Source organism: Glycine soja, chromosome 5, assembly GCF_004193775.1.
Source record: "Glycine soja cultivar W05 chromosome 5, ASM419377v2, whole genome shotgun sequence".
Lineage (NCBI taxonomy): Eukaryota > Viridiplantae > Streptophyta > Magnoliopsida > Fabales > Fabaceae > Glycine > Glycine soja.
This window is the reverse complement of record NC_041006.1, coordinates 37475102-37583324: the sequence shown is the minus strand read 5'-3', so window position 1 is coordinate 37583324 and position 108223 is coordinate 37475102. Positions and strand designations below refer to the sequence as shown.

Here is a 108223-nt window from a genome sequence, read left to right as displayed (position 1 = left end):
ACCCAAAAGCACCACCGCAACAACCAAAGGAATGGATCCCAAGTTTCTGAGGAATCAGAGGTACGCCAGGAAGATTACCAAGACTATTTTTGTCTTTAATGGTAAACTTTGTTCGAAATCAGTGTTTAGTAGCATAATTAATTTGCTCACAGAGAATACTCTCTTATAACAGTTTTCCTGGTTTCTGTCAAGACCCTTGAATGTTAAGCTGTTTTTGTGTGTGTGTTTTTTTAAATAATTTATCAATTAATTGTTTTCTTTAAAACATAGTAAATTAATAAGTAAAATTATTTTTTGAAAGACTAAAGCATGTACATTGTGGGCTTCACCGTTGGGCTGGCCTTACACATATAGGGCCCACTTTGTTCTCTGTTTTGCTGATGTACTATAAGAATAGATATGGCAATGAGACACATTCTTTCCAGACTCCGGTTCTCGACTCTGACTCTCCAACATGTATCCGTATCTGATATCCGATGGATTAAACAGGTATTCTCGACCCCATCCCATTCCCGATTCAAATTATAAAAATATTTTTTTGTAAAGAAAATATTAAAAATTTGATTTTAGAAAAAATAAATTGATTATTAAATATTTATTTTTAACTACTTATATATCAATAAATTTATTATAGCGCATGTGTTTACAAAAATGATTAAGAAAGGAATATTAAATTATGTAAAAATTCTAAAATAAAATTAACTAATAATAAAAATTCTAGACCTTTTGATTAAATTATGCAAAAATTCTAAAAATTTTAAGTGACGGGTGGGTCCGGGTTTGGGGTTGGGTCAGATGGAGTAATCCTATACCCGTACTCGACTTTTGATTATTAGGAAAAATCCGAACCCATACCCGATCAACTCGGATATTACCTGTCAAAGCTAGGACATATTCGATTGGATATTCACGAATACAAATTTTGTTACCATGTCTATGGAAGAACATAATGATCCAAAGGCCGAATACAATCCATCTCCCATGAACCCACCCGGTGGTTGTGCCAACACAATACATAGGTACAAAAAAGTGAACATTCTACAAAAAAATATATTATTCTTACAACATTCTTCATAATTCAATTTTCTCTTTATTTTTTCTCATTACATTACTCATCTAATCAGTTATCTCATTTTTTTTTTTCTTTATCTCTCTCTTATTTATATAAATAAATGTTCAAAATTGAGCTACATATGATTCCTCTTTTGTACACATATCCCGAACAACCAAAATTTTCTGGCCCAACTACCTTTCAACCCTAACAATCTTTCAACGAAAGGAAGGTTGGGAATGTGAGAATAAGTTAGTTTCAAAGTGCTAGTAGGTGCAATGCAAAACTGCAAATGGAAAAGCAACAACATCAATATCAAGACACCACCAACATTCCCTCTGCATGGGGTTGTGTTCTCTCATATCAACAACATATATCTACCACTTTAGAAGAGGTTGATTCAGCACCCCAAGTGTACCTCCATGCACATAGAAACAAGGAAACATCATCATGGAGAAAATGCATGGAAGCTTTAATTATGCCCTTCCATGTGTTATATAATCAGCAGCATAACAAAACCAATTAAGCAATGCTCCATATGTTGAGTGATATATCGTTTCCCAACCAACAATAATGATTGCATATTTGAGTGTTATGTCTCGTTCTTGCTTTATTTTTGTGCTGTAAATTTCAAGTTTCTTTCTTGACACGGTTTTCAAGAGAAAAAAGAAACAAAAAAAGATGACGAAGTAGGGGATATAAATTTTGAATCAAAGTCATTATTGAATATAATTAACGTACACCGAATGCACTACTAATTTTGATCAAGCATATATTATCAATTTTAATTAATAAAAAAATTGGTGAACGTTTGTTGAATTATCTTATTTGTCTTTTAAAAATTATAATGTCACATTACAAGAAAATCGTTAAATTTTCAAAGATACTTATTGACTAAAATAGATGATAGTATAAGGTTGCTTTGCATAGACCAGTTGTATCAAGTTAATGGATATTTTGCAATAATAAAATGATTAAAAAGAACGCAAATTTAATACAAAATTAATTAATTTTATTTTGATGTCTTGTTTGTATAGTTTTTTTTTTTAAATATTGTTTAATGATGGAGTTTGGATTTAGTAAAAGGAATTAATCTCATGACGAACTAAGTTTCAGAAGAGGTGATCATATTTAATGTTTAAATATTTCTTAAATAAATTTGTCTTTAAGTGAGAATAGTTATGAGAAACAAAAAAAAAAATATTTAATAATTTCTTAACACATTATTTAAAAAGGTTAAATCTCTAAAATAATGGTAATGATAATCAAATTCTTTAATAATTTGTAATTTATATTGAATGCTTATATCTTTCATACGAATTTTCTACTTGATACTTTGGTTAAAAGGATTCTCTCCATCTCTCTCTATATATGAGATATATGTAGTAAGAAAATGATTTCTATATAAAAGTTAAGAGAGTAAATTTAGTTGTATATAACTATACTGAATATTTAAGATTAAAAGTTATATAACCATTCTTTAAAAAAAAATACATGATGACTTTTAAACACATAATTATACATGAGCGCGATCAAAGTTGTTTTAATCATTTTCATACTATCTATATGGATTATATGGTTAAAATTCACTCATCTTATCCCTTTCTCTCTCTCTATATATTAGATGTATTTCTTTCCCTTTTCATCAAAGGAAGTCTTACGTGGAATGGAGAGAGACACATCATGGATCAATTCTTTATTCGGTACTTCTTTTTGGAGTACACATGAACACCGATCAATCCATGATGAATAATGAAAGCGTAGGTCAAGGGCCATGTGGAATAAAGCCCTAGACATCTTTTATAGATGAAGCATATAGTCTGCAAAAAATACTTGTAATTACACTAAAACAAGCGTTGTTGAACTTGGAGTTTATCTTCTCTTTTTTTTCCTGGTACATACATGGATTGTATCTTTTTAATTCACATTCGAATATGGCTTTGCCCTGTTACTTTTTCTTTTTTATTTGTTTGTTCTTTTATCTTTTATACTATTCCTTCATTCTACGACTTTTATTCACCAAAGCAATTCTATAACAGGAGTGAAACCCGGCAGCATCTTCGGAATTTTCCTTTGGAATTTCTTGTCACACTCCTGCTTTACTTTTTATAGTTTTTCCTCTTCTCGGTAGGCTCGTACTTACATAGTTAAATTCTGGTTATGGCGGAAATTATTCCTAACATTTTCCATGCACGTATAATTAATATTGAAATTGTACCCATTACCCAAAACAATATATTTAAAGCTGATTTTTTATTATCAGAAAATAAAAATATATTGATTGCTAGGTACGAGGGTACCAAGAACCCATATACAAGAGTATAGAAAAACAAATCAGCTGAACAAAGAAGAACCTCGATCTATCTATATATATATATATATATATATATAAAGCTACACCAAGAAAAAGTATGAGTTTAGTTAAGATGCATTGTGGATGAAAAGTATCAACTAATTAGAAACTATTTTTATATAACTATTAAAGTAATTATATACCATACATAACAATTTATAGTTGAATATTAATTTAATTTTTTTATATTGATAGTACATTCCAATCCAATTAATTCATAAATTATTTCTGTGTAAATTAAATATTTGATTTAGTATTGAAAACTTCATTCACAAGGAAAATGACTTACTAACATTTAAAAATTGGTAATGAGTCAACATAAAATTATTTAAAATAAAAAATATGTATAATTTCAAAAAATTAAATTTAAAATTAAAAAAAAATTAAGGATTTGATCCTAGCACAACACATACACTTTTTTTTTTACGTCAAAGCTGAATATTTCACAACACATTTTAAGAACTCACTTAATGATTAGGATAAAGACAATAGTTAATTAAATTTTTAGTTCTTAGAACTTTCATTCCATTACATGTTTTTGGTTGCCGCTGTTAGATTTTATATTTAAATGATGATATGATATTGAGACTATTATGTGGACTTATTTTTTAATTATTTAGTGAAATTTATTTTTGACATTTAAAAAACTAAAAAAAATGTTTAGAAAACTCGTTTGAAATATATTAATTGATTTTTGATAACTTCTAGCCGTTAAAAATTGGTTTTCTCTTTTTCGATCAAACCTCTCTCTCATGCTAAACACACAAAATTTTCAGATTCGAACTACAGATCTCAGGTCCCTTAAACTTGAACACACAAACAGCTTCCATGAGACTCACACGTTCGGAACTCATATATTAGTCGCATCCCTATAAAATCAAAACCCATTACGTTATCATCTTAATGCTTAAAATTCTCCATATATAGTCGCACTAGCTAGCACCACTAATCTAATTTAACAACGCAAACTATATTGCATGTCAATTACTAATATGGGAAGTGAGAATAAATTACAATTTTTTCAACGACAAACTCGCCAGATTTCTTGGTATATCTACGTACATATAATGAGAGTTGACCTTAGATTGATTGTCTTGCGTCACTTTCCACAACTCTTTATAATACACATGACTCGCAGTCTCGAACTTATCGTGTTCAAATTCAAAGTCTTCTCTTTATGATAAGAAATTGTTGGCTTAACAAATAGAATTTTCACTAATATGTACTGACTGTAGTAATGTTTGTATCCATTTTATGATTAAATTAATACACTTAACAAAGTTGATGGTCATGTGCTCATACTATATACTCCCTTCCCCTACCTGCTTATAAAATATAATTAACAATTTTTTTTCTCTTATTATAAAAATTCATTTCACCTCTCATACTTATTAATTATTGTTTACTAAAATATTAATTTTGAATTTTTTTTTATTTCTCATGTAAAAATTGAAAAAAATAAATATATTTTCAATAATATTAAGGATAAATTTTAAAAAATATTATAATTATAGATAAATTTAATATTAATAACTAAATTAATTAACTTTCTTAACAAACATAAATTGGTCTGTCTTGTAATCAGGAGAAAGGAAACAATATTTTCCTTTATCTATGTTTGTGTCAATTTAATTACCAGAGCTTATTGTTTTTTTTAATATAAATAAAAGGAGAAGAAAATAAAATAAAAAAAATCAAATTTTTGTAATTAATAAACTTGACGAGAATACTTATCCCATTATTAACCAAGCTTAAAGAAAAGAAAAAGTGAGTTAGTAAAAAGACAAAGGAGAGAGCGGCGAGGGTGGAAGAGGAAGAAGTAACCTTTAACTCGGACAATTTTCCACACTCAGACAAAACAAAACCCACTCTTCTTCTCTTTCTTTCTTTCTTTCTTTGACGTTCTTTAAGTTTAAGCCTCTCTCTCACTCTCATCATCGCTCATTTCAAAACGACACCGTATTCTCCACCACACTTCCATCTCTCTCTCTATATATGCTTCCTCTTCCAACCGTCACTCCAAATTCACTCTTATGGAAGTAGTTACCTTCGCCCTCGCTGTCTTCGTGCCACTCATTCTCGCCGGAGCTTCCTCCGCCAGGGAGCTCCGGCCGTCGGACCACGGCCTCACCTTCCAGACACTCTCGCCGGCGGGGGCGCATTCCTCGCCGGAGATGCGATCCTTCTTCAACAGCGCCGACTCCTCGCCGTCGATGTCCTCCTCCTCCGACGTGGCGCTTCCCAGGGCCATGGACTCCGGCGACGCCTCGCCGCCGGAGTGGTGGAAACCTGACGGAGGACACTCCGGCGAGGGCGTGGGGAAGGCGCTTACGGTGGCGAGCTTGGTGTGCGGCGTGGCCGGCGCGGTTCTGCTAGTGGCTTCGGGTTTGATCTATTTGTTCAAGTACCGAAACAGAAACAGAAAGCAGAAGTTAAACGCAGCGTTTTGCGGTGAGAATGAGAATCAAGGTGGAAATGACGAGGACAAGAACAAGTTGCAATTGGTGGTACGCAACCCTTGAGTGAGTATTGTGTGTTCTTGCTTTCATTTTGATTTTGATTATGATTTTTCCTTGTTTCCCACTAACTAGCTAGTGTTCTATATATGATTCCACGTTGCATGTAAAGGGTAGCGGTTCTAGACTTATTATATGATATTATTTGTTTATTTAATTATTTTACTTTTTTTCTATTCATCTTGTGCTTCTTTTGATGACCCGAATGATCGATTGACCAAAATAATTATGTTTATAGTTTAAAATCTATTTTACTTTACCATTTGAACAAAACGTAAATTAATTCTGTCATTTTACTTTTAAAAGGTGGTGTTTAAACATGAATTATTATTTTAACATCAACTTCATTTAAGAAAAATCTTAAATTTAAAACAAAGCCTTAATTTTGAGTTTCTTCAAGCATAAAGTGCACTATTGTTGTATACTACTACGAATTGTCGCATTGATTGAAAAATTAGAAACCATATACGTTTTTTTAGGAAAAATGTGGGATTAATGTGTCCACATTTTATTGTTTACGGGCTTTTGTTGCCATAAAAAAAAAGGTCTTTTGTAAATAATATGGTATCATGTCATGGTCGGATAAAAATAGTAAGAGTTCACGCAATAAATTCATTGGAATTCCTCTAAAAAAAGATTCATTGGAATTTGGAAGTCAAAGTTTTCATTTTTTATTTTTAGAGATCACAACTTTTCATTAGTTCTTCTTGGTCATACTCCATATTAATGGATTTTTTTTAGGAATACATATTAACGGAATTTAAACCTTAAACGGTGTGATTTCTTTGGAGTCATACGCTGTGAAAAGTTAATCAGGTGACAGACACACTTTAGCCAACAATGCTCACTCTATTGATGGTAGTTTGCACATTTTTTATTTTGTACTGCTGTCCTTGTGATTTTTAGCTCCTTTGTGGTTTTTCCCTTTATTTCACATTTTTTTTTTACTCAAATTAGTTTTTCATTTAGCCATCTTGACAAAGTAACTAAGTTTTAATTTTAACGCGGAGTATGAGTAGAAGATGGTAACAAAAAATATGAGTCAAAATTACAAGCGTGCCCTACATTTGTACTAGCTAGGATTACACTCATTCTCTTGTTGCTGGTACTTTTGACAATACACGTACATTTTATTTTGATAATTACGTAGATAATTACCATTAAATAAGAAAAAAGGTCGAAAAGGAAACAAAAGAGAAAGTAGATGTATGATTATTATTATTCTCATTAAATAATCTATTTGATTTTTCTGTAAAAAAATATATATTTGATTTTGGGATATACATTCAAAACGTGGGTATATGAAGAATAAAAATACAAGAGTTAAAAATGATTATATGTGGCATTAATATTTTGATGTTCAAATAATGAATGTATCTGTGGCATTTATATTTTGAATCCAACTATATGGCTTCACAAAACTTAATTTGTGACCACTTTCAACCACCAGCTTCGTAAAAAAAAAAAACAGCTTCATTGAGAAAAATTATAAATCTTCATATAATATTATTTTTACTATTCTTTTAAATTATTCAATAAAAATGTGTTAGTACTGAATTAGTTTGTGTTAGTATAACCTTTTTTCTACTGAAAATTAAACTAGTGTAAGACTGTCATAGAGACATTATGAATTTATGTTAACAAAATTATATATTATATTAACAAATTTTGACAATATAAAATATTGTTATATATTAGCAATACATCAAATATTAATATAACATATTATATCGTTAATATAAATCTTCAAAGTTTATATTAATAGTTTAAATTTCAGAACCTAGTGCAGGGGATTTCTTGGAGGAGAGTTTATATTAATATGTCCACCAAGCGAGAGAAATAATGTCGAGAAATTCAAACCAATACCTATGAGAAAGGTGGGAATTCACACCGCATTTACACGAAAACTATTCTAATGAAAGCAATTCTAGCACTTGATCATTTTTTGGAAGTTAGTATATGACAAATTTTATAGTAATATCATATATATATATATATATATATATATATTTTCTAAATACAAATAATTTTATTTTTATTTAATATTTTAATGAAATATTATAAAATTATTAAATAATATAGCATTACTATAAAAAATTAATAGAACCAAAATCATCAATAACTTCAAACTTTAGATGCTCATCATGAAACCTAAGATAATCAATTATGCGACGATTTGAATGAAAGTTTAAAGTAATGCAGCTCTTGAAATCTTTCTTGACTTGGATCATCTTGCTGTCCACTCAATCGCCAAACATATGAATATTAAAAACATTGCAACTCGCAACTGTATCTCTTTTGTCCTAAATTCGTTTTAGTGCTCTTCACAACATGTCACCCCAATTTCTTGCATTGATCAATCCAAGAATGCTTCATTCAATTCTAATAATCAAGAGGTATCCATTCGAGTTCTAAGTCTAATTCTCCAGATTCAACGTTCTGGAGCTTGATTGACATGTCTTGTTTAACCTTACCATCAACAATATTAACTGTGCTATCATATATAAGCGCATTGTCTTGGGATTTCAGCCATTTTCCTATCTGCATATCATCAAACATTCTAGCATCTCCGTATGCTATTGCGGATGTTATCAGCGGCTGAAGATCAATATCTGCTTCCCCCATTATGTCATCAGCCGAAAACAAGTCATAATCAAATACATTCTGCAATGCAATTAATGTAACCAAACCATTAGAATAAAGTTTCATGTTTTTACACCAGAAATTAGTTTTGTATCTTCTGTATCCAAACACAGAGAGACAAATATATAGAAGTATCACATATGAAGATCCAAATAGAAGTACCACCAAATAAGCATCACAGAATTTGTTTCCATTTTCTAACAAGACAAGATGAAATTGAACCTTACCAAATTCAATATTCCAAATTGCTGAGGAACAGACAGCATAAGTTCCTCATTCCAGACTGGATTCAAATTACTCTTTATTACAGTTGTCTGAACAGTCTGAAGGCATATAGCACCAAAGTCAATTCAGAAAGAAAATTATCAACATCTACTACTCTTCAATTAAAAATAAAAGATAAAGAGCAAAAGTTTCCCATGAATTAATTTATGCTAATGAGAACTGAGAACAACCAACCTGTTGGCCAAGTTTCAAGATAACATATGGATCACTTGTCATCATATCTCTGACAGCTAAATCTGTGCCTTTGATCACTTTCACCTTTAACATTCCAATAAATTCTACCATTCCTTCCTGTTTTAACCATAAATATCAGTCAAACATCCAAGTAAACCACTCACGAAAAATAATTTCGTTTCATAATTACTACCAAAGTAGTAAAGTTGGATGCATGCAACAAGTGCTGTATATATATAATTATCTCGATCAATTAGAAGGCTTTCATCTGGGTACAACATCAATTTAACTCAATTACCTTTGATATGCCAACTCAACATGTGGCCAACAAACAAATACATCTCCATTCAAAGGAACTAAAGTATAAAATATAATTACCATATGCTGTGAATCACTAGTAATTCGAAAACTATCCTTAACCCCTTTGGATATACTTGATGGGGGATTGCTTTTTCCTGACACAATGCGCAAACTAGGTTTCAAAAATTCTTGACGCTCATACTTTAACCTGCGTGCAGTAAAAATTTCCACAATTAAAATGCCACTCTTAACTTGAGCATTGGTCAGGTTTCTATCATAGATGATGCTACCATGAGCAATATCCCAACGCAATGCCGGTTAGTCCATTATCAACCTAGGACAATGGACTGCAATTAAAAAGAGTATAAAAAAAAACAGAAACTTGAACATAAATGACTCAGCAAAGCCAAATGGTAAAAAAGAAAAACATGAGAAGAAAAAAATTGCAATGAGGGCACAGAAGTTCGTATCTATATCATATAAAGTTGATTACATTTTTTACCCATTTTATGGTGACCATAAATATAACATATAATAGATTTATAAAACAAGCAAAATGATGTTAAGAATGATAGATGTAGGTGTAAAGTTATTAGATGAAAACATATCTAACCGGATGAATTTCGCACGCTGCTCATGACTGGCATCTGGTCCAGGTTTTGTATATCCTTCGGGAAAATAAGCCTCATAAATTGAATTAGCAGAAGAATTTCCTCCAACTTCAATCATTGCATCTATTTCATCACTTGACCATTCATCCAATGTCACAGACAAAACCTGAAAGTAAGAAAATAATGTCCCAAGGCTTTAATGCACGACAAGACCAAGCATAAATAAATAAGTTCAGCACACTATTAACTTGATAGACACAACTCATTAAAAAGAGAGCATGCATAAAATTATTAAAAAAAAGCAAAAAAAGCTTCATGCACCATGCCTCAGTGGCTTAGGCACGCCTTTCAGCACCTTTGCCTATAATACTTTCATTAGACGAAATCCTAACACAGGTAACAAGTAGAACAGAGTGATAAATTGGGAGGGGCCGTTAATGCACTGGTAGAATAATCAGACTATCTATCATTTAGTTATCTGTGTAGAACTGAAGATTTATTTGGCCTAATTTCATGCTACATAAGCTTTAAAGCTTTACTTGACATGACTAACTTTCTTAAAATGTTGATCATAAATTTAATAAAAAAATCCAGTGCAATGACCTTGGTAATCAAAATAGCAAGTTTACTTCTTAGTCAAGAGTTGCAGAGATTCCTTTCTCACTTCTCATTATTACAGCTAGAACCTGTGTCTAGTTGTTGGTTCTATCGGCTTTGATGTAAAAATTCATTAGCATCCTATATCTAATATAAAATTTGACAAATTCAGAATTTTTATTTTAAACCGCGTAAAGAATAATATGCATATTTGACAATAAAGACCAAGAGAAACTCAAATAGCACGATCCAGTGGCAACACTAAATTGGACGTTCAAATTTCATAATTAGACATGAGAAGAGATACCTTGTAATAATTTATCTATATGACATTATTTTCCATTCCTACGCGTGCTATTCATTTAACAATGAAAATTACAGATTAGTGATTACAACTATATTACAGGATAAATAAATAGTACATTGAAAAGAAACCCTTATTTGGAAAGTTTTCACTTCTAGTCTCGGATCACTAATTTTAGTGTTTCTTTTGTCTAAATTTCACAAGGTATCATACCACAGCATGTTGTGGGATGGAATCTAAGAATAAGGTTGCCCTGCAAACTCCCACAACATAAGACAATAAAAATGAAACAAAATAATGCACCCCTGACAAAGTAAAGTTCACCGGGCTATTTCATGAGTATAGACATATAAGAGTGGTTGATTCTTTTCTCATCAAATTAAGTTGAACCCAATTCAAAAAATAATTAGCTACGTCTATAGGTATATTAGTCTCTCAATTTGTTGTAGACAAACGAAGAAGGAACTCAGTTTAAATTCCTTATTAGTAAAGTGAAAATCTTCTTTCTAAACTCTTAAGTGGATTAGGAATAGTTACCTTTGATATTTGAGAGCCAAGACTTCTGTGCACACCACAACATTTTAAGCATACAAAAACTCCAATATTGGCTGACCTGAAGAAGCAGTTAGAAAAATGGATTCACAACTAAGAAGTAATATGCATTCCACATTATCAATTTAGGAAAATTCATGTAGCTATTACCCTACAACTTAATCACAAGGATGCTTTATAAATTCTTCCCAGAAAATATTCAACACTCAGACTCCAATTTTGAGTATTATAATCAGTGACAATGACCATAAACCACACACACACCGCAAAAAAATGTACAATGGTGAATACACTTACGCCCATTTAGGATCTGGAGCATTGCAATCAGCACAAAAGCGATTATCTTTTTGAAGCAATAAATCCTTCATTCTTCTTTTACCTGTAAGAAACCTGCCAATCATTCAACTTCTCAAGAAAAATAAATGAAAATAACTTTACATTCACAATTAGACATGGAAATAAGAAACATCAGATTTGCCTTAAACAGATTAAGCCTGTTTTTCAAACATAAAGTTTGAGTCCAGTCTATTATAAGAAATAGGCTATTCGTTTTCTGCTTGGCCTAACTTAAAAGGCTTACTTTGCATTATAGCTTTTACAAAAGCCAACAGGTCTGAGCCTTGGTTTTCAAGAGATACAATTTGTTGAAAATGTTTTTGTAATATATTTGATAAAATTAATAAACTTATAAGTATATTGATGAGCTGTTCAACCCATTTCCACCACAATTTGAAACATCCCTTTATTTCTACGTAATAGAATTTCTAAAGAATCTTAAGCTTCTATGCTTAAAATCAAGCTCTCTGAGTCCAAACAATTGACAAGAAGACCAAATATTCCAATAAAGCATGGTATAGAGACAGTTTCCAGTCACAACCATCCAGTCATTATTTGAAATCCCAGAAATGTTACAGGCACCAAAATAATAAAACAATATTAAAAATAGGCAACAACATTGACAACAAAAATGCAACCTAATAAAGATGGAAAAATCTTCTTGCTTTAAGTCTTCCCTCTGGTAGGGTGAAAAACCACTCACCAGGGATCATGAAGTTAGTCAATAACTACTAAATACACCAGAGAAAAGCTGTATAAATGCATAAGCCATCACGTGACCCAACAGCCATTCAAATACCATATCAGGACCAATCATTCCAATTTCAATAAAAAATATGGATTCAAATCCTCCGGAGTTTTATCAATTAAAAGTATGTTTGATTTTTCATTAAGAAGCTTCAAACGAACGTTCAGTTCAATAACACTATCGATGGATTGGGTTGAATGTGCTTTGGGACATTAACAAACGGTTGATTATTATTAGAAAAGAAATAAAATGATTGATTTTAATAAGGGTAAATCAGTTAAATACATGAGAGTATGAAATTAAGAATCATAGCATACTTGAGACAGGCCTCCCAAATTCCAACCGTTGATTATTCATTGCCACCCTTGAAGCCAGCAATCGTTCAAAACTGCAACTTCAGTAATAGCAGCCAAGCTAAACTACCTGGAAAGAAAGAAATATCTGCTTATAGACTAACAAAACAAATCACTCAAGAAATGCTATAATAACAAAACTTTTCTGCTACAATAATCCTTAATTAGTTCCTTAATCTCTCCCCCAACACCCCAAAAAAAAACAAAAAAATATTTGAATTATTAACATGATCAATAATAACTCCATTTCAGATTAGTCTGATTAATCTTTAAGGGGAAGATAGATAGATAGATCAAGCATAAAAAAATAAGAGTTAAAAAATCATTGATCAATGTCATAACTTGCTCCATATTTAACCAAAATTTCAGCTTATGAGACACAAATTCTGTCGGTCATAGTTTAGCTAGGAGGCAAATTCTTTAGCTGGTCTCTATCAGTTCGGTGATCTTCCTACATGTATTGCTGACATTGTTTTGAATAAATTAATATGATCCAGTTTCCATTAAGAAAAAAGGTCAAATTTTGGTATTATCAGCAGACATCAAAATTGCAATGTTGTACGTGTGTTAAATATTGAACTTTTTTAAACTAGTATTAGATAAATGCATGCATTTACGTACATTATTCGTTCATAATAAATAAATAATAAGAATATGAGGTAACCCCCTCCCCCCATTTTCATTTTCCAAGTGATGAAACCCCCCAAAATGTTCATTAAAAAAAAAGTATTGAAACCACAGCTACCACAATATTTTCTCAGCAACCAACCTTAAATTTAAGATATCTTCGGTAACAACGAATTGGAGAATAACGAAAATGCTCGTCAAACTGCCAGAAAATGTTGGATATCGATCTAATCTGGGTGTTAGGAAAAAAAATAAATTTCAAAGAATAATGTTTGCATTAAACGAATCTTCTTTCACGTGAGGGAAGGAGAAGAAAATGAACAAAATAGAGAGAAACTAATAATTGAGCGTGTAAAGATAGATTACGGAGAAAAAGAGAAGAGAATAAAAATACCGGTGAATGAATGAATTGAAAGAGATGAGTTTGAAATCCACAAGAAAAAAATGATATATAAGGAAGGTGGTGATATGTTTTTCATCATTTTATGTCAGAATTCGTTGGCTCCAACGTCGAAAAAAAATATATTTATACACTAACAATGTATCAAAAATCAAACATAAACATAAAATCTATTAATTTATCAAATATTAAAAAATAGTGAAAGAACAAAAAATAAAATTATTATTTTATTAAGAATTCAATATAAAGAAAAAATTTATTAGAACATAAACATAAAATTTAAATATTTATAAGATAAAAACATATTTTAGTAAATATATAATAGTAATCAATTGCTGTTATTTGAAAGAGAAGAAAAGTGAAGGAAATAAAAGTATACTCAAGGTTGAGAAAGCTAAAATTCAAAAGTAAATCTAATAATGAGTTTTCATAAAATTAAAAATCATTACTTTTTATAATAGTTATTTTAATAATAATATCTAAACTGATTTTTAATATGTTAATTGGTAGTATAAAAAAATACACTAATAAGTATATCAAAATTCAGTAATATTATTCATTACGAAAGACATAAGGCACAAAACGCATGAATAATGATGTGGACCAATGTTTTTTATTTTAAAAAATTAAGCACGTAAATGAATGAAAAATGCTATATTGTACGAATCCAAATTCATGAAAGTTTAACAAAACAATATGATTGACTCAAAATGTTAAATTTGAGCTAGATACATTAAAATCAATTTTTATAGGGACCCATTATGTATGGTTATGAATTTCTATAGCTTTGTACTCACTTTTGTAAAGATTTTCTCATACCAAATAGGATTACTCTGAATGAATTTTGACAAAGATCATCCGTTCATGCATTATTGCACGAAAAGTCGTGCGTAGTTTCCATCAAAATCAAAATTAAATTAAAAAAGTTTTCCTCTCAAGAAGAGATCTCTTAACTTCTATTCTAAACTATGAAATAAAATAATTTATTGAAATAAACATGTGTAAATTTGGAGGAATTTTTCTAACCTTTTTCCTTCTCTCATCTTGAACGTTAACAAATTAAAACTTCCCTTCCTGTATTTCTCCCAGGCCTTTTTTTTTTCTCTTATATTCATTCTTCAAATTTCAAATTGTTTGGTAAAAAGAAGAAACAGCCCAAACAATTATCTCAATTGATCTTAGAGACTCACTTAAGTTCACAATTATCTCTCAAATCCCAAAATGTACCATCTTTGTTTCTTAATTTTACAACCATTTTCTTTCTTTCTTTCTTTAGAGAGAATTGTGAGACTAGTGCGAGTCTTTGGGATTTACTGTTTGTGCTGCCTCTTCGATCTTCTTGTCAAACAATTTGCATGCGGGCGTGCATAGTACTGTTTTTCCTAACTCATCAAATCATGTAATATGAGAGTGAGATTAAGCTTGAGAATTAATAAAAGAAAGCATGATGAAGTGCGAACGAGTTTAGAAGGATAATCGAAGATAGTGAAGAAGGCTAATAAGGTGCCAGAAAGAAGGTGCCAAAATAATGCATACAATATATAATCTCAGGTACTCAAGTTTGTAATCAATGTGATCATAAAACAAATAATATTTATTATTATAAGGAGGTGATCAAATAAGAACGAAGAGCTAGAAAGAAAAGAAAATACCTACAATATGTATAAGATTAATATTTGGTTGGAAGGAAAAAAAATAGATAAGAAAATAGAGATAATTAACGATCTTTTTCTCTAGTTGGATTGGAGAAAAAATAGAAAGCAAAGGGGGAAAAAAAGTTAATTTTTAAAAAACAAAATTCAAAATTTTCTTTTGACTTTTCTTCATATTCAATTTTTAAGTTTTCTTTTCTTCTGTCTTTCTCTCATTACAAAAACAAATTTTTTGAAGGATACAAGGAGTCAATTACAAAAACAAATTTTTTTTTTTTGAGGGGTAACATTGACGTACACCCGAATCTCAATGAAAGAACTTGGCCGTGATCTCATTGTTTACATAAAATCATATAAACATATATCGCCAAGATATTTAATTCATTTCAAGAATCAACAGAGGTTGATGATGTTGATATGCTTGTTATTCATGTCAGTTGAATCTAGCTTAAAACAACTAAAGCCCATTAATTAAACATGAAATGGGAATTATATAATATTGCTTATACATGATAAATAAGTAAAGATTGGAGTTACCAATCATAAAATAGCATCCTCGATCACAGTCTAAGCTGTTCCATAAATAGAACGATGTACAGATTCTTACAAAAGTAATGTGCAGTTGATATGATGAACACCCTCTAGATATCAATTTAACACATAATATTAAATCCATTAATTCTGAAGCTCAGGTGTTCCTATACGACTCGAATAGGATCTTAGTTGAGTTGAGAATACTTGTGGTCTAGACCAAAAAATTCTGTCTGAAAGGATCATCCTTGCCAAAGTAGATTGCCCAAAGTAAAGGGAAAAAGTTTGACACCCAAAGCCTCTTTTCTCGCTTTATTTCTCTTTGGCAATTTGCTGCCACTAAAAAAAACTCAAAAGGATGAAATCAATGCCAACTTTGTTTTAAAGTAAACTTTCACAAACTATCATGCAATGTTGCGGGTTTTATTTAAGGTCCTTCCTTGCACATGCTCCTAAAAGCCATAACTAAAAGAGACAAAGGTCTGCTCTCTTTAACAAGTAGAGTTAATTCAGTGTCTCCTACTGTTCTCAGATTTAAAGCTTTCTTTTTTCATTTAAAAATGATATCAATATTTTCCATTAAAGTTTCTAGGACCAAATTTTTTTGGGTCCTTTCCCTTTATTGCAGTGTGGATGTCAACTAGGATACTCATAGTTATACAAACTTTAATTACTAAGCTCTCAAACCCGTTTCACAGGCATGATTATCAAAATCACCATTTTACAAGTTTACGAGCCGATTTTATATATAGAAATATTAATATATTTTTTATATTGAACAAACTGAGTTTATGAGTCAATACAAATTAAGTTTATAGGACCTTCACGAGTTGAAAGTACAATCACGGTTTTGACAACCATGAGGGTGCTCGTTTCTTCCTGAACTACATTGTGCTGAATGAAGTGACTTTTGGAAACAAAATTTTCTTTTTGACTCATTCTGACTAGTTGGTTTCAGATCATTAATGTTTTATCGTACCTTTGCAGCAATTAATGGTTGGTTGCGGTGAAGCTTCACGGTATTTTTTTGGCTTCTTTTGAGGGACAAGCAATCTCTTGGAGCTTCTGCTGTTTCTTTATTTGGCAGTCGTTTTGTATATTATTTTTAGCTAGTAGTATTGCTGATCAGGTGAAGCATTTTAGTGAATGGTGGGTCACTCACGGTTTTGACTTTTGAAGAATGGTTCTTTGGATCTTTTGTGTTGACTACACTCCAAGTAAATCCCTAACATAGAGTGGTTTTAGTAGTGCCTAACTCTTGTTTTATGAGCTTGAGCTTGCTTCTACTCTAAACTGGTGCTTTCTTTTATAGTAATATTTTTTTTTATCCAAACAAGTTTTCTACCGATAAATTGTTTCGTGATCAACTGCATATGTCTTTTCGCATTTGTGTATGGCTCTTTATCTGTGCAGTTCGGTCCTCTTTATCGGAGTGCTTTGGCAATGTTTCCCACACGAACAAAAATTTTAAGGTTTAGATTTATGATTTTTCTCTCATGTTCAACTTTTTCGCTTTTATTCAATGTTGACACTTTATCTCACTCCAACTATTTTCTCAGCTGAGCTTTTGTACCATTGGATCTGTCTTGACGGAAAACAGGCACATCTAGACCATTCCCCACTAGCACAATCCGTGTGCTCCCCAACTCCACCAATCCGCAGCTTGCCCTTGAGCCTTGTGGACAAGATGGTCTCTTACCTTCATCAATCAATCTAGAAATACTTGTCCTTAGTTTTCACGCACAAGCAACCTTTTACTTCCACTTTTGCCATTGCAATGGCTTCCTCGGCCTTGACCCAAAGCAGCTCCTTTTCGTATGACGTGTTTCTCAGCTTCCACGCTACAGACACACGCAGCAACTTCACAGACTTTCTTTTTCAAGCTCTCATAAGAAAAGGCATCGTTGCCTTCAAAGACGAATCCAGAGCACCCGACCAAGCGATTGAGGGTTCTCGCCTTTTCATTGTGGTCCTTTCCAAGAACTATGCTTTCTCCACTCAGTGTTTGCGTGAACTATCACAGATCTTCCATTGCGTTGAATTTTCGCCAAGACGTGTTCTGCCTATTTTTTATGATGTTGATCCATCAGATGTGCGAAAACAGACTGGATGGTACGAGAAAGCCTTTTCGAAATACGAAGAAAGATTCTTGGTAAATAAAAAGGGGATGGAGACAGTGCAGACATGGAGAAAAGCTCTGACTCAAGTGGCCAATCTCTCTGGTTGGTATATCCGAAATAAGTAAGTAACCCGCTCTCATCTCATGAAAGATGTAATTTGCAAATTGGGTCCAAATTTATTATAAATGTTTGATGTTTGATGCAAATGGTATTTAAAAGTTGAAAACTACTCTTCTATTATCTTCTCCTGTTTTGCTTCTCTTGGGTGATGATTTCGCATTCTTCATTTTCTTTAAAATTTCAGGCCTCAATATACAGAGATTGAAGAATTTGTTCAATATACAATAAGTATATTGAGTTCTAAATTTTCAACTCTTCAAAATAAAGCAGAGGGAACATTGTCAGATAAAGATGAATTTTCATACAATGAGCTGTCAGGTGAAGCAGAGGGAACATTGTCAGATAAAGATGAATTTTCATACAATGAGCTGTCAGGTGAAGCGGAGGGAACATTGTCAGATAAAGATGAATTTTCATACAATGAGCTGTCAGGTTTGATGAGGATAAGAGATTTTATCAGCCTTGTGTTGACTTATCCTGTGAAATTAGTAGAGGAAGATATTTTAAGATCTTGGATTAGTGCATTTCCTGAATGGAAAGCTCAGTTATTGTCCACTGGTGATGATACTGTTATGGACAAACCATGGTGTGTACTAACAAAGAAGGCACTGGGATCTATGAAGGGATTTATGCCAATGGAAATAATAAGTAAAGTAGAACGTGGTAGGAGATCCATCTTCAGCCGCAATGATGTTGAGGCAATACCAGAAGCCATTCTCCACCAAACTGTTGACCTCGCAGTTAACCAACTAATTCAAACTTTGTTTTGTGGGGATTACTGTTCACGCTATATCAGACTGTTAACCAGAAACTTGGCTGAAAAAAGATATGTAGTGGACAAAATAGTTGCAGCCGTTGAAGATAAGCACAACATGTTCGGAATTGACAAAGATTTTCTTAGAGCCCTATGGATCAATGCCTCAACATATGAGACTGATGCAGAGTTTCGAGTTCAAGAAGAAATCAATACGATGATGGAAGTTGATGACATGTGGCCGATGGAAGTTGATAACATGTTGGGTACACTTTTCATTGAAGAAAAGATGGGAAGCAATGGGCAGTTGGTGATTGTAGTGGATGCAGATAGCAACAAGAAGCTGGACCTCCAAAAGTTGCGTTTTCCAACTGGAATTGTGGTGTTGATAACAACTGAGCCGTCAACACAAGCAGAGAAAGATGGTGACTTCAGAATTGCATGCACAATGGATTTGAATATTTGGACCCAGGATCATCTATTGCCTTGGAAAGTCTTCTGCAGCTATGTGGGCAGTTGTATCAGCAGTAGCATGGTAAGTTCATCAATGGCCATTCAGAAAATTGCAGTGGAAATAGTTAAGGAATGCCATGGTCATCTTCTTGCCATTGTCCTTTTGTCAAAGTATCTTATGTATGTGCAAGATTTTAAACAGTGGGAACTTGCACTTGACAAATTAAGCAGTCTGAATCCTTCCTATGATTATCAAGATAGTGACCGAATTGGCATTAGTAGAGTCATGGTCAATGCATTCGTAAATATTATCTGGGAAGACATTGATGATGCACAAAAGCTTTGCCTTGAACTCAGTTTGCCTGTTCACAACATTAAAAATGGGGTGAGAGATGATATCTTGGTGTCTGATTGGGCCAAGATAATATTAGGATACACGCAAGAACTTGGTGAATACAGAAGGCAATTACAATATCACATGAAGGAGCTTCTAGACCGTTTTGTCTTGTTGAAATATGAAAGTGGAGATGTCTATTTGCCAATAGAAACCTATGATATAATAAAATCATTGCACACCTCAAAGCCTTCCATCCTAAGGCATGGTGCATTAGGATTGACGGAGCCACCCTACATTGGACGATGGCATAGTCTTATTCGGATAGAATTGATGGACAATAAAATATGTGAATTACCACAATCACCAGATTGCCCTAAACTCAAAGTGTTGTTGTTGCAGGGCAATGTTGATTTGATGGATATCCCTGACTCATTTTTCAACCACATGCCCCTGCTTCAACACTTGGACTTATCCTACACTAGTATAAGGGATTTACCCCCTTCTGTCTCTAAATTAATACAACTTCAGAAATTTTATCTTAGAGGCTGTGATCTCTTCATGGAACTACCACATCAGATTGGACAGCTAAAGAATCTCAAAGAGCTTGATCTTGATGGGACTTTGATCACCCATCTGCCAATAGAGATCCGAGAATTGATCAACCTGCAAATCTTAAGCCTCTGCTTTGATGGAACTTCCAGGTCAACAATTATTCCTCCAGGATTGGTATCAAATCTTACTCAATTGAATTATTTAAGCATCAACGTTGACCCTGAAGATGAGCAATGGAATGAGAATGTTATTAGTGTTTTGGGGGAAATTTTTTTTGGATTATGGAATTTGCAGAGGTTGAGTATATATATCCCAAAGGCTGACCTCTTGGAATTCATACCAGCCGAAAAATCTCTCAATTTCAGATTGGTTGTTGGTCAACATATGCGACGTTTAATATCGCGTGTACCACCTGAACTGGAGACAAAATTTAAACACTGTGACTATAGCATAAAGTTTGTTAATGGTGTGAATATTCCAAATGGAGTGAAAATGAATCTTGGGCGCTTCAAAGCCTTGTACCTAGACCGACATATGACCATCAAGAGTCTCTCTGATTTTGATTTGAGGAATTTATGGGGGTTGGAAGTATGCATATTGGCAGAGTGTAATGAAATGGAAACAATTGTCAGTGGAAGCAATTCACCTGATGGGCCAGCTTCTCTAATGTTGAAGTTTTTGAGTGTATTCTATATGAAGAATTTAAGAAGCGTCTGCGAAGGGAGTAGTCCCTTCTTTCTCTTCTTAAAGTCTATAGCATTACACACTTGCCCCATGTTAACTACCATCTTCACCTTAGATTCTCTTAAAAAACTTTCCTTTTTGGAGGAGATTATTGTTGAAGACTGTCCAAAACTAACCACCCTGATAAGTCATGCCACACCAGAACAAAAACCAGTGTTTTTCCTCCCCAAGTTGAGAATAATATCACTTCTCTATCTTCCTGAATTGGTCAACATTTTTAATGGCATGCATGTTGGACCTTTTATAGAAGAAATGATATTTTATTATTGCCCAAGACTCCAAAGTCTTTCCAAATCTGAGTTGTCAAGCAAATCTTTGAAGATCATCAAAGGTGAAAGCATCTGGTGGGAAGCATTGAAATGGAATGAAGCAGAGTGGGGAGATGCTGGTCGACCCAATTATTTTGAGCGAATTTTTTCACCAATTAATGAGGAGGCTGACATGATGAACCAACTAGCTGCACTTCAAGAGACTCAACTAAATGAATATCACAATACGACATATCAGGTAATTTTCAGTTATCCTCTTTTCAAATTTCATGGTGTTATTGGCATGTTGGTATTTTCCAATGACTAATGAGTTGATTCTTAATTTGTTCCATGATTTATTTTTACTATTTAAGTACCTGAACAAACTCAGAAATGGGGATATCTTACTCATTTTCCAAAAAAGAGCCTAAAGAGTAATGTGATATATATATCTGATACTAGTAGAATTGTTTATTATTGTTGAAAAATCCTAAGAATTATGAGATTAAATAGATTATGAAATCATGTAATTATTATTTGTTGATATGTAATTATTAAAGGCCAGTTTGTTCTATAAAAAAAGTGATTCTGATAAAAAAAAATTAATTATTTTTTAGATATTTAAAAAGAAATAGTTAATTTATGTTTGTTTACAATCATAAAAAACACTTCTTTAAAAGGAATCAAAACCCTTTAACTCCCAAGTCTTTTGATGCCTTATGCACACAGACACCAGCCAAACCCCAGGGTGCTACAAAACCTTGCACTCATTTCTTTGCTGACATTAGTCATTCCTTCCAAATAACCCAACATAAACTCAACGGGAAAAAATTTCAAGAATGGTGCCAATCAGTTCTTGTTATCAAGGGGAAAGGTAAGATGTGCTATCTTACTGGAGACATCTCTACACCAAAACTCTATTGTGAAGACATGGTTAATCAATTTGATGGAGGCTAAAATTGGCCAAACCTACTTATTACTACAGACTTTCTTTCTGAAACAATTTATGGTAAAAGACCTTGGACACTTAAAATACTTTCTTGGGATGGAAACAGCAAGCAGCAATAACAGCATTTTAATTTCTCAAAGGAATATACCTTTGATCTGTTAAAAAAATCAGGGAAATAGGGTGGAATGGAACACCTCTAGAAAAAATGGAAACATTAGTTAAGTAGATTCTCCTGTAGAGGGAATTGTTAGTAGGAAAATCGATCTACCTATAACTTACTACTACAGGCATTGCTTACAAAATACGTGTAGTAACTGAATTTATGCATACTTCTATGACGAGACACTTAGGAGCTATTCTGCCCTGTGCTTGATTTGTATAAAAGTAGGCCAATGATAGCAGAACAAATTTACATAAATAGTTTGAGAACAAAAAATATGGAATAACAACGCAGACAATCAACAACTCAGTTTACAATGTCTAGATGAAATATATATGTTTACTATATGTATAACACCGAATAAATTGGTACATTTCATTAGTTCTAGTAGTTGAAAAATTCTGCAATAATTAAACTCACGTAAGTCTAACCAAAGTAGTCAATAGTGCGTTATAGTGACGCTATAGTGGAGTAGAGTAGCCTGGGCTTGCTGTGGGATTCAAATAACAGAGTAGTTGTCAATAACAGTCATTGTGACTGCAATAGTAGCCAAAGTAGCAGCTTTTCATGTGCTATAATGGTGTTACTATGATACAGGCTTCAAAAACACCTTTTTATCCCTGAAACAACATTGGTTAGGGGGTTTGGGGTAAAATTATGATTTCTCCCCTATTTTCTAATGCCTTTTTTACTTGAGAAACACAATAGGATTACAAACCCTTCTTCCTTGACCATACAACAAAATGTTATCTGTGTTTTTACCTCTGTTTCTTCACTCTTTGCAAGACCATTTTTTCCCAAGTTCACATTTATGCTAATTTTTATATAACTCATTATGTTCTTTTTTTATTAATTTCACTATCAACTTTCATTTCTTTCACTTCATTACTATTACTATGCCTTTTTTGTTCTTAGATTGATAGTGACTCTGTGCATAAAGTGTGACTTATTATTTATCATGAATTTCTTTAATTTTGGATTTTTTCTTTCTTGTATTTAATATATATGTAGTATAAACTATTTAGTTTGCATTATGATGTTTAATATAATGACCATCCTGCTTCCTGCGATAGTGTTTTAAACTATGCACTTCTATGTGAGCGAGCTGATGACGCGCAGATGCTTCTCATATTCTCCCAACTCGCTAAGTGGGCTGAGTGTCTCGCTTAGTGCATGATTCTCGCTAAGCGCACAAGCCTCGTTTAGTGAGACACTAGCTAATAGCCTTCATAATTTTCATCATTTTTACCTGAAATTGAAGTATAAAAATGCATCAATGCTCAATATTGGGTATATCTACTAGCAAAATAAAACTAAACCAAAAAATATGTACAAACCTACAAAAAGAACCATAAATTGGAGAAAAGCTATACATTTTATAAAACTTTTCTATACAAAAGTTAGTTGTAAATGACGACTAACAAATACCCTCTTAACTTTTTTTGTATTTTATTACTTGAATGTTTTCCTTTCAGGGAATTTCAAGTTCTAAACAGTCGATAGCAAAAATATTAGCCCCAGTTTCATCTGTGGGTAGGGGTAGTTCAAACAGTGAAGCCCAAAAGCGGAAAGTCGTTGCTGAGCCAAAGATATTTCAAGAGGTAACAAAAAAGGTAATAAAGCAGGTTTGAGATGCCTTGTCACCGTTCGTGATTGATTGCTTTTGGTTTTCTTATATGCACGAGTTGGTTTACTTATATTAAAGGAATGTCTGATAAACCCTTAAAATTATAAGTCGAATGTATTTTTCTTAAAAAGATTATAATTTTAAGTGCTAAAAAGCTCATTTAAGAAAACTTAAAACATTTAGATGCTAAACATGGTGACACCAAAGGAAATTATTGTTATTTAATTATTCAGATAGGGAAGTAGTTGCTGCTTTATTCATTCAGTATCGGCAATGTGCTGAATGTATTCAACATATTTCACGCAAAGAATTATTTTAAGTTTTTATATGACTAGTTGCCAATAGCAACAAATAGTGGTGCTAGCGCGGAATTGCATTATAGAGCGGCTAGAGCATGCTACGAAAATTGAAAAGTGTATCAGTTTGAAGTAGCGGCCATCACAGCTGCCATATCTAGCAAAATAGCATAAATTGCTCCTGGAGCAGGCTTTATTGGAGTGGGTCACAAAAAAACCTATTTTAATTTAACCATTAAACAACTTTATTTAGGGTATTTTAGTGGTCAATGATTTTTCCCCTTTCTTTGAATCACAACTGAAACTCTACTTTTTCAATCACTTACACACAGTTATGACATATTGTTATCCTTTTCCCACCAATACACACCCTTTTCTGGCAACATTTTTGGCATTTCCCTGCATTTTCCGTCCCCAACCTCTTCAGTCTCTATTCTCCATAGTCTCCAGTCATTCCTGACCTATATGGCCATTTTCTGGCGAACCTGTCACTGTTTCTTGCCAACCGCGACCTTTGCTTCCGTGCTCTATTCACTGTTCTGTCCTTGCGTTGTTCATCTCACTAATACAGATCCTTCATCTCTCTGTTTTGTGCTCTCTTCTATATTTCTCTTCAACATTTAATTTACTATTTTTCAAATTTTATTTTATTTTTTTATCAATTACGAAATTATTGATCAAAGTTTTATAAGAAAGTATAAAGTATTTCTAGCATTTTATTTTCAATATATAAAATGACAATCATTCAAATTATTTCGTAACATAGTTAATATCAAATAAGATTTTAGTATGTAACATAAAAAAGATTGGAGTAATTTTAGTTTAAAAAACTGCTTTCAAGAATAATAATAATTACTACTATTACTAATAATATTAGAAATAATGCATGTATTTGAAAGAAAAATACAATTTTTGTAAATAAACAATATTTTTAGTGAAATATGAATTTCTTTGTCAATACTTCTTGCAATATCTTTATTTTAAAAATAAATAAAGATTTTCAATATTATAATTCTCAGTAGAACTTAAAAGTATTTTCAATTGTTCAATTAATACAATCTTAAAATTAAATTCTTAATAATAAAAATAGTAATATATATTACTATAAAATTTATCACCTAATAATTCAAATTAATAATAAATATTTTTTAAAAAGTATAAATTTTTTTAGGCTTAAGGTAACTACTTAAATGGCCATGGCCTTGTGGTTGCCACAGCCCTAGTTATAAGTGAATCTTATAGGGGTCTGAAGGTGCTAACAGAGTCGGATTCTCTCCATATTTAGTGGAATTTGCTTACTCTTTATCAGCAACTTAAGTTACTCATTGCTGTCACGAAAAAAAGAAAAGAAAAGGAAAACATCACTTTGGAAATGTGTCAATCCAATGAAGGTATGATGCATGGCCATATAAGTAGGGAGTTATACGCCTGCAACTTGAAATTGTTTGTTCTCTACTTTGACTATGCATCAATTATACCACAAAAGATTGAGAAGGTAGATATTCTCTATTGCAAATCAATCTTTAGCTTCAACACAATGTAAGCTACTTCCCCAACTGAAAAATAATGATGATAGTTTTATTCATGAATCGAGATCAAATACTGTTGCTGAGTTCCTCTGTGAAGATGTGTCCGTAGGTGTGTATAGTCTTTAGTTAAACAAAAATAAATTTCATGAACCTAACATGTTGAATAAAAGACTATTGTGGTTTTTATATTTTGGCATGGCAATTAACAGGGTTATAAACGAAGAGAAGTTTGGACAGCAAAGATACGTGTCAATGCGGAAGGGTGTTATGATGATGGATATATCTGGAGAAAATATGGGAAAAAGCAAATTCTTGGAGCTAAGTATCCAAGGTTAGTTAAAAGCTCTTTTCTCATTTAACTTTTTCTTGTTATAAATTAAACAAGTTTAATTAGCAAATTTTTTTCCTAGAATAAGTTTATATAATTGGCATCTGATTTGAATGTGACAGAAAGGTTCATCCCTCTCGTTTAGTTAGTACCAGAGGCCCTAATGGAGCGTAAAGGGGAAAATAAAATATGCATGTACAATGAGTTCTCTTTCCTTGTTTTAATGGTTCTATGCGCCCGGTGTTTTTAAAATGACCTGGAATTTGAAAATTTATCCAGAGGATCATGTCAGCTGGTTTCAAATGGGCCCAAATTAGTGCTTTCTGTTGGATACTTGTTATTGGAATTCTCAACAAAAACTTGTTCATTTGACAACTACCTTTACTAAAATTTAAAACCAAGAACAACCACAAACTCCAGATAACATCTCATTCTTGACGGTGACTAGGGTGTGAAAGTAAAATTACTTTTGCACCCAACGCAAGTTTGGGTAAAAATATCGCGTTCATCCGATTTTAAAATTAAAAAATCAAATGGTAGAGATCTGTTTGGGGTACCGATTGTAACAGGAGCCCTCCCCTTCCATTGTCTTTGTCACGAGAGTGACATCCAGCACCACCTCAAACACCTCCGCCGTGACCGCTAGCCTCCCCTTCCTCCCCTCCGTCGCACCTTGCAGCCGGATCTTGAAGTCCTTGACCTCCGCCACGCGGAACCTCAGCCCCCACGCCGCTGCCGCAAACTTCGCCACAATCGCCGCCACGGAGCACTTTGACATGAACACCGCCGGTGTCTTCCTCTTGCTCTGGAACATCCTCAAGAGGTCAAACCCGGAAGACACGGATGAAATAAACTCAAACGTGTTGAAGAACTTGGGCACCTTGGAATTGTTTTCTTCCTCCGTAATCGTAAGGGCCTCTTGTTTCTCCAACTGGCACAAGTTCGACACATAAAACAAAGAAAAGCCCTTCCAGAACCACGACACGCGAGTTATGGCGGAAATCGTGGTTCTCTTGGCAGAATCCTCCGCCGCCACAACCAGAACCACTGTCACCAAAGATCTTACATAGGGTGCGAAAAAAGTTTCACTTTCGCACCCTAGAATTCGCCCTCATTCTTTATTTTTGGACATAGACTATTCTATAACATTCACAGAAACTAAAAAGATAAAAAGAGAATGTAGGTTTCCTCTCCAACTTCCTTATCAACGCTTAAAACAAGAGGGGCTTCTATTAATATTTTTATTTGCTGTTCGTACCATACTAACTTTGCCAGTCTAATAATGTTTATATCAAGAACATAAAAAGAAGTTATTTTCTAGTTTTGCCGAAAAATTGACAACTAGTTTGCATTGCAGAGAATATTACAGATGCGCACATAAATTTGTACATTGGTGCCCAGCAAGAAAACGAGTTCAAAGGTTAGACGAAAACCCAGCAACAATTGAGATAATCTACGAGCACAGACATACATGCGCCAGAGAACAGAATTTGATCATTAAGAGTGGGGATGAGGCAAGTCAATCCTGCAAGTTATAAAAAAACTTGTCTTGCAAATGTGCATTACTAAAATTAAAAATAGACAAATTTAAAATATATTGTTGATGTTATCTACATTTCAGTAAAAAGTTATCAGTAAATAATATTATTTAATATGATCATAAATACATTTCATCCCAAAAAATGTTACTGGCAATCCATCAAACTTAGAACATACAAAATATCAAGCTAGTATCCAATGAATGCTAATCAAAGATTGTTCCAATGCATGTAATCTCTTGTTGAATCATCTTCATCATCAAAGGTAGCCTACATAACAAGACAAAAAAATACCTCATATTACAAGGCAAAAAAAGTGGGAAAAAAAATGGGTTAAATGATTTTACCATCAAGAATGTAGTGAAACTAAATTGATTTTTGGATGTTCGAAGAGGGGGGTGGGGGGATCAAAAGTATTCATGATAAATTAACATAAGATTATAAGAACAAGAAATCATCAGTTGGCCAAAATATGTTTTTTCCCATGCAAAATACTCAAAAGTGTTTTTAGTCTATATAAAATTTTGTCCGTTCCTGGTCCTCCATGTTCACCTCAGAGAGCGCAGTGAACTTCTTCAAGGGAGGGCCGCCCCTGGTGGTGGTGCGTAGTTAGCTGTCACAGATTCGCCATCATCTCAATCACTTTTTGGGGGGTTTCAATTACCACTACAGAGGACAATGACGTGATTTGGTCACGAAGGGTGTTCCTCACCAACGAGATTTGGGCTTCGATCAGAATTGAATTAGTGAAACCAGATGTCACCGAAGAGGATGATGGCCTTGGCATTGAACATCTCAGTGTGGTTCCCACAGCAGCGTTGCCCCACTCTCTTCAAATCCTTTCCATCACCATCATCAACTCAACTCAGTGTGGGTGAAGATTTGCTTGCCAACTACAGCAAAAGATGCATCATTCTGCTCCATCCGACAACGTTTCGCGACCCCTATGGCATGGGCGACCTCTTCATGCCGCCACCATCTCGAACCTTCATGTTGTTGAACCCTAGTCGGGAATCGAATCCTAGCCCATGTTTAAGCGAACCAGGAGCAATGCAAGGAGGTGTTGTTGCTCTGACGAAGACGATGAATGTTAGCGATGGTGATGAAGAGACCCACGGAGTCGTTGACAAGCACCAGATCTGAAACCACGGTGTTGGTTCCGATGATTTGTTACGAGGAGACATCGATGTTGGTTTGTGGCGGGTGTGGACACAACGGAGGAGGGAGCAGCTTAGCCTCTTAGGAGAGAGAGAAAATGACTACGCAAAGTGGAAAAAGGGAAAATTTTGAAAATTTTCAGTCATTCAATTTCTAGCGGTGTTTAGATGCCAGAAAAACGTAACAAACAATACATTTTTGGTACGGTAACTTAGCGTTCTTTTTTTAATTTTTATCCTTGCAATTTTTTTTATTAAATTATATTTGTTTTATTTTTAATCCTTAAATCATTTTAGATAATATTTTGAATAATGATAAATAAAATAAATATAATCTATAAAAATAAAAAATAAAAAAATAATTTTATAAAAACCAAAAGTTATTTAAGTTTAAAATAAAATAATAATAAAAAGGGTCAGATCATCACTAAACATTATCACATGGTCATGAACAAAATAAAAGTTAAAGGAACAATCTATTTCCAAAAATTACAAGAAATAAAAACTTATATGATTATCAGAACATTAAGGAGATACTTATTTCATAATTTATTTATTTATGGGAATATGAGGTTGCAAAAAATATCTCCACATTTGTTAGGAGGTAACATGATAATTATCATTGCATATATTTTATTCTTGGGAAAGTGCCCATTATTTATTTTCACATGAGGAGATTGGAGAAGTTTATTTCCATTTCATAGGAAGTCTTATTCGTGTGTACTGTGTAGGGATGATAACAGCAAATTTGCATAAGTGGAGTAATTTGTTTAAAAAATTACATGAATGAATAGATTTTTAAAATATTATATAGATAAGTCGCATAATTTCATATAAAAAAATCATGTTTTAAAATATAACTTCAAAACGTTATAATTTTTAAAAAAAAAATATTGAAATCATGTTTTGAATCACAATTTTAATAATTTTTTAAAAATAAATAAATTTTTTGAAGTTGTGATTTAAAACACAATTTTAGTATTTTGTTTTTAAAAAAATATAAATATTTGAAGTTGTATTTCGAATCACCACTTTAATATATTTTTTTAAAAATTTACATTTTAAAACACGATTTTTATATAAAATTATATTTTAAAACACGACTTATGTATATATTGTATAATATTTTCAAAATCTACCTATTTCTATAATCTTTTCGAAAAATTACCCCAATTATGTAAATTTGCAATCATAAGACAAATTTACTGTAGGGGGCCACTTTTAAAAAGTATTTACGAATTGGGGTCCCTTTTTAAAGAAATTGCAAGGGGGGTCTGATTTGTGGTGTGCCGCCAGTCGCTTTGGCGGGACAAAATAAAAAAAAATTAATTTATATATGTTTTCCTAGCTGATGCCGCCAATGATTTAAGCGGGACCGCAACCCGCCAATGCAAATAGCGGGACACATGCTGAAGAAGCATGCCGCCAATACAAATGGCGGTACAAATCTATTATTTAAGCAAAAAAAAGGATTCCATTGTTAATATACTACAAATTTTGTTGCATGTAAACAAAAGACCATCATTTGTCAAGGTTTTTTTTATATAAACTAAATGATTAATTAATAATATTATTTTACTAAAATATCTTTATTTTTTTTCAATTTCTTTAAATATGTTATTAAATATTCGAAGATTATAATAATAAGTATATATTAGGAGACAAAACTAAAAATTTAAAATAAAAATTTTAATGTTTTATTAAAAATTGAATACACAGTTAATATGATTTTTTAAATGTCAAAAGTCAATCAATTTAAATGAAGAATATTTATTATCTATTATTATCGTATTCTTGTCTTATTTTTTTAATAAATTTTAATGTAACTTTTAGTCGAAACTTTTATTCATTAATTTCTTAATTATTTCCTTTAAAACACTGATTACGTGAACTTCTTAAGTTAAAACTCTCTTAAATATGCAATGTTAGGGATAAACTTTCTCATTTATTCCTTGTTTATTTTGGCCTATCTATCTAAACAAATAGTAAGATTTATTAATAATTCTTCTAGACATAAACAGGAATAGATATTATTACTTATTTTACTATTAGTATTTTATATGATCTAAATCTGATTAAATTTGCTAGTAATAAAATGAGTGGCTGCTACTTTGAAGCAGTCTCGTGAAGCGAAGCACGTGTTTTTATCAGCATTCCTGTGTAGACTTGAGTGAGTGTGTGCTTAAATTATATTATCCGCAGCTAGCTAAGCTATTTGTATCTTTAACAAACATTGTGCATGTACCGCCATTTGTATCAGCGGCATGCTTCTTCAGCATGGTCCCGCTTAAACTATTAGCGGCATCAGTTAGGAAAAAATATATAAATTAATTTTTTTTATTTTGTCCCGCCAAAGCTATTGGCGGCACATCATAAATCAGACCCCCCCTGCAATTTCTTTAAAAAGAAACCCCAATCCGTAAATACTTTTTAAAAGTGACCCCTTACAGTAAATTTGCCCAATCATAACAGAGCGGGCAAATACGAGTAATAATTATCCCCTATTAGTCCCGTAAGACAAATATACTAGCCTCGTGCCAGTCGCTTTATTGGAGGTGGCAAAGATTTCTTTGCATTGGGCCAAAATCAAAAAGTAGTGAAGGAAAAGGTAACAGATGTTAACTTTATAGTTTGACTAGAACAAAATAAATTCCGAGAGCTACATAGATATTATTCTTAATTTATATATAACTAGCACTTAAAGATACCCTGAAAGTGAATATATATATATATATATATATATATATATATTGATTTTTTTTATAAAAAAGTTGGTTATAGGCAAGCTACGCATGCACCTGCATGCTTTGATCTTCAACGGCATTATTTATTATCAACCCTAGTTATTTCAAGAGATGGACATTAATTAACGAAGATGAAGATATTCACAAGGTGTTCCAAAAACAAAAAAGTGGATGTAGAAATTCAGGAGGCTGTTTCACTGGTGCTGTCCATGGTCGAATCAGCAAATGCACGTGAGCAATACCATCGCATGCTTGAGAAATATCGTAAAGCTAAGGTAAATAGTAAATTAGTCTAAAAAGCCAAAGAGGAATGGAAAGTGTTTGCATTTTATCAAAGCAGAACAACCAATATACTATCGACTATCTCTTTATCGTCTGTGTTAGTATGCCACTAATTGAAAGAAATAAAGGCAAAATAGTAACCATACAATTGCTCTGTGCTGTCAATGCATAACTATGAAGCACGGACACTCCAGTCCTTTATCGTGTCCGGTGTCCGACACGCGTCCGTGTCAATGTCCGACACCAACACGACACCCGTATCACATTCTATATTTTAGATATTACAGTCCGGTGTCCATGTCGATATCGGTGTTTCATAGATGCATAACAACTTGTCAATTCCCTTGCAGGCAGAAATTACCGGTGCGAGTGACGAAGCATCATTATCAACTTCTGTAGGAGATGCCTTACAACTCTACTATATAAAATTTCTCTTGTATATAAAGCAGCGTTGGATAGGGATTTTTTGTTTGTCACCAGAATTATTTATTTCAATTTTTATCTTTATACCCGTAATAAGTATTAAGTATTGACATTTATCCAGATTTTATTTTTTTCATTTTCGATTGACATTTGATAAACGAGGAAAGACTTTTTGTTGTAAATAGCCGGTTGGTTGATCCGGAAATGCATGGGAGCAAGATGCACAAAAGAAAGGATTGAAGAGCTTAGTCTGAGAAACAAAGAATAAGAAAAAAGGATGACTTAAAGCAATCAAAGAGAATGAGTCAGAAAATGAAATGAAATGAAAATGAGTTCTCATTCTCCTAAGACTCCAAGACGATGCCCCTTCGGAGTCCAAGTATGAAAATTATGATTCTTAAAAATCTTGTATATGGGTGATTAATGAAAATCTTTACATAAATTTCTTAAAAATTAAAGAGTTACACGTTATATAATTTAATAAATTAAAAGTAAGATTTTCACCTCTTTCCCAAAAAAGTTTTTATAAAAAACTGGTTAAAAACATTCCCAAGAAACAAACAGATATAAATTTGCGACACCAGATAATAGGAATGTACATGCCAGATATAAATTTGCGACACAAGATAATAGGAATGTACATGCCATTCCATTATCATTTCTTCTCCTCCTCACTAAAGGTAATAGGAACATAACATATATGCTTATCCTAATATCCTTAGGCATGTGCCGTGTGTTTAGTTTAGTTTTGTTATCATAATTTTTTAATTAAGAAAATGAGAAAGACATCCTCATTCCCAACTGTTCTGCATTTAAATAGTAAATAAATCATGGGACAAATTAAGAATGAACTGATTAATCATTTGGAAGAAACCAATATGCCAACCACATAATAAAATTTGAAAAGACAATAACTAAAAATTACCTGAAACCCATTGTGATCTGTACTTAGTTAAGTCTCCTGATGTGCAGCTAGTTCAGTCATCATACACTGCACATTTAAGTCTTTCGACCAGCATCTCCCCACCTTGCTTCAGTCCATTTCATTGCTTCCCACCAATTCACGAAGATAGAGTAGTTTCATTTAAGTATTTTTGTTGTTGTATAATAGCTTACTTAAGTTGGGTCCTGAAAAGTTTACTAGGGTCAAAGTAAACTTCAATGAGCATTAATAAAGATAGTTACAAATTATCTATTAATAAGGTTTTCAGAATAACAATGGAAATCAAATTTGTATCCTTGTAAAATATGAATATATTTTTTTATCAATTGGATTAACTTTTATTTGTTGCAATGCAAAGTTATTTGTGTTTCAAGGGGAGGAAAATTATTTAAAATTTAAATAAAAATAAAACTTCACTTTTTAAGAGTAAATAGAATTTATTCTTTGAATTTATATATTGTTGTTATTTTAGTTCTAAAAATTAAGAAAAAATCAAACAAATACGTTAAGTTCTTTAAAATATTTTTCTTTCTCATTTTAGACCTTTATATCAGATTTTAAGTAATAGTAACATATATAAGTTTAAAGATTAAAATATAAAAAAAATTAAAGACTTAAATTTGTTTTTGGGGGCCATTTCAAAGACTTAAATCAAACCTTAAAAATAACATTGAGATACAAATTCAGCATTAAATTAACTAGTCGTGTTTAAACTTTAAACTTTATAAAAGTCTTTTTTTTTTTGTTTGTTTTGTCTCTAAGGTGTGACCTTTGAGCTTCGTCTTCTCTGTATAAATAACCCTTTGGCGCATTCTCAAACCAACCTTGTCATCCTTTAATCTCTGAACACTGTCTGTCATTTCCGGTCGGTTAGTCTCCTCTTTACTTTTCTTTGTTTTCAACCATTGCATTGCATGGTTCTCAATTCTGGTTAATATACGACGAAGGTACCTAAGTTTACGTAGGAAATACGATTATCTCAATTCCATGCACCCATTGACAACCCCATCAAGAAACCCCCTCCAACTTTGTTGTTCCTCTTTACTTTTCACTTTGTTGTTTCCTCGTTCTTTTCCCCCCATTGTGTTGTGTGTCATACCAGTAGTTTTCTCTTCTACTATTCATGGTTTCCTTCTACTCTTGAAGCTGATGTCATACCAGTAGTAGTAGTAGTATTGAAGTTCTTGTGTCATTTCCTAAAGGCAACCATTTTGTATTATTATTATTTGTTATCTCTTTAAATATGCATAAATTATATTTCCTTTGTTCAGCTTGCACATAATTGCTAATAGGAGTGTATCAGGTGAGAACTTTTTGATATCGTGAAAATAATGAAAACATTTAATTACAACGATTAGATTAATATGAATGATTCAGATTGCATGTATGGCATCAGGCAGTCTATTCAGTTTAGTTATGTTTTGATAACGTATTTTGTATTAATTGAAGATAATAGCTAATCTGTTTGCAGCCCCTGATGGCTGAGTCTAGTTTTGGTGCGTGGGTGGATTAAATTCATTGCAAAAATAAACCTTTTGGTGGGTTGTAAGAGCAATTAGATGTCCGGTTATCTGTGTAGAATGTGGAGGATTAGAAATTGAATACAGTGCAGCTGCTGGTAATTAAATTGATTGTTCTAGGTCTAGGCTGGTAAATTGAAATGATTATATACCATTGCCAAATGCCACTTTAAACAGGCTGACTAAGATTTTCCTCTATGAGAGAATATGATATGCTGTTCTTGTTTCTGATTTTTCTTTTCCAGAATTCATTTTCGGGTGCCATGCCAAAGAGAAAAGGAAGAGGACGGCCAAAAGGGTCACATGTTCAGAAGGAGGTTAAAGAGAGTGCGGATGGTGAATTCGTCATTCCTCCTAATATTCCTTTGAATGTGTTGAAATCTGATCCTGACTTTATTGAGGAACAGGAGGAAGGTACACATGGATTGACTTTATCTTATTATCCTTTTTATTTGTATTTTGCAGGAAAATGCTAACTGTTGTTGTCATATATCAACTTTGTGACTCAGGTACCATTATGCCTAAGAAAAAGGGACAGGGACAACCAAAAGGATCACAGGCGAAGAATTGTCAAGAGAGTGCCCATGGCAACTTGAATAGTTGCACTAATCCATCAAATATGGTTGAAGTTGCTCCTGGCTGTGAAGAACCAGAAGATGAAGGTATGTTTAGTGGTTAGGATAACACCTGGGTTATGATTTCTCTTATTTTATTGTTTATTTCATCTCCCCTCTTCTCTATTCTATAATGACTCTTATTAGCAAAAATGATGGATTGGTATTGATATTAGGACTTAAGAGAACCACATGCTATTATAAAATTTATTTCCCTATGAAAATATAATGTTTGTTCATATCAAGAAGCTTATCCAATGGCAATACTTTCTAATAATAATAGGCTAAAATAGCTCTGACAGTAAGTGTTATTTTGGTCCTTTATAATATTCATTTGTAATGATATTAGGAGTTTCTTTTTTTGTTTGGTATGTTGATTAAGCTAATGTGATTAGTTACTGTGTTAAGAAGAGAGTTCTTCACTGTTGTTTCTCCCTCTCTCGCTGCTTCATCATCCTCTGTGTTACCTATATTGTCATCAATTTTCTCTCTGGTAGTAGTCTTATATTCAATATTTGGTTGTATTTAAATACAGTTGTGCCCAACAAAAATGGGCAAGAACAACCACGAGGGTTGAGGCGGCAGTACTGTGAAGAGAATGCTGATTGCGAGAACTTTTACAGTAATCCATCAAATATGATGGAAGTCAGTCCTGGATATAAGGAGGAGAAGGAGGATGGTACTACTGATTAGTATATGTTTTATTGTCTTGTTTATTACTTATATACCCTCTTTTCTCTAATTAAAGGCAATTTTAAGTTTGTCAGAAAGAAAAGGCATGTATAATATTGCTATTAGGCAAAAAAATGACATTTTTTCGTTCAGATTATTTTTCCATGAAAGATATCGTGTTCGATACCTAAAGGCATGGCATACTTATTAATTGGCTTTAATAATTCTGTTGTGGTATTCAATTTTCTGGTTGTCCTGTATGCCATTATTGGAATTGATTGCTAGGAACAATTTCAACAACAATTCAACTTTTTTTGTTTGTGTTTAAGATGCAGTTGACGTGCCTAGGAAAGGGGGATTATGGCAACCAAGAGAGTCAATAAATCATGAGAACCATCAACAAAATGCAGATGGAAAGTTGGATGTGTTCATTTAAGTGGTGGTTATTTTTTCTGGCTTTAAGGTTTTATTTGACACTTCTCTTATTTTATATGTTGTGTTTCAGATATAACTGTCCAGCCTAAAAGAAAGGGAAGAGGACAGACAAGAGGTTTGACGCTTCAAAGGAAGCGTCGAAAGAGTGCAGATGGAAAGTTGGATGTTCTCATTCATCCTACAAAGCTGGTAGCAGTAGGTCCAGGACGCAATGATTTCATAACTGATCTTTCTCTTATTGTTCGCCAAAATGCCCGTCTTAATGTGCTCCAGTGGAAGAAAGTTCCACAAAGTACAAGGGATACAATAGTGCAAAATATTCTGGTACGTTTGGTTTTAATTGTGATTTGTAGATGATTGACGATGCCTTTATTGGATAAATTTACTTTTTTGCTGGTTGTGGACGGCATTCCTTGATTTTGCTTCCCTGGGAATGGGGCTTATTTTAACTAATATGCAGAGAGAGATGTAAAATTGCCTTTGAGCAAATTGTTGACTTTGACCAAGGATGCTGGTATGCATGAGGGATCATCTGTTTGTGGAAGTATAAAGGAAAGGCATGGCTGTGATTGTGGGTGTGAGAGTGGTCTAAATGTGGATTTGAATGTGCTGATAGATTTTTTGGACACTAGAAAAACAGACAGAGTTCTAAACTCCTTTATTATATCATTCCCAGAATTCATAATACCTTAGATTTTTATACAATTCTGAACAGTTTTCATTTTGTTATGCAGAAATAAGTAGAGGGATATATGAACTAGTCTGGGCTATTTGGATCATGATAATTACTTAGTGATTCTTTTTATCCAATCCTTTTATGTGCAAAGACTGATTTACTTCACCCTGTTGATCTTTTCTTTTCTTTGTTTCTATTAGTAGAATATATTTCATCCTAAGATATTGTTGTTTGTAAGGCCGCTCCAGTTGGTCTCTTTTTGCTCTTAAGTTCTCTACTGGTCCTTTTGTGCAGTACCATTAATTTTCTGATTATATATCTAATTTTTCCCCATTTTCTTTCATAAGCTCTCTATTTGTACTTTCGTGTAGTACCATTAATCATGTGACTAAGTACAAAGTTATTAGAGCAAACATGTGTTCAGAGCCTTATGAAATTTCGTATAGTGTATATATATTCATTTTGGGTACTCCATTGTATTTGTATTTGTGCACACTTTAAGTAAGATCTTTTATGTCTCTGAGGGAGCTTCTCATTTATGTAGTATTCTAATATTCTCACTCAATCCGCATATAAAAGGTCACCATGGGTTACCTATCAAGGTGAAACACTAATTTTAGTTAGAGAAGAACATTACAACCTAAAGAATGACACTTAAGTTTTATATTATCCTAAATAGAATAGAAGAAGAGAGGAAAGGAGAAAATTGGGGCCTTTGGGATAGGGAGGTGCAGACCCTCAAAGATATGCAAGTTAGGCTGTTGTTAAGGTGACAATTCCCTTTTTTTTTTCTGACAAGATACTAGGTTCCTATCACTCTAGCTTGTTCACTTCTTTGTGTGTATGTGTGCTTTAAGTGAAATCTTGCCTTGTTGTTTGTAAGGCTGCTCTATTTGGTCTGTTTTGTGTAAATTTTTTATCCTTCATTTCTTAATATTAATCTATTCAAATTTGTTTGGGTAAAGTAGCTTTCTTTGCTTTAATTCTTGTTCCCAGAACAATTGGAGACTTCGAGATACAGATATGGTACGGAAGGCTATTCTGCGTACAGCAGGCCGTTTATATCAGAATTGGCGCTCCAGGCTTCATGATTATTACTTAAAGTTTGAAACAAAGGAGGAAGCCTTGAAGCATGTCCCTGATGATATTAATGATTCTGATTGGCAATTCTTGGTTGATTATTTTAGCAGCCCTTATTTTGAGGTACATTAATTTATGCACGTCTATGCACCATTCTGCCCTGTGAATGTCAATAAATTTCATAACATGCTCTATGTCAATCTTCAGATAATGAGCGTACAAAACAAGGCAAATAAGGCAAAACACCGGATACATCATACTGCAGGCTCAAAATCCTTTCTAGCAGTCAGCAATGATGCAGTGAGATTTCTGTTGAACTCAATGTTTGCTCTTATGATTGTCTCATCTAATTTTATGACATTTTTTGTATAATGTTTAATAAACATAATTTTAACAGCGTGACCCAGTGACCGGAAAGGAGCCTGATTTGCAGACATTTTGCCAGTTGACACACAAAAGGGGAAATGGGGAATGGATTGACGAAGCATCTAAGGAAATCAATGTAACTGCATTTTACATTACTGCTATATTTTCTTATATATGATTTGATTTGATGTTCCCCGTCTTCTCTAAATGACCAATTGTTGTACCAATTCATTGTAGGACAAAGTTGCTGAACAAACTAATGAGAAGAGATGTCAAATAGAAGATTCTCCGGAAGTGGTGGAAACAACGGAACAAGAAAACATTGATACTGCCTTCAAGACAATGGTTGGGAAGAAATCATTTACGCAAGGTTTTGGAGCAGGACTAAGGTCATCATCATCAAGCTCAAGTACAATTCAACAGCTGCAGGCTGAACTGGATGCCCAAAAGAAGGAGACAGAGAATGCTAGGAAAGAATGCAATGAAATAAGAGCTAGACTTGTTGAGGTTGAGTCCTGTCTAGAGGAGGAGCGGCTGAAACGCAAGGAGATAGAAGCTCGTCTATCGGATCGTCAAAATGAGATGCAGGAGATCAGCAGTCAGGTTCAAACCACCATCCAGGCTGCATTGTCTCAGTATCTTCCTCAAGTAAGTATAAAAAAGATAAATGTATTATTTGTACATTGGTTTAAGTTGAGTTACATTTTGAAATAAAGTATTATTTTTTTAATATTTGAGATACAATGTTTGGAGTTTTTAGTCTTTGTTTTGGGATTGAGATTACTAATTAGTTGTTTCTGTTCTAGATTTCTTTCTTGAATCTTGTCACTTTCTCCCAGTTCTAACTAACAGAATAAGTTATTTACTTGCTAGTTAGATGCATACATTATTAAATTATGCCTTCACTTTCTGTGCGTTTATTTTATTTTGTTTTTCATATTTCATGTGAATGTTCCATCTTTAAAATTTTCCACTGTCGTGTTCTTGTTTCAAAAAATGGCATTAACTACTGTTTTATCAATAGAAAACCGAAGCACAGACCTCATCAAAAAATAAAAGAAAGGTCGCAGAGCTTGAAGCACTACTCCATGAGGCAGAGGATGTGATAACAGATATTAGATCAGAATTAATTAGACATCGTATGGATTAGGAAAGTGAAGGATGCAATTACAACCTTTCTGGTTCATATATTACAATCTTAGTAGTAAATTTCTTTTGGATTATGTTTATATTCGAGTACATGCTATTGCTAATTGGTAAACGGAGTTATTTATATGCCTTAGCCTTGGCTGTGAACATCTTCGTTTTCACTTAATGTTTGATTTAGCAAAATAGAAACAAATATTCTTTGGATAATAATCGTTTTCCAATATCATTACATGTCTTGGGTCTTTTTTTAATCGTAAGAACCAATACTCTCTCGGACTCTCTGTGATTCTGTTACTCTATGTTTTAGATGAAAGGAATTTTCATGAGGAATATAACTAGTTGTAATTACTTGTCAAACACTATATTCAACTCTGGCCTAATTTTCATTCATTAGTTAGCTTTTCAGATGGTCTCGGTTCTCATACCTTACACGAGGCCAATCAAGTTGTGGATTTGCTAGCAAATAAATGAAATTATGTCAATACTATGGAGGGTCCCATGTTGATATTTTAGCATATGCTACTTCGATGATCTTTCCTCGTGGCTTTTAGTGTTTTTTTTAGCCCCTTTCATTCAAAAAAAAAAGTTAGCCCTTTTCAGTTTTCCTTGGTGAAATTCGTTATTAACTGACTGATAAATTAAAATGTGAAAAGATGTATTTATATACAGATCAATTTATTGAAAAATAAAATTATAGCTTTTATTTAAACACATTATAAACAAAAGATCAATTTTATTTAAACAAATTAAATAATAAAATAAATTCAGATTTTTTAAATATATTTATTCCTTTGGTCCAAGATCTCACTTTTAAATCTTGTGGAGAATTCTACCAGATGTGATTAGTAAATTTCTTTAACGGAAATTAGTCATGAACAAAATCAATAGATATTTTGCATCAATAATAATATGATAAAAAAATGTATTTGATTAAAAAATAAAAATAATTGTACATATTTTTTTAATTTAATCATAATCAATACTATTAACCTTCCAAAAAGAATAATCCATACCTTTACTTTTTGTCCTATATTGGTATCGAGCCGACACCACACACTAAAGTCAAGTGATAAACGCGTTGACTTTAGTCCATTGTGAAACAAACAGAGCAAGCAATAATCAAACACTTGATCGATCATCTTGCAACTGCTGGCACTCGCAGAGGTACACAATCATAATCATAAATCTTTCTTAACTGTTGCTTCTGATTCCTCACTCACCCTTGAGATGGATCTCGACCACTCTTCAGCCTTAAGTAGTTTGATTCTGTATGAACTAAATAAGGAATAATTAATTTATTGTTTTAATCTTTCTCTAAAATACAATAATTTCAAAAAAATATAACTTATAACACAAAAGTTTTATGATTGCTGTTTTTTTTAATTTTGTCTGCTAATTTCCAAAATTGATATTATTTTATTCCTTCCTAATTAATAAAACTCGTATTTTCAACAAATTATATTTGTATATTTAATTATTTCACTTTTAATTTTTTTTATAAAATATGTTATACCTAATAATAGAAAATAATCCATATCTATCATCTAAATCTATTACATTTTTAATTATACATACGCAGACTAACATATATATGGAATAATCAGTTTATTAGATAATTTTACTAAATATTTCATATTCAATAACTTTCAAACTATATCTGACAAAAATAATTCTAAGCTAATGCAATGCTTAAAAGTCATTTTTTTAACTAAAACTTGAAAGCCATTAAGGTAGAACAAACTTATAAATTAAATAAGTTCTTGATTATTTGAAATGACTTATCAAACACATTCTTGGATGCACTATATTTGGTAAGACTCACTAATAAAATGGCTTAAAGATGAAGAACTATTTGAACTCAAAGTAGTTAAGCTAGGTCATTTAATTAAAAGTGTTCTATAAAAGCATATGTTGAACTAACTAATAAATGTAAAATGATATGAAGAATATATTTATAAATATTCTTTTTTATTTTGTAGTCAAAAGTATTTTTTTAAATGTATATAGATTAAACTGACATATAGAATAATCAAATGTATTTTAATCAGTAGTATTTATTTTGGTTGGTGCCTGTCCTCCACTAGTATTGACTTACCCATCATTTTGCAAAATATGTGGACAACAGCTGCTGGAAGAGCTAGACATGCATGAATCTTTCTTTATTGTTGCTCCTGATGCCCCCGAGATGGATCTCAATTCTTAACTGTTAGCAGCAGAGGTACACATGAATCTTTCTTACTTAACTGTTGCTCCTGAGATAGATTCCAATGATTTTGTATATCAGTTTCAACAGGGACGGATTTAGGGGAGGCAAGCAGGGGCCTTGGCCCTCCCTCAAGATCCTTTATATATACTTGAGAAAAAAGAAAAAGAAAACATTGTTAGTAAAAAATGAATAAGAAAAATAGAGTATTGAGTCAATGTTTGTTTAATTTTTTTTTCAAGTAGTAGATTTTATCTCTTGTTTTACACATAAAATTAATAAAAAAAAATATTTTTGTGGAACTTTTTTTATTTATTACATGATTATTTATTATAAGTAAATAATTAAATAATTGTGTAAAAAAAAATTCGCCTCCCTGAGTTTCAATAAGTTACTACTTTTAAATGATGCTACTTCTAGTCTCAAGGTTTATATATACTATATATACACACATACATATACAATGCTTTTTGTGTTTCTTAATGATTGCTTTAGAATTTAAGATTTTATTGTAATTATCTATATTTGAATTGTTTTTACTGCCAAACAGAAAAGAGAACTAATCCAAGGTGCATAAATAATGATCAAGTGTGTTACTAAAGGGTTGAATCATTAGTTTTTACATACTGAAGTTCTGGTTTTGGGAGTTAGATACATATTCATATTGAATAAAGCTGCTATTTTTGTGTATGCTTCAAAATTTTATACCGCTGACGTCTAGAATTTCTATACGTTGATTTGGTGTATTATATGAATATAACCTTTTATTTTATTTTCTTTGTTAACGTATTGTAGGCTTTGAAGTTTCATAATGTCTGGGCTTGAGGTTGTAGCCCCTCTTGTTGGAGAGGTAGGAGCGCATGGAATTGGAGAATTACATTCTACAATTGCATCTAAAATTGCGTCTTCCAGAAACCTTGATGACAACTACAACATTTTGCTCAAAGACATGGAGATGCTACTTGCAATAAAGAAGGATAAAGAGAGGGAGGTTCAAAGAAACAACCACAAAGATACCACTAATGCTTACAAACTGTGGACAAACAGGGTATCAGATGCTGCAGAAGATGTGCAGAAGCTGAAAGTTAAATACGAAGAGAAAATGCTACCCTGGTGGCGTATTCAACGGCGTTCACATCTGAGTGAAGAGATGGAGAAGAAGTGCAACTATGTTCGTGAACTTAAGAAGGATGAATGTTTAAGAGATTTTCTTGTTGATAAACCACCAGAGCCTGTCTTAAAGGAGTTAAATGTCCCACAGATAAGTGGATATCCAACCCTTCAAGGTGCCTTGAAAAATATGCTGGGTTTGCTAAAAAATAATAAGATTAAAGTCATTGGAGTGTGTGGAACAAAAGGGGTGGGGAAAACAACAATAATGCAGAACCTAAACAACAATGAAGAGGTTGCTAAACTGTTTGAAATTGTCATTTTTGTGAAAGCCACAGCTGATGACCATAAGCTTCAAGAGAAAATTGCTAATCGGTTGATGCTGGACATAGAAACCAACAAGAAGCATAGCGGTGATGTTGCAAGAAGAATACACAAAGAGCTAGAGAAGAAGAAGTATTTATTGATTTTGGATGAGGTTGAGGATGCCATCAATTTGGAGCAGTTGGGAATTCCTAGTCACGTCAACAATGGCGGTAAGGTAGTAATTGCCACTCGACTCCCTCGAGTTTATAAGTTGAATAAGGTGCAGAGGGTCATCAAAGTCATGGAGTTATCTCCTGAGGAAGCATGGAAGATGTTCAGAGATACTGTTCATGCCTTTAATCCTAAGATTGATTCCCTTGAAATTCAACCTATAGCCAAACTTGTATGCAAAAGGTGCTCTCGTCTTCCACTTCTTATTTACAATATAGCAAATTCTTTTAAATTGAAAGAGTCTGCTTCAAGTTGGTCGGCGGGACTTGAAGATCTTAAACCTTGGCCTGAACTTCAAAATCAAGGTTTAGAAGAGTTGTACTCATGCCTGAAATTCTGTTATGATGAACTCAAAGATAAAAAGAAGCAGAAATGCTTTTTATACACTTCACTGTATCCTGCAAATAGCAAGGTTTACACTGATTATTTAGTGGAGTGTTGGGCAGCACAAGGTTTACTCGGTGATATAAATGACAAAAGGTCATATCGAAGTGCACGCAATTGTGGTATTAACATATTAGAACATCTTGCTAATGTCTCTTTACTAGAGAAAGGGGAATCAATGATATATGTCAACATGAATCATTGTATGAGACAACTTGCATTACACATATCCTCTAAAGATCCTGAATGTAGCTTTTACCTCCAAGATGGTGAAGAATCTGAAAATCTCTCAAATTCAAGAGCTTGGCAGCAGGCTAGGTGGGTCTCTATGAGACAACTGCTTGATTTTCCAACAAGCCAAGATAGCAGCATGATTTTGACGTTGTTGCTGCGAAAAAATCCAAAACTAACTACAATACCACCAACTTTTTTTGAGAACATGAGCAGTCTACTTCTGTTAGACTTGTATAATAGCATGATTACACAACTGCCATCGTCTTTATCAAAATTGACTTGTCTACGGGGTTTATTCTTGAACAGTTGCGAGCTCTTGGAATCATTATCATCTGAAATTGGATCACTTCAATTTCTAGAGGTCCTTGACATACGAGATACTAAAGTAACATTCATACCTCTACAAATTGGATGTTTGACTAATCTAAGATGCCTGCGAATCCCATTCATTGTAAGTGAAGATAATGAAGCTCAAAATGTTCATGTGATTTCAAAGCTTCATAGGTTGGAAGAATTAACCATTCAAGTCATATCCTATGAACAATGGTGCAATGATGCTGAAAATGTTTTACAACATGTGGCTTCTTTGGAAAATGTAACACATCTCAGATGTTGTTTTCCCTCCTCAATCATTCTTGGAGAATTTCTTTCAAGAAGTAAATCATGGAGTTGTAAGCAGCAAAATTCATTTAGATTCTTTGTGGGATGCCAAAACTCAAGGCGACCTCAAATACTTGAATCTTTTGAGTATAAAATTACTAATTATTTGAGGTATTGCAATGGTGGACAGAAGGATGACTCGGCAATTATTGAGGTACTACCAAAAACTGATGCATTTGAATTAGTTTGCCATAAAGATATAAAAAAATTGACAAATTTTGCTGGCGTAGTGTGTTTGGAACGCATTCGTGGTCTTTTGATTACAAGATGCAACAAAGTTTTAACAATTGTGTCAGCGGATACAAGTAGCAACACCATGAATGGAATCCAAATAGAAACAAGAGTCATCTTACCAAATTTGGAGCAATTATATTTGGAAAATTTGCTCAATTTAAAATGTGTTTTTAGAGGTCCCTTGCACAGTGGAACCTTTTCCAGATTACAAACGTTGTCATTGAAGAATTGTCCTTCACTGAGTGACATTTTCAGCAATGGAGCAATTCAACATTTTTCAGAACTTCAAAATCTGAAACTTGAAGATTGTTCAAAAATTGAAGTACTTATCAGAGAAGAAGACATTGAAGGAGAAAGGGATGTGCTTCCAAAACTAGAAATACTTCTGCTGGTTAACTTGCCTAACTTCAAAACTATATGCTCAACTCATACATTGGCTTGGTCCTCTTTGGAGCTGTTAAGGATTCATAACTGTCCTAAGTTGAAAACTTTACCACTAGACAGTGACAATGCAGTCAACTTAAAGTCCATTAAAGGGCAGCAAGAGTGGTGGGATGAGTTGGAGTGGACAAACAACAAGGTGCGTCCCATCTTTGCTGCCTCCAATGAGTATTTTTCTTAGATATTTTCTTTCATGCATGTAACAATTCCTGTTAAATGTGAAAAATAAATGTGTTTATTTGTCTTTCTTTAGTTTATTGCAAGAAACTCGAGAAAAAATAGCTTGGATTGTATTATTTTATGGTTTGTAGTGTTTGAAGGTTTGGGACTAAAAGTTTGTACTAATGTATATATTTGGAACTAAGTTATTTGGAATGTGCTTGAGGTTAAAGAGAACCAGTAATGTTTTTGCAGTTAATCTTAATAGGAAAAAAATGAGGTAAGAACCTTGTCTATAAGCATCTAGACTCTAGAGTAAGATTGGGGAGCTTGAAGAGCAACTCCTCAAGCAAACAATGTGATAACAGATGTATGAAGGTGTCTCATTATTTAGCAATAATCGCATAAGTGGTTTTATCATTAAGGAGTCTAAATTGTTACTAGCAAAAACAACTGTGTAAAAAAAGAAATGGATTGACTTATCCTCGCAAATCGTGAAGTGCACGTAATTGTGGTATTGACATACTAGAACATCTTGATAATGTCTCTTTACTAGAGAAAGGGGAATAATGATATATGTCAACATGAATCATTGTATGAGATAACTTGCCTTACATATATATCCTCTAAAGATCTTGTGCTTGGCAGGCTAGGTGGGTCTCTATGAGCCAAATGCAAAAAAAAAAAGACGTACAAGATACTAAAGTAACTTTCATAACTCTACTGATTAGATGTTTGACTAATCTAAGATGCCTTCGAATCCCATTTATTTTTCATTTTTTTGTACATGAACGTTTTTAATATAAAATAAATAAATTAAAATAGATACAACATAAATAAATAATAATTTAATATATATATATATATATATATATAATTACAAAATGTTTTCCTACTTTAAAATTATGCTACTTTAACTATATAACATTTGCTTTTCATTTTTTGTCCATGGACGTTTTAATATAAAAAAATAAATTAAAATATATACAACATAACTTAAAAAATAAATAGAATTACAAATGTTTACCTACCTTGAAATATGCTACTTTAATTATATAATAACATAGTTAAATTCAGTTTGTTATATATATAAAATGAGAAGAAAAATATTACACTAATTTATTTTTCAAAAATATTTTATTTCATTAGACTTATAAGTTATTAAAAAAAGGAAAAATATACTATAGAATATTTCTCGTGAACATAACATTTATATCATATAATTATAATAAATTAATAATATTATGAGTGATTCTACGTACCAAAATTTATGAGTGATTCACATTCAGATAATTAATAATTAATATGAAACAAAAAATAAAAAACATGATCAAACGTTTATTTTTATTTTTTCTCCATGCACATTTCAATATAAAAAATAAAAATATATACAACATAAATAAATAATAACTTATATATATATGAATTACAAATGTTTACCTACTTTAAAATCATGCTACTTCAATTATATAACATAGCTAAATTCATTTTTTTATATATAAAACTAAGAACAAACAATATTACACAATTTTTTTTCAAAAATATTTTATTTCATTCCACTTATAAGTTATTAAAAACATAAAAGTACTATAGAATATTTTTCGTGACCATAACATTTAGTTTCAATATTTAAACATAATCATAATAATAGTGTGAATGATTCTACCAAAATAATATTGTAAGTGATTTACATTCAGATATGAAGTAAGAAAAAAAAAAAAACAAAAAAGATCACGTGTATATTTTTCATTTTGGTTCATGGATATTCTAATATAAAAAAAATAATTTTTAATAGATGAAAAACTTATTTGACTATTTCCTAAACAAACTTTTTTTAAAATGCTACATAAAGTATTATTTTTTAAAACATTAGCTTCTAACTTTTTATATTTTCTTTCATTTTTATTTTTAATATATTTATTCAATTTTTCAGTTATCTTTTTCAAATAAATTATGATTTTACATTTTATATTTTTCTCTGCTTCAACTATTAGTTTTACCAACACTTATAATTTAATGTTAACCTTTCAATTATCAATTATAAATTAGTTTTTCATCTTCAATCTAAATTTTTAACTTTCAATTAATTTTTTAGTTAGTTTTATCCGACATAGCTTAATAGTATAAAATATCTTATAAAATGAAAACAAACAAAAAAATGTATAAAATCCGTGTTATACAAATTACATAATATATCAAAATAAGTATGTTAAAACAAACTTAATTTTTGTCCGTTGATTTGTTATGTAAATTTAAGAAGTGAATATTGTAAAATAAGAGAAATTCAGTGTAAATCGTGTCCAAAAGAATATAACAGAATGTTGGTTTATATAAATAAATAATAATAATTACACACAAATAGAATTTTTTTTTTCTAAATCAGAACTTATCAAATCATTATGCTCATGTAAAAAAATAAAATCATTAAATCTCTGACTCTCATCTAAACATATATTAATATTATATTATGCAACTTTATTTTTTTTAATCAAATGTAAAAATTATTTTTATATGTTAAAAAAAAACTAAAGAGATCTTAGTTGGTTGAGATGTATAAATTATTGTATTTAATTAAAACAGATAAAAAAATATAAAAAAATTCACATAAACTTATTTTAAAATATTGTTAATTTTTTTTAAAACAACTTAAACGACATTAAAAAAAAATGCACTTGGAGTTGGAAGTGAAAAAGAAAGAAATAAAGAGGGAGGAGGGAAAAGAAAGCATAGCTTAGCATAAAAAGAAAAGTAAAGGAAGGGCGAAGTTAAAAAAACCAAAACCCTTTGCGAGTGAAGCCCTAGACTACACTACACACTTCGCAATGGCGGTTGTTGCGCAAACCCCTGACATCGCCGGCGAGCGACAGTCCGGCCAAGACGTTCGCACCCAAAACGGTATCGTCTCTCTCTCTCTCTTTTCTTTCACAATGAAAAACGTAACAACCATTTCTAACATCGTTCAATCTCTGTTAATGCAGTTGTGGCATGCCAAGCCGTTGCCAACATCGTCAAAAGCTCTTTAGGCCCCGTTGGCCTCGACAAGGTACTCTCTCTCTATACATAGTCAGATCTTAGACGAAGTAAGCAATGTCTGATGCGATTCGTTTCAGATGCTCGTCGACGACATTGGCGATGTCACTATCACCAACGACGGTGCCACGATTCTCAAGATGCTTGAAGTGGAGCATCCTGCTGCCAAGGTGAACCACACTCCACTCGCTCTTCGCTTTCTCTCTTTTTTTTTTTTTTTCGTTCCATTGCTTTTTATTACTCACCTGTGTTGCTTTTTAGGTTTTGGTGGAACTCGCCGAGCTTCAGGACCGAGAAGTCGGAGACGGCACTACTTCGGTCGTCATTGTCGCTGCTGAGCTTCTCAAAGTAACTGCATCGCTCTCTGTTTGGTTGGCACTTTGTGTTTTGTGTTTATCTCAGATGTAGCCAACTAACGAGTGTGAGTGTTCTTTTCTGCAGAGGGCAAATGACCTTGTCAGGAACAAGATTCATCCTACCTCGATTATCAGTGGATATAGAGTAAGTGTCTTTTAATAATTTCTTAAACTTAATTAATTGTCTATTGCTATATTTAAACTTTGTACCATTATGAAATTTTGCTGTTCTGCTATTTGAATTGTGAATTTGCACGGTTTAACTAACTTCTCTTTATGTTGATTATTCTTTATAGCTTGCTATGCGTGAGGCTTGTAAATATGTAGAAGAAAAACTAGCTGTCAAGGTAAGATCTCCTTAATAAACTTTTTTATTTTGTATGCATATTTTTTAAGCTTAAGTAATCAGGGGCCCTAACCTTTTTTTCTCTGGTCTCTTCTCTCCTCCTTTGATTGTCGATAGATGTCATTGTTAGAATATTTGAACGCCAACGATGTTAGTTCCTTAATGATTGTTCTTTCACATTTTTTGTAGTCATGGATCTGTAGAGTCATTGTATGCTGTATTCCACTCATTATGAGTTCTTATGATTTGATTTCCTTAAATATGCCATTGCCCAATAATATCACACTACTTATCAATATGTATGTGTATTGTTCATGTCTTCCTTGCATCAATGTTACAATCATTAACTAATGCAAAAATAAGTTTGGGATGTGAGGACTGAGGACGAAAGCTTGCATCTCTTGGTTATTGGTTCCCTGTTTTATATTTTGAAAAGCTAACTTTGGACCATATGACCATTGTTATGTTATGCCCAAATATTAATTAATGCATCTGCAAATTGTTGTATATAATGTGTTACTCAGTTGGATTGTTCTCTTGACTTTTAGGTTGAAAAGCTGGGAAAGGATTCACTAATTAACTGTGCCAAGACCAGTATGTCCTCAAAGTTGATAGCTGGTGATAGTGACTTCTTTGCCGTTTTGGTATGTTTGTAATTGCATTGCTTTTATATAGAATGTTGAGAGTTTATATCACATGATTGATGCACACCATGTTCTGCTGCTTCTGCAAATTCTAGTACATATCCAATCTAATGAAGCTTATATGAATTTTCTGTTTCTTGTATCAATATTTAGTTGGATTAGTGATTGAAAACTTGATATTGATAAAGCTATATTCTTTTCAATCCTCATCTCACTTGAAACCTGATTTTTTTAAAATAAAAAATCTCCTAACCTTGCTAGATTTTACACTTTCTTTCTGCTTTAGAGGAAAGGAGTTCACATATTTCTTGATTCCATCAGTTTCTACTGTGTTTTAAATGTGTAAAATTATTTATTGTTGACCATATTTGGTTTGGCAGTATGGGTGCTGTCACATGAAACTGAAATAAAACTTTATTGTCAGTACTAGGAGAGTTTTTAAAATCAATCAATTGAATTTTGGGGATATGGTATAAGTGACTTTTGAAAGTTCTGTTTCTCATTATGAAGGGTTATTTTCTGAAGTTATTGATTAGTTGTGAAAAGGATGCTAACTGCTATTTTGGGACAGTTTTTTTTGTCTGTAGAGTGTAGATTGTAGGTATAGGTAGTCACTATTTTTTAGTGAAATTGACTTGTGTGCAATTTTTCACAGGTTGTGGATGCAGTGCAAGCTGTAAAAATGACCAATGCTCGAGGTGAAGTTAAATACCCAATCAAGGTTGGTAGTAGAATTCCTGTGATTTCAGTTCTTTTCCTGGATGAAAGATGCCAATTTGAGCAATATGAACATCTGTAGTATATATTTTAATCTTGCTTCTTACCTGCTTTAATGTTCATAGGATTTGAATGGATTTAATTTCTTACTTATTTTGTGCCTCATGTTCCAGGGAATCAATATCTTGAAAGCTCATGGAAAAAGTGCTAGAGACAGCTTTCTGATGAATGGTTATGCTCTAAATACTGGCCGTGCTGCTCAAGGAATGCCTCTCAGGGTTGCCCCTGCAAGAATTGCTTGTCTTGATTTCAATCTTCAGAAGACAAAAATGCAGTTGGGTGTTCAAGTTTTAGTTACTGATCCTAGGGAACTAGAAAAAATTCGTCAAAGGTACTGTCAGTATGATCATTTGGGTTCTATATTACTATGATACCCAACCTTCCTGGATTCATTTTCCTTTAATATAATAAGAATAAATCTATATCTTATTGAAAATAAGCTGTTATTTGGAAAGACCCAAGTCCTACATTGGTAACCCTCACCCCATGAGCTAGATTTTGGGGTTGGGTTAGGCCCAAACCCAGATTCTAAGAGCTGTATAAAATAGGCATAAATAGAAAACTTTTGGATGATAGGCTTGAAATCAATCCAAAGCCCTGTTAAGTTAAATACTCAAAATATTATGGTTAATTATTGATTTTTGTAGTTCTTATAAAGACTATTGTTAATTGTGTAAGCCAGCTAATGTTTTCATTGTGGGAATTTGCTTTTGCTTTGTTTGGGACAATTCTCCATCCATATCATCTTGCAATATAAAGTAATATCTATAATACATTTTGACTTGGGCCTTTTTTTTTCTAATTGCAGAGAGGCCGATATGACTAAGGAACGCATTGAAAAACTGCTGAAGGCTGGAGCTAATGTTATTCTGACAACTAAAGGAATTGATGACATGGCTCTTAAGGTATATTTCTTTGATATTTTTCTTCGAGCAAGAGGATTTAGTTATAATCTTACATTTAGGCTGTCAAAGAAAGTGTTTGACTTTATCTTTTTGTATTATATTATAATATATATCTGTTGACAGTTGAGCATATCATGTTTTTGACTTTATCTTTTTGTATTATATTATAATATATATCTGTTGACAGTTGAGCATATCATGTTTTGACCTCGTATAAATTACTCATCCTGATCAATTACAAGGGTTGTTTGGTGGCTGCTTGGGTATGTGAAGTTCACCTCTTAGATTGGAGTTTGGTGTTTGATGGATTATTGATTTAGGGAAAATTCAAGCTGAGTATTAGGGGTTTGATGGGGGAGTTTTTAATACTTTCAGCTGATGATCTCAGATCTGATTATGTGACACAACTGAATGATAAAAAAGATTTTGGATTTAGTAGACAATTTAAATGAGGCATTACACCCAGGAATTCATGACATGACAGAAGATAGGATTTTTACTTAAAATTTTCTTTTCATTCACTATACATTTTTTTTTATTGCGGTTTCATTACTTGTATTGGACTATAGTTAAAACTGAGGATCAAATGGTACAAAAGGTTGAAGTTATAACCCTTGCGGCTTGTGCGAATTCAGTTACCAAGGTCCATTTTTAGGGAATAAATGCCTGACCTTACTAACTTCAAAATGATGAAATTACACCAAATTTGTGACATTTGTGCCTATGGATCTTTAAACATAACTTCTGATTTTTTGCCTTTTGCATTAATGGATTTTGTGGTTCTGTGTTTAATATATGCTCTTTTACTGATTAATGGCATAAAAAGTCATGAATTTATGCATTTTTTTCTGACTATTTATTCTTGTTTCAGTACTTTGTTGAGGCTGGGGCAATTGCTGTAAGACGTGTGCGGAAAGAGGACATGCGCCATGTTGCCAAGGCTACTGGTGCAACATTGGTAGGCTTTTTTTTTTAATAAATTTAAATTGCAATTTTAGCAAGTTGACAGTAAAGCTGAATATTTGTCACAATGGAGTGTTGATTAGATAGGGCTCCATTCCTTTTTTAACTCCCTTTTTATTGGTTGAACAAAAAATTGTTGCTATTTTTATGGGTTGGGGGGAATGCGATTGATTCAATGCATTCTAACAATTGATGACTCTGAATATTACCTGCTTAAAATCTTAGATTTTTAAAAGCTTGCCATCCCAAGAAACCCTTTTGCATTCTGAAATATGAACGTTGTTAATGTCAATTTTAAATTGAACTAAAGTAATCTTTGTCTTACCCGGGGGGGGGGGGGCTCTGTATTGGAGAAGGGATTTATTTTCATTTTGGGCTGTATCTTTTCATCATTCTGGCCGTAAAATGGCTTTTCTAATTTCATTGCATTTAAGTTTCTTGATGTTTTAAGATGGTTCTCTTTTATATATGCCTTATCATTACTTAAATAGTGGTTGCTAGGGCATTTTATTAATCCTATTTTGGTTTCTCTTTTGTAATTAAATATCTTCTGGCACAAAAAAGAAGAGCTTTGTGTCTTAATTAGCAACCACCAGGGATGAATTTGTAGTTAATAAAATGCCACAACCAGACAAGTAATCATTATCCTCGATTCTATTCATTTCAATTTTCATTTTTATCCTTCCCCTAATAGTTAGACTTTCCTTGAAATTAATGCCAAACTTCTGTGTTAACAATATCTCAGTTATATTTTTTGTCAAGCAACATCAATCTCTTGTATAGTATCCACTTTTTCGGATAGAAGTTTTGAATACTATTTCCTTTATGTATCATTGGACTTGATTTTTACTTTGACACAGGTCTCAACATTTGCTGATATGGAAGGGGAGGAAACATTTGAACCATCTTTTCTTGGATATGCTGATGAGGTTGTTGAGGAGCGAATTTCTGATGATGCTGTAGTTATGATCAAAGGGACCAAAACTACAAGTGCAGTAAGTTTTAGATTAACTTGTAGATTATTTTCTTCTTTCTCGATGAAAGAATAAATTCATAAGACAGAAAACACAAGGAGTTTTGGACATCTATTAAAATTATATTTATAATTTTTTTAAAGAAATATGATATTTTTTACTCATCATCTTCTCACACACCCATGCAACGTATGGGGGGACACTGATAGTTTATTATTTATTATCTAGTGCACATTGTGGATAGTTTGTGGTATCACCTGATTCTGTGTTGTTCTTCTGTAGGTCACTTTGATTCTAAGAGGTGCAAATGACCATATGCTTGATGAGATGGATAGAGCTCTGCATGATGCATTGTCCATTGTCAAGAGAACTCTTGAATCAAATACGGTATCCTGCATACGTAGCTTTCATCCTACTTTGGTTGAAATCAAAATGTTGCTTTAGATTAAGTTTTTCAAATGATGTCTTTTTATTTTGCCTTCCCTGTGCTTGATTTTTTAATATATAAAATTCAGGTGGTAGCTGGTGGAGGTGCTGTTGAAGCAGCATTATCAGTTTATTTGGAGTACCTTGCTACAACTTTAGGATCTCGAGAGCAGTTGGCTATAGCAGAATTTGCTGAGTCTCTATTAATCATTCCTAAGGTAAGTTACAAGCTAAATTAATGGCTTAAGGTTTGGATCTTCTGCTTATTTTACAACTAACTAGGGTGGTTGGGCCTAGTTGAACACATGGTATAAAGTTTGAGTTTGCTCTTCATCTCCTGTCCAATAATTAAATTCTGTAATTTTAGTCTAGTGGACTTTCATGCAGGATTAGTGTGGTTAACAATTTACTTTTTGATTTGATATTTAAATTTAAATGTTTGGTCTTTTCACTCTTTTGAGACACTTAGTTTTAATTGATTGGTTCTTATTTCCAAACATTTTGGCACTGAAAATTTATATGTTGGTGTCACTTAACTGGTGCAGGTGCTTTCTGTTAATGCTGCTAAGGATGCCACTGAGCTGGTGGCAAAATTACGGGCCTACCACCATTCAGCGCAAACTAAAGCCGATAAGAAACATTTATCAAGGTATTTGCTTACTAGTAATAGTATCTATATTGTTTCCTTTGTATTTGTCTTCTTCCTAGCTTCGGGTCTGTTTGTTGAATTTATCTTTGTTATGTCATTATATTTGTAAACATTAGTATTTCTTCCAACCTGTGTTGGAATGGTAATTCACCTTATATGATTATTATACACACTCACTAGAACTTCGTAACCATTTTACATGAAGCTACTGACGTGATTTTGGAATATCACGTGCCATATTTTTGGTTATTTGGGTGTTGTGTGCAAGGAGAAATATAGGACAGGATATGTTGAATTTGGTTATATAGGATTTGGACTGGTAAAATAAGTTTGTGCATCTGCCCATAATATGCAGATTCAAGTATCATTCCAACATGTGAATATGTTAATGAATATTAGAGAAAAGTAACAATGGAGAATACATATGAAATGATGCTTGATAAGCTTTGGCATTCTTTTCCATCTCGCTAAATATTGTTATTATTTTTCTCTTTTTTCCCCAGTATGGGTTTGGACCTTTCGCAAGGGAAAATCAGAAACAACTTGGAGGCCGGAGTCATTGAGCCTGCAATGAGCAAAGTAAAAATTATTCAGGTATGTATTTAGTTAAATATCAACAGTTATCAACAGTTGTTGACTTCAAGATATAGCTTCCTTCTTATACAGCTGTCTGAGCTATAAGTTTTATTTTTTTCCCAGTTTGCAACTGAAGCTGCTATTACCATCCTTCGAATTGATGACATGATCAAGCTTGTCAAGGATGAAAGTCAAAATGAGGATTAAAGTATAACTGAATCTAAGGAGGCATCTACTTCCCAGTGCTTACAAAAGGGAGAGTTTTGCAGGTTGTGCTGGTGTGCATTTAAAGAGGGTATCTGCATTTTATCTTCAATGCCCTTGTTCTTGGAGAAATGTTCTAATTATTTTTCTGAAAGTAGCGTTTATTTAAATCTTAGCATTTTATATTCCAACAAATTTTAGGCAAACATTTTTGGTCATGCATTGGCTGGTTGCATGCTTGTACATGTCTTTCTGAGGCAGTGTTTGGTTTGTGAAATTTTGATGTTTCGTTGGTAGTAATGAGAACTAAATACGTGTGCGAATGGGATTATGATGCCATTTTATTCTTCTTCCATATTATGAGGGCTCAGAACATCTTCTACATGCCAACTATAATTTGTCGTTGTTGTTAATGTAACAGTAGTATCTGGCTATGATATCATAGTACTGGCGACAAAAATAGTTAGATGAATATAGCTGAACTTGTATCTAATAGGATCAATGGAATTAGGGATGACTTTTTATGCTAAGATTCATCAATTAACAAGTTCAACTGTGTTATTGATAAAATTCAGTAAAATTAGATTTATCTAAACTTGTAATTTTAATATGGTTAGAAAATTGTTCATCTACTGTATGTTTTTTTAGTTTTAAATGTGATAAAGATATAATTATCATCATTAATAAGGGTGATAAAATCATTTTAAGTATCATGAAACTTTTCATTGTCAATTATGATAATTTAAATTTTGTTTTATATTTTTTTTTCTGAATAGAGAGAGAGAGAGAGACGTCCACATAATGGAAGCTATTGCAAACTCGTCAACAAAGAAAAAAAAGTGTAATTGGAGTCTTCAACTTTGTTTTGACAACGGATTCGCAACTCAATTCAGTAATTCACAACTAGGAATTAGGATGGTGAAAAACAATAAAATAAAATAAAATCATTCACGACTGATAATAGAAAAGAAAAAGGTGCTCACAATTTGCATTGTGAAACGCAAATGTGGAAGGTTGGAAGCTGTTACCGTTTATCATCACTGCTTTGGCTTGAACCTTAAGGAAGCCAATGTAGAGAATCACTCACGCTAGACAGTGACAAGGAATCACACAATTTTCATTTATCAACATATTCATTCTTATATTACTAATTAAAAAAATTCTTATATTATAAATTCAGAATTCTCATTTTGAACACATCAGTTTTTTAATACCTTTTTTTTAACAAAAAAGTTTCTTCTGCGGTATTTTTTTCCCAAAAAAATCTAAGTTAATTTATTAAATTTTTATGTTACAATATTAAATTCCCAAATTTTAGTTTTATGTAATTATAATTATTTAGTATTGTATTCAGCAAAAAAATATTAGTATTAGTTTTTTTTATTTCGTATCAAATAAATTTTAGTTATGTAATTTTAATTACTCAGTTAATGGTGAAGATTTTCACATGAGAGAGGATCCATTAAACCGAGGGGTATGAAGTTATAAATATAATTTAAAGAAAATAAGCATAGAAGTTTTTAGAGGATATTTTTCTTCTTTTTCAAGTCATTATTTATTGTGGAAGACCACGACCCCACAGACCAAGCCGTTTGTTGATACAGTCAACAATTTCATCACGGAAACATCTTTAGCTTGGTCCGCAAGGTTCATGCCCATGACAAATTACATAAATATTCAACCCTTGCTTTCATGCATTGCTAATCGCATATTGAGGTTACAAGTGCACAAATAAATAAATAAACAAACATGCAGCAGCCAATAGAGAATTCGGTTAGGAAGGGATTAATGAAAGTTGAGGGAGTGAAGAATACGAAACCATTACGAATGTTTTCTTGAAGTGTATGGGATTTGTGGGACATGCCACAAATGTCATGGCCCTTTACAAGAACATACTTTCATTTAGTGTGGCAAGACAAGCTCGTTGGGTTTCGTTTAAAATTTTCTCTAAGGCGGTGGCAATTAAATGTGGAGGGGATGCTAATGTGGGGTATGCTTGGTATGGTGGCTCCTTGGATGATCTCTTAGAGATTGTATCTGCTGGATTCAATGGATGCAAAAACCATGATGCTAATGATGATGATCGTGATAAACATGAGTGTCATGGTATTGGTATGCCTTTATTTGCTGCCAATTTTTCCATTGATAGGTAAGTGCAAGTATGCAATAATATTTTCCATGAACTAGTTCTATTTTTTTATACCATTTTTATGCCTATGTGAAAATAGAGCTGAAAGGGAATATAATGTGAGTTTGATGGTTAAGGAAAAAAGAAAAAGATAAAAAGTTACGGATTTGATTTTTTCTACTAATTAAACTAACATTCTAATACAATAACTTTTGTCGATAAAAAAAAAAAGAAGCAATTTTATGTCTATGTGGAAATGGAGCTAAGAATTTGTTCATTTGATTCACAGTGCTATGTGTACGGTGGTATTAGGCATGTGCTACTATGCAAGGTGATATTAGGGAATGTGGAAGCTGTTCCTGCTGGCTCAAAGCAGAGCCAACCTAGTTCTAAGCAATTTGACACGGGTGGATGATATATCAGCACCTAGATGACATTGTGTGGACTGCTTATATGAATACACACATTCATCCAAATTATATAATAAGTTTCAAGTATAATTATATTAAGGGTATATAAAATATTCTCTAGTTCACTTTTTTTAATACAATTTTTTTATTGCTTACTGAAATTGATTTAAAATTGTGGCTTTGACTTCCTGTTAAATAATCTTGCCTGTGATTTTATAGTTTTCAATAATTTCAAATTAATAATAAATAATATGTTAGAAAGAGTATATTAAAGAATAGTTGCTGTTATTCTCTTTCAAATTTGTAACAAGTGCTGGGATCAAGGGTTAACATTTCTTGGTTTGGTTTTGGTGTGCAGATCCAGAGACACATGGGGCACTGAAACCTCAATCACCATATGTGTCATTTCCCGATTTAGTGGCAAGGGTTTCAAACCATTTGAAACCAGCACAAATGTCTATGATACTCAAAGACTACTGGATTTACAAAGTAATGATCAATATTAAATAATTGCCTTCCTTTCAGGTTCTTATTGTGTGTTGTATTTTTGTTTCCACTGCTTAATTTGTAATGTAAAAATTTGCAGTAACTGATTAACCTTACACTGTTTGGAGTCAGGAACAAAAGATTTCACGAGAACAATGATAAACAAAGTGAGATTGATTGTAGGAGACGAACTGCTGCGTTCGGTGATCACAACCCAGTGACAATGTGATAGAATAGACTTGATGCCCAAAATAAAATGATTGAAGGATCATGTAAGATGGAGTTAAATATGTATTTTATGAATTATAATTTTTATTTTACTTGGGTTAAAATAGTTTTTTTCTGTCTTGGACTGGGACATCATTCCTTCCTCCTAAATTTTCAGTAAAGCAAAAAAAAAAAAATATAATGATAACTCTTGGATAATTATTATTTATTAATTGACATTACTTAGGTCTATATAAATGTATTCTCTTTACCTATTATTAATCAATGAATGAAATATTTCAGTTTTATGTTATTTTCTGTAGTCTTTTATAGCTTTAGTAGTAGTATTTTAGGATTTTATCAATACAACAGATACACATGAAATTGTCGTATGTATAGAATGAAAGAGCCGTATGTTTAGGGCACTTTATCAGCTACTTTCGCTACTACACTTTATCATAATTTTAATACAATGTACTTTTGCAGTTGTTTTTTTTGGGTACATTAATGGAAATTTTGGTACATTATTTTGCAATATTTGAAAATTGAAGCTCATTCGTGACAGGTGAAATATGAGTTCATGACTGATCTGGATTAGCGAAGTACAACTTCCTGATCATGTTACATTGTTACTCCATAGTGTATTTGGGATATTTTCCATGGAGACAAGATCAGCATTCATACATGCATCTGCATTCACTGATAAAAAGTCATGCATTTGCATCTAATTTGTTCTTTTGATATGATATTATTCTTTTTTTTTACGGAATATGATATAATTGTTGTGCTAATATGATTGTTTCCTTTTTGAAATGCGTGAATCTTTTTGTAGAATAATATAATTAAATAGCTTCTGCTATTTATGCTTGAGAAATAAAGTAGGTTGGTCAATTAATAGTTTTAGGCCCCTATTTTATTGCTACCTTACCACATGATTCTCAAACGTTTTTGAGTTACCTCCCTAGTCCTTTGTCCTATGATTTTGTTCAATTTTCTCTAGATGGAGGATTACTTCAATTTAATTGACATTGAGGTCCATCTTCATGAAGAAGAGGAGGAATGGATGATATCCCCCTCCACTTTTAGTGTGATGATGCATTTTTTTTTGTTTTTTTGTTTCAGACCCATATGTCAATAGGATCTAGCCAGATACAATTAATTGATAAAAAAATCTAAGTCACCCTGTTTCTGATGATCTCATATGGATCAATTGTGTTAAGCCTAATATAATCAAGTAGGTATTAGATTTGCATGTTGGAGCCGATCAAACTTGACCACAAGTCCATCAATGAAGTCCTTGCTGACCAGTGTCAAGTCCTTCATCTCAAACCATTTTCTTCGCTTCATCCGAAGAGACACACTTCTAATCCTCGATTGCTTTCACTGGAAGGACAAAATCTGCGGCCATCACTTATTTCTGCTAGATGTCAAACAACTTCATGTTCCAAAAGTCACAGATTCTGACATGGGCTTCAAGTTAGTGGGTTTATGTAATGGTTTTACTTTGTGTCGTTCATTATTCTTTGGACCAAAGCTCTACCATTTTTCTACGGAACCCAGCTACAAGACAAACCAAGCGAATCATGGAACCACAAAACGCTTTGCTTCCTTATAAGGTGCCACCACATTGTCTCATAGGCTTCTATTTCAACACAAGTGACGGTGATTATCAATTGGTAAGGCTTCACTCTTTTGGGGACAGTGTGACGTTGGAGGAAACTTTGTTTTGGGTGGCTATGGAGGTGAGTGACAAGGTTAGTAACGAAATGATTATTTCTTTCAACACACGTAACAATGAGCTTAGCAAGATTGAGTTGCCCCCTTTGGTTAAGGATTGTGCTGAAGTTCATAAAAAACTTGCTGTGTACAAGGATTCTATTGCAGTGATTATTTGCTCAGAAACTGAAACTATGGCACAACACTTAGATTTGTGGGTTTCTATTATAAGTACGAAGATGTAGACTGTTGGTGTAAGTTGCACACAATTGGAATGTTTTCAGGATTGGAGCGTCCTGTGGGTGTTTTGAAAAATGAAATTCTTATGTCAACAGATAGAGTGATACATAGTGTTGGTGGAAGCATAGCTTTGCTTCCAGAAGATGATCTTGGAGCTGAGTTTTCCTATAACGTCTTCAATTATGTTGAGAACTTCATAACTTCATATGGTGGAAATTTGGATGTGGAGGAAGGTGATCCCGTTGAAAGAAAAGGAGTCTCATTACATGATTTGTTCATCAGCAGCGTCAATATATAAGATAAGCATTGAAGATAATGTGTAATGAAGATTGAAGAATTCAATGGGCTTGTTTATTCTTTAAATTGTGTGCACTAAACTTATGAAGGCAATCGTGTAGTTTAAGCTTTTAATTTTCTCTTGATGTGAATTTTTCTCATATGGTATTCACGGGTGCTCATCACGGATTGTGTACTAAAACATGAAATTAAAACCAAAAGGTTGAAATCAAAAAGATTCAAAGGGATAAGTAAATTTTTTTTTCCATTAAATTGTTTCTCATTGCTTACAGAGCAACAATAGTTCTGTCATATTCAAATGAGATCAAATGAAATAAGGATTGTTTTACTTTGTCTGCTTCTATGAAGTTCTTTTATACAGTCATAGAAGGCTTGACTTTACGAATTTGCTTATTAATATTAACCAAGAAAGAGAAGCTTTGTTTTGGGGCTTTGTTATATCAGATTTGCTCATTAGGCAAAGAATCTGATGAAGGAATAGGCAAATATTTTAACAAAATTTATCCACGTATATTTCAAATTGTGATCTGGTGAGTTTCAGATAAGCTTCTGCCGTTTTATACTGCTAGGGTGTTTGCATACATGGAGGAATCTTAGAATGAGAGTGTTGTTCCATTATTACGGGTATGTCCTTTTATAAATAATAGATTGCTGACTACTAAGTTAAGAACACTTGCTAACAAATCCAAAGTAAAAAGTTTGTACAAATTTAACATTTGATATTATCAAGCAACACACTGATTTTTAATCTATCTATTGATTAATTCTTTAGCTAACATTTTTATGACATTTGTTAGCAGAATTTTCTCCTTGGAAACATTGAGAAAAGCAGAAAATTTTCGTCTTTAAGATAAGTAGATTGGTGTTTTTAGGTAATCTGGGATAACATCCATGGGTTTCTCACCATTTGCAAAACAACCAAGTTACAGGGAAATCTTACCAATTTCACCGTATCTAGAATAACTTTTAGATAGACATTATTGATCATAAGCACTCAAATCATTAGTATATGATCCATATAAGTTTCTGGGAGTTATAATGATTTGAGTGCCTAATGTATAATGTAATAATAATATATGATAAGATGTCTATTTAAAAGTTTCTCCTAAATCTATCCTCAGCGAAATTGATATGTTCAAGCCGTAATGAAAAATGTCCACCATGCATGGCCATGGGGGGTGTGAAGCCTTTAGGCTAAGAGCCAGAAATTTCTGTGGGTTTTGGAGTTGAGAACAAAGCCTCCATTTTGGCCTTTTCTCTGTACACTAACACAGGTGCACGAACTGTTTTGAATCAAATACTCTGCAGTGTCTATCGCTTTCACCCCTTTCATAGATCCACCTGCAGGTCGCTTATATCTGTTGCCATGCATTCAAATTTCAAACGCAAAAGAAGAATCATAAGTTAGCAACATAAAATTAACTTCTACACCAGCATTCTACAACTACCTACTGCACATATATAAATTCCTTTTTACAAGTTTTTTAATGCATTGATCATGAACCAAACGTGAAATTAATTGATTCTATCATAGAGAAAAAATTAACTAATATCGTATTAATACAATCAATTAATTATAAATAATTTTAAATTATTACAAAAGTAGGCTGTTATTATAACATTCTAATTAAATTCTACTATTAAGTATTCAAATTAAAAATAATCCAGTCACAAAAGGTTACGGACTTTATACATCTTTCTCTCCTTTCAAATCTCATATCAAAGCAGAGATAGAAATGAGTGAGACAGAGGAAGAATTTTGATTCTTTATTAATTTTTTTCTATTTTCCTTGTTTAAACTTGTAAATGAAATAAAAATGAATAAATTTAAAAATCCTTTTACTTTAATCAAACACTATGGAAACAAACTTGAAACCGTATTTCTCTTCCTTGAGACAAGAATTTAAGAAAATACAGAAAGTACATCTCAAATATAATCCGACTTTGGGGTGAATTGGAATGGAAAATAGAGAGAGAGAGAGAGAGAGAAGAAAAGAAAAAAAGGTTGATACAATGAAAAAGAAATAGGAAAATTTTAAGAAAAAAATGGGATGAAAATGAGATAGAAGAAAGAGTGAATGTTTTCCGTGATGGGCTAGGCTATAGCGGAAACCCCTTAATCTAAAGTTACTTGGCGTAATAATCCAGTTCCAACAATGCATTTTTTGGACTGAGACGTTGCATATTAGAACTCATAAAAGGAATCAGAGAAACTCCAATAGAAAAATGTATGATAGAAATTGAAAGGAGAGAATGAATAATTAATCCAACAAAGCAGTTTGAAGTAGTATACTAACCCTAATAACGCCGAAGTAATATTGCGCTTCTGGCCTATAACTACGACATCAACCCCATGCGTTTTGCTCTGAGAAAGAATAGTGCTAGCCTTGTCTCTTCCATCGGTCTCCACCTTCATCACACGCACCTTCATTTTCGGCTGAGAAACCCTGCATGCATGCTTCATCTCCTCCAGAAAATCGAACCCTTCTCCATCCGCCGCGGCTCCCCCTCCTCCAAGGTCCAGCGACGCAGTGGTTGAGCTTCCCAACGACGGCATCTTCAGGAACGTCGAAATGGTGTGGCGCCACGAGCTAGGGTTCTCAACGTGCAGCAGAATCAGCTCGTCTTGCTCGATCACCGCATGCGCCAGCGCGTACTGCAACGCGCCCGCCGATTCCCGCGTCGGGTCCGCCACCACCATCACCTTGCGGGCTTCTTGCGCGCTCGCGCTCCGGTTGCGGTTACTCGCCATGCCTTGCGCCATCGCTGTCGCTGCAACCACCTCCTGAAAGTCCGAGAAGCTGGCTAAAGAGAAAAATGAAGGTCGCGAGTGGAATATTATAATAATAATATGAGACGCTCATTCTTTTTGTGATGATCCCATAGGAACAGAACAGAACAGCTATGAATTGTTAGCTTCCATTTTTGTAATGCATAATTAGGTGCTTTTTTGTTCTGCACTACTATGTTTAGGGTGGAGGGTGGTCGTGGTCCTTGAGACTCGGTCAAATCGCAATACAATGTGTACACTTTTTTTTTAAAAAAAAAACAAAATCATTTCCTTTTTGAAATAATACAAGTTTGAGTTTAATTTCTATTAAAAGAAACACCCTCAATTTCTTTTGTATCATTTCATTATAGTTTTGTGATAAAATTTGATCATAAGTTTTAAAAGTGTTTATTAGTATGAGTCAACCCGTCCGTCCGTAATTCTATTTGATTGAATTATATTGAGTTGAATCTTTAAAGTATTTGGATCATATTATATATATAAATTAAAATCATATAATTTTATTTATTATATATAAATTAATTATTAAATATAAAATGTATTAGAATTTTTAACTCATAATTTATTAAATTAAATCATCAATGATTTTTTTCTTTTTTGAGTTATTTTTATCTTTGTTTTGATTTTGTTTATATTTTTACATGTTAATATCATATTTTATTTATATCTAAAATAATATCATATTAGCATTGAAATTATTACTCTATAAGTCAAATATTTTTATAATTTGATCTCTTTTAGATGTACTTAATTATTATATATTTAAAATTTTTTGACAAAAATAAATTATTATTTTAAAAAAATATTTCTTAAAAAATAAAAAATATTTTTTAAGTATTCAGATTCAATTCACTCAAATCAAATCCATTTATGATTGTGTTAAGTAGGATTTGCTAAATAAAATTACATAAATCCAATCCAACTCATAAAATTTTGATTGAGTCTTGTGTGGCAATAAAATTGAAGTGAGATAATATTTTAAACACTCCATGGATATATTTTATTTCTTTCTATTTCTATCATATCATGTATTAACATTAAATTTGTCTATATTTATAATATTTTTTCAAATTTGTCTTTAAGATTATTGGGAATCTATTCATCTTCAAGAGAGAGAAGAAACAATTAAGAGCAGCAATCAACTATGAATTAAAATAAATAAAAACATTTTAGTCAAAAAATAATTAATGCATGAGATTATTGAAATGAGTTTTGTAGAAAAAGATAATGTTTTTTCAATACCATGTTTTATAAATAAGATCGGAAGGAATAATAACAATAAACTACCATTGCTAAAATGTCATTCTAAAAATTTAAACTATTTTATTAATCACATCCTTCCATTCACTTAAATTACAATTTATAAATCATGAAGTTAAAGAGAAAAATAATAAATGACAAAATAATCATTAAAGATAGTATATAATACAAAATTAGATAATTTTAATAAAAAGCAAAAACATTAAATTATATTTTTTAATTCTTGTCCCCGCCCCCAAACCTTAAAACAGTTTAAAAGGAACAAAGAAAGTAATACAAGGTAACTCTCAGGTAGACGACAGACAATGCATATATAAAAGGGAAGGGGGCAAGAATGAAAGGAGTAAAATCCAAGGTAGCATCCAAGAAACTTTCCACTATAACCAGATGAGAAGAATGTTGATAAAAAGGGTACTGTACGTCGTACACCAAATTAGCACACTTAAATACCTAAGTTAAATATCACGAGCATAATTATAACTTATATAGAATACAACTTCGCACATGGCAGGAGCGGGCAATATATGGTCTCTTGGGACCAAACAATGGCACATTTTAATTATTAGACCGCGGAAATGCCACCTTCAAACTCACATCAAGACCCTTAAAAACCGGGAGGTTAATAAGATTAGTAGCTGTTTTGCCATATTTGTTGGGACTGCTTTGGTGGTTGGCTTTGAGAACCAGCAAGGGATGCTTCCCTTGGATTCTGCTGCTGATGTTCCAGAGAAATCCCAGTCTGAGAATGGTAGAAGTTAGGGTATCCAAGGGATCCAAAATGCTGTTGTGAGGGCTGCTGGCTTTGCCGAAACCCCCCTGGTTGTTGATTCTGTCCCTGGAAGCTGTAATACGTGCTGGGAGGAACTGCAGACATTGTTCGAGAGCTAGGTCCGTGAACCCACATCGGAGAATTCTCATTCTGACAGAAGAAAACACAAAATCAGTCTACCCCATTCCCTGACAACAAAAAATGACAGTAATTTGTTGACAACAAAATGAAACACAACTTAAACCTTTTGTTTACATGCCTTTAAAAGAATCATGGTTTTACACAAGCACAAATATAAAAACTAACAAATAACTCCATTTTGTAAAGGTTGCACTGTTGAAACCAAATTGGCTCAACTCCCCAAGAGAAGAAATTGTATATGGAAAACAAAAACAGTTAAATGTGCATTAAAATGAAGATCTTTATACCTGCTGTAGAGAAATAATATGATTGTTCTCCTTGAACTGAGAGTTTATAACATCATCATATCCAATAGTTGTACTAGTAGGCGCAGCAGGTGGGTTCAATGGATAATTTCCTCCGGGAATGCTGGTGGAACTTCCAAAACCATATCCAGATGCAACAGCAGCAGCAGCAGCAGACTGAGGTAAGCTACTGACAGAAATGCTATTTTTATATTGTGGAAGCATGGCTGCCAGAGATTGGTGGTATGTGCTATTTCCAGGAAAAGCCTGCTGAAATGCTGATGGCATGTAGGTATAGCTCTGAGGCAAGAATGGATAGCTAATCATATTAGCAAAATGTCCCAGAGGAAGAGTAGGCTGGGAATAGGGATGCACAGCAAGGTGTTGAGGAAGTGCAGGTCCAGTGGCAACATTGGCACCAGGCAGGGCTTGTGGATTAGGTTGAGGTGTTGAAATGTTATTTGCCCTTAGAGCCTACAAGTTGACAGATAAAATTAATGGATACCAAATACCCATGTTCTCCCTCTTAATAAAAAAAAACAATAAAATAAAGATACATATATACAAATATAACATTAAACTGTGCAAATCACTGGAAAACAATTTCAATATAAATTGCACCCATGACGTGATATTATTTCTTAGATTTATGATAAATCCCGTGTTCTCTTTCACCCGCATGTAATGCACAGATACTTGTATCAAATCCATATTCAATACTGATACACTCACATCCATATTTGTGGTTTTAGACTTCCCTCTGTTTTCTAAATATCGAACACCCTCAAAGTACTTGCCAACCATAAAAGTATCACAGGACTTGGCAGCGGGAGAAAGCATGAAACTTGGGTTAGGATAGGATAAGCACAAGTTGATAAATTTAATTTTATATTTTTAAATATATGAACATTTTATTTAATACATATTGTCTCACCAGGATCTTAATTTTTTAAAATAACTATAGCATTCCAAGACCAGTACCTTCGCACGGTGTGTATATATATATATATCATCTACAAATTTTTCACCCATATTTTTATGGGAAACCAAACTGACTAGTAACAACGAATGGATTTGTCTAGTAGTAGTATAATAAAATGTATATACATGAAAATGGAATCACACAAGATTTATCACAGGTAGATCCCTAGCCATTTATCAGGCAAAGAAACAAGATTGCACTGCAGAGTGCAGAAATACTTGTATTGTATCAAACACAAAATGGGCACAGGATACAATTGATGTGACACCTAGGCATAAAAATCCAAATGCCTTGTCTCATCCAATACATCCTCTTATGTTGCTAATTAAGTAATTAATTAATATAAACTTTGTAAGTTCATATGCAGAAAACACAGATTGGTAAAATATCAGCTCATGTGAAGACACTAATCAGTAATCACTCAAGTAGCTCAAACCAAAACATGCAAAATGCCTTTTGGACACAAGTGATTGAACCAAGATATCATCTTTTGATTTGTGATGCTCTTAATGTAAGTCAGATCTTTAACTGATGTCACATGGAAGTTATCTAGACAGTTGATATTCAATACACGTACATACAAACATTTCCTTAGTGCTTATTATTAACCAAAATATTGGTATATAACTGCAGCCCCCAAACATAATGTACATGCAAATTCCATTACACATCCTCTTTGACCAACAAGAATAATTGAACACTCTGTAAGCTGTAATCCTAGATTTATTTATGATTCAACCTGTCTCAAAAGCTTGTACATAGAAAAACTAAAATAAGCTAGAGCAGAAGTTCACCTCTGACATGTTTATAGTGGGACCACCAATTGAAGAAGCAATATTGCTATATTTTGCAGGCATTGATTGTGTTGCAGGGAAGGGTGAGTATGGGATATCCTCCCTTGCTGTTTGAACAGTTGAAGCCAACAGTGCACTGGGCAAAGAATTTGTATAAGCCTGCTAAACAATAGCACTATAAGATTAGTGCAAATAGCAGAATAACAACATGATATTAATATTAGAAGATAAAAGAAACTACAATAATATATATGGCTTATTATTACAGTAAAGCAATAAATGGTCCTGCACCATATTATAGTTTTCTGAAAAAAGTACAAGTTACTGTAGTAATAAGTTGCCATACAAGTAAAGCAACTGAGCATTGAAATTCACACTCAACTCAATTAACTGTGATGGAAATCATACACCACCCCGACAATATTAATGAAATATCCAAATGGGGGCATTTCTATGCCCAATTCCCAATTCAATCATAAAATATACTTAAAAATGTCCATTTGAAAAGTATTTAATACAGTAAACCAGTACTCTACCACAAGTTCTATTGTTTGGAGAGAATAAGCTTTGATTTATTCTGAAAGAGATGAATAGCAGCACTGATCATCCCCTAGCTTAACACTATAAGATATCAAATCATTTTAGAACCAACTCTAATTAACTTAACACCCAGCCTTGAAATATGCTAAATATTGCAAGTCGTAAGAATTCTATGCATTACCATTACACTAGAGAAGGGAGACAGGTTCTGTATCTGTGAGCTTGTCTGTGAATGAGGGTATGTAACATCTGGCTGTTGGGCATTTTCGTAAGTAAACTCGTGTGAAGAAGGAAATGAATATTGATTTTCCTGAGCAGTTTCAGGGGGTTCAGATTTTAAAGCCTCTGATTGCGAAATGGAGGAATGCTCATAAGTCCCAGCATCCACACCAGTTATGTGAGCTACATTCCCATCAGAGGTAGTAGTAAGATGCTCATCGCCATAATAGTCAGGGTTTCTGCAAGAAAAAAAACATACATTAAGTTAAATAGGAATGACCAGAATATTGCAGCAAAGTATACTGATGTCTAAGCACATGCCTAACATCTGAGGACCCAATTGTTGAAACATCGTTTGCTCCAGATGTATCTTCCAAGTTACTTTTCAAGGGCCTAGATGCATATGGGCCAGATCCAGAAAGGGAAGCATCGTTTGCAGATCCAAAACTTCCAAAGCTCAGATTTAAGCATTCAGCAGAATGGAGTTGTAAATGATTTGGAATTACTACAGAAGAATTTTCCTCTTCTTGTTCAGTCCCCTGATCATTTGAGTGTAAATTTAGCTGCTCTAAGTTCGCGGCCACTGATGAAACACCACCTTCAGCTGAAAGAAAGATGTTACAAAATTAGGAGTTACATGTAAGCGAATGTTTGATATAATCATGAATGAACTTCAAATAATTGTATTATAATAACTCTCTAAACCATTAGAGATCAGGGCACATGACTATTTTAGTGATAAAATAACTCCTTTTAAACTATTCACATGTTAAAAGGATGAGAAAGAAAAAAAACAATAATAATAATAATAATAATAACAAAATAACAATAACAACCACAATGATGAACGCATTGATTGACTTGTAAAAGGATATTGAAATATTCTTTCATTATGCTATTTCTATGACTTCAACAATTCAGGCCCAATCTAGCAATAGCATGTGTAATTTGAAGACCAAATCAGCAAATACGTGGACAGAAGAGATAACAACATGAAAACTAAGGAATTTCAAAGCAATTTTACATGAAAGTGCTAGTACCATCCCTCTAATTACATGACAATTATGACCCTATTTGTACATACTTCTCAATAAGAACTTATAGGAGAACAGAAAAAAGGTAAAATAAATCAAACTTCTTTCCTTGTTTAGAAGCTCTTTCATCTAACTTCACTTCTCCAAGAGCTAAGGTGCATAGTTTACTTTTAACTTAAGGGAGAAGTTTGATTTAATTTACCTCCCAAATTCTTTTTCTACAAATGCTTATCAAGAAGTTTATCCACACTAGGTCTTCACAAATTTTTTAAAAAAAATATATGCTCAATATAAATAAAGATACCAGACATGCAAACTGATAAACATCTTAGTCACCTTCATTAGTTTCAAAAGGATGCCGATGAGATTGGTAGGAATTTATGTCCATGTACGTGCTACCATCAAAAACAGATGTACTTTCGGGATTCTCTTCAGATATAGAAGCAGATCCAACATTGTCTGGATTCTCAACAGGATCATCTTCAGCTACAAATTCATTTACATGGGTCTTCAGCTGCTGATTAGCTTCACCAGAGTTAGATGAGTTTGTATGGTACTCAGATGTTGGATGATCATCTACAACTGAGGATACAGAAACAGCTGGTTGATGCTCAATCAATGGCCATTCATCATTCTGTTCAACATTGGAGTTAATAGCAAAGCCACGGTCATTATTTGTTTCTGACACCTTGGAAGCATGACCTTGCAATGAATGCAAATTGTTATGTGAAGCTTCTGGGGGTGCAAAAACATTCTGATGGCTGCCACTGTGGAGAGAAGAGTTATGCATGGATGCCTTGGCCTGTGGCCTACCCATCCTGACAATGTCAGCCATTGATACTTGACCTGGGTTCGCCACCCATGGAGATTGCATCCCACCATATTGTGATGAAGATAGACCATCACAGACACGGACAGAATCACTACAACAGTTTCGAACATTCATGAGATGCTCCATCCTATCTTACATACTAAAAGTGTGCTCAGTATTCAAACGCTTACAAGCAATCTTTTGTTTTGAAAAAATTAAGACAAATGAGTAAACAACTAAACACTAACTTTGGCCCACTCAACATATATGCAACATCATATTGATCCTTAAATGATAACTAATGCCATCAGAGTCTTCCTCCAAAAACCAATTTGATGACAAATATATCACTTTGAAAGATAATTTGATTTTATTGAACGACCAATTTAAAATATTTATAATATATTAAAAATTTACAAATAGAAGACATTTGTAATCAATTTGGTGTCTTATATCTTTGGAAAAGAAAAATGAGCATTTGCAAAGTTATAAAGTTCATCCCACAAGATAAAGCAAAACCATAGAGTAATCCAGTGAATAAGTGGGGTACAGAATGCACCAACTGCATTGAAAATAGCTTGCAAAAGTTGGATTGGATGCTTTAACAGCCAAGTGAGCCAACTTGCTTTTCAGAAAAAAACTGGAGGAAGCATAATAAATACCAGAAATGAATACAATTAATTACCAGTCTGAATTTCCAAACAGATCATAACCACAAACTGGTGTTTATCATAACCACAAGAATTCCTTTAGTTCCTCCAGTAGTGCACAAAATTATTGAAGGAAAATATACCTGTAGGATGGTAGTTGCCTGTTTACATTATTGTCCAATGCGCTAGAAGCAGGAGCAGTAAGACCTCCATAAGCAGGTGTTCCGTTTTCCTTTTTGAGTACAGGTTTTCCCTGCAGGAGACCAGAATCTGACCTCCAAACATAGGTGATGGTGATGATGATGACAACAACAAAAACAATAATAATAAAAGCAACAACACACCAACAATAGAGACATAAGAAATACTACTTGGTAAAGTATTAGGTTAAGAGCATATTAATTAATCCAAACATTATTCAAAAATAGCAACCAGCATCCGCTTACCACCACCACTACTAAATTGAGTAGCGCCTCCACGCCCAACATATCGGTCAGCGCTAACCCTAGCACCACCGCCACGGCTAGATGTATTGCTTACCACACGAGACCTGGAATCCGTTGTGTCCTTACCCTGAAGAATAATAATAAAAGAAAAACAAAAAATGTCGTCACTGAGCATCACAAGCAAGTACATAAACAAAAGTATTATCTAACTCGAGTAACTCCTCATAACAAGCATCTACAAAAATAAAAACAAAACGAACTAAAGGTAACTCAAAACGCACCTCTTTTTTCTTCTCACGTTTGCTCTTCACCTCGTGAAAAGTATCTACAGAACGAGAAACGAACATACATAAGATTAGGCACGTGCGAAGGAGTGATTGTGATAGAAATTGAAAAACCCTAGTGCAGTGCAGTGCAGTGTTATACCTTGGGAGAGGAGGCGACTAACGGCTTCGTTAGGGTCCATGTTACAGTCTTTGAGAGTGGCGTAGATCTCGTGTTCGGGGATGTTGCTCACTATCTCCTTCAAGCTCTGAACCATCTTCCGACTGGCCGGAGGAATCCCTGCCTTCTGGCCGCCACCGCCTTTGCCGCTCATCCTCCTCGCTCGCGCTCCGATCTGCCTTCGCCGCCCCCGCTGCCGTTCGACTCGTTAGGGTTCCGCCGCGTTTAAAATATCTCTCCGCGCGCAGGTTCTCTCTCCTGTCAATGATTTGCACCCGAAACGGAAAGAGGACGAAACGAAACAAAACCCTCCTTTTTCTCTCTTCGGAGTTTTTTCCTTTTCTTTTTTTTCCTCCTTTTTTTCTGGAAATAATAACATCAATCAATTTGTGAGAAACTGAAAATCTTCGTTAATATGGGATTTGTTTCTGCTTTAGTGCTTTTAACAATGATTAATTTATGCTTGTGTGTATCTTTTTTATTTTCAAACGTAATTTTAGAGGAGTGATAACAATATTTATTCTAAATAAAATATACTCCACTTAGTTCATTTAATCGGATTATAGTTTTTATGAGCGATAGAATCTTTACTAATAATGGTAATAATTCTCTTGGTAAGAAAATTCTAATAGTTAATAATTAATTAAAACAATATAATAACACTAATAATATAATATACTCCGTACAGTACTAATAATAAAGGGATTTTTTTTAAAAAAAAATCACTTTTCCTTTACCTATTATATCTTTAACGGCATATTATAACGTACATACAATTTTATTTCCAGCCTTCACTAGGGTTCATAAAAGAATTAAACATATACCTATACACAATTTTTTTTAAAAAAAATAAAGTTCTTTTAGAATTGATAATTTTAAAGATTAAATGTAAAATGAAAAAAAAAAACTTAAATTCTATAAAAAAAAAAGGTTAAATTCGTTCCAAGTGTACAAATAAGTTGTAAGATATTATTAACTATCATTTTTACTGTAATTTCACTTAGAACTTTAAATGATGTAAATGCAGCCCAGATCGATTTTAATAGGATAACAACTTCTCCTTTAAAAGTTCAAATCTTCTTTCTAATTTTAGGTTAGACTATGTTAATAGTAATTATATTGGCAAAGAATATTCAATTCCAGTTATACATGAGGTATGCGTTTGTTTGTTTTTTTTTGTATAGGTATGCATTTATAGTATATTTGGTTGCAAAGAAATTGGAGAGAAAGGAGAAGAAAATATCAAAATTTGATTTGGGTCTCATTTTTTTTTCTATTTTAATTTAAATATTTTTTTTCTCTTCTCTCCAATCAAACCATTAGGCCTTAGAACAAAATTCCATATTAAATAATTTAGAGGAATAAATACATCCTACCTTATAAATATTTTTACTTATTTCTCTCATATTTTCATATGCATCGAGACATAGCGTATAGATGCAAATAACCTAAGCACTATTCCGGAATAATAAAAAGATTAAAAAAAAAAACTAAGAAAAATATGGTTGTATGGTTGTTAAACCAAATGAAGATAGTTTTGGTTCTGTGAATAATCGGATGTGGGTTTCAAGTCAAATATGGAGTAAAAGTGGGACCCACAGGAGTATTGATCCACGAAGAATACAAATGTATACTACTAATATTATATTTATTGCGTATACTTAACAATTTGCCGAAAATATATCATTCAACGATGTTCTCTTTTTATATTTCGCCTTCTGTATTTTCGGGTCGCGAATTGAGTATTGTATAATGTATTACGAATTTACCGAGTTATGACTATTGACTACTGCTATCTTCTCTGCCTCTATATGATAATGAGATGGTCCATGTTTGGTTTATGGTTGAAATTATTGTTCCACACATTTTAATACAGATCTAATGAATAAAAACAAAATGAAAAATCCTAATCCTTTTAAAAAGTAATTTTTTTCTTCAAAAGTAATTTTTCACCTAATTTTCAAACATATTCATCATAATTATTAATTAATAATTTGCATTCTTCAGGGACATGGATTTGGAAACCTTGAATGAATCTTGTTAATTTCTTCAATTACTTCAAATGTGAGCTCAATCTTGCATGCATTTAGAACCTCCCGAAGCTGCCATGATTTGGTGGCCCCAAAAACAGCACTAGCAACAAGGGGGTGTCGCAAAACAAAAGCTGCTCAAAACAAAAATGAACAGGAAATAAAATTAGGATAAAATAAAAAAATAAACTAATGCCCCACAAATCCACAACCTCTAATGGATAAGCTCAAGGACCACAATCAGTAACATAGTCAATGGATGCTTTTAAAAAAATGAAAAAGCATGAGTTAATTGCATTATGCGTGCGCATTAATAACTATCTCCAGCAATGATAAGATACTACTAAATTAAACCATTTTTTGGCAACCTTTTAAAACAGCAAGACAAAAAAGGAAGAAAAAAAAACAGAACATTCTTGCTTATTTAGAAGAAGCCAATGTACGGCATCCAATATCATTAAGAAGCAAAGGAGCAAAAACTCCAACTTTGAAGGCATAACTTGTCCCAATTTACCAAACTTCTACCAGACTGTCCATTATTGAATTCTACATACGCAGTGTAATTGATTACCTATGAATTTACTTAAAACATATGCATGGGACTAAAAAAGGGCAATGTCAGTACAAGCGCAGCTATCAAACTAATTTAGGTATTAGCATTTAGCAACTCCTCCTTGTAATTGTGAACAGTATCAACTATCAACCAATATGGTGGATCAGCCACATGATTTAATATTTGATGCGTTTGGAGTCATGCAAATTACATCACTCGATATAAAAGGGGGTGGGGATGCGGGATTGCACATGAAGATCTAGGAAAAGATTATCAAACCTATAGCCAGAGATACAGGATGAAGACCATGTGTTTTTGCAATATTAAGGTATTTCTGCAGAAGGGGAAATATATGAATATGGGGATTAAAATCAGTAAACTGAAGAAATAAATAGGAACAAGAGATTCTAATTAACAACAGTTAACCATGAGGTTCAGTTTTAAATGTCCACACCTATGATAAATTAGCATCTAGCTATGGCACATGTTTTTAAGTTCCAAGGCTATCAGTTCAAATTAAAACAATTTTCCCCATTCACATCACATCATATGCTCTTAAATTAAGAAAACTTTATATATGCTAATCAAAACATGCAAAAATGTGTTTTGAAAACTAAGGAAATGTAACATTCAGATTCCAATAAGCTAATCAAAGTATTAGCATTGCAATCTGCAACAATGCTGACAAGAATCCACTTACCACGGTAGCTGCCTTTATAATTTTATTGGACAAGTTGTACCTAGATTCTCCTTCTGAATACTTCCCTGGGAATAATAACAATAGTATCAGTTGGATAAACTCATACTTACCAGGAATATTTATTTTTCCCTTTACTTCATGTTGGGAAGGAGGGCAAGAGGTGAAAAAGCTTGGTAAGACAAAACATATCTAAAAAGATGTCAATTAACCTTTAAAAAGATTTAAACGAGCATCTGTTGGACCACCGCCTGGGGAAAAATATTTCCCTGAAAGTATACCCATTGCTAGGGGACTGTAGGCCAACAAACTAATTCTGAAAAGATAAATAATTATCAAACAATGAGGCTTTCATAGAAAATACAGAAAAATGATTTAGGCCAACAAATGTAGTAAACATTATAAATTTTCATGCATTAAGCTTCCAATGTTCCATCCATCTGAATTAAATGGAATCTTATGACTCTTCTTGTATTGAATCTGATTTATATAATATAAATCTGCTTGTTAATATTTAATCCATTATGCCCTCTTAATTATGTCCCCAAACCTGCAACATTTCATATCAATCCGAGTAACAACTTCTCAGAATATCTTAGATAGCCTTCTTTTCGGAAGACCAAAATCAAGTAATATCAAACTTATATTTTAATAATTGTTGTGAACCAACCATCCTAGAAACTCAAGTTGTTGGGTGAAGACACATAAATGATTTTATATCTAACATGTCCCCCTCTGCAACCTTTGGGCTTAAAGTGCAGACAATGCACTAGCCCACCCTACCTTGTGCTAAAATTTAACTTTTACCTAGAAGAATAGGGTCAACAAAGATCAAACTCTAGACCACTTAGTCATAGAGGATTTGATACCAATCATACCATGTTGTAAACCATCCTAAAAGAAAGTTTCTGTGCGAAGGCACATAAATGATTTCATATCTAACAATAATATTAAATACCTCTCATGATGGCAGCATTCGGCCATTGCAGAATCAAAAGTTCTACACAGCAGGCTATATGAATTCTGTCACTAAACAGAAAAAAATTAGTGTCAGAAATAAACTTTCATAGAGGGAATTGTAGGGTGAGGGTTCCATGAGGAAAATAAACAAAAATACTGCCAGATTTGAATCGTAAGTGATCAAACCTGCAATGATACTATCTTCAGGTGTGAAGCATATTTTTCAGCAACCTGAATAAACTTCATCAAGCCATAAGGTGTTTCATTACTAAGACCAACAAATCTGATCTGCAAAAAATGCATTCATTTTCATACTCATGAATCATGATTCAGGAATTACAAGAGTGACAGGTTGACAATTTGAAACTATTTAACAATACCACTTGCCTTCCCAGCTTTCACAGCTGCACTGAGAGCTTCAAGTTGTTCATCTATACTAATTGAAGCATATTGTTGGACCGGGTCATACTCAGTTTCTCCAAACATTGGAACATAACTACAAGGTGTAACATTTCAAGAGTTAAAATCCATACTGCACATCCACGGGGACAAAAATAAGAAAGTCGATGAACATGTAATATTCAAAAACAATGTAAACAAATGTCCAAATCTTCAAACTAACAAAACATACAAACCGATCAGGCCAATGAATTTGATAAAGATCAATATAATCCATTTGCATCCGCGACAAACTGCATAAATCCAATAACAAAAGCTTTCTGAGTTTATTACTAGAAAGAGAATCATAAGATGCAAACTTAATAATATCTTATATCTCTTCCAAACAAGCATCCCTCCTCCCCAGTTGCACCCCCACCTTAATGTTTCTCTTGAGTGTATATTATGAGCCATCACAATCTAAAACTCCATCACTATTGTTCTGATCATTTTTTCCTTTCTTATTCTATAGACCAGCTGAAATGAAACTCTTTACAGGTTTTTTTGGAGGGGTTGTTAAAAAAAGACTTGCCAGAGTATCGAAATGATTTGTTTTTGGTCTAGTTTTCTATATTAAGGTTTTGTCCATATAGATTTCTCCACAAGTATTTATAGTACAAGAAAATAAGAAGGTAAAATAAACTGAACTTCTCCTGTATGCTAAAATCAACTTATGCACTTCAACTTTTGGAGAAGTTAAACGAGAGAGCTTCTATAAAACTTAAGTGCATAAGTTAATTTTAGCTTACAGGAGAAGCTCAATTCATTTTAGCTTCGAGCAAAAAAGACCTGAAACAGTTTCTACTAGTATTATATGTCCAGTCCAGCATCTCTCTGATCTTATAAACATGAGATAGTGACTGTAAGAAGGATTAACTGAAACTCTGCATATACGATATAAAAGATTAGTCTGCATGTAGGGTGTGAATAGAGAAAGAATTAAGAGAGGAAGTAACCTATTATCAATGGCTTCAGTAATATTATCGGCATCCAAACATTTAGGACCACCTCTAATCCAAGTCATCTGCCCAGAAGGTCCAGCAACCTAGTTTTGCAATAAGAACAAGTTGAGCTAAAGAAAAGAGACATAGCAACGAACGAGACAGAAGAAGAGAACCTTAGATGCAATTACGAGGCTATCCCTGGGGATTTTTCGTTGTGAAATCCAACGGCCGAGATACTCTTCGCTCCTGCCGCACGTGCGAGGGCGCTGAGGCACAGGATACATTTCGGCGGAGTCGAAGAAGTTGATGCCGGCATGGAAGGCTTGGTCCAGAAGCTGAAACGACTCCGCCAGCGTGTTCTGCTCCCCGAAAGTCATGGTTCCTGCCACCCACAACCACAAGTGTCGTGTAAGTGAATGAATAGAATTTAATGGTCGGGGAATGAGGTGGGGTGTAACCTAAGCAGAGCCTCGAGACAGTGAGATTAGGAGCGAGATTGAAGAGAGGAACACCTGACATTGTCCTCGGCTACATCATACATACAAATACCGTCAATACAATAATCTCGAATGACGGTGATTGGTTCAAGAAGAACCAACACAATTCAGTTACCTGTATGAGTGTCAAGGGAGAAAGCTCGCAGAAAAACTAAGTCTGGAACAAAGATGGATAATGTGAGAGAGAGAGTAAGCTATGGTTTTCGAGAAGAAATAAAATATGGATTAATTATGTTCTTTATTTTTCATTTTTTTTTTAAGTTTTCACTTTTAGTTCTTTAATCATATTTTTTTAAACCAACCTTATTACCTAAACTTTTATCTCATCAAGGATTTTATTTCCTGCCATCAAAAAGCACACTTGAATGATGATGTGTCGTCACGTTTAGTGGCGTTTAAATTTCCGACGGTAAAAAACAGTCATAAATTATTTTGCTAGAATAAAGTAAACAATTTTCCGCGGTTGAAAACCACCCAAAAATATGCTTTTGTCTAAAGAAACCTTTTTTTTTTTTACCAACAAGCAGTTTGAGTCTTTATTCTCAAAATTACATAGCCGATCATCAAGTGTTCTATCACTTACAGTGTTAACACACAATCTTAGTTTCGAAACATTGATTCACAACGCTCTCTACACAAATCCATTTTTCGAAAGTGAACACACATAGATGCATGAGGGTCTTGTGCTTGGCGTCGGGGAGCGCCACGATCATCTTCACGAGCTAGGGCGCGCATGAGGGCCCGTACCTGCGGCACACAGAGGTCCAACATGGAACTCACAATCTCCACGATGACTCCACCATAAACAGGAAGCAGAGGAATCGCACAAATTCTTATTTCGTTGCAACGCCGAGGGGTTGGATCTAAAGGAGTAAAACTCCATGTGCCATCCGCGTGTAATGACAATCTTGTTTTTGCTTCTATCGCCGTCAAGAAACTTTGAACTTGCTCTGGTCTCCGATCCCTCCTCACGCGCTTCCTCAATTAGGATTGTGATTTTGGGAACTTTTGCTTGCTTATAAATTTTGCTTTTTGATTTGAATTTGGAATTGTCAATTGGATTATGGTTTTTTCTATTGTGGTGGAGGTTTTGGGTGATGGCAGAAGAATAAAGGAGATGAAGAGGATGATGGGTGACAATATTTTTCAAAAGTTTATAATTTTTAAAATAAAATAAAAATAGTGATAATTTTTAATTATAATTATTTTTAACATTTTTCAAAGAAGATGAAAAGGTACTGAAATTTTTAAAAACATAAAAATATTAAAATTTAATATAGCAAAATAAAATAAGCTTAAATTTTAATGAGTCTTGGGTCTTGTCTTGGGCAGGGATGAGGGGATGAAGAGTGGGATCCACCTACGGATCACATAACGAACGAGTGAAGTGGCGAGGCCTACATTGCTGAAACGATGTTAGTGAAACAAAAAAACAAAGCAGCAGAAGATGAGTGGCTACGTCTGTCTGAAACTCTCGCCACCTCCAACTTGCCTCTCCAAACATCCTCGTCTTCCCATTCCCTTGGTTCGCAACACTCTCCTCGGCGCTGCTCTCTCCTTCGGGCTTGTCTTCTCCTTCCCCTCTGTCTCTGCTTCCCAAATATGTCGTGATGTGGAACCCATACAAGAGACGCTCCAAACAGCTCCCGAGGTTGTCACCAACGAAGGCCTCGTCGAGGAAGCATGGCAGATTGTCAACGACACCTTTCTCGACACTGGTCGCCACAGATGGTCCCAGGACACTTGGCAGGTAACTAACATCATCTACTCGTACTCTCATAGTGTCTTATGGTTGGTTGGTTCATGGTTCATGGCTCATGGCTCATGGCTCGTGCTAATATAGCGCTTCTTGTTTCCAGCTGAAGAGGGAAGCTATTTTGAGCAATTCCATTCAGACAAGATCAAAGGCGCACCACATCATCAAACGAATGCTCTCCAGCTTGGCCGATCCTTATACTCGCTTTCTCTCCCCTGATGAGGTCATTTTTCATGTGTCCTTTTTACTGTGTTTGTTAATCACTAGTATTAGTGTTGGAAAGTCCCACATATCTGCTTCAATTCCTGTGGTGCAGCTTATATGCCTACTTGTTATATCCTCTCTCTGTGTATCGCCATCACCTGTTTTAGCTAGCAGACATCTATGGAAGGGGTCTAAACTTAGGATTGAGCCTAACTCAATCCTTTAAACTAAATCTACTTCATAGTTTAAGGGTTGCATCCCACTTATATACTAGTTTGCGTGACTGTATATTTGTGTTATCAGGTGGTCTAATAACATGATAAAGACCCAATTATGTGTGGTTCAATAAGCCACAAAACAACTACTAGGATAGACTTGGATACTATTTTGCTCATATCATTAGTCACTTGTCAATGTGAGATCTCGAAGGAGTGTTGGAAAGTCCCATATAACCCATCTCAATTCAATTCTTGGGGTGGAACCTATATACATGTTGGACAATTTCACTTAATGCCAACTGATTTTAAGATGAAATCTAACAATTAATCTATCTATATGGTTTAACTAAAATATTTACAGACACACACATTGCATATGAATCTTCCAAAATATTGCTGCCCTTGCATTTATTACAGTGAATAAGAAACTTGTGATGCGTTCTTGTATCATTATTCTCTTCACTGTTATTTGTTTTGCTTATGTATGAGATTATATAGACTGTGGTGATTTCTATTGCTGTGCTTCTCATGTTTCTTACTTAATGAATGGCATATGGACTTTTTCCACTGTTAAAAGTTCTCCAAGATGGCAAGGTATGACATGACTGGTGTTGGAATAAACCTTAAGGAAGTTCCTGATGAAAATGGAGACCTCAGACTGGAGGTTCTGGGAATTATATTGGATGGTCCTGCTCATTCTGCTGGTGTTAGACAGGTACACAAAGATGACGAACATTCTTAATAATTTGCAGCTCTTCAAATCATTATCTTCTTCACCTTCAAAATCTACACATACATCTCTCTTGCCTTCACTTCTATGTTTATAATCGATGAAATAAATATGTCAAATAATCATGCTTTGCATTATAATTGCTATTTGCTACATAAGCAATCTCTGGTATCCATTACTTCTAGAAACAGAGTGTGATGCATTTCTTTTTGTTTGCAAGAGGAAATAGGTGAACAAATTTTTTTGCTTCTTTTAACCATTCAAAACAACTTCCCTTTCTCAGTCCTTACCATTTATCAGAATATACTCTGTCCTTTAGTTTCTCTCCTAGAAGCAAATGGGGTAGGCACAAAGAACTATTTTGAATAATATAATATGTTTCCTTTACTTTTTCTGTTTCTCTGCTAGGGGGATGAAATATTGGCTGTCAATAACATGGAGGTAAAGGGAAAATCAGCATTTGAAGTATCATCCCTGTTGCAAGGCCCTAATGGAACATCTGTGACTATTCAGGTTTTGGATTCTAATTCCAAGTTAGTTTGGCACCTGCTCTAGCCTTTGTTTACAGTTTTATTTAGTTTAATTTTTTTGTTCAACTTTAATATTAGCATCATTACTGTCAGGTCAAGCATGGCAACTGTGGACCCGTTGAATCAATAGAAGTCCAGCGGCAACTTGTTGCTCGTACCCCAGTCTTTTATCGGCTGGAACAATTGGACAATGGTGTTACTTCTGTTGGGTATATACGCCTCAAAGAGTTCAATGCATTGGCCAGAAAAGACTTAGTCATTGGTAAGCTTTTCTCAGCTTCATATGTGTTTTTTTTAATCTAAAATAATAATGTTTTCTCAATTAGAGCATTTTTTAAAAGCAGTGGAAAAATAATTAGCAGTCTTCTTTTACTAATTCTTACTCTGAGTGATGCTAAATTAATTTTGAGACCAACTGATTACTGATACATATTGTTTTGAGGAGAGAGAATTGACTTCTAAGTCAGACTTGTAAAGGATGGAGATGAAATACAATATACTATGGGGTTCTGTTCTATGCTTTTATCAAGTCTATCTTAGAAGTCAATTAATGACCACAATCGGGTTTTGATTGAATAATGGATTTATTGGAAAATCAATGTAAAATTACTCTAATATTTTTCTGTTTTCCTTTTCAATTGTAATCCCTTTCTTTAGTCAGATGTGAGCTTTTTCGTGCTTCTTGCCTCAAGCATTAAAAACCCCTAGCATGTTAAGTACACCTTTCGCCTCTGAATAACTTGACATTGATCTGCCAGGGGCTTTTTATTTACCTTATGTTGTTGTTAGTATAAAAAATTGTCATCTAGGCTATGTAACCCATGCAAGAATGAATACCATACATTGTTAGTAAAGTAAGGCTGCTGCTTTTTTGGATCCTTATATTGATTTGTATTATAATTGCTTCTGGACTCTTTTATTAGTTGTTTCCATTTTTTATATGTGACACTAGAATAAATAATGGATTTTGCAGCAATGAAACGACTTCAAGACATGGGTGCCTCATATTTCATATTGGATCTCAGAGACAATCTTGGTGGGCTAGTACAGGTTGCTTTTGCATATAACCCTATCTACCTTTACCATTTTGACTCACTTCTTTGAAATTGACTAGTGTATATGAAATTATGAATTAAATATATTATCGTGTACCTAATCTTCAAGTAGCACAAATGGTGTATTAAGTAAGTTGTCATTAAACCATTTCTGTTATGAAATGGATTGGATTTGTTTTTTTAGCATGTCCCTGCATATGTCTTGAACATAAAATCATTGACTTGACAAGAAATTTTCAAAGAATTATGGTTGACATGAGCTGATGGGTCCTCTTTGTAATCTTCATTGACCATAGTAATTTTTCTCATTATTTTGCCTATGAATATAGACAGTGGCGGATCCAGAAATTTTTCTTAGTGGGAGCAAGAAATAATTTTTAATATTTTCACAAAAGTAAAATACCACAAGGCAAAATATATAATATCATGATAAAAGAAATCTAAAGTACTTAAGCTTCTATAAATTACAGTTGTCATCTATGCATTTTCATACTTTGAAATTGTTCTATGATTTTTTTATTGTTAATACTAATTTAGTGTGTGAAATGTAACACCCTTCATTAAAATAATCAACCCTAAAACACCATTAATCTTGACTTCTTTATATCAAGAACACACTAAAAGAAAAATGCTCATAAAAGAATTATACCGCAGAAGTTTTGAAAAGGTACGTCACCTCTTGAATTTGACTTCTTCGTTATGTTTGCCTCAACAAAAAAATTTCACTTTCTTCCTTCTTCTCAATCCTTAAACAACTTACTAATATCAAGAGAGACTTTTTATTTGTGTTATTCTAGAAAAATGAATTGTCTATCCTTGTATTTGTACGTAATTTGAAATTATATCTTTTGAGATTTGTTTAACCAATCTTTCTTTATCTCTTATTTTTATTATCTTTATCCAATCTAATATATTATTATACTAATGTCTTTTCAAAAAAGATAATCTTTATCTAAATAAAGATAATCTTTATTTGTAAAGGAAAACAATTTAATCTATCTTTTCTTTTATTAACAGATATATTTAAATAATCTTTATCTAAATAAAGATAATCTTTATTTGTGCTCGTGTGTGGTGTTTTTTTGTTAATGTAACATTAATGAGAATTGGGCTAAATTGTTTGGGCTTGAGCATGTAATTTTTGTATTGAATGTCTTATGCTTGTTTGGACTTTGGGTTAAAAAAATCCAATGGAAGTATATATAATTTTTTATGCGAGCAATTTTTTTTTACATACATTAACAAATAAAAAAATCTGGTGGGGACAATTGCAGATAACAGATAAGGTGCATCCACCAATGGATATAGACCTATAATTTTTTTGTAGGTTGACATGGGTTGACAATGTCCTCTTTGTAAACTCTGCCTATTTCACTTCTGTTTTCAGCTTGCACATGACTAGCTCTCTAAGAAAAATTAATCATATATTTAAATTTGATGTTTTTAAGTCTCACTACCACAAAAGAACCTGCGAACTGATTTGCAGCTTTGAAGCTCTTTACTTTTGAGTCACTAGTTGTGTAGCTTTGAGGACTAATTGAATTTATATCAATTCACTTGTGTTGGAGATCCCACATCGACTAGTGATATGACCAAAACAATATACATAAGTAGGAGCAACCCTCATCTTAAAAGCTGGTTTTGTTGGATGAGTTAGGCTCAAACCCACACATTCTAAGAACTTGAATTGTACATATTTGGCTGTTTGCATATGTGGACACACCTGCCTTTGCAGGAAGGTACTGTGGCATGGTAGCAAGAAATTATATTCTCTTATTTTCAGAAATCTAAGTATATTTGTATTCTTCTGTCATGTTGTGCTTACATATGCTTTGGTTGATATAAGATGGCAAGATAAATGATGCCTGCATTCTATTGAATGTAGTTTTTCTTTGCTTTTTAAAACTGCCTAATGTAGTTATTATGTTTAACTCGTTCAGGCCGGAATTGAAATTGCAAAGCTTTTCCTAAATGAAGGAGACACGGTACGTTGGTTTTATGCTCATTGCTGATTGTAATGGTTAGGACAAATTTTGCTTGCCCCCTTCAATTTATGATCGCATGCCAATAATACCTTAGGGTCTGAAATGGTGCAAACGAGCTCCTTGCCCTCGCATTTTGTGTGAAAAACACTCTCCTTAAGAAAAGCACTAAATATCTAATAGAATTATCATGTGACATCCAAAACAATGACTATTGAAATTACAAATGAATGATGTCTTTATTATTATTATGTCAAAAACAATCTTTATGTCCAGCATACTAAGGAGTCCTCAAAGAAACCCTAGTAAGCCCTTTTTGTGTGACTTGAGGTGACTAAGGGGGGTCACCCCTATTTATTGAATGAGATTGGGCGAAAGGCTAGAATACCCAATCATTCTACATTGGATGATCCATTCACTGTATTCACTATATTCGGTCAACCTCTGTCACCCGACTGTCACAGCCTCAAGTGCTGAGCCTAAAGGGTGTGGATGCTTCTAATGGTTGACTTTTTCTAGGCAGGACAGTCCACAACCCCCTCAAGCGTTGAGCTTGAAGGGCTTTATTGCTTCTAACAGTCAGCCTTTCCTGGGCCGAATGGTCGAAGTTGATAGTTGCTTACATGTTGAAGTAGTAACATCTCCAATTGCTTTGGCATCCTTTTTTTGGTTTTATGATTTCATATTAAATATCTGTTATCTAGCATGTGAATTCAGAGTTAGCAATTGTTATATTATATCTGTTGCTTTATTTTATTATACTGTAGGAAACACTGATCTTTAAAAAGTCTGCTATTTTGCGATACTCATTCAACTGTTCTTTTGAACACATTTTAGTTTCTTAGACTTGTCCTTTTCTAATGTCTTCATGACAGGTGATCTACACTGTTGGAAGAGATCCTCAGTTACAGAAAGCTATTGTTACAGATACTTCACCATTGATTCAAGCTCCTGTTGTTGTAAAAAAATTTCTACATCTGATTTTTTATCATTGAATTTACTTCCTGGAACTATTTCTACTTCCCAATTTCTTTTTTGGTTTGTCATTGGGGCAGGAATAATTCAAAGACATTTGATTTGATGAAATTATTGATTGTTTGACTGATAAATAGTGATTCTAGATGCCCATTTCATAAACTTTAGCAAGATGAACATTAGATATTCCAAAATACAAAGATAGGGAAAAAAACCTAAGATACATTGAATTTATTGTGGATTTTTTTCCCTTTAAATAAAGGAGCAGATAAAGATTTTAGATTTGTACAGTGCATGAAGCTATGGTGAATATGTTATGTATGATAGGTAATGATTTAAGTGCAAACACATGGAGCAGTAACAGAATGTCCTACAATTGAAAACTCTGATGGATATGTTATGTATCATGGGTCAATGATTTAATGCCACCATTTGAGTAAATACAAACTTTTCACCTTAAGGTACTTATTACTTGCACATTCAGGAGCCAGTGCTCAATTTATTATTATTGTAGATGATAAATTCCTAGTTGATAAGTTGAATTTCTAAATTTGGGTTGTGGAGATGAGCTTTTGAATCAAAGTGTTTTTGGTTAAGTATACAAAGTGCCTTTTAAATTCAAAGGCAAATTCCACTGGGTAGCAATAAGACTAGCCTAGAGGTGATAATGTCAAGGTGGATGAGTGACATAAAAAAAATAAGAATAAGAGCAAGTGTGTATTTGAGACAAAAGTGGAGCATGCCCATTGAGGAAATGATGGATAGTTGGGTAATATGAGGACTGAGGAGAAATTCAACTGGTGACCCTATGCTAAAAGTGGATCCAATGGGATATAGTTTGATAATAAAGGATACAGGAGGACAGGAGAAAAAAATTAGGAAACCATTATTCAAAAATGTATTTATTGAAAATTTGGTTTTTGATTGGGTCCAATTCTCCAATGTTTGATCAATCTAGCTGACTCCCCGAGATAAGGCTTTATTATTAGAAAATTCCACAAATTCATTATAAATAAAATAAGTTAAAGAACATCTGAGAATATTCTCAAGTTTTCTGGAAAATTCCATTACCCCCTTGCAAAAGACTAGCTAAAATTTTGAATTAAGTTGAGATCTATATGTGTGATCATTTTAGAAGGTTATTCTTGATGTGTGATAAAGTGTTTTCCCGTCATATTGAGCAAGGTCATGCAAGCGAACATTAAAATAGTCTCCTTATGAGTGTTCATTATATATCATTGATCAATGGAATTTTCATTTTGAGGACTTAATGACAAGGATTATGATTCTTTTTGGTTTGAACCCTTGCAGATTTTAGTAAACGACAAAACTGCTAGTGCAAGTGAAATAGTGAGGAGCTCAATTTCTCAATATATTATTTGTTTGATTTTCCACTTACTTTGATGATGTGACTATAGGTGTTGTACTTATTTCAGGTTGCTTCTGCACTTCATGATAATTGTAGAGCTGTTCTTGTTGGAAAACGCACATATGGCAAGGTTTATGAATATTTTCCATCACTGTTGTATGGTTTAAACAATGTAGACTTTGATTTGCATTCTTTGTTCTGAAAACCCCATGTCCATCTGAAAGCGTTTTTCTTTTAATCACGTTAGTTTTACTTTATGGTGTATATCTTTTGAAGGAGTACCACAACGACTGCAGCGTTGTCTTTGCTTCTATAAAATGGGTTTCTTTTCTCATAATGATTCTCTTATTAAAGGGAAGATAATAGAAGAAAATCATATTGATGTCTTTCAGTGACTTGTTATTAAAAAATAAAAATATTTGCAATGGTTTAGCTCTTACACGTGTATAATTACGTGATGCATTCAGTGTAGTTGTAACAACCTACCTCTTCATGACACTTCAATGTGCAATGGTTCTATCAGGGTCTAATCCAATCTGTATTTGAGCTTGATGATGGATCTGGTGTGGTTATCACTGTTGGGAAGTATGTAACACCAAATCACAAGGACATAAACGGCAATGGAATAGAGCCTGACTTCCAGAAACTTCCAGGTACAATTTGATTTTTTTTTTTCTTTTCTTTTATTCCTCCGTAGTCAAAATGGTAATATGGTGCATGATCTGAGCTCCCATTTTTGCAGCATGGGATGATATCAGCCGACATCTTAAAAAATGCAGTATGTCACAACAGGGATAAAGCAGTCTCTTTGGTATTCCGATGCAATATATTGCTTTGGACTTATCATTTAAATTGAAACTTTTGATGAATCTGCTCGCTGGAAGCTGCTTTGTATATCTCAAGAATTTCAAGTTAATATAGATATATGCCTGAATGGTCTGCCTAGCCTTCTTGGCTACAATGGCATTTAATTCAACATACATTGGCCTAACACCCAAGATTGGCTTGGAATATTTGTAACCGTTCCATTCAAGATGAAGTGTATAGTGGATACGACATGAGAAGAAATGACCCTAGGAAGCATGCAAGAGTTTTTATTCAAGCAGCCAGTTCAGAACAGAAGTGACTAGGGTTTAATGCATACTAACATATAGAAGCTTTGTTGTACATTTTTATGAACCTTTTGATACTATGTTCCTTTTTTACCTCGCACCACATCCTCCCCAATATTAATGTGTATCAGACGTATTAGTTGATTGTTCAAGTGCTTGGAAAAAATGCCACTTTATTGGTAAAGAATTCATTACAGATTGACAATGACGAAAATGGAAATTGGGAATCATTACTGCTTATATTTTCACTATTCTTTGAACTATTATTCTTCAAATTCCTGATGTTAACAAGGGAAGTCCCTTACATCGATGCAGAATATTATAGCGTTGAAATGTAGCGACAATTTCATTTTTATGTGGAATGTGTTCCTCCTCTGAGGTATCATGTTTGATTTTGCTTAATTTTGAGGTATCATGTTTGATTTTGAGGATAAATAGTCATTTTTGTCCCTAAATATATAGATTATTGACATATTTATTTTTGAAAGATGCAAATTTTGGTTCCAAAAAGTAAAAAAAGTGCAACAAATTCATCAATTCATTAACTTCTGTTTGTTACCGTTATTGAATGAGTATACATGACATAAAAGGATGACTGTTGAATATATTGGATTAAAATGTAAGTAAGCTATCATTGGACCAAAATGTATGTAAGTTATCATTAGACTAAAGTGTTATTAAGTTACCATCAGATCAAAATGTTACTAAGTTTTCATTGGATCAAAAAATTAGTATTTTATTATCAAAATGTTAGTTTGTTTCCAATTGGACCAAAATGACAATTAGTTACCATTGGACGTACATGTCAATAAGTTATCATTGGACAAAAATGTCAGTAATTTTCTATTGGACCAAAATGTCAATAATTTTTTTTTTATCAAAATGTGAGTACATTTTCATTGGACTAATTTGTCATACCCTAAATTTTGTTAAGGGTAAAATATAATTTAATGTTCATTTTTTCACCTTTTGTTATCATTGCAAGCATAACTTTACAATATACACTTAAAAAATAGGGAAGCAAACATTAGTTAGAGCAAACATAATGATAAGTATAATATTGATTAATAAGCATAATTTATTTGTTGTTATCAAATTTCTAATGTGACAGTACTTTGTTTAAAATATGAAACTCAAACAAAAATACATAACCATTAAGTTAATCCTAAATGAAGTCCAACTTGATTGTATAACTACCTAATGTTGTCATAATATAAAATTTTCAAAATAAACATTCTATTAATGTACAAAAATAAACATTGTAACAGTGCACCAATCATTACAAATTTATCCAAATTATAATAATTAGTTAGAATATACTAGAAACAAAAGACAAACATATCTCATATTTCACTTATTTGAATCTTGACAGCGGGACAGTCTTGGTATGGGTATGAAGCTCATGAAATTTAGTTGGTTCATCCTATGAGATAATACATCTACAAATATAATTTGAATTGGTGCTAAAGGCCTAAGTAGAGGTGGTCTAAAAGTAGCTAAATGGTGGAGGTATGAAACTTATTTCCTATAACAATTATAAATAGTGACTAGTTATGCATAACATAATTTAACAATAACTAATCAATTATATGTAAAAGTCACTCACAACACTAGGAGTTGGAGTACTTTGAGTGATAGCTCAATTCAACTTTAGGGGTTGGAATACTTTTAAAATTAGTCAGAGGTTGTTCAATTTGTGGAGCAAATTAAAAACAGGTAATCTTATTCTATAAATATGTAACATCAAGCATAAATAATTTGTAAGCAACAATAAAATAATTCATCAAATTTTAAAAAAAGTTATTGGTGTTGTTGTGGTTGCATTTGAGCTATAGTGTTTATTAAAGTAATTATGCTTATTAATTAACATTATACTTATTATTATGTTTGTTTCTCTATTTTTTTAAGTGTATATTATAACAATATGCTTGCAACGATAAAAAAGGAAGGAAGATAAATATTAAATTATATTTTAGCCTTAAATGAAATAAAATTTAAGGTCTAACAAATTCGTCCAATGAAACATACTGACATTTTAGAAAAAATAATTACTTACATTTTGGTTTAATGGAAAATTACTAACATTTTGATCCACTAATAATTTACTGACATTTTGGTCTAATAGAAACGTACAGATATTATAGTCCAAAAAAGATACAGAGGAAAACTATTGACATTTTGATCCAATAGTAACTTACTAACATTTTTTGTCCAATGGTAGCTTCCTAATATTTTAGTCAAATTTATTCAACAACCATGTTAACAATCATTTTTGTAACATTTTTATCTCTCTATACCACGCAGATTCTTTCATTAGCGGTAACAGACGAAAGTTAGTGGATGAATGAATTTATCGCACTTTTTTCATTTTCGGTGACTAAAATTTAAATTTTTATCTTTTGGAAATGAAATTGTCAATGTTCTACACATTCAGAAACAAAAATAACTATTTATCCTAATTTTTACATTGAAGTAACTTTATACACTCCAAAATGATCATGCATTGCATGGAATAAACTTATTAGAATTGAAAAGAAATAAAAAGGTTATAACACATGGAAAGGTAACAATCTTTATGGCTTCATTCGTTTCTTCCTTATACTATTATTTTTTAAATCATGTTATTGGTATTAACTGTCATTAACTTTGTTGATGATTAATATCCGTAAAAGAACTTGATCGATCATCTTTGGTGTTAGTGGATCTTTTCCAGTTACATTTTTTCCATTAATAAGTCTGAAGCTTAAATCTTACTTGAGATATCTGAATTAAATTATACTCAAACAATCTACTTGTTGATTATTATCTTGTTATAATAAAAGGGTACTCTAATATGAGAGAAAAACTATCTAATAAATTTTATACAGTCATTCAATCAGATATCAATATTTATAATAAATTTGTTAATTTTTATAAAATTATTTTAAAAACCATATCAATAATGATTTGTGATTAGATAACTATATAAAATTACTTTATATAGGATTTAGAATATACACATTGATAAAGTAATAAAAGGGCTGGAACTCTAAAAGGGTTAGAATACACTTATTTGAAAAACTAGTTGTTTATGCTTGTATTGAGCGACAAAACGGACTATCCGGCCCATTGTGACATGACTCAATGCAGGCCATGGGTTATTGGGTCTCATAATTCTATGTCCAAGCCCACCTGAGTGGGTCACAAGCTCTTAAAGTTGATACACCATTTTTTTTTTGTTGATTTTTTTTAACTTTTCTTCAAAATTCAAGATTGAAGTATAATGTGATAATTATTTCTTTTGACATATTTATTTTAGTATAATAAATAAAATATAAAAATATTATTTTATTATATTATCAAGGATTTAGAAAAAAAGATTGAAATGTGATATCAATATAATTATTTCTAATAAGAATAATTATAAGAAAATCTCATTTAACATTTTATAAGAAATTCGGTAAGAATAGTTATATATTTAATGAATTACACATATAGATAACATATAATAAGAGAAAAATATATTTTATATAAGAGTGAGAGAATTAATCTGAATTGTACAATTAAGATTTAAAAGTTACATGACTCTTAGCTTTTTTAAAAATTCACATAATTAAATCAGCTAAATTGATTTATTATAGTGTGCGTTTGCTGTACATTTTTTAATATTGTCTTTAATTCGTAAGGATCAAACAAATATAGTAATTTATATATTTAAAAATATTTTATTTATATAAAATAAATATTTATTCCTTGCAATCCAAAAGCTAAAATACTAATTAAGCCATAAACCTATTCCACGCGGAATAATTAGATATTTGAACGATTTGAACTTAATTTGCGCATGGCTCCACTAGATGTGTTCAAATAGTGAAAAATTAGGTATTTTATGAACTCACATGTGATTAAAAATTCAAATCTTTGTTCCACAGCTATATGAAAAAGAGAGAGATTTTAAGTTTGCATGTATTAATTAATGTCTCGATTGATTATTCAATGGAAAATTGATTACGCATAAATGATAAATCATTCGAAATCTGATTTGAAAAAGTAATTTGATTTAAAAAAATAGTAAAAGCACGTGTTCATAGGGTATAAATTACCTGAACTGAAGACACCAACACCCACAAGGTTCAAAAGCAACAGGCAAATCAACTTCGGTGTCTCCTTGCTCTGTTTTCGTAGTAATTTTCCTCCTTTCCTTACTTATGCTAGTTTGTTTGAATTTCTTTCTTTCTTAAGAAAATCTATATTTTATTTAAGACATGTTTAAGAACTTACGTTAACTGCGTTAGTTTGCACTATTTGTTTTCTTCATAATAAAAAGTTACTTATAAAAAAATGCTTTTTGAAGAAATTATGTTTAAAAATTACTTTATTTTAAAGCTTAAGCAAATAGGAGTTTAGAAAATAAACTTAGTGTCCAATATATAAGGAATGTTTTATTTTTTGAGATGATGTCAAGTAACAATTTTATATTTATTTCCTAAAAAATATTAAATAAGATTATTTTATTTTTAATTCAAATAAATTTAATTAACATTAATATAACAGATTCATGTTAATAAATTAATTATCAATCAAATATTAATATATAAATTAGTTTGAGCAATTTGTATTATATGAATTGATATATATGAAAAATATACATTATGTATAAATTTTATACCTATCACGAGTTATATGAAAAAGATGCATAGACGAATTGTTAGAACATTTTAATAATAAAAAAATTGATAATCACATTATATGAAAATATATTAATATATATGAAAAAATTAGTACTAATAAATTAGTGTTTGATTGATAATTAATTGATGCATTGAATATATTTAATTTTTAAATTTATTATATTTTTTACAATCAAAATTTATTAATAATGTTTATAGGATTACAACTATGACTTCTCTTTGATATTCTCTTCATGATTGTTGCAAGTGAGTTATTAATAATGTTTATATGTTGGGACTTTGACATGCCCTTATTGCAAAATTGAGAATCTTTTCTTTTCAGCTTCCGATCTGATTTTGAATTTCCTATTTTTTTCAAGAATATCTTATTTTCTTCTAACTGTACCTTTCCATTCCAGCCCCCAAATTATTTTATAGCAGAAATATTTAAAGTTACTTAAGTTCTGCAATAGGCAGTTTTTTTGGTTAGTTACAGTAGACAACTTAGATTTGAGACAAGGTTGCTTAAGCATGACAAGATTATCCCAATTTCTTGTTAGACAAGGTAGCAGTAGCATAACTTGAGTTTCTTAGGCAGGAGAATCGTACTTTGAAAACATTCTAGAGGAACCACTTATAAAAACAATAGAAGGGAGACAACATTCTTCGTTACAAACCCAAAAGGCAAACCACTTGCTCAGGCTTTACTTTTTAGTTCAGTCCCATAAAACAGCAGAAAGAGTGGCACAAAAGAGAAAGGACGTTGCAGAGAAATCACCGTCACATTAATTACATATGCATTGCAGCTCTCAAGCATCAGATCACCCTTTCACCTTTCACCTTCTTCCTTTCCCATGCACCTTTTTCCCCCACAGTTTGCACCCTCTCATGCTTATTCTTCATTCTCTCTTTGATTCTTCAGGATTTTATTATATATAAAATATAAAAAGTTCAAGTAATGAAATTTCTCTTCACAGGAACAGACAGGAAGCTGCCCTTGTTTAATAAATCTTAAGGAAACACCTGCAATCCAAGCACAAGCCGACCTGCAGCAATGAATGCTAGAAGCTGCCACCTCGTGTTGTTATTCTCCTTATGTCTTTTCTTTGGTTCAGGTACCATTTTTCCCATGCATTTATAACAAAACCAACTTTGGATTGAGAAGATATGCAACTCAAGCCATTATATCGAGAGCCATAAAATTTTGTAAACAATTTATCAATCGAAAATATGATCGAAGTTTATCTTTAAACTTCAATCATATTTTAGATAGATAAATTCTGCTACAAATGATGATAGTTTCCAGTTCTATAAGATGTCGTAGTCATGCATGCACACTTCTATGTACAACTGTAACGAACTTGATTAGGCGCAATTTGCATAAATTGATGGTAGCTTTAGAAAGGGTAATTATTTAGCCGCTGTATCACAAAAGTAATTCTCATTTGACCTACCAAGGAGTTAAATAACGGTTTCTTTTTCCAGGTCTAGGAACAACCAAAATATTAACAAATGACAAAAAACAGGAAATCTTCTCATCATCGGAATTGGGTACTCAATTAGATGATGTCCCTATCGTGGGAAACCCTAACACTCCTCCTCAAACACCTGACACATCAGGGCAAAACCCCACGGCCCCAAACACAAATCCAACAACCCCAACCACAACACCAACATCATCAGGTGGTCAATGGTGTGTTGCTAAACAGGGAGCTTCGGACGCTGATCTACAGGTTGCTCTTGACTATGCTTGTGGGATTGGACGTGCAGACTGCTCAGCAATACAACCAGGAGCAAGCTGCTATAATCCGAACACTGTCCGTGATCATGCTTCCTATGCATTCAATAACTACTACCAGAAGAATCCAATACCTAACAGCTGTGTATTTGGAGGAACAGCATCCCTTACAAGCAATGATCCAAGTAAGAATTTCTTCAAACTTAAAAGCATGATTATCTTCTTGTGATCATTTTCTTGATATTTAAAACGTAAAAACGTCTCTTAAAATGGAAGAATAAAATTTTGCATCCGAGGCAGCATGGCAAGGGTAACACGTCATGTCAGGCACAGAGCAAGTATCCAATACATACCATCATGCATCCAATATCTCAGACATGTTGGGAATTTAGAGTACAGCTTGGATGGCTCAAGTCACTATTCTTCTATCATATAAAATGAAGATTCTTATGCAAACTTTCTATAACATGAGAGGCAGTTGAGGGACTACATAACCCAATAATTTTTAGTTGGATCACTCCACCTCCCTTGTTTCTAGCTTTAAAAAATTTAACCATATATCTTTACATACCTATATCTAAGATTTTCTGAAGTACAGTATCTCCTTACCCATAACTTACCAGGCCAGGAACTCATACTTTCACCTGTGGAGCAAGCCACAAGGCATCAAGTGAAGTCATTTAAAAAAAAATTCTTTTATTTTATAAACAGGAATAAATCCCCTTCCATGAAACTAAATATAGTAATGTTTTTGTACCAAATAACTATAGTAATGTTTGTCTTTAAGCAGCTGATGAGGGTCGGCGCTAGTAGAACATATGCATAATATACATATACATATATTAATAACAAAAAATTTATTTTTTGGTGGACTTAGAGTAACGACTTGAGTTGTCATACCCTTGGGCCGGTCCTGATGAAGGTCCAGCTGCTGCCTGTTGAATGCCTTTCTCAGCAACATATGAATGTCCTCAATTAGCTTACTTTCCTTAAATCATGACACTAAGGATTGTGGGCTTCATTTTTTTAACTGTTTTTTAATAAGGGGATTAGGCTGCGCCTTTAAACAATTTCTACTTTGTTCTATGCCTGTTGCTTGTGCTTCTCTACCTTAAAAATAGAAAAATAACATCTAACTCCATCACAGGTTACAAGGATTGCAAATACGCATCACCCAAGTCAACAAGGTGAGAATTTGCAGCACCTATATATCTCCTTTTCAACCTATATTAATGAAGATGCAGTCCTATACATCCTAATATGTTATCTTACCAATGCAGCACAAATCAACCACCACAAGCACCAACAGTTATCAGCCCACCAAGTGCACCAACAGTTGTCAGCCCGCCGAGTCCGCCATTATTTGTCAGTCCACCAACTCCACCAGGCACGCTAAATCCCGGTGGCGGATCAAATGTCTTTGGTTCAGAACCAAAAGGAAACCCCAACACAGCCACATCTGCATTTTATTCCCTGCTTCTGTTGTTCACATGTGGCCTGTTGGCTTCCCTTCAACTAGCAAATTACATCTAAACGATAAACAAGGTCCACTGGTTCTTTATGTGATGCGCTGGAATTCAATCAGTCTTCCAGCAGTTTTTGCAAAATTTCAACAAGTCTAGCAATTAAAATTACTTATACCTTTCATCTATGTATGGCTGTTAGTTGATCAAGCCAAAAGGATTTATAGGTAGTAGACAGTTTTTCTACAGTATTGGCTTGTCTTCCATAGAAAATCCTTGTAGTTAGTATCAGCTAGCACGCCATTTTATTTACTAAATAGAATAAAATACATTAAAGAACTGTAATTTTTTGTATTGAATATCTTATCTTTGTTGGAGCTCTGGGTTAAAAAAAAACCCCATGGGAATATATATAATATTATATGGGAGCATTTTTTTTATATGCATTAACAAATAAAAAAATCTGGTGGGAACAATTACCCCCCACAGCAGATAACAGAGATAAGGGGCATCCGTCAATGGATATAAAATGAAGATTCTTATGCAAAAAGATTGAATTGTGATATTATGACCATCAATACAATTATTTCTGACAAGAAAAACAGTTATAAGAAAATCTCATTTTATAAAAAATTCGGTAAGAATAGTTATATATTTAATGAATTATACATATAGATGGTGTATAATATGAGAAAAATATATTTTATATGAAAATGATAGTCTGAATTATATAGTTAAATATAAATGATCAAATTAAATTTAAAAAATCACATGATTCTTTTTAAAAAGATCCCTATGATTAAATCTAATTAAATTGATTAATTATAGTGCGTGTGTGTTGTACATTCTTTGATATTATCTTAAATTCCTAAGTATCAAACAAATATAGTAATTTATATATTTAAAAATACTTTATTTATTATAGATTTTATTTATATAAAATAAATATTTATTGCTTGCAACCCAGTGCTCAATTTAGTATTTTGTTAGATGATATATTCCTAGTCGATAAGTTGAATTTCTAAATTTGATTTGTGGAGATAAGCTTTTGAATCAAAGTGTTTTTGGTTACGTATACAAAGTGCCTTTAAATTCAAAGGCAAATTCCACTGGGTAGCAATAGGACTATAGCCTAGAGGTGATAATGTCAAAGTGTATGAGTGACAAAAAAAAAAAAAAAAGAATAAGAGCAAGCGTGTGTTTGAGACAAAAGTGGAGCATGTCCATTGAGGAAATGATGGATAGTTGGGTAGTATTAGGACTGAGGAGAAATTCTACTGGTGACCCTATGCTAAAAGTGGATTCAATGGGATATAGTTTGATAATAAAGGATAGAGGAGGACAGGAGAAAAAAATTAGGAAACCATTATTCAAACATGGATTTATTGAAAATTTGGTTTTTGATTGGGTCCAATTCTCCAATGGCATCATTTGATCAATCTAGCTGACTCCCCGAAATAAGGCTTTATTATTAGAAAATTCCACAAATTCATTATAAATAAAATAAGTTAAGGAACATCTGAGAATATTCTCATGTTTTCTGGAAAAATTCATTACCCCTTGCACATGACTAGCTAAAATTTTGAATTAAGTTGAGATCTATATGTGTGATCATTTTAGAAGGTTATTCTTGATGTGTGATGAAGTGTTTTCCCGTCATATTGAACAAGGTCATGCAAGCGAACATTAAAATAATCTCCATATGAGTGTTCATTATATATCATTGATCAATGGAGTTCTCATTTTGAGGACTTCATGACAAGGATTATGATTCTTTTTGGTTTGAACCCTTGCAGATTTTAGTAAATGACAAAACTGCTAGAGCAAGAGAAATGAAATAGTGAGGAGCTCAATTTCTCAATATATTATTTGTTTGATTTTCCACTTACTTTGATGATGTGGCTATAGGTGTTGTACTTATTTCAGGTTGCTTCTGCACTTCATGATAATTGTAGAGCTGTTCTTGTTGGAAAACGCACATATGGCAAGGTTTATGAATATTTTCCATCACTGCTGTATGGTTTAAGCAATGTAGACTTTGATCTGCATTCTTTGTTCTGAAAACCCCATGTCCATCTCTGAAAGCATTTTTCTTTTACTCACGTTAGTTTTACTTTATGGTGTATATCTTTTGAAGGAGTACCACACCAGTGTACCACAAAGACTGCAGCGTTGTCTTTGCTTCTATAAAATGGGTTTCTTTTCTCATAATGCTTCTCTCACTAAAGGGAAGATAATAGAAGAAAATCATATTGATGTCTTTCAGTGACTTGTTATTAAAAAATAAAAATATTTGCAATGGTTTAGCTCTTACACGTGTATAATTACGTGATGCATTCAGTGTAGTTGTAACAACCTACCTCTTCATGACACTTCAATGTGCAATGGTTCTATCAGGGTCTAATCCAATCTGTATTTGAGCTTGATGATGGATCTGGTGTGGTTATCACTGTTGGGAAGTATGTAACACCAAATCACAAGGACATAAACGGCAATGGAATAGAGCCTGACTTCCAGAAACTTCCAGGTACAATTTGATTTTTTTTTTCTTTTCTTTTTTTCCTCCTTAGTCAAAATGGTAATATGGTGCATGATCTGAGCCCCATTTTTGCAGCATGGGATGATATCAGCCGACATCTTAAAAAATGCAGTATGTCACAACAGGGATAAAGCAGTTTCTATGGTATTCCGATGCAATCTATTGCTTTGGATTTATCATTTAAATTGAAACTTTTGATGAAGCTGCTCGCTGGAAGCTGCTTTGTATATCTCAAGAATTTCAAGTTAATATAGATATATGCCTGAATGGTTTGCCTAGCCTTCTTGGCTACAATGGCATTTAATTCAACATACATTGGCCTAACACCCAAGATTGGCTTGGAATATTTGTAACCGTTCCATTCAAGATGAAGTGTATAGTGGATACGACATGAGAAGAAATGACCCTAGGAAGCATGCAAGAGTTTGTATTCAAGAAGCCAGTGCAGAACTGAAGTGACCAGGGTTTAATGCATACTAACATAGAGAAGCTTCTTTGTACATTTTCATGAACCTTTTGATACTATGTTCCTTTTTTTTAACTCGCATCACATCCTCCCCAATATTAGTGTGTATCAGACGTATTAGTTGATTGTTCAAGTGCTTGGAAAAAATGCCACTTTATTGGTAAAGAATTCATTACATATTGACAACGACGAAAATGGAAATTGGGAATCATTACTGCTTGTATATTCACTATTCTTTGAACTATTATTCTTCAGGATGTTAACAAGGGAAGTCCCTTACATCGATGTAGAATTTATAGCGTTGAAATGTAGCGACAATTTCAATTTTATGTGGAATGCGTGCCTCCTCTCACGTATCATGTTTGATTTTGCTTAATTTTTATAATAAATAATTATTTTTGTCCCTGCATATATAAAACGTTAACAAATTCATTTTGAAATATGAAAATTCAAATTTTGATTCATGCAAGTGAAAAAAATTTGATAAATTTATCTATCATTTGTTATTGTGATTAATGAAAAAGCCTACCTGATACAAAGAGACAAAAGTGTTACAAAAATGATTGTCTTGAATAGATTAGACTAAAATGTTTGTAAGTTATCATTGGATTAAAATATCTCTAAGTTACTATTGGACCAAAGTATTAGTAAGTTACCATTAGATCAAAATGTCATTAATTTTTCATTAGATCAAAATGTTCTAATTTTTCATTGAATCAAAATGTTAATAAGTTTCCATTAGAACAAAATGTCACTAAGTTACCATATGATCAAAATGTAAGTAATTTTCTATTAGACCAAAATATCAACAATTTTTTTTATTAAAATGTCAACACTTTTTCATTAAACTAATATCTTATACCCTAATTTTTTTTCATTTAAGGATAAAATATAATTTAATCTTCATCTTCTTATCTTTTTTTATCGTTACAAACATAATATTACAATATACACTTAAAAAATATGGAAGCAAAAATTTGTTAGAGCAAAACATAATAATAAACATAATATTGATTAATAAACATAATTTGTCTATTGTTATGAAATTTTTAATGTGACACTACTTTATCCAAAATATGAGATTCTAACAAAAATACACCCATTAAGTCAATCTTTACAAAAAATGAAGCTCAACTTGATTTTGTAACTACTTAATAGTGTCATAATAAAAAATTTCTAAAATAAACATTCTATCAATGTGCAAAAATAAACATTGTAATAATGTATCAATCATTATAAATTTATCCAAATTATAATAATTAGTCAGAATCTACTACAAACAAAAGACAAACATATCTCATATTTCATTTCTTCGAATCTTGACGCGAGGTGGTCTTGGTATGGGTATGAAGCTCATGAAATTTTGATTGGTTCATCCTATGAGATGATACATCTGGGATTATAATTTGAATTGATGCTAAAAGCCTAACTAGAGGTGGTTTAAACATAATTAACAATGGTGGAGGTATGAAACTTGTTTCCTACCGCTGTTATAAATAGTGACTAGTTATACATAACGTGATTTAACAATAACTAATCAATTATATGTAAAAGCATTTAATCTAGGAGTTGGAGCACTTTGAGTGATAGCTGGAGTTGGAGCTGGAGCACTTTCAACATTAGGGATTGGAGTACTTTCAAAGTTAGTTAAAGATTGTTCAACTTGTGGAACAAATTAAAAGCATTTAATCTCATTCTACAAATATGTAACATCAAACATAAATAATTTGTAAGCAACAATAAAAATAATTAATCAAATTTTAAAAAATGTTACTAGTGTTGTTGTGGTTACATTTGAGCTACCATGTTTGTTAAAATAATTATACTTCTTATTATGTTTCTTTTAACTTACGTTTACTTCTCTATGGCTTGAGTGTTTCTCATAACGGTAAGCTTACAACGATAAAAAATGAGAAAGATAAAGATTAAATTATATTTTACCTTTAAATGAAACAAAATTTCGAGTCTGATGAATTAGTCTAATGAAATGTGCTGACATCTTGTTAATGACTAATATCCGTAGAAAAACTTGATTGATCATCTTTGGTGCTAGTGGGTCTTTTCTTGGCTATATTTTTTTTTTACTTTAGATATTTGAATTAAATTATACTTAAACTATCTACTTATTGATTAATATATTGTTATAACAAAAGAATAATGTAATATAGGAAAAGACTATGTAATGAATTTTATACCATTATCCAAATAAAAAATATTTATGATAAATTTGTTGACTTTTATAAAATTATTTAAAAAATTATATTAATAATAATTTATGATTGAAAGATAATATAAAATTAGATTAGTACATCACCATTAAACTGTTATAATATAGTGTTTAGAATATACACATTGATAAGGTAATAAAAGAGGTAGAACTCTAAAAGAGTTATAATACAAGTATTTGAAAAACTAATTTGTATGCTTGTATTGGGTGACAACCGGACTATCTAGCCCATTGCAAATGACTCAATGCAGGCCATGGGTTATAAAGGATAGGGCCGAAAAGGATCGAACTTTATTTGGTCTTATAAATCTATGTCGAAGCCCACCTAAGTGGGTCACAAGCTCTTAAGGTTGATATACTACTTTTTTTTCTTTCTTTTTTTTTTTTTACTTTTTTTCAAAATTCAAGATTGAAATGTAACGTGATAATTATTTCTTTTGTCACGTTATAAAGGATTTATAAAAAAAGATTGAATTGTGATATTATGACCATCAATACAATTATTTCTGGTAAGAAAAACAGTTATAAGAAAATCTCATTTTATAAAAAATTCCGTAAGAATAGTTATATATTTAATGAATTATATATATAGATGACATATAATATGAGAAAAATATATTTTGTATGAGAGTTATATAATTAAATATGAATGATGAAAATTTAAAAAGTCACATGATTCTTTTATATTAAAATAAATTCACATAATTAAATCTAACTAAATTGATTGATTATAATGCGTGTGTGTTGTTTATTGTTTGATACTATCTTAAATTCCTAAGTATCAAACAAATATAGTAATTTATATATTTAAGGATATTTTATTTATTATAAATTTTATTTATATAAAATAAATATTTATTCCTTGCAATCCAAAAGCTAAAATACTAATTAAGCCATAAACCTATTCCACGCGGAATAATTAGATATTTGAATGATTTGAACTTAATTTGCGCATGGCTCCACTAGATGTGTTCAAATAGTGAAAAATTAGGTATTTTATGAAGTCACATGCGATTAAAAATTCAAATCTTTGTTCCACAGCTATATGAAAAAGAGAGAGAGATTTTAAGTTTGCATGTCTTAATTAATGTCTCGATTGATTATTCACTGGAAAATTGATTACGCATAAATGATAAATCATTCGAAATCTGATTTGAAAAATTAATTTGATTTAAAATTTTTTTAGTAAAAGCACGTGTTCATAGGGTATAAATTACCTGAACTGAAGGCACCAACACCCACAAGGTTCAAAAGCAACAGGCAAATCAACTTCGGTGTCTCCTTGCTCTGCTTTTGTAATAATTTTCCTCCTTTCCTTACTTATGCTAGTTTGTTTGAATTTCTTTCTTTCTTAAGAAAATCTATATTTTATTTAAGACATGTTTAAGAACTTACGTTAACTGCGTTTGCACTATTTGTTTTCTTTATAATAAAAAAGTTACGTATAAAAAAAAGCTTTTTGAAGAAATTATGTTTAAAAATTACTTTATTTTAAAGCTTAAGCAAATAGGAGTTTAGGAAATAAACCTAGTGTCCAATATTTAAGGAAAAGCATCTGATTCCATTTTATTATATATATATATATAATGTTTTGTTTTATGAAATGATGTCAAGTTCATATTTATTTTATCAAAAAATATATTCAATAAGGCTATTTTATTTTTAATTCATATAAATTTAATTAACATTAATATAATAGATTCATGTTAACAAATTAATTATCAATCATATATGAGTATATAAATTAGTTTGATTAATTTGTATTATATGAATTGATATATATGAAAAATATATATTAATAAAAAATTTTATACATGTCAAAGTTATATGAAAAATATGTATAGACGAATTGTTAGTATATTATTGTAATATTAAAAAGAATTGATAATCGCATGAAAATATATTAATATATATGAGAAAATTAGTAGGAAATTAGTGTTTGATTAATAATTAATTAATGTATTGAATATATTTAATTTCAAAATTTATTATACTTTTTTTACAATCAAAATTTATTAATAATGTTTATAGGATTACAGATGATTGTTGCAAGTGAGTTATTAATAATGTTTAATAAATCTTAAGGAAACACCTGCAATCCAATCACAAGCCGACCTGCAGCAATGAATGCTAGAAGCTGCCACCTCGTGTTGTTATTCTCCTTATGTCTTTTCTTTGGTTCAGGTACCATTTTTCCCATGCATTTATAACAAAACCAACTTTGGATTGAGAAGATATGCAACTCAAGCCATTAATTATATCGAGAGCCATAAAATTTTGTACACAATTTATCAATCGAAAATATGATCGAAGTTTATCTTTAAACTTCAATCATATTTTAGATAGATAAATTCTGCTACAAATGATGATAGTTTCCAGTTCTATAAGATGTCGTAGTCATGCATGCACACTTCTATGTACAACTGTAACGAACTTGATTAGGCGCAATTTGCATAAATTGATGGTAGCTTTAGAAAGGGTAATTATTTAGCCGCTGTATCACAAAAGTAATTCTCATTTGACCTACCAAGGAGTTAAATAACGGTTTCTTTTTCCAGGTCTAGGAACAACCAAAATATTAACAAATGACAAAAAACAGGAAATCTTCTCATCATCGGAATTGGGTACTCAATTAGATGATGTCCCTATCGTGGGAAACCCTAACACTCCTCCTCAAACACCTGACACATCAGGGCAAAACCCCACGGCCCCAAACACAAATCCAACAACCCCAACCACAACACCAACATCATCAGGTGGTCAATGGTGTGTTGCTAAACAGGGAGCTTCGGACGCTGATCTACAGGTTGCTCTTGACTATGCTTGTGGGATTGGACGTGCAGACTGCTCAGCAATACAACCAGGAGCAAGCTGCTATAATCCGAACACTGTCCGTGATCATGCTTCCTATGCATTCAATAACTACTACCAGAAGAATCCAATACCTAACAGCTGTGTATTTGGAGGAACAGCATCCCTTACAAGCAATGATCCAAGTAAGAATTTCTTCAAACTTAAAAGCATGATTATCTTCTTGTGATCATTTTCTTGATATTTAAAAAGTAAATACGTCTCTTAAAATGGAAGAATAGAATTTTGTATCCGAGGCTGCATGGCAAGGGTAACACGTCATGTCAGCCCCTACAAGCATAGTCAAGAGCAACCTGTAAGAAGGTCCAGCTGCTGTCTGTTGAAGCCTTTCTCAGCAACAGATGAATGTCCAAAACTAGCTTACTTTCTTTAATTACATCATGACTCTAAGGATTGTGGGCTTCATTTATTTAACTGTTTTTTAATAAGGGGATTAGGCTGCGCCTTTAAACAATTTCTACTTTGTCCTACGTCTGTTGCTTGTGCTTCTCTACCTTAAAAATAGAAAAATAACATCTAACTCCATCACAGGTTACAAGGATTGCAAATACGCATCACCCAAGTCAACAAGGTGAGAATTTGCATGCACCTATATATCTCCTTTTCAACCTATATTAATGAAGATGCAGTCCTATACATCCTAATATGTCATCTTACCAATGCAGCACAAATCAACCACCACAAGCACCAACAGTTATCAGCCCACCAAGTGCACCAACAGTTGTCAGCCCACCGAGTCCGCCATTATTTGTCAGTCCACCAACTCCACCAGGCACGCTAAATCCCGGTGGCGGATCAAATGTCTTTGGTTCAGAACCAAAAGGAAACCCCAACACAGCCACATCTGCATTTTATTCCCTGCTACTGTTGTTCACATGTGGCCTGTTGGCTTCCCTTCAACTAGCAAATTACATCTAAACGATAAACAAGGTCCACTGGTTCTTTATGTGATGCGCTGGAATTCAATCAGTCTTTCAGCAGTTTTTGCAAAATTTCAACAAGTCTAGCAATTAAAATTACTTATACCTTTCATCTATGTATGGCTGTTAGTTGATCAAGCCAAAAGGATTTATAGGTAGTAGACAGTTTTTCTACAGTATTGGCTTGTCTTCCATAGAAAATCCTTGTAATTAATATCAGCTAGCATGCCATTTTATTTACTAAACAGAATAAAATACATTAAAGAACTATAATTTTTTGTGATTATTTTTGTTTGAACTCTGGGTTAAAAAAAATCCCATGGGGATATATATAATATTTTATGGGGGAATTTTTTTTTTTTGTATACATTAACAAATAAAAAAAATCTGGTGGGAGAAATTACCCCCACAGCAGATAACAGATAAGGGGCATCCGCCAATGGATATAGACCTATAATTTTATGTAGGTTTACATGGGCTGATAGTGTCCTCTTTGTAACCTATTTTGCTTCTGTTTTCAGCTTGCACAAATAGTTAAAAGAATTATCTTTTTGCAGATGACTAGCTCTCTAAGAAAAATTAATCATATATTTAAATTTGATATTTTTAAGTCTCACTATCATAAGCGAACTGATTTGCAGCTCTTTACTTTTGAGTCACTAGGTTTGTAGCTTAGAGGACATGAGAAGAAATGACCCTAGGAAGTGTATATTGGAATGTGACATGAGATGAAATGACCCTAGGAAGCATGCAAGAGTTTGTATTAAAGCAGCCAGTGCAGAACTGAAGTGAGTTGGGTTTAATGCATACTAACATAGAAATGCTTTGTTGCACATTTTTATGAACCTTTTGATACTATGTTCCTTTTTTTACCCCGCACCACATCCTCCCCAATATTACTGTGTATCAGATGTATTAGTTGATTGTTCAAGTGCATGGAAAAATGCCACTGTATTAGTAAAGAATTCATTACATATTGACAATGAAGAAAATGGAAATTGGGAATCATGCAGGTATTGTACACCGGAAAAATGGTAGACATCCATCTACAAAGCATGCCAAACAATAAAATTATATAAATAGAAAAATTGAAGAAACTTGATGTTAATTAGAGTATAATTGTGAGATGAAATTTTATATTGAATAATAATGAAAATAAGGTTAAAAATCATAAGCAAGGATAAGATTCATGCATCCCAGCTTTAAAATTTTGAATAATAATGAGTCTTGATTCTCCAACAATTATATATTACTGATAGGTTTGAGGTGGTAATCAATTTAGACGAATAAGATAGATTAACACTTAATTTATAAACATGAAAATCTTTTGTATAAAAAATCTTCTTGGCAGATGAGTTTATACATAAAGTAATTGAGATATTATTGACATATAAGTATAAGGTGAAGTTTCATAATATATATATATATATATATATATATATATATATATATATATATATATATATATATATATGAAAAAATAAATTATTGAATACACATGCAAACTGAGATTCCACATGTAATGTCAAATTCAGTAACTTACCTGATTATTCATAATTTATGAAGAGAGTTTGTGGATCTTGAGGTGCTAATAATATCATTTACTTAATTTGTTTGTTTTTGTATTAACCAAGTACATCTATCGGTTTTATGCTGCTCCATTGAACTTTGGACCTACACATTTTGTTGTTTCATGTATTATTCTTTAGCCGGTGTCATGTCCACATATGCATATGTTTAGAGCGTGACACTATTGTCCATATGCATTTTTTAAAAGGTAGAAAACATTTTACTCACCACTGGCATTTGAATAAATTGACGAGAATGATAGAGAAACTTTGGCAAGTTTGGCAAGGAGACAAATGGCATCTTAAGCACTAAGGAAAGAAAGGAAATGACGCCACAAAATTAAATTTTACAAATTTAAAATGATTTAATAACATTAGACTTTTTACCAGAAGAAAATTACATGTACATTTAAAAAAATTATTTAGGTAAATTTATACGTTACAAGAGATGTTTAAAATCAGCCATAATGACACATTTTTATTTAGGATATACTAGTAAATAATTTGAATAAAACCCTATATTAATTCATATATTTTAAAAGGTATGTGTTTAAATTCATCTAGTGTGAAATAAATCAATTTAAATATACTTATAATCTTTAAAGTTTCATAATTTTATGATTAATTATGTAGACAACTTAAATAAAAATGATTACCATTATAATTTATCAACATTTTTTTTAGTATTTTCTTATAAAATCTACATATTTTTTTACATTTTTTTGTTTACAAAATACTTTCAACTTATTCTCAATTATATTTTGATGTTTAAATAAAATTATTTTCATGTTATATTAATATTTTATATTTCAACAATTGTTTGTTACTCAGAATAACTTTATATATACATTAACTGGATATATAACTAAAAGTCTAAAACATCAAGGTTGGGTACGCCATGGTTGCTCCCTGAACACACGTACGTATACTCGTGTTGGCAATATATAGTCAATACTATCCTCATGTAATTGGATAAGACTTAGCATGCATGTGCTTGTTATACATGGCTTCATAGGTAATTACTAGTCATGTTCATGCAGTTCCTCTAAGCTTTCATTTGTACTTAGATATCCCTCAATTGGGTGTGGGTACGTATTTTGTTCCACCACCTAACAGGGTCGCTTTTCTCATAGTGCTGGAGTATATTACACGTCCCTAACAAAAAGTAAAATAATTCACCTATTATTTCACTCGTTTAATTTCTTAAACAAAATATCACATTAGCTACATTATTCATACTTTCAAGATGACAAAGATTTAGTTGCTTTTGGCATATTAATTGCACGCATGTTATCAGCGATTGATGAAACTTAATTATAGGTAATATAACACGCTGTCACGTTAGATAGACAAGAATCTGTTTGAACAAACACTGATATGCTAGTTTGGCTGCAACTTTGTGCACGAGGATTAACCAATTCT

General features: G+C 32.5%; 11 protein-coding genes, 1 long non-coding RNA gene and 2 pseudogenes across 17 annotated transcripts; 10 read left to right on the top strand and 4 right to left on the bottom strand.

The window, feature by feature from the left end:
- Positions 1–5205: 5205 nt before the first annotated feature.
- Positions 5206–6100, top strand: LOC114413000. The gene has a single exon (XM_028377142.1). The coding sequence runs from the start codon at positions 5438–5440 to the stop codon at positions 5924–5926; it is 489 nt and encodes a 162-aa protein (XP_028232943.1). The 5' UTR covers positions 5206–5437; the 3' UTR covers positions 5927–6100.
- Positions 6101–8096: 1996 nt separating this feature from the next.
- On the bottom strand, positions 8097–11807 carry LOC114411548 (ADP-ribosylation factor GTPase-activating protein AGD12-like). Its single transcript, XM_028375196.1, has 8 exons — positions 11684–11807; positions 11372–11447; positions 11126–11139; positions 9936–10127; positions 9401–9530; positions 9023–9139; positions 8791–8886; positions 8097–8584 (listed from the first exon to the last, which is right to left on the bottom strand). Exons 1-8 carry the CDS (start codon positions 11785–11787, stop codon positions 8303–8305), a joined length of 1011 nt encoding a protein of 336 aa, XP_028230997.1. The 5' UTR covers positions 11788–11807; the 3' UTR covers positions 8097–8302.
- Positions 11808–17332: 5525 nt separating this feature from the next.
- On the top strand, positions 17333–39973 carry LOC114412999. 2 transcript variants are annotated; one of them, XM_028377141.1, is made up of 14 exons: positions 17333–17505; positions 17593–18274; positions 18458–21620; positions 23946–24083; positions 35103–35271; positions 35367–35519; positions 36007–36150; positions 36479–36556; positions 36649–36902; positions 38251–38457; positions 38542–38634; positions 38732–38836; positions 38938–39348; positions 39725–39973. In XM_028377141.1, exons 2-14 carry the CDS (start codon positions 17811–17813, stop codon positions 39848–39850), a joined length of 5505 nt encoding a protein of 1834 aa, XP_028232942.1. In that variant the 5' UTR covers positions 17333–17505; positions 17593–17810; the 3' UTR covers positions 39851–39973. The 2 variants fall into 2 exon arrangements, with proteins under 2 accessions (XP_028232942.1, XP_028232941.1); XM_028377140.1 differs by having other exon boundaries at positions 36473–36556.
- A 951-nt stretch (positions 39974–40924) lies between these two features.
- On the top strand, positions 40925–46051 carry LOC114412998 (disease resistance protein At4g27190-like). Of its 2 annotated transcripts, none has more exons than XM_028377138.1 (3): positions 40925–41013; positions 41975–42067; positions 42848–46051. In XM_028377138.1, exon 3 carries the CDS (start codon positions 42864–42866, stop codon positions 45831–45833), a length of 2970 nt encoding a protein of 989 aa, XP_028232939.1. In that variant the 5' UTR covers positions 40925–41013; positions 41975–42067; positions 42848–42863; the 3' UTR covers positions 45834–46051. The 2 variants fall into 2 exon arrangements, with proteins under 2 accessions (XP_028232939.1, XP_028232940.1); XM_028377139.1 differs by lacking the exon at positions 40925–41013 and having other exon boundaries at positions 41930–42067; positions 42848–45131; positions 45208–45372.
- Positions 46052–48543: 2492 nt separating this feature from the next.
- Positions 48544–56016, top strand: LOC114412997 (T-complex protein 1 subunit alpha). Its single transcript, XM_028377137.1, has 17 exons — positions 48544–48706; positions 48790–48854; positions 48922–49011; positions 49103–49189; positions 49283–49342; positions 49494–49544; positions 50092–50187; positions 50843–50908; positions 51078–51295; positions 51773–51869; positions 52741–52827; positions 53693–53827; positions 54089–54193; positions 54322–54450; positions 54778–54881; positions 55385–55475; positions 55581–56016. The coding sequence occupies exons 1-17, from the start codon at positions 48634–48636 to the stop codon at positions 55662–55664; spliced, it is 1638 nt and encodes a 545-aa protein (XP_028232938.1). The 5' UTR covers positions 48544–48633; the 3' UTR covers positions 55665–56016.
- A 1368-nt stretch (positions 56017–57384) lies between these two features.
- LOC114412996 lies at positions 57385–61363 on the top strand (annotated as a pseudogene).
- Positions 57536–58914, top strand: LOC114411368 (probable inactive poly [ADP-ribose] polymerase SRO2). The gene is made up of 5 exons (XM_028375071.1): positions 57536–57810; positions 57890–57920; positions 58079–58196; positions 58558–58654; positions 58818–58914. Exons 1-5 carry the CDS (start codon positions 57536–57538, stop codon positions 58912–58914), a joined length of 618 nt encoding a protein of 205 aa, XP_028230872.1.
- Positions 61364–61970: 607 nt separating the features above from the next.
- LOC114412995 lies at positions 61971–64202 on the bottom strand. Its single transcript, XM_028377136.1, has 2 exons — positions 63443–64202; positions 61971–62503 (listed from the first exon to the last, which is right to left on the bottom strand). The coding sequence occupies exons 1-2, from the start codon at positions 63907–63909 to the stop codon at positions 62335–62337; spliced, it is 636 nt and encodes a 211-aa protein (XP_028232937.1). The 5' UTR covers positions 63910–64202; the 3' UTR covers positions 61971–62334.
- Positions 64203–65488: 1286 nt separating this feature from the next.
- LOC114412994 lies at positions 65489–72703 on the bottom strand. 2 transcript variants are annotated; one of them, XM_028377133.1, is made up of 10 exons: positions 72293–72703; positions 72148–72191; positions 71867–71993; positions 71564–71690; positions 70296–70882; positions 69247–69529; positions 68888–69164; positions 68167–68328; positions 66394–66864; positions 65489–66115 (listed from the first exon to the last, which is right to left on the bottom strand). In XM_028377133.1, the coding sequence occupies exons 1-10, from the start codon at positions 72462–72464 to the stop codon at positions 65825–65827; spliced, it is 2541 nt and encodes an 846-aa protein (XP_028232934.1). In that variant the 5' UTR covers positions 72465–72703; the 3' UTR covers positions 65489–65824. The 2 variants fall into 2 exon arrangements, with proteins under 2 accessions (XP_028232934.1, XP_028232935.1); XM_028377134.1 differs by having other exon boundaries at positions 68167–68325.
- A 1448-nt stretch (positions 72704–74151) lies between these two features.
- On the bottom strand, positions 74152–79616 carry LOC114412992 (protein tas-like). Of its 2 annotated transcripts, XM_028377132.1 has the most exons (13): positions 79013–79616; positions 78545–78586; positions 78391–78460; positions 78106–78314; positions 77945–78033; positions 77186–77242; positions 76938–77046; positions 76737–76838; positions 76549–76613; positions 75803–75906; positions 75594–75658; positions 75173–75227; positions 74152–74474 (listed from the first exon to the last, which is right to left on the bottom strand). In XM_028377132.1, the coding sequence occupies exons 3-13, from the start codon at positions 78449–78451 to the stop codon at positions 74314–74316; spliced, it is 1077 nt and encodes a 358-aa protein (XP_028232933.1). In that variant the 5' UTR covers positions 78452–78460; positions 78545–78586; positions 79013–79616; the 3' UTR covers positions 74152–74313. The 2 variants fall into 2 exon arrangements, with proteins under 2 accessions (XP_028232933.1, XP_028232932.1); XM_028377131.1 differs by having other exon boundaries at positions 78545–79616.
- Positions 79617–79890: 274 nt separating this feature from the next.
- On the top strand, positions 79891–88608 carry LOC114412991 (annotated as a pseudogene). Its single transcript, XR_003666853.1, has 12 exons — positions 79891–80179; positions 80289–80408; positions 81185–81322; positions 81746–81850; positions 81961–82129; positions 82841–82917; positions 84863–84907; positions 85780–85863; positions 87191–87229; positions 87316–87378; positions 87772–87901; positions 87991–88608. The product of XR_003666853.1 is annotated as a carboxyl-terminal-processing peptidase 1, chloroplastic-like (transcript).
- Positions 88609–94063: 5455 nt separating this feature from the next.
- Positions 94064–96280, top strand: LOC114411367 (PLASMODESMATA CALLOSE-BINDING PROTEIN 1-like). Its single transcript, XM_028375070.1, has 4 exons — positions 94064–94124; positions 94495–94932; positions 95895–95934; positions 96028–96280. Exons 1-4 carry the CDS (start codon positions 94064–94066, stop codon positions 96278–96280), a joined length of 792 nt encoding a protein of 263 aa, XP_028230871.1.
- A 1850-nt stretch (positions 96281–98130) lies between these two features.
- LOC114412993 lies at positions 98131–98849 on the top strand. Its single transcript, XR_003666854.1, has 3 exons — positions 98131–98199; positions 98608–98737; positions 98825–98849. It is a non-coding gene; the product is annotated as an uncharacterized LOC114412993 (long non-coding RNA).
- Positions 98850–103565: 4716 nt separating this feature from the next.
- LOC114411366 (PLASMODESMATA CALLOSE-BINDING PROTEIN 1-like) lies at positions 103566–105231 on the top strand. Its single transcript, XM_028375069.1, has 4 exons — positions 103566–103626; positions 104001–104438; positions 104845–104884; positions 104979–105231. Exons 1-4 carry the CDS (start codon positions 103566–103568, stop codon positions 105229–105231), a joined length of 792 nt encoding a protein of 263 aa, XP_028230870.1.
- Positions 105232–108223: the final 2992 nt, after the last annotated feature.

Coding starts and splice junctions, on each gene's coding strand:
- LOC114412992 (XM_028377131.1), bottom strand. CDS start 78,451: ATGTCAGGTGTTCCTCTCTTCAATCTCGCTCCTAATCTCACTGTCTCG. Junction 76,614..76,736: donor TGAAGATAGTATCATTGCAG/GTTTGATCACTT, acceptor GTTTAGTGACAG/AATTCATATAGCCTGCTGTG. Junction 75,907..76,548: donor GAATGCTGCCATCATGAGAG/GTATTTAATATT, acceptor TTATCTTTTCAG/AATTAGTTTGTTGGCCTACA.
- LOC114412998 (XM_028377138.1), top strand. CDS start 42,864: ATGTCTGGGCTTGAGGTTGTAGCCCCTCTTGTTGGAGAGGTAGGAGCG.
- LOC114412994 (XM_028377133.1), bottom strand. CDS start 72,464: ATGAGCGGCAAAGGCGGTGGCGGCCAGAAGGCAGGGATTCCTCCGGCC. Junction 69,165..69,246: donor ATTGGGTCCTCAGATGTTAG/GCATGTGCTTAG, acceptor TTTTTCTTGCAG/AAACCCTGACTATTATGGCG. Junction 68,329..68,887: donor CTCCCTTCTCTAGTGTAATG/GTAATGCATAGA, acceptor GCTATTGTTTAG/CAGGCTTATACAAATTCTTT.
- LOC114411368 (XM_028375071.1), top strand. CDS start 57,536: ATGGCCCTTTACAAGAACATACTTTCATTTAGTGTGGCAAGACAAGCT. Junction 57,811..57,889: donor GCCAATTTTTCCATTGATAG/GTAAGTGCAAGT, acceptor ATGTGAAAATAG/AGCTGAAAGGGAATATAATG. Junction 57,921..58,078: donor AATATAATGTGAGTTTGATG/GTTAAGGAAAAA, acceptor TTTGATTCACAG/TGCTATGTGTACGGTGGTAT.
- LOC114413000 (XM_028377142.1), top strand. CDS start 5,438: ATGGAAGTAGTTACCTTCGCCCTCGCTGTCTTCGTGCCACTCATTCTC.
- LOC114412997 (XM_028377137.1), top strand. CDS start 48,634: ATGGCGGTTGTTGCGCAAACCCCTGACATCGCCGGCGAGCGACAGTCC. Junction 50,909..51,077: donor AAGTTAAATACCCAATCAAG/GTTGGTAGTAGA, acceptor CTCATGTTCCAG/GGAATCAATATCTTGAAAGC. Junction 54,451..54,777: donor CTCTATTAATCATTCCTAAG/GTAAGTTACAAG, acceptor TAACTGGTGCAG/GTGCTTTCTGTTAATGCTGC.
- LOC114411548 (XM_028375196.1), bottom strand. CDS start 11,787: ATGATTGGCAGGTTTCTTACAGGTAAAAGAAGAATGAAGGATTTATTG. Junction 11,448..11,683: donor GCTCCAGATCCTAAATGGGC/GTAAGTGTATTC, acceptor CTGCTTCTTCAG/GTCAGCCAATATTGGAGTTT. Junction 9,531..9,935: donor CAGCGTGCGAAATTCATCCG/GTTAGATATGTT, acceptor TACTGCACGCAG/GTTAAAGTATGAGCGTCAAG.
- LOC114411366 (XM_028375069.1), top strand. CDS start 103,566: ATGAATGCTAGAAGCTGCCACCTCGTGTTGTTATTCTCCTTATGTCTT. Junction 103,627..104,000: donor ATGTCTTTTCTTTGGTTCAG/GTACCATTTTTC, acceptor TTCTTTTTCCAG/GTCTAGGAACAACCAAAATA. Junction 104,885..104,978: donor GCATCACCCAAGTCAACAAG/GTGAGAATTTGC, acceptor TTACCAATGCAG/CACAAATCAACCACCACAAG.
- LOC114412999 (XM_028377140.1), top strand. CDS start 17,811: ATGGCTTCCTCGGCCTTGACCCAAAGCAGCTCCTTTTCGTATGACGTG. Junction 18,275..18,457: donor GGTTGGTATATCCGAAATAA/GTAAGTAACCCG, acceptor TTAAAATTTCAG/GCCTCAATATACAGAGATTG. Junction 35,272..35,366: donor TATTGAGGAACAGGAGGAAG/GTACACATGGAT, acceptor TTTGTGACTCAG/GTACCATTATGCCTAAGAAA.
- LOC114411367 (XM_028375070.1), top strand. CDS start 94,064: ATGAATGCTAGAAGCTGCCACCTCGTGTTGTTATTCTCCTTATGTCTT. Junction 94,125..94,494: donor ATGTCTTTTCTTTGGTTCAG/GTACCATTTTTC, acceptor TTCTTTTTCCAG/GTCTAGGAACAACCAAAATA. Junction 95,935..96,027: donor GCATCACCCAAGTCAACAAG/GTGAGAATTTGC, acceptor TTACCAATGCAG/CACAAATCAACCACCACAAG.
- LOC114412995 (XM_028377136.1), bottom strand. CDS start 63,909: ATGGCGCAAGGCATGGCGAGTAACCGCAACCGGAGCGCGAGCGCGCAA. Junction 62,504..63,442: donor ATTACTTCGGCGTTATTAGG/GTTAGTATACTA, acceptor GCATGGCAACAG/ATATAAGCGACCTGCAGGTG.